At 41.1% G+C, this 144,179-nt stretch overlaps 1 protein-coding gene across 4 annotated transcripts; it reads left to right on the top strand.

Moving 5' to 3' along the window:
* The first annotated feature begins 36,601 nt into the window (after positions 1-36,601).
* gria3b (glutamate receptor, ionotropic, AMPA 3b) lies at positions 36,602-122,799 on the top strand. 4 transcript variants are annotated; one of them, XR_005640433.1, is made up of 16 exons: positions 36,602-36,867; positions 37,341-37,499; positions 60,290-60,529; positions 77,243-77,430; positions 93,714-93,767; positions 94,716-94,877; positions 95,696-95,863; positions 96,253-96,357; positions 98,411-98,515; positions 100,408-100,614; positions 102,802-103,175; positions 103,705-103,903; positions 112,926-113,173; positions 113,957-114,071; positions 116,865-116,979; positions 118,416-118,549. XR_005640433.1 is itself a non-coding variant. In XM_039813028.1 (16 exons), the coding sequence occupies exons 1-15, from the start codon at positions 36,789-36,791 to the stop codon at positions 118,659-118,661; spliced, it is 2,649 nt and encodes an 882-aa protein (XP_039668962.1). In that variant the 5' UTR covers positions 36,602-36,788; the 3' UTR covers positions 118,662-118,663; positions 121,050-122,799. The 4 variants fall into 4 exon arrangements, 3 of the variants coding, with proteins under 3 accessions (XP_039668962.1, XP_039668961.1, XP_039668963.1); XM_039813028.1 differs by lacking the exon at positions 113,957-114,071 and adding an exon at positions 121,050-122,799 and having other exon boundaries at positions 118,416-118,663; XM_039813027.1 differs by lacking the exon at positions 116,865-116,979 and adding an exon at positions 121,050-122,799 and having other exon boundaries at positions 118,416-118,663.
* The last annotated feature ends 21,380 nt before the right edge of the window (positions 122,800-144,179 follow it).

The raw sequence follows: 144,179 nt of genomic DNA, 5'->3' as shown, positions 1-144,179 counted from the left end.
ATATCAGCTATATTGATTACAATTCAAAATCTCAAATTTATTCATCAAAATGTCAGTAGTGTTTTTACTTGGACAATACTTAAAAAAAGGAACAAGGATATCTACTGTAAGTAAAGCTTGAATTTGAGACTTGAGGGGTTTTATCTGCAAGTTATTTTATTTCATGGGGTAAAGAGAAGATCAAATGCGGTGCACAATTTGTGCAACACCTCGGGTATGACTAATCATTCTTAAGGACAACAGCCTTAAGGCTTCAAGCATGCATTGGCGATTCATGGCAATACCATGGAAAACGGCAAGACAAGACCACATGGTACATACTATATAATGTGGTAGTAGCAAAGCTGTTTGTCTGTATCTGGCAAAGCAACAACAAATGAAGCATTTCTGCAAAATCATATAAATACAATAAAGTTTCTTACGATAATATACACTTTTGTCCTTAACATTACAGAGAGTGATTCAACTGTCTGTCAGTAGAGGATGAATGCTAAGAGGCAACATTCCCATTGTTTTACTCCGGCGTCCACACAGGGGCGCTGTTGCACACTCACAGGCTGAGAGCAAAGTTTCAGATACCAAAGTAAAGATGTATGAGCTCTGAATGTTAAAAACAGGATACAGAATTGACATTTTTACCTAAAGACGCAAATGAAGAAACAGACAACTACAACAATAACGCTAAAGAGGAGGGTGAAATGACTCTAGCTAACTAGCCAGCACTGCTGCTACTGAGCAGCCCAAAAATCTAGCCTAATTAGGCCTACTGCACCCTCATGAGCCATGGATGTATTAAGAGAACGTCATGAGCCCATAATAGATCCGGACCATGCATTAGCCTCATTTTCCAAGTTAGGATTTATGTAGTCTCGCATTGCTAGACGCTTCTCCACAGCGCTGCGGAGGAGGGTCTGGCGCCGCTGCAAAATAGCCTCAGGAAGGATCTTGTTTTGGTGGAACATGTGTGTTCAAAAGTTGTTTTAGTCGTGCAACAGAAAACTCAGATTGGACAGATAGTCTAGCTAGCTGTTTGGATTTACCCTGCAGAGATCTGAGGTGCAGTTAACCATAGTCCTCATAAATCCACCGCAGTTTAAAATTCCAACGCAAAGAAAGCGGAAGGTAACGGACATCCGGCCGAAAAGAGTGAAATCCGGCGGAATTTCCTTCAGCAACAGAGCAATCCCAGAAGTGGAACCTTAAGGATATAGACTAGAATTTAGGAAAACTGGTATGAGCTGAGTCTTTATGGTGCCCTGTATGGTGGTGGATGCTTCTGCACAGGAAGGCAAAGAACAAACACCTGGTTTAATGTAAGACATCTCACTCTGTTATTGTATGTGTTCATGTTTATTGTTGGTTAAATGAGGAGTGCAACAGTTCCTGCATCAATGCTTTGCTAAATATAGTATTGCTCAAGGCCAAAGTGTGACTTGCAGATGCCAATAGTGTAATTCAGGGTTGATTGAGGTGGCAGACTAACAGATTTGCATGGAGAATACACTTCTTTCTTTTTTTAGGATTTATCAAAGAAATTCAGGATTTATCAAAGAAAGTTCTGATTAAATCCTGTAATAATGCATACCGGTGCTTATAAGTGGTGAATATTTGCCTACATCCAATGCAGCCATTTAAGTTTACCATACTGTGTTTATGCAGTAGTATTTTTTATTTTTTGGTAAACCCATAAATATCATATTGCCTACCAGTCTTAAAGATTTGATGGTCACCCAGGCCTCTGCGTTTCTAATCTGTGGTTGATGGCAGCCTCATGTAGAGAGTAAAAGACATTAGAGAAGCTGGAGTTTGTTTCTCTACATACAGGAGAAATATACATAGTTGTGTGTCAAGGACAACTTGTTATATTTTTGCATGGCTGCAATAATAAATAATTCATATGTGTTGCTATGATATGGTTGAGCGCTTATGTTTCAAGAGTATGCTAGATATTTAAGTTGTGTGGGCAGACACGGCCATGATCTTTTCAGATCTCACTAATTTGGCCTTGGGGCAAATTATCCTTCATTCAGACCTTTTCTAGCTTTTTGTATTTCTGCGGCAACAATCTTTTCAGTGTCAATTATACATTTATTAAAACCACCTTAAAGGTCAAGGCTGACAACTATTGGAAGAACATGGTGGTAAGACTTGTCTGTCTGTGAATAGATGACTCACACTGTATACAGATGGAGGAACAGAGCCTATAGAAAGCCAACAAAACGTCAGTAGTGGAGACAAAAGCCTCTTAAGTTAAGTACTGAAAGCAGTGAAACGGATCATATAATAAAATGAACAATCACATACTTTGGTGGAGTCGGGCTGTTATTATTTGAGGCAGGCATCTTATGTTACATCTCACTCCTGCTATTGTACTTACAGTAGAAGACACTGACGTGTGCCAGACAGTTGAAATGCATTGTTTGCTGCTCCAGCCCCTCATCTCTAATTATAAAATGCCAAACCTCATTCTGTCTGGTTCCCTTTCTCGTAGGTCGACAGCTAGGCTGGTCATGCTTCACAGCACTTCCGCCTCTCAAGCTATCCCCCCCCTTAGCCTAACCTAATATTGACTGGAATAGGAAATTCAAAGCTGCTGTAAACATTCAAATGTCTGGCAAGCCCACTTCCAATTTCACAGATACTGGCCTAGGAGTTATTATGGAAAAACAAACCGCAATCTTTGATGTGCGTTAAAGAATAAAAGACAACATTGTTTTGCTTTCTGTGCAAGGTTGTCCAATCTTGTACACCAAAGAGGCAATATTTTATGGGGAGGCCTTAATCAAAATATCTAGTTTATATGTGTGTGTGTGTGTGTGTGTGTGTGTGTGTGTGTGTATTTTTTTTATCAGAAACACACCATTTTACAGGTTAATGCACTGCATCTGCACAGAGTTTGTTGAAATGATGGTAATAATTGGCATTTAGGAGCCAGTGTTTACCTCTAAGGCTTATCTCAGCCAGGGTCAACCTAATGCCTCGCTACAACTTGAGTGATTCTGCCCCTTCTGTACAAGGAGGCCTTGGAGGGGTCAGAAAGGAGGCCTTGGAGGGGTCAGAAAACCATGTCAATGTGTCTCTCAGCTTAATTCTATTAAGCACAGGTTCAAGCTCCAAATTAAAATGCAAATTACATCGGTAATAAAAGCAAGCGAGAGTACAGGCAGAGATAAGGTACATCTTTCCCTTTTATTGCCGGCGCTTATGAAGAACAAACCTCTTTTTAATGTAAAACTTAATTTAATTCTGAAGAACAAAGTGTCTCAAAACACATTGTCTCACAACTTGTGTTATGTTCAAAACAAAAAGGAATGATGGCTTCAAAGCGTGTATTGTGTCTTTTCTCATTTTTTTTTCACTGGAGATAGTTTGAACTACAGTATTTGGACCGTTTCTGTGCAATTGTTTTGTTAGAAATATGTTCAACTGCATCTTTTATTCAGATGACTGTGTATCTGTCATTAGGATTTGTGTCAAATATAAAACTTAATCTAACTCTATCAATCTAAATATCCTAAAAAACCAATTTGCTTATAACCTACTTATAACTACCAAGGGTAATCTGATGAATCAGAGTTTTTGCCCAGCTCTCTTCAAAATAAGGACAATACAAGTGCTTCGTAGGCTGCCTTTGCCGCTTTCTGTCAAGCCAGCTAATAAGTAGTAGAAAAAGCAATGGTGTTAATATAAAAAATGGATTAGTTGTTAGAATCTTCCTTCACTGTTTTTTTGCCTCCTTGGTTCCCTGCAGCTCTCTTAGTGAGCACACTGTACATTTTGGACACATGTTACCAAGTATATGAGGTGAATGTCAGCATCAAGGAGATAACAGCTTGATGTCTTGCTGGTCTGTTATCACTGTGCAACGCTCCAGAGCAGCACAGCTGCAGGAGCAGAAGTCTTATCAATCCCAAAGTTAAGGTGAGAGAGCAGCAGAAGGATGAGACTCCAGGAACCAGCCAGCATGAGCCCTTCAGGCCGCCCCCCCAGCGACACCCTCTGACTCCCCACACGCCGATAGTACGACGAATATTCTGAAGGCCCGACCTTTGCATAAGAGAAAAAAAGAGGAAAAACAGTGTCATAATCCAAGCTCTTTAGTCATCCAAGGGCGATTAGCATGGTGCCCTACAACACAGAAGGTGACGCAGACTCTTTGACGGCTCAGTGCATACAAATTAGGGCTTTTACTGTGCTAGGTAGAAAAACAGTACGCCTCAATTATAGGTCACCTCAAATCTCTGGGCTGGAAATAAATAAAGTAATTAAAAACAGCAAAAAATGCCCCGAATAAACAGAGAAGAACACGATGAAAGATACAGAGAGAGATTCCTGAGTGTGACGCAGACATGCATAAGTGTGTTCAGTACATGACTTTGATAGCATCACCTTGGTTATCTTGCATCGCATATACAAGACAGCATTGCATATTGTTCACAGACACAGTAAGTTGTTAACGGTGAGCTGAAACGAGCGGGGCATTTAAAATGAATATATTTTGTTCTATGAATGAACATGCCCACAGGCAATTCTTCACCTTTCCCGTGGATACATTGCTTTAACAATACATAATAGATAACTCTTGTACTCTGAAGTGTTTTGGCCTGTATCAAGGCCATGTGTACTTGCAGTTGTTGCACATCACATGCTATGTGAAATGTATTTATGTATTTACTTAGTGCAACGATCCCTCCTTTCTTTTTCAGCTAGGGCTGTATTTAATGTACACCAATGTATTAATAAAATACCCACAGTGCCATTTTCTTGGGAGGAAAAATATGCTAAGTGCAAACATTTTGCATAGAGTTTATACAGTGCTGGGGTAGCTCTTTAATTTGGGCAAATTTAACTAGTTTAGAATTTAATTTTGTTTTGAATGCCAAAGAGCAGAATCCATTTTTTAATGACAACATATTTCCTCATCATTTCTAAATTATTCCATTCTGTTTATGTTATGCATTAAGAAATATAAAATGATTAGACGGATCTAAATGACCTCAAAGTTTTTTCTGGATGAAATCAAGCGCTCTCCTGTAGTGTTAACCTTACCAACCTTCTGGTCATATTCTAACATTCATTATGAGAGGCTTGAGGAAGTGCTTGCTCATAGGGTTCTGGTATTACATAAGTGACTGCAGACATGGAGGGCGAGCCAAACATTAATTGGCACAATTAATTACAAGAGCCATATGGACAGAAGAGTCTCAGTGCCATTTCCAGTTAGACGGCTCGGGAGGTGCTCAGAGGCCTGCTGACATTTGCACAAAGTCCCTAAATCTAACATTCATGTTCGGCTACTCTCACACACACACACACACACACACACACACACACACACACACACACACACACACACACACACACACACACACACACACACACACACACACACACAAATATAGTATTGTACAGGTCAGGATACAGTAGGTCAGATAAACTATATTTTTTTACTGCTTCACCAATATTACTTTATCACATTGTTGCTTATTTTCAGTAAATATCCTCCAACATGCATTCATCATTCAGCCATGAAAGTGTGTGTTGCTGATGCAATATTTAAAACATTGCTGAGTTCCTAGAAAGAGATAAGTAATTAGAGACCAGACTTTAAAAGAGGTCACTTTTTTTTCCTCTTCTCCATCTACCGACAGTGTTTGAGTATCTATGGGAAAAATGGAAATTGAAGTTATACCAGAGAAGATTCAAGAGCTTACTTAATCAAAATGACAGGTGATCGTACATCGTTAAAAACGACAAAGCAGCGGATGGCACCGACACACTCCTCAGAAATTAGATGGATATACTGTAGTCCCCCTGCCATGGGCTGTATGAGTCACGGCAGACACTAGTTACATGGTGAGTGTACTTTATGCACGCAAGCCGTATTAATCATGCATACATTGCCATAGGGAGTATTTGAGTTTTAAGCTGAACTCTGTATCTTCCTGCTGACAAATACTTTGCTTGGCCAGAGGTGCAACATGTAGGAAATTCAGAATAATCATAAGATGCAGAGTTGTTCAAGTAGCATCAAGCATGCATTTGCAAATACATGTGAATGTGCTGTGGTGTAGCATAATTTGACAAATTTGAGAAATACTAATCAATAAGGGTACTATGTCTCCGATGATTAACAACTATGAACATGAAAACAGATGATTTTTGAGCAAGAAAGAAAGACTTTGAATGATTTAAAAATAATGATGATGATGATGTAGATTTAAACTTAACGATGTAAACCATTTCAAGACTTAAGTACAAAAACCCATATGGTTATTATAATAAACATGTATGTTAATAATATATGTGATAATTGTTTGAAAGCCCTGCCAAGCTCCGAGTCAATAAGGTATGACATCCGTGTCTTCAGTGTTGACAGTGTTGAGTGTTGGCTCTTATTTATCAGTTAGTTATTGTGGAGCACTCAACATTGAAATTAGTGATGTGGTCAGTTTGTTCTAACTATAAACGTTAACCTTTCACTGATAAAATCATTTCAATATTCATGGCCATACTTTGTTGGCTGTCGTTTCCTTAGGTTAATGCTGTTTTATAAATAAGCTTTAAAATCAGTGTTACCCATTGTTTACGGTGACAGTGCCCTCGACACAGAGATGGAGCTGAGGGAGGACAGCAGCAGCCGGTCAACATGTGAATCATTAGGATATGAAATATAAAAATATATCAAGTTCTGACTCACTTTCTCTTGGTAATCATGTTTTGTCTTTGCAACTTTTGTAGGCCTGAAAAGATTCCTCGAGTAACTTGAGTAATTTGATTACTAATCATCATGTAATCTATATAACTACCCACTGTGTTTCGCACGGATGATTATTACAGTCACACAACACGCTTACGGGCTGTGTACAGGTGACATGAGGAAGACAAGAAAAAGAGACAAGAAGAAAATAATAGCGGGCGACGAAGAAAGGAGAAAGCTCAGAGAAAACGACAGCAAGTGTCCAAAGTTTGGGATCATTTGAAGCTGAAACAAAATGAAAACTCTGTACAGTGTGTCTATTTAAAAACCAAAATAGCTTGCCACAAAAGCACAACGTCGATGCTTAAGCATCTAAGCAGAAAGCATCCAGTCTAACGTTATTAACCCAGTCCACGGTGCGAACCCAGCACAAGGTAACGTTATTAACGTTAATAACGCATTTAACGTAAATCAATATGATTGCAAGTTGAGATGAGGGCTCCGCTAGTCTACTGGGTGATGCGAAATGAGTGGGGAGGAGAGATGTTAGCGATTAACCGTTCAAATGTTAACCAACAATAAGAATTTTGACCGAATAATACTATCAGTTAAACAGTTACAAACACTATTATTAAAACAAAAATCAAAAAAAGTAACGTTTGTTTTTTTGCATTGTAAAAGAAAAAGAAAAATACGATCTATACAATATATTTCGTAACTGCTAGTTAACTTGCTAGTGCAAACTTTGTTAAAAACATTATTGCACATATATATATATATATATATATATATATATATATATCTACTGTGTGGTTAAATAAACAGAGGCTCAAAATGTTCCTGTGATCAATTTCAGCAAATGACAATGTCATAATTTTTTTAGGGACCTTTCTAGCCCCATGGTTCACAAGGTTAAACAGAAACTAAAACCATGTTCTAACCAAATCAGTTCTCAGAGGAACTAGTGGCTTGAATCAATTAACAAATGTCATGCACCAAATTAATTCATCATCAAATAAATGAAATAAAAGAAGAAAGAAAAAGAAAAAATGGCTGCAAATAACCCGGTATTGTCACTCTGATTGCAGCACTGGTGTGCTGATCTGTAGTTACTACCATCCCTTGTATCTTATTCTAGCTAGCTGTGGAAAGAGTCAAACCAGATGTGGACTTGTCGGACCGGATCCAAATATGCTTGATTTTCTGTGCAGTGATTGACAACAGCTCCTAATGCCCTAGGATATTCTGTCTTCCTACCATTGCAGAGAGATAGGATTGAATGACGGCTTTTCTCTCTCTTCAACAGCATTTTACTTATTAATCACATTGAGAGTATGAACCGTGAAATGAAAGCCATCCTGCTAAACTACTCCGGCCTTGACTAAATAAATGGTTCTCCAAGGGAAATAACTTTTCATGGGATTGGTTTTGGTGGCAATATTCCGAGACTATGCAAAATACCCCAAATATGCTGTAAATCAAACACCGACATAAACCTCGAAGAGAATTAAACAAGCTGCTTCCTTTGCACTGAAGAACTTTAGATTACTGGAGATAATTTTCTAAATAACTTCAAGTATTATTCATTCAGTGCACATTTAATTTATAACTTTTTGAAAACTTTTTTTATAGGCTACATATAATGTCTGCGGAAAACCTGGCATGCATGTAGTTCTTGGCAAGATCTCACTACTTTTATTGATAAATTAAGGGTGTGTGCTTAAGATAGGATGGAAAGAGACTGATTTGACAGTGCAGACAAGCTGAACACTTCATTTTGAAGGAATGATAGAGGCCCTGAATATATATGTTCACTTCTGGCTGCAAGTATTTTCTGTTACATTCAAGTTACATTATATAATAATAGTAAATTCAAAAAAATCAAAGTAACACACCAAACAGAAGTAACATGTGCAATTTGGAATTTATAATGTACTAGGGTTTGATAGCAGCTAAGCACTATGTTTAGAGTTAGCAGACCAGACCTTAATTTGAAGCCAGACTTTTAACACCAAAGCTATCCCAACTTCCTTTGAAACCACATTTTCCATAACAATGAAAATACAGTATGGCCTAATACTATGCAGGTCTTGGCATCAGCTTCGCCATACTATATGAAAATGAGTCAGTTGCATCTTTGATTCATTTAAATGAGCTCAATGAACTGTGAAAAATGTTAATTTTCTTCACAGGGGCCTTTTGTGTTCTGCATCCCTAAGGAAATGGCAAGAATACATTTCAAAAGTTGAACCAGCCTCGAACTTGGTTCAAATTCAAAAGTCCTGTCCCTCTCTGGGCACGGTAAAGCATGTCCTTATTTTAGATGAGCTTTGCTTCACTGATCTTGCATGGCGCTTCGGGTCCAACATAAAGGCAGTTAACTTTGCCCATTGAACACATCGTGATACTCAGTGACCAACAATATATAGAAATACAGCCTCGTCCATTTACCAGAGACAGGCACTTGTGTAAACTATTTGTGAGAGAATGCACATACACATGTATACTGCATATAGAGACAGAATGCATTTAAGTCCAACCCACACCGGAGAGGAAAATGCATCGCTACATTGACTTCATTGTGTGATGGTGCCTCCTTGTCAATCCCGTCTGCTAGCAAACAACAGAAAATGCCTAAAAGCTGCTTTGTGGAGGGACGCACTAACAGCAGGGTGAAGAACACAAAACCACGTTTTTATAAGCTGCCAAACTGAAAAACTAAAGTTTTATGAAGACAAAAGTGGATATACTGTAGGCAATAAGACGGAAGGCTAACACATAGCTAACATTAGCTTTCCCCTCCAGTGGGCGTGTCTTGCAGAGTATGAAGTGTTCTGCTCTGTTTCTATATTTGTGGTGCTATATCTGAAGCTAAACACTCAAGTTTAAAAATAGCCCTAATGGGGTAGAGACATATAAGCAAATCATGGGGGTAGACCTACCTATAGAGCCGTCAGTCTTCATACTGGGTGAACCCCCTGAGTATGATTGGGCATCGAGAAGCGGTTCCAACTTGGAATCGTTTAAAAAAAGTACACTTCCAATGGAATCGTTTCTTTAATGGAACCGTTTGAAGTCCTTTGGAAAATTTGGTTTTGAATCAGATCGTCGGTTCCAAATTTACCACGCGCAATTTTTGGTTTCCGTAGCAGCCACCGTACTTCCAGGCGCTTGTTGTGTTGCAGCCATGGAGCACAGTAAGCAGGACTCTAAAGTGTGGCCCAGTAAAACTGTAAATCACCATTGAATCAAAATACATTTTTCCTCTTATCTGTGAAATAAGCCTGTGACCAGTTTCAACACCACCCCTCATAGAATCGGAATCGAGAATGGATAAAAACTGGAAACGAAAGGAAGAATCCGAATTGGAATTAGAGTTGTTCAAATCAAAACGATGCTCAACCCTACCCCTGAGAATATACCTAGACACCAAACACCAGACATACTGTATTTGCATGTGGTGTTGCTGTTGATCGCAGAGAAGATAATTACAGTGTTATGGAGAAATGTAATGCCACCCACTGTCCAACATGGGAGGACAAAGTTAATAAGTGATGGAAAGCATAACAGCCAAACTCCAACTAAGGACTGATGTTTTCAACAATAAGTGGACACTGGAAATACTAGAGCCACCGAGACTGATTAAAGACACAACTTCTCCATCATCTCAGTGGAGGGGAGAAGCTCAATTGGTGCTGTCTACATGTAGTTGGAGCCATGTATTCGACAAGTGCATGTATGGTGATGGTACAGTGATGGTACAGGTACAGGCGGTGTCTGACGGGGCCAGTTGGGGGTGTGATGAACAGTGGTGTAATAGTCATAATAAAGATAATGCAACAGTGACTTCAAAGGTAGTCGTGGAAGTTCCAGCCCAGTCTCATGCCAGGTCGTTATATAGTCACGTTATTGTAATCTATTAAGTCGTGGACAGGTTACGTAAATGCCGTTTTTTTCGTGTGGCGATTACGAAATCGAAAGCAATGCATTTCAATGGGAAGCATATTTCGTGATTTCATAACGAAAGCGAGTAGCGAGTAGTTGATAAGGCGAAAGTCCGCGTAGGGAGGTTGGTCGGGGTGGTGGATGGGTCATAAAACACAGGACTTTCACGCCGGAGACTGGGGATCGCGCCCCGCGTGTGGCAGTACCTTTGTCCCGCGTGTGACGGTTCCTTACTCCGTTCTTTTTTTTTCCTAACCCCAACCGTCTCGTTATTGTGGCGTTTCATGTCCCGTGTCCCGCGTGTGACGGTTCCTTACCCCGTTCTTTTTTTTTCCTAACCCCAACCGTCTCGTTATTGTGGCATTTCATTTCCCGTGTCCCGCGAGTGGCGGCCCGCGAGTGGCTGCCCGTGCCGTTGTTTTGGCCGGCGTGTGGCGCCTCGTTTCCCCGATCGCGAGTGGCGGCCCGTGCCGTTGTTTTGGCCGGCGTGTGGCGCCTCGTTTCCCCGATCACGAGTGGCGGCCCGTGCCGTTGTTTTGGCCCGCGTGTGGCGCCGCATTTCCCCGATCGCGAGTGGCGGCCCGTGCCGTTGTTTTGGCCGGCGTGTGGCGCCTCATTTCCCCATAGTCGCGTCCCCCAGAGCAGGTTCGAAAAGCGTGACCTGTAAATGTTCAAAAGTCGTTGCATATACACAAAAAAAACGTAAAAATCGTAACCTGTACACGAAATTATGAATCAAAATAACGTGACTATTACACGACCTGGCGTGAGACCGGGTTGGGAAGTTCATGTCATAGCAGGGCACATTGTGTCATACTGAGTAGTGCAGTCTCCAATACCGGATCCTGACTACTCTGTGCGTATGTAACGTGGCACTGCAGAGCATGGGTAGATGCGGCGGACGCAGCAGGACACAGCAGGACGCGGCAGGACGCGGCAGGACGCGGCCGGGCATTGCACAATGAAGAAACATAAGGACTCCGGGGAGTAAACTCCCCAGAGCTAGGTTAGTAACAAGCATTTCTGGGACAGGATGCATACAAAAGGAAACAGTGAAAACAGAGATAAGAGAGCAGCTCAGTGTGTCATAGGAAGGAAGGAACTTCCCCGGCAGTCTAGAATTATAATAGCATAGCTAAGAGAGGCAGGTTAGCTTAGCCAAGTTTATCTTGCTGAACATCAAACTTCATAAACAACACCAATCAGTACTGAGTAACATATATTTTGTGCAGTGTAATTGCACCAGTATTTTCTTTAAATTCAGATTCAACTTTAATAACATTATGTAATTGTCGGATAGTATTTTGCTCGGGCTTTGATCAGTTTTTCCTCTTACTCTATACTCATATGCAACATGGTGCATAGTTTTACTGAGGATCAAAGACTTTTTTTCTAAGAGAAGATATGAAGTACCATATACTGTACTGTATATCCCCTGGTATTAATGGACATTGTTATGCACAAAGTGTTTAAACTGTGATTATAAACTATACATGTTCATGACCAACTCTGACATCTATAATTATCATTATATAATCCATCAAAGAAAATGTCACTCTTCTAAGACCTTTCATCATTTAGTTCAAAGAAATCATGTCAGCCCCATTTGATATGTCTTCCACTTTATCTGATGGCTCCGTTTGTAAGAGGCTTTAAAGCTATGCAAAACTCACTTGAGTGATAATGACTCTGCTTCTCACTTATGTTTTTTTTCTCTCATCACACTCCCCTGTTAAAACTGTTGTTTTAAACAAAACAAATCCATAATCTCGCAGTCTGTACTCTGCACTTTTTTTTTTTTTTACAAGGACAGTGAGGTAACACATAAACAAAGCTGCAACAAAAAGGATTAAGGGGAACACAAGCATTTACTGTATTTTACTGGTAAATATGGGCAACTATCTTGTTAGTTAAAGTGAATGATGGTCACAATTTCTGAGTTCATATAAAAGGCCACCATAAATATGAAACTCATTCCCTTACAGTTTTGTTAGTTTGATTATAGTTACTGGAGACAGTAGTGCGGCGATGTATTTTGGTCACTGGAGAAACCCTTTACGAGTCTCACAAATTTCATTAATTGCACAAAGAGAAAGGACCTAAAGAAGTTATGGCCATTATCATTTTTCTATACTGTCTAAATGAATATAACCAAACCTGAACCTGACACCAAGCAGAAGCCATGTGCAACAATACTACCCAGACCAGATCCCAAACATAATACTGTGTCAGGACCATAGACCTCATATAAAGATGGACGACGCATCTCCACTTCCTCCCACTGTACAAAAGTGAAGCCAAAATATCCCCGATACAGGCGCTGCCATCTTGTGACTTTGGAGCCAGAGTCTGTGCAGTAGTGATCGGGCGGTGGAGCCGCGGTATCGAAATCCCGCCCATACACCTGCCTGACCAATGGCAAGTCAATCACAGCTGTCAATCCCATACACCTGCCTGACCAATGACGAGTCAATCACAGCTGTCAATCACATCTGTCAATCTTGACGTTTTACCTTGTTTTTATAGCATAACATTTTATTGCTATTTCTATTAACCTTTATTTTACCAGGAAATAATCCCATTGAGATTCAGAATCTCTTTTTCAAGGGAGTCCTGGCCAAGACAGCAGTAAAATAGTTCCATATTAAAATTTATAGTGAAAAACGAAACAGAAAAAGACAGTTGGCAATTTAACATCATCTCAACATAATCACCAGTGGCGCTCAGTAACAGCACATGTGCATTTAGTACTCAAATAGTCCTTTTTCCTCATTTTACAGTTTTTCTCGATCGCTATGACACTTTTTTCAATACTTTTAACAACTTTCCTAAACTCTTAACACAGTTAGCACAACATCCGTCTGTGTAGGCTATACAATTAACACATTTGTTGTTGCTTTGACACAAAATGCATACAGTTAACACAAATTTAAAATGCTTGAACTTCTTTTACACACAAGCTCCACCAAAACCAAAACAATGGATCTTTACTGCCAAATTTACAAATGCTTTCACACTGTATGTCAGAACAGATAACATCCTGTTCTAAACCTAACTTATAGGCTAAAGTCAAAGTGAACAGCTGATCATATTGTAAATTGAAACACAAATATATCCCCTGCATTTTATACATGCATTTATTGAGAAACAGCTGATTGAAGTTATAGATCAATCACAGCTGATTCCCTTCTAGGAAACACACTCAGGTGTTGAGGTTCTTTCAATCACATGATCATATGGTAGTACAGTAAAAGAGGACCTATTTGAACAATATACTGTAGCTGAACACAGAAAATAAGAAAAATGCCTTCACAAGGGAGAGGAAGAGGAGTACCAGGACAATTCTGCCTCTGTCTCCTTTTTTTCATAAACCGTACATTCTATAAAGCTACTCTGAGATGGGTCAATCATTTTTTGAATTGAATTTCTGCAGCAAAAGAAACAAATTGGTGAGCAGGTAGAGCAGGCGCACATATACTTGGAGGTTTGTGCCTCGACGCAGAGGTCCAGAGTTCAAATCTGACTTGTGACAATTTCCTGCATGTCTTCCCCCTCTCTCTCTCTCTCCCCTTTCTCAACTAGCTGTCCTGTCAAATAAAGGCGGAAAAGCCCAAAAAATAATCTTCAAATAAAAAGTACTAAACCCAACAAAACAAAAATGTAGAGAGGCTTCAACAGAAACTGCAGTGCAATATGATCAATACAATCACTTGTGTCTGTTGTATAAGGGCAGACCTGACTGACACATATAAAATAATGCAGTTTCTGTAATTCCATGGGATGTTAGTGTTTTGTATGACATTTGGCTATGATTGACTAAATGTTCTGTTGGGAGAGAACATGTGTTAGTGTTGTGGAAGAAGTATTTGATTTTGAGACATGATTGCATTGTTTTGGTAAACATAGTGTATTGTGTTAGTGAATTATTGTATTTTGAAAATCAGTGTTGGAGTTTAGTTTACAATGTGTGATTTTGAGCATGAAATTAACTGTTTTGCCAATCGTGTGTTGTAGGTGTGTTGGTGCGTTAAGAGTTTAGGAAAGTTGTTAAAAGTATTGAAAAAAGTGTCATAGCGATCGTGAAAAACTGTAAACTGTGTCATTGTTGGTAGGTAGTCGAATTTAAGCTGATTCTGCAATTTTTACCAGGACAAGGGTGCAACAACTTTAAAGGCACTTTCACCGAAGACAGTTTGCGTTCAGGGAATGTCATACATGATTTGCCCATATGATCGAAGATTACATTTCCTGGTGGTGACTTTAGGAGTCAGGAGAGAACGTAAGGAGGCAGTTTACACAGTATGGCCTTAAAAAGAAAAATATACCAATGCTCCAGCCTGCGATTGTGCAAAGAAGGCCAACCAACATTCTTTTACAAGCTACAGTGATGAGTATGAAAACTAGAATTAGTTAGTGCTGGATGGTATACTGAGTCCAGCATTTTCAGAGAAGATTGATTTGCATGCATGTATAAAATATCACCATAATGCAGCACTGACAGAAATGTTGCTTGTATAAGTGTTTTTCTCGCACTAAAAGAGAAACAGCCTTTGTTTCTATAATAGAAACCCAACTTTACTCTAAGTTTTTTGTTAAACGCTCTATATGCTGCTTGAAGGATACACTTTCTTCTAAGAAGAAACCAAGATATTTGTAGACTGATACTCGTTCAATTACTTTCTCATCTAGTGTAACTAAGAAAAAACAACTTGAACATAAATCAGAGTGATCAGAATGACCTAAAAAGACAGAAACCACCTTTGGAAAAAATGTATGTCCCATCCTCTAACATGGAGGGGGTGGGATTTATGACCTATGCTGCAGCCAGCCACCAGGGGCTGATGGAGATGTTTGGGCTTCACTTATTCAGTCTACGCACCAACCACGGGTCAGGACACATCAGACTTAGGTCCGCTAGAAGAACTCTCTTTATTATAAGTGTTGTGACAATGAAATAAAAGGTCCAAAAGTTTGGCTATTTATGTGAAAGGCCACAGGCAGTTTCCAAGTATGGTTAGAGGTTGTTCTCAAACTCTAGCGCAAGGAGATCAACAGACAAAGGCATCTTAGTTTTTCGCTTGGAAAGGTGAATGAGGCAGAATTTGAAGTTATACTCTGACTTCATTCAGAGTTCACTAACAACCTTTTGCATAATTTTGAAACATCATAGTGCCTCATTCAGTCTCATTCAGTCTCGCAGACTAGACTTTCAAATTCAACACTGAATTCCTGAAAGGAAAAAATAATTTCCATGCTTTTAAATGGTTATTACTTTGTAGACCATGCCCTTTTGCCAGTGGGACAAAAATTGAATGTATGCCTACTGCACGATAACATTAGGTAATACAGTTAATGTGCTAGTTAATTGATTAATAGAGCTACAGCAGACTATACTGTAGCTTTTGTAGCCTCTCATAAATTTAGTTGTAAATTAACAATATCCACTTGGGCAACTTTAAGTTATGGCCGATTTTTGTTTTGTTTTTAAGATAATTTTTTGGGCTTTTTTAGGCCTTTATTTGACAGGACAGCTGAAGAAATGAAAGGGGAGAGAGAGGGGGAATGACATGCAGCAAAGGGAGTCGAACCCCGGCCCGCTGCGTCAAGGTGTAAACCTCTATATATGGGTGCCTGTTCTACCAACTGAGCTGTCTGGGCGCCTTGTTATGGCCAATTTTGTGCTTAACAATTTCATTTCAGAGTTTAAATTATTTTATTCGGAATTTTAACAGCTATAATGCCACGTGGCAAATGAGTATCGTACTTAAGGGGGCCATCCACATGGAAACGCTTTTTGGTCGTTTTGCATCGTTTTGGCCGATCGTCCAAACGAATCCTGTAAACGCACTGCCTGAAGATGCATGTTTTTGAAACCTGGTCCCAGGGTAATAAAATTCGAAAACGTCGCCCTCGCGGCTTCATTTGGACGGTGAAGCCGCATACTTGCGTATCGATGATGTCATCGCCACACCCCTCGACCTCTAGCCTTCGACCTCTTACCCCACGACGACGTCTCATAACAACAACAACACCTACATAAACATGCATCCGTCCTAATCATGGATGTATTAAGAGAACGGGTCCTAATGTCCACAACCACACAGCACTGCAGCATCGAAAGTAGTGTTTTTGGTGAATTTCTGTAACAGAAACAGCGCCACCTATTAGGCCTGGCATATGAAGTAGCGTGTTGAGTCATTTACAAATGGATCCGTTTGGACGCAAATTTTCTTGGAACAATGCCAGGGAAGACGGGGGAAAAAAAGGTTGTTTTGGTACGTGTGCATGTGGCCTTATATATTTATAATGTGTTTAAGTCTTTATGACATACAGACAACCCTACAGACTTGAAATCCTACATAACTCAAATCAGTGGCAACAATCGAACTGTATTTTCACCAGATTTTCTGAAAACATAACAGCCCTGTGCATCAGCGCTTTCATCACACCAAAACAGTTGGAAATAATTGTAAGTCATTTTTTCATCATTTTTTTTTAGGACCGTTTCCTTTAATGGAAAAAAGACAAATGACCTTTCCCGTCTGTGAGAATTTTAATTGAGATTTATACCTTAAGGTAAGTTTCAGTGCAGCGGTCTTGATGAATGTACATCAGGACGCAATTCAGGAGGCCGTTATCAAAGTCTCAGGTTTGTGCTCTTTCAGACTCGCTGAAGATGAGCGTGGGTTCATGTGGAGCGGTCTGTGACAAGGCAGGGCATTGATGAAGGAAACAGCAGGGGCCACACACTCTACATCCCATCTCCGTGGTGCAACATATTAAACTCTCATTTACTGACAAAAGACATTCAGCCCTGCTGTTAGTCACACTAGTGCTACAGCAAGTAGTGGCAGAATGAGAGATGGACTCTGTTTGTCTTAATCACTGTTCAACATATCTGCTCTCTACTTTAAGCTTTGTAGTGGCTTGAAACCTAAACTATTAAATGCAGAAAGGACACAACATATCACACAATTATCACTTAACACTTGCAATAACCAGCAGGAAGGTTTGGTATGCTGCTGAGCACTGTGATCGTTTTATTTATTTTTTTCCTGTTTCACATCCAGGAAATGTACATTTGCTCCCCACATTTTGGTTCTTATGTTGATAGAGTTGCTATTTTCCATTTCAAACAGGAATTAGAGAGAGAGAATCCTTTTAACAGAGCAGTCTAAATTCTTACAGCTACGGTAAGTGGTTTAAAAGCTGTGGACATGGATAAAAAAAGTGACTGCCTGTTTAATGGCTGGATTTTGACATAGAAACACCCTAATCTGCTGTTACTTCTGCTGTAAACACAAGTGTTCAAGACAGCTTTGTCAAAGGAGGCACTATCATGTTATGCTGCGGCTTCCATCACTGATCAAAATGCCGTCTGGTATTTTCCTAAATGCATCTTTTTTTTCTCGATGTGGAAATATTTGAATGGCAGAGGTTGTTTGTGTATTCTAGCAGATTCAGAGCTCAGATTTTGTTATCAGCCCTGAAAGGGCATATTCAAACGCTCATGTTATGCTTTCTGTTAAAAAAATATGCCACATATGCCACAAACCTTTTTACTTCCACATTTTACCAGATGCAAAACACATACTGTGGATGGCGTGCCTGCCAAAAACCTTTGCTTACAGAGGAGAGTTTGTGCTGTATTCTGCCATATGCGAACACAGAGTGGATGTGCATGTAAGAACAAGAAGAAGAAAAAACTGGAACACCATCAAGGGAGCTCTGATTCTTTCATCTTCAGAAATACATTTGCCATTATTTTACAATGAATAGATTTTTACAAGATAATATAAATGCAGGTTTTCTGGTTAGTGTTTTTGTGTATTTAATAATTCTCTGTTCATTGATTTAGCAATACAATTAAGTAAACATAATTAATACTATAAATCATACAATGTACTATAATTGTTTTTCCATCTATTTTCCAACTGGAGCATCACTCACAAGAGCACACTGTTGTTATGTTACATACACTCATGTGGTGGAGAAGGTGTGCAGTGGAGGAAAAGTAAAGATACTCATTATGCAACAGAATGGACCATGTTCATGTCATTATATTATATAGTATAATACTGGACTATTATTACGAATGCATTGCCGTGCAAGCAGTATTGCAGTATATGCTTTTATTGCAGTTGTTGGAATACACATCTCTCTCTCTCTCTCTCTCTCTCTCTCTCTCTCTACTTTTAATCAAGATTGCTGTTGCCGTGTTAAAATTGTCCTGAGGTCCATAAACTCCAGGAAACTTTTTTCCTTGGGAAATCTTTTAGCTTACTATGTAAATAAACACTGAGGGGCGTTGTAACACAGACAAGCAGCTGCTAATAGGAAATAGATTATAAAGAAAGTGTTCGGTTACATGGACTCTGAGATTACAACTGCTGCATAAATGTGCACATTTTAAAAAGAGAAAAACCATAACAAACAAAAAAAGCAAGGACAAAATGCTTCTTGGACATCGTATATAGACCACTAAGGACACTGATCATTCAATCTTATCTCTCCGCATGCAGGCTTAAGTCTGCAAGGTGAAGAATAGTGCAACACCAGTATTTTCAGACTGCCTTGATTCAATTGAGTGCAACGTTTTCCGCAACATGACCAGAAACCTTTACAGAAACCTTTGCAGAAGCAAGATAAACAAACACAATAGTGAAGTTTAACAATAAGCGGCACTAGTTTTCTCACTATGCCAAAATGACTACTTCTGCCTAATCAGGAAGGAAGGAGTCGTCATAAAAAAATCCAAGTGGCAAAAAGCCAGACATAGAAGGACAAAGCTGCCAGAAAGTGAAGACAATTTTAACACACATTTCCCAGCTAATGAAAATGTAAAAGTTTGCCCTCAGGTCCTTCAAACATCACAAATCATCGACGAAACAAAAGCTCTGCTGTAAACAAACTGCCCCTTTCCTCACTAAGTCACACTATGTTTATGTAACAGAGCATATTATAATAGGAGAGCAGTAAGAATAGTGATGAGGCTCTCTTTATTGCAAAAAATGCAATGTGATTTCAACATTTCCTTGACTCAAAGCCCAGTGTAATCTGTATTCCAGGCTGGAATGGCTCTCTGCTATTGCCTTGTCTTTACTCATTCACCTTGTTCACAGCAGCTTTGGGTGACAAACCCAAACAGAGCATAACACACAGAGGAGTGTTGTGGGAAGAGGGATCAGTGCCCAGGGAATGAATGCTGTTTGCTTCTGACACGCTCATGTCAATGGACTGTGATATCTATAAGATGCCGAGGCCCAACTGGACACAGTTTAAAAAGTGTGAAACCTCAGGGGGAAGCCAGGCCTGATGGTGAGTGTGCTACTCTGCAAATTGTCATTCAAAGGTCCATTTAAAAGTCATAGACATGAATCTTCTTCGTGGAAAGAGCACAAACTTAGATTAGTCTGTTTATTATATGAACGAGCTTGCCCAATATTGATTGGATTGTGACCGGACAAAGATATTTTCACCTGTTTGCCACATGTGACCGAATATCTGTTAAGTGCGACTGAACATTTTCATTGGTCGTACCAGTGCGCCTGACTTCCCTGTGTGTATGTGTGAAGCATTCTTTTTTTCCCCCACCCACATTCTGTGAAGATCATAGCCGTAAACCCGCCTGAGTCAATCACAGCTGTCAATCATGACATTTTACCCCGTTTTTATAGCATCAAATAATTAATAAAAACCAAACTTATTAGTAAAATTAACTCTTGAAGAAACATCAGTGTGATAACAACTACTAAAAATGACAGATACCATCTTTGGGAAACATTTATTTGATGTGCCTATACTGCAGCCAGCCACCAGGGGCTGATGGAGATGTTTTGGCTTCACTTATACAGTCTATGCATCAACCCCTGATGAAGACCCACCCCTACTCTCCCCTGATTGGCTCTGACCCTGATGTTCCTCTTTGCTGAATGCGTGTGGGGGGAAAAAAGGCATGTGTGTATGTGTGAAATCACGCCCTGTACTCCTCCTCGAGCGGGAACCTTAAAACATACCGATAATTCAAAATGAAGAGAACTATTGATTGTTTTTTCGTCAAGACAAATGCTGCAGTGCCCGTTACACCTGTCCCTGGCCCTGAAGGTCCAGCCCAGACTCAATAACGGCTCCACAACCTGTCTCCTCAGTCCCCAACGAGATGCCTATTCCTGACCCGACATCTTTGGTGGAGTCGCCTGATCTGACTCAGAGCCAGAGCCAAGGTCTACCATATACTGTACAAAAAGGCCAGAATATTTGCCTTTTGCAAAGAATGGCTTGTCCAATTTCCTCGGCTCAGATATGATTAAACAGGCAACATTATGCACTGCATTTATTGCAAAGAGTGCAGCCAAAGCACGGCTGAGAACAGTGCTTTTGCTGTCGCAACATCGACATACTAAAAGCACCATGTCTCCATGAAACATGTCCTGTGCCATGACAGACTGGTGCGTGGCCGGCAGATCATCTCCGCAGCGTTTCAGCACATAAAACAAAAAAGTTTGGCGCACCAGTGTAACCAATGTAAAAAGTTAGTCTGGAGCCTGAATGAGAATTTCTTTTGCCATGTCATCCCACTGTGTGCATATTATAGTATTTACATGGGATTACAAAATATTTCTAAGCTTTGGATGACAAAATGTATTTCTTTTTTAAATAAAGACAAAGCTCCACAGTGGTTGTTTAAAACATGACTAGGAGTCCATTTCAAAAGAAAACAATTTGTCTTTTTTCCTCTCTTGATCAGAAAAAGTAACTTAGCACCTACTGATTTAATTGGCTTAAATCTGGTCATTTAGAATCATATACTATGTCGGTGCAAAGCTGTGGGTGGCTTGTATCATACAGTTTGTAAGTTAATTCTGTGGCGCAACTGTGGCCCATGTAGAAATAAATCATTTCATAGTACATTGGTGTTTTGACTCTGCCTTTAGAGCTCAGTGAAAATCCCATTACCAATTATTGTAGCTGCCTGACAAGTTACCACATGAGAGTAAAGACTTTATGATAATGTAGGTTTGTTCAACATTCTGGAGCAAGAACTAGGCAGGACCAACTATTTATACAAATTATATTCCTTATAACTTTGTAGAAGCAAGAACCACATGAACGACAACAGCAAATAGAAAACATATTTGTGATTTAACTGTGTTTGGGTGGATTGTTTGGGAGTAGTGGCTGTCGAGCTGAGGGAATCAGATTGTTTCATGCAGCCCCTCAACCACTGACTGCTCTGAAGTAGCTCTTTGTCTAAAGGGTACACAAGTACATTTTTGAGGTACTTTACCTGACTATTTCCATTTGTTGCTACTTTTAAACTTCTACTCTAATACAATTGAAAGGAAAAATATATACTCCACTTCATAGCTTTAAGACTTACACAAATCTGTGTCTCAGTCGAGAAAACAAACCTACAAACTAAACAAGGACAAGCTGTGACACTGGTTAATATAATTCGAATCGTATAGGATTCACTCACTCACTCACTCACTCACTCACTCAATCACACACACACACACTCACACACACACACACACACACACACACACACACACACACACACACACACACTCACTCACACTCACTCACTCACTCACTCACTCACTCACTCACTCACTCACTCACTCACTCACTCACTCACACACTCACTCACTCACTCACACACTCACACACACACACACACTCACACACACACACACGCACACACACTCACTCACTCACTCACACACTCACTAACTCACACATAAACACACACACACACACACACTCACGCACACTCACTCACTCACATGCACACACACCTAACACTCATACACACAGTAACTGCTGTAGTGACACACACATTGACACACTGGATAAGATGTTCTTCTATCCAGACGGTCACAGACGCTACCAACTGTCTCCTAGAATGTGTTGCATGTGATCTGACACCTACAGCGTGACTTTTTACTTAGTAAGAATAGTTGTTGTAAATGATCCAAAAGCATCTTCACACATTGTGGTTGGTTTGTATTGCTTATCTCTGTTCTCCTCGACTAAGCTTCAATAAATGCTCCTGTGTAAGTCTCCTGAAACTTCCACAGTTACAGTAATTGGCTCGCCAAAATTCTACATCAGTGTTGTATTGGGTTCACCCCCTAAAGTTATTTGCATCACTATTTACAGTTTTTTCCGATTGCTAAAAGACAGTGAGCACAACTGGAGTCACATGTGCTAAACTCAAACTACAGTCTGCACTACCTACAGTCACCTGAGCTAAACAGTTCACATCACCTGCAAAACTCATTTAAAGCAACACAACTCTTAACATACGTCTCAAAACAGGCTCAGTGCAGCCAAACACTATGCACAAGCCTCACTGAGATAACACACACTGTCACTCAGAACACACTGAGGGTAAAAACACTAGCATCAAACACCAATACAGAAATGACTAACTTTTTCATCTTTACAGTTTGAACAATTTGAGTGACTTGACACTACTCAATAGTTTATTTAAGGAAAAAACATACCAATTTTTACATAAGGTAAACAAGAAGGAATGAAAATCAGCAGTTTTCTTCAAAATAGTATTTTATCTCTCGTAATTTATGGAATTACTGGGGAAAAAAACTAAAGGTACATAACAGTACCAACGAATAGTGTGACTAATCCTGCCTCTCTCCAGCATCATGTGGCAAGTTCTCTTCATCACATTGGATGTCTGCATCATCTCTAAATACAAATGAATGTGGTGTTTCTATTGCTTTCACTTCCATTACTTTCTGAAAAACAGTAAGAACGCAGTTTTACTATTGTAAAGATATAGTGTTTTTCACTTTTTTTTATAGCTGTGTACATAACCTCAGACATCTTACCAGGACATATTGGTATCTTTGCTCTTTTACCTGTTTCTCTCAAACAGTACAGTGTAGAATTGTTTCATTCTTATTTGGTGCTTGTATACAAAAAAAGGCTTTCTGAGCTTTCTCTGTATAAATACCGTATATGTTCACTAACTAGTCTAAAACAAGACACCTGCTTAGGCTTTCAGCTAAAATTGCAATCAGCAGTGTTTGATAGGCACCAGACTGAAATCTATTGTTTTGAATGTGTGGTTTACAGTTTTGACAGCAGTGTGTTAGCATTTGAACAAAGTGCTGTAAATCTACAGTGTTGTGCACGTTGTGGTTAAAGTCATGGGATAAGTGTGTAGAGTTTTGAAAACTGTGTTCAAGCAATGAAAAACGAACTAGAGTTTGGTCCACATGAACTGCTGCTGTGCAGACTGTAGTTAGCGTTTTGCACATGTGACTCCAGTTGTGCCCACTGTCGTTTAGCAATCGAAAAAAACTGTAAGAAATCTAAGAAAGAATGTGCTGTTCAAGTGCAGTTTTATTTTAAAATTTGCTATGTAATCATATTGCATGTTACATAACTGTCTGAATGCGACATTTGTGAAAGAGACGTGCTGTCATATCTCAGTAAAGTCTGGATTCTTTTATGTCAGCAGTGATCTGCTGGAGTGTTTTACTGCAGAGTGGGAATACACAGAAAACCCATCTCCTGATGAAGTGGAAAACTTATTGTATAAAGTAAAATAAATATTGAATCGCTGGAGAGGAAACACTACACACTTGGAGAAAATCCTTGTTTGTATCTCCGGAAAAGTTACTAAAACTCGTAAACATTAATGTTTTTTTACTGAGTACAGCTCCATTCACTCAGCCCGCAGCCTTCCCAGTGTCTCTCGACAACATCAGAAGGCTAAGCTGAGCAAAAACTGTGTGCATTCAGTTTCAGGACTTTTTCTGCAGGCAGTTGCCCACTCTGAAGTTGCAAAAGCAGCCTGGATGGTGCTCCGAGCCACTGCATGGGCAGATTATATAATGTCTTGAGACTGCACAGCGAGGCAGATGAAGTCTCTCAGTGATGGTGTCGGCTTAGATACGGCACGATAACTAATAAATCCAGACAAACCAAAACAACAAGTTCAAAAGAAGCATAATGCCTACAGTGCGTGCAGTAATATTATGTTAAACATGAGATTCTTGTCATTCAGCGACTGCATTTTATGAATTGTAAAATGACAGCCCAATCTTACATTCACTAAAGATGGCTGCAGGTCAGGGCCACTACTGAGTGCTGCTGCAGAGTCTTGTGCTTTTGTTCGTAGCATCTCTGCCACCAGCACTTTTCCCTGGAAACACACACAAAACACACAAGCAACCACACATAACCTCTCTACTCCTGTGCTCCAAATAGTCGACAACCCGCGGTCTGCAGGGTGACAAATGAATACTGTCACTTGGCTAAACACCTACTTGCACTTTTGTTACAGTTATGTACTGTTGTTCAGTGTTTCGTTTTGTTGTGCGTTTTGTTTTGTGTGTTTGAAGTGCTCAAAATATCACACTGAGATTTTTCTTTCTCATACTTCCCTAACCCCCTTCCAAACTCTCACACACCAAACAAGAAAGATAAAAAAATACAAACATCGCCCTAAGCTACATGAAGAATTGGTTTATTTCAAATGATAGAAGGGTCTTGTATCACTGGTATCTAAATGTGAACGCTGCAATAATAGAAGACATTTGACTAGAGCGAAAAGTGGTTGAATAAACCTGCAACGTTGTGTCCTTCACGCCACCCAGTTTTGCACGTCTATCTGAGGGCCATTAGGGGAGTCGCTGAGAGAGAGAGAGTGTCACTCTGCATTAGTCCACCGGTCTCGTCCATCCATTCCATCCTGTCTGATCGGATACAGGCTTATATTATAACCCGTCAAATCTAGAATCACATAGGCTGCACCGAGCATTATCGCCCCTGCACTGATCCTAATCACGCTAATGCATTCTTTCATGCAAAGGCTATGACATAATGTCTTGGTGAAAATATCAAGATGATGGCCGTACATGGGTTATCCTGGTAAAGCGCTATATCTGTAGCTGGTCAGTGTTGCTCATGTCCAGACAGCAACAGCAACGTTAAGCAGAAGCTGCACAGGCACAAGAGGTCTGGCTCTTCTCCTGAGACATGAGAATATACAAATTTGCTGTAATAATTCTGCAATCTATGAAAGGTGCTAAAGTTTATTATTATTATTATAATGTGTGGCAGTTGCAGGGAACGTTTCATTGTGGCCTGCGGCTCGCAGATTAGTGGGGTTTGTTTGTGTCTGTGTAGAGGACACGAGGGTAAATTGTTACATGTGATGAGATTTTTTTCATTTTGTCAAGAACTAATATCTAATATCTGAGCAATCAGCTGAACAAACCTCTTGAACCCGTCACTTCACTGCATTGTGGGTGCGTTTTATCAGTGATGTGATTATTATGTAAGGTCTTACCGCTCCAATTAGATCCTCTGGAGCTGTGGGAGTGATATCTCGAATCCAGGGACTTGAAGCCAGGGACTTTGTGCTACTGGTGTTTAAAAAGACCATCCGTACGACCATACCTATACTGAATGCAGTTTACAATTATAACTGTTGCAGATTTACCACTCAAAATTTTGGATAATTTTCAAAACAATGGGACCTTGATTTCAGATATGAATGGTAATTATAACTCACCTGTTTGAATTTGATTTAGGCTTAGTGTTGTGCATAATTAAGAGTGTTCCGCATTGAGTGAAAGGTGGCTGTCGTCATAGCCGTCATAGCACAGACTGTAGGCTTCCTTCAAACCCCCCTCAGCTCCATCCTCGCTCCACCTCTTTGCCCATTTTTGGATTAGCCGACGTCAGGGACTGCCAAGATGGCGACAACCGGCGCCACTGGTAGCCGCCCACTTTGAGCTTCAATTTGGCTCTTCAGAAATCTACAGGTGACGTCACAGAGACTCGGTCCATATTTTACACAGTTTGTGGTTGAAATCCAAAGCTTGACAGGCCTGCTGTTCCCATTTATGGTTACTAAGCTAGGATTGGACAATTTCTCTTTCAGGGAGGACTTATGGATCTTTAAATTTGAGTCATTATCAAATCTTTAGTTATAGAAAAACCGGTTTCAGTGAATTGGATTTCTAATAATGATAGTTAAACTGTAAAAATGTCGTAAATATCATAGTATTTGTGTATCTTCAATCCGACATGCTGCCTCTGCTTCCTTTAAAGTGCTTCTAAATGATGATCTAATATTTGTGAGACACGTCTCCACAGTAATCAGCTGATATTATTCCCCTATAAGAAGAATTCTTTTTTTTTAATTAGCCTGACCTTTTTAGGGAGCTTAACCTTTTAAAATGTCAGGTGAAAAGGTTTTAAAATAAGTGTGCCATACTCTTAGAAAAGTCCTGTTTTAGGCAGCTAATGGTGACCTATAGAAGTGTGGCAAAAAGAAGGTCTGACAGTGATGAATCTGTTATGCTCAAAGCAAGTTGTTATGGTTCAGATATGTTCCCGCTGAGCTGGACTAATCTGTCTGTGGGCTTGTAAAGCAACCACCTGTCCAGACTTTTTACCAACTTAGGGAATTTGTCATATTAGGTTTATGCTCAATAGGGTATTTTATTTCTACATTAAACTAAAATCTGAGTTTACTAGATTGGCAATAGAGGATAAAGTATACTGTAACTATTCCCCTCTGTGACAGGGCCATTAGTTTACTCTGAGGCAGATCAATCCAACTCTATCGTCTTTGGATTTCCTCTGCCTCTGTCGTTACCACTCTAGCTGTCTTTAGTAATCATCAGCTTTCATGTCAAATAAATGAGCTGTTTTATTGCCAGTGTTGCCGCAGCTCCACCGCCGGTCAAAATAAATGGGAATGAATACGGGTTATTTTCCAAGGACATGCAGAGTAAACGTGGCCGAGCAATAAAGGCTTCCGTCAGAGTGAATTAGATCACATGGGTGACACATCTAGTGCACTTTACCTCTAAAAAAAAAAATATATAGAAAATATGTAAAAAATTAATGACTCTAAGAGGAATATGGTGTTCAGAAAAAGTCAAGTGAGAAATGTGATAAACTGCAGGATGTCATAAAAATGTCCCAGACACATGATGTTAAAAATAAAAATCTTGTTTTAGCACGGTCAGCGTTGGAAATATGAAGTTGAAGTTATTTTTAATTACAGTTCAATATTGCAAGTAGATCATTTTTTATAAAAAAACACAAACCAGCGCATGCATAGGCTGTGACAGCTCTGTGGTCATCAATTAAACTGCAGTAGTATCCTTAACCTTTATGAACACTTGAAGTGACTAAAATAACCCCTCCAGCTGTCAGGTGTATACCGTATATTCTAGACATACAGTAGAGCGTCTGCGACTCCTCTCCTGGCATCAGTAAATAATGCACTCCTGTGCATCTGCAGCGCTACTTAATATATTATTCACTCAACGTGTGCAATAAAGCAACCCTTATGCCATTCACACTACACTGCTTGAACCTACCGCAATATGTTGCTACTGACTTTTATTTGCTCCTTAAAACGCTTTGTGACCAGTTTTTTTTGTGTTTTGTCAATAGGACCATTATCATCAGCTCTACCACTCACCTATATTACCCATGGCTGATCCATCTTTACATAAAATCAAAGAATACGTGACTTGTACTGTAAAACATTTGCTGAGAGGAACATTGCTAGAGAGAAAAATGCATATGGTTGATGTTTTATGGCTATGTTTGCTGTTATGGTTGTGACTCTCTCTTTTCTTTTTTCTTTCACACTATTATATCTCCTATGAGTCACCGCTGCTGGAAACCTCTCTGAGATAGCTTCAACTTTGCTACAGTATTTTACAGAGTCATGCAAGCATGCAGGGATGGTTTTGAAGGTCTGCAGGTGATGTTTATCGGCCAGCGGTGGCCTTGCAGATATAATTATAGCAATAGTTGTCTGCTGAACTGAACAAACACTAAAGCCTCTCTGCTCTCCAACACCACCCGCTGCTGCCACTGACAGCACACTACATGAGAGTATGCAAATATGCATCAAAAGGGGGGGAAATTTCCATTAAACTTCATATTCCAAGGTGATGTTTCCAGGGTGATTTGTATTTGAAATAGGCTTCATTCTCATTTGCGTGCAGACAAGCCGCCTGGTCTTGGCCTTGTCAAGCATTCGTCAGTATCATACATGAGAAATGTTGCAGTTGAGACTCGTTTGGTTCTGTTCAGTCGGGCAAAAAAAAAAAAATAAATAAAAAAAAAGTGGCTCTGTTTCAACTTGCACTGCTAAACTGTTCTGTTGAGAGCATTGCATTAGCTAGATTACAGTTTTATCTGTCAAATGAATGCGCAGAAATAGCTGACATAACATTATGTTGCAAATCCAATTTCGCATTGATTGACAGTGCGAGATCCACCAAGCCAATGTTATGGCTTCCTGCACTATTAGAGCGTATTGTGGTGTTATTTGCATTGGAAAGTGGCGGCATTTGCTGGGAGTAATTAGTTAAGCTCCTCTGACTTTGGAAATTTAATTGCAGGTACAGTAGAACCGGCTAACAATGGGCTAACTGAAGCATTACAGTCTGCGAGGGACTTACAAACAGCAGGAGCCTCCCTCCTGACAAACAGCGCTGGAACACACATACACACAGTACAGACAGACACACAGACGAACCAGCACGGGCATACGCTGGCACACACTAAAAAACATACATCGCCAACTGACCTCTTTGATTCTTTGATCCATTAATGACATGCAATATTCATACTTCCAGCTCCTGAAGGTTTCCTTATAACTGCCGAGATGCGGCTTGGATTATTAAGAAGTATGGCACGGACTACCTACAGAATGTTTATCATTTATCATGTGCTGTTGGCTAAGTGTGTTGCTCTAATGAAATGCTTGACCTTGAATGCTGCTTTTATACACCCCTGTATGTTGGAAATCAAATCATAAGGGACTACCATTAGGTTACTACCATGGACTGAATGTGCCGGAAACCTGTATGTCCGTTATAGAAAGATAAATATTTCCCTTGCTTTTCTAATATGCCTGTGGTTATCATAATTAACCAGACTTTATTAACATGCATATTTAGTGCTGCTCATCATGTTTGTTCAGCCTACAAAAAACCTTGTATAACATGTTGTTAAATCACTGTAAACTGTAGTTTCTACTCACAGAGAATATCTACCATGCATTTTGATGTGCAGGATTGATTTCTGTTTACATTAGCAGGTTTATCTTAAAACCTACAATAGCTGCAACATCAATCACAGGAACAGTGCTGTTAACGTGACACAGTAGACACTGTTAATTATTTAAAAGGTTCACAGACTATTAATGGTATTTTGGCTCACCTTTCCCATTATCTGCAACAACCAGTTTGTTTTCCTCTCAATTAGGCACACAGGCAGTGAGCAACACCCATCTCCTATTACTGGGATATGGCAACAGAGGCCATGGGGGGAAGGGAAAATAACAGGCTGCTGTTGTTATCACTGCTGCTGCTGCTGCTTAGGGATTGTTTTTAGCATTTTCTTGGCTGCATTTCATTTCTTTATTCTTTCGACCATAGCTTGTCTCTGCTATTAAACCTTTGTCACTGCCTTTTGGAGTTCTAACATGGCTGGGTCACTGAAACCTAACCTGAGTCGGAGCCGTGATGTGGTTGGTGTTTTTGTTCTTATACCTCTGCGCTGTGCACAGGATATTAAGCTGGAAAAACAAGCCTGGGATGTAATGAAGGCATCCGAAATTCAGCCAGTAGTAGGCAAGTGGGATTTGATATCCTCTAGCCAGAGCCATTATGCTATAGGTTTGTACTTTGGAAAATAGTCAGACATGTATGTTATTATACAGGTCTTTAATAACACATATAGGATCTGAGATTCAGTTTTTATCCTGTTAGCTGTTAGACTAATATGTTGCTATGTTGCTAGGCTGAAATAATAGATTTTTTATTTATTAATCAGCTGATTGTTGTTTTTATTAATCAATAATCAGTCCATCTGCATAATGTCATAAGATATTCATTCATAATGATGTAAAGAAGAGAAAATTAGCAAACTACAGAAGTAGAGAAGCTCAACCAAGCATTTTTTAAGCTAAAATATACATTTTTAAAAACTAACAGTAGCATTTTTAAGCTAAAACTGACACTTTTACATTTTTTTGTATTTTCTTTTGCATCTGTGCGTCTTAAATTTCTTCAATGTTTAATCAACCATCAGATTAGTGTCTCAAATGTTTCCGTTGATGCACTAATTGTGTAATAAACTAAACATTTAAGCACTAGACCATATATAAGCATCTAACTGCCCACGCAAATGCACTTCATTAATCTGTGATTTACCCTGTGCACATATGCATAAACAGTATCCAGTATCTAGTATATTTGTGTGTAAAGTGCGGGGTACCCTTCTGCGTGCAGACGGCCTGTTCCATGTAGCTCGAACCTCATGTGGTGAAGATATCTTCCTGCCACGCTGCACAGGGTTCTGACGAAGCCAGAGGCAAGAGAGTGAAGTGTGTCAGCCTGCGCAGCTGATAACAGCGCCTCTGTCACACTCAGGCCAAAGAGTGTTTGCTGGGGAGCCAAAGCGCGTGATGGGTTTGTAACACAGTACGCAGTGGCATTCAAATAGTGAAATTGTGGTAGGCACCTTTTCCTCATCCCTTGAACTAATGTCATGTCATTTATCTTATGCCACATGGAGTTAACAGCAATTCCTCCCGAACGTCTTTTCCATCAGAATGTACTGCCACTTGACGTACACCATGTTTTATCCCATCTTTTTACACTTTGTTGACCAAATGTGATTTCCACATTGTACAGTGTGTGCACAGAATGTTTTATTCAACTAGCCTTGTTGTTTCTTTACATCTGTGTGACACTCTACCACATTGGCAAGTGCTTATCTAACTCCTTAGGCCTTCCCGGTGTCTCTTTCATGGGAAGAGGCCCTGACAGAATAAAGAAGAGCTCTCTGAGAGCAGAGTCTCTTCTCAGCCTCCAACATCTGGCCAAGGCTGATGGGCTCTTGGAATAGCTCTCCAAATATCATTGAGTTTGAGCTGCATAATGCTTGTTTAACTGCGTCCTTCCTACAATACTAATTCACTCCCTATCATTATGTGTCTTTCACCAGAGGAACCCATGTCTATGATGACTGAATTTGGTTTCTCAGCAGGGTAGAACTGATGTGAGGCAGTGCACTAAATGGTAGGAAAAAGAGAGATTTGAAGGTTGAGTCAAGTCATATGCGAGCAAAGGAACCAAATTATGATGTGACCAGTCCTGATCATACCGGAAAAAATTAAGAAATTGAATTTTCAAGCTGGTAAGTGTTTAAATCTTTGACACGAAAAGCAATTCTCTCTGATGTGCACACATTTGTTTGCAGGAAATGAGTCTTGCTAAATTGAAGTCATCATCGTAGATTAAAAACGTATGGCCTTGATGCATTGCAACCCATTAGATTAAAGCTCTGAGGTAATCTGCAGCTGATTTAGGAATTTATCCGAAACACCTGGTTCTGTATCTCCAAGCCACTGCATGCCAAGCGTCTGATCACACACGAGGAAGGTTGGAACAGATGTGTCACACAGAGCCCGTTTTGTTCTCGTCTTACAACGGCATGACATGGGCAGGATGGACCAATCAGTTATGTTCATCTTTTCTCTTGATCATGGAATAATTATTTTCTTATCTTTACACAACGCTCTTTGTTTTCTTGTGATCATGAAATAATCATTTCATAACCTAACATAATCTTTAGATTATAATAACAATTTGAGATTGCGGTGGGAACTTTCCGGTCCGTTGCACCCTTGCAGTCTTTTCTAATATCTACTGATGTTTTATTTAATTTATTTGTTTTCTTTTTTGGCATTTTTCCTAATTTGTAAAGGCCAAATCCCCATGCACCGCAGAACCTGCTGCTGCAACACCCACTGTTCTCCTAGGGAGGGTGTAGACGGCCATGTGCTTCCTCCTATACACATGGAGTCACCAGATGCTTCTTTTTCACCTGACAGCGAGGAGCCTTACCCAGGAGGGTGCAGCACATGCAGAGGTTCAAAGATCTTTTTTTTTAAGATTAGTATTTTTTTTTTATGGCCTTTTTCTTGACAGGATAGCTTGGAGACAGGAAAGGGGGGAGAGAGCGAGGTGTGGACGACTTGCAGCAAAGAGCCGAGCGTCGGTTTCGAACGCGGGCCGCTGCCAAGGACTCAGCCCATACTGGGTGAGCAAGAGGTTGCCCCCCTCCTGCAGATCGTAATGCAACTCCACCCAGACGCCCTGACCAACCAGCAAGAGTCATCACTGTGGCTACAAGGAATGCTGCCAGTTGGGTTTTATGGAGCTGGAAACATTGGAGCCATGGATTAAAGCTAAACGATGCAGTGGTGGGCAAGTGTTTTCAATCTGCACCACCCGGGTGCCCTGCCTATGTTACATTTAAGCATTAACATGGGCTTTTTGTTTCCCTTTGGACTCTCAGCACTGATTGAACGAAATGTACTTTTTCTGAACTGAATGTAATGGATTCAAAGATTTTAAAGGAAGCATTTTACAGTGCTGTGAGTCTTTTTGAACTAGAAATCACTGTATAGATTTGTGGCACCTGGACAAGAAAGATGTATTTTGCACATTGATTACTTGAAAAACATGAGCTCCCAGGATAAATCTGAGAGGTCAAGATGAATCAAAGAATGAGTAAAAAAAAATGTCTGTTTATTTTGTACTATAATTCAATGTTTGCTTTACTTATTTTCGAGAAATACTAGATACTTTCACTTTCTTAGGCCACGAAGGATTGTACTGTTTTTTATGTATTTACCTTTATCTGACAGTCACAGTATGGAGAGAGACAGACTACATGCAATCATTGCAGTTATGTGGTATTGTAACCATTAGGCAACTACGGGCGTGTTCACGCTCACGTTCAATCACACATTCACATTAACTGCAATAATCTTAGGTCAGGTTAGGTCACAATTAGACATTGCTTCATTTTAAAGAGTTACCACCACACCGTTACTTGTTTTGCCCACCACCAGAAAGGACTGACCAGTTTACTTTTCAACTGTAAAATGTCCCACTCAGTACATACTGTGGTCTCAAACATTGATATCCATATTGGCCTTAAACATCTAGTATCAGTCACAAGCCATAAAGGTTGGGAATCACTGTCATTTGGCTGTAGCAAAAATGTCCTTCCACCTGCTGAGAATAGATGATTACACATGTTTTTTTTTTGTCGTACAATCACGAGAAAATGCGAGCTTGTTATGTCAAGGGAGCAGCATAATTACCCAGTTATCATGAGCAAATCAAACCTAAAAATAATAACACCCATGACCCCTTGACTCCCATAGAGACAGACTGTTATTTAAATGTTATAGTTTCTAAGTTATGGCTCACGTATCCTCAAAGAGGCAAAGATGAAGATGTAATCCTGTTGTGTTAGGAAGAGAAGTCAGGGAGCAAATGAATAATTCTTGCTGGTGAGGCTTGCAGTGCTCAGAGCTATAGCCTGTGAATCATCATCATCATCATCATGAGATAAAAGGCAACATCTTTTCATCTATTTTTCAGTCTTTTTCACGTTGCCTGCTCCAGTAACACTCCTGTGAGTGTTTTCAAATAGAGGAAGGCATATCATATAATTATTTGTTTTCATGTAGATCATATCTGTGAATTTCTACACTTGTGACAAAATTGAATTTCTGCAGAGGTTGAGCTTAGAGGATAACGCAGCATGGCCAAAATGGTCTAATTGAAAATAATGCAGCACAATCATCACCATTTATAATCAATTATATTGAGGCTTTATACTTGCGCTCCCCTTGAAGCGAATAATGTTTTTTTTTGTATGATTAGCTTGATTCACACTGAGTACCCGGATGCACTGTAAATGGCCAATTAAATTGCTTCTTTAGTATGCTGCAAATTAATTGTTCTATACAATGTTTTAGCAAACCAACATCACAAGAAGGCCTCTTATTATCCACTAAGACAACCATCAGCGTTTCAGATGCAGGTATGATGTGATGAGAGTTTGTGGAAATGGCATTGAGTAACAGTTTGACACGGTCCTAATGACTTCAGCCATGAGGGTCAGGCGACCCACGTCCTATACGACTTTGACAGGGAGGCGGTGGAGACCAGAGAATCAATGTGACGCCATCCCAGATTCATCCCCAGAGAGCCAGTGAGTCGTCAACAATCCACTTTGACCCCGCTTGGAAAGGAAATCCCCCCCTGTGATGGCTAGGTCATTCCATATCATTACTTGATTGGCATAAATGATTAATACAACTCTTTCAAACACACGATCCCAGTTACACTTTATTGACATATAAGTGAAACATGATCTTCAACTCATCAGCCTAACCTCTCAGAAGGTAAACATTAAGTATTTTTCTGGACTCTTAGACACAACACCATGGATGTATAATAAGAACTGGATACAGCGTTCGAGGTGGAGCCCCGTTCATTTCTATGAGAGCTGCTTAGTGGCGCATGAAGCCTTCATGGAGCCAAAAATTACCCGGATGACCGGCACTACTTGTGCAGCTGAGCAGGCTACTTTTACAGCGGTTTAGCGCTCCACTAACTCGAACAGGGATTAAATGATTTCATTGTGTGGCTCTTCTGGACTTTCCAAATGTTATCAGACCGAATGGATCAAATTCTCATAGTGAACTGAGTCATTTTGCGGGGGATTGTGATGCTCAAAAGAAATTATCCACTGATTTACAGACGTCTTTTTTGCCATGTAAGTCTATGTACAAAAGTCTTTTTGGGCCAGAGGGCATCATGTGACGGGCCCGGGAGTTGCAATTCCACTGTTTGGCCGCTATGTTGAATATGCTTCAAAGCCCGGCTCACTTCCTGGGGGCCTGCACAACACGGTTGGATATACATCCCTGTGTTTGACATTGATGCTTGATCAGCTGTGTCACTGTAGCAGAGCCCTCACTACTGGCTCTCGCACTTACCAGTCATTCATTTTTCTTTAGGAGCAGGTTACACATGTTACTGCACACATCTTTAAGTTTAAAACATGACACAGTCTGTCACATGTTAAAGAGAACTCGGTGCATGGCAGTATCAATAGCTGAAGCCTTAGCCATTTGCAATGCAATTAAAAACTCAATTTTCAAAGCGCTCTGCTGAGGGTAATGAATAGGCCAGTAATCCCTTAATTGTTCTCTCTTAGGCAGAATCACAGGAATGATAGATGTTTCATTAGAGACAGAGTAAAACTTAAAGTAAATAAAATAAGACTGAGAGATATCAATAAGTTTATAATGGTCAAACCTCCAGAGAAGGCTTAATGTGTTTCCGGCGAGATAAAAAAAAAAGAAAAACAATTCAATGAGCTAAAACCATTTTTTTCAGTCACTTTGAGTCTTTTCGTGATCATTTTCAGGACCATAGACAGTTCTATTGGTTCTGCGTTCACATATCCCTGTGTTTTGTGTGTGTGTGTGTGTGTGTGTGTGTGTGTGTGTGTGTGTGTGTGTGTGTGTGTGTGTGTGTTTGTGTGAGAGGCATTATGTGGTTTTAACTTTTCTTCTAATAATCCCTTCTTTACCTCTCTCTTACCTTAAAAATCTCATTGCTACACTGGAGATCAACACGGATAGAGTAGGCTAAGGTTGCAGAATGAATGAAACAAACAAACAAACTTCCCCACTGTTGGAAATAACCGCAGCTCTCCATGTTCGCCTCTCCGTGGTTTCTCGAGATATATGCAGCAGCTGGACGTGGCCAGGCAATTCGGAATCATTGGCCACCTGAGATTGCAGTGTTTCTATTGATTCGGCCAACAGAAGGCTAATATTGACAAGTGCAGCTCGTATTCCAAGCCGTCGTAATGTAGCGGGCTGAGGCTTTTTTAATTTAGCGTCAGATCAAGTTTGACCAACAGTGGCCCGCCGCGACGGGTCCAATCGGAGTTCAGATCAGCTCCCCCTCCCCATCCTCCCACCCCCCCCCCCCACCAGCCCACCCCTCCTCTCCCTCTCTCTCTCCCCCTTTCTTTCTCTCTCTCTTTCCCTCTCTCTCTTCCTCTCTTAGTTGCAAAAAAAATGTTCTGCAGCTGGGCTGCACCTCAATGAACCTAATTGGTGCACTGTGAGCGACCATCATCTATCCACTGGATTTCCATCGCGGCCGGCTTCCATCCAGAACATATGAATTTGCTTAGACAGACCCTTTTAAGGAGTTGAACAGATAGGTCGGAGAAAATGGCACAACGCGTGGTTTTGTTTCTACTGTGGCTCTTTGACAGATCATTCGCAGGATTTCCCAATCAGATCAATATCGGTAAGTGTTTTTGCTGTGTTAAAAAAAAAAAAAAGGCTGCAGATTGTGGTTTGTATGGGCAAAGATTGCAATTTCTTATACCGGAGAGATGTGCACGGAGCGCGGAGCTCTGCGCAATGACAGAGGCTAACTTGATTTTATGTATGCTGCGATCTTAAAGCAGCTGATTGTGTTAAACTGTAGATTAAAGCGTCATCTAGTGTTGTCTGTGTCAGTGTAATCATTGGCGAAAAAAATATTAAGTGTTTGATAAGGAGTAGGACGGGAGACGGTCAGTTCCCCCGCACGATCTGAAGAGTTACAGACTGGTCAAAAATGCATGATATTCTTTCAAATACCAATCTGCCTCCTTTCTATTGCAGTCGGACGTAGCCTATAGAGTTCTTCCTCACTGAATGAAATGGTCCACCACTGACACTAGACTGAAAAAGGCACAGATGAGATTGTCTGATCTTGCTTTTCCTCTCTTTAAGGGGGGCTGTTCATGCGTTCCACGGTGCAGGAGCACAGCGCGTTCAGGTTCGCTGTCCAACTCTACAACACCAACCAAAACACCACTGAAAAGCCTTTCCACCTCAACTACAATGTCGACAACCTCGAGTCGTCCAACAGCTTTTCAGTCACCCATGCGTGTAAGTGTGCTTCTATTTCAGTCATGTCCAGATTCTCCCCCACTTCTGTCCACAGCACAGCGAGCAGAATTATTTATGTCCGAATCATCCAGTATGGAGCTTATATAGAGGCCACATCTCAATCCAGGGGAAGCAGTCAAGTCCATCTCACTTCACTCTGGGTCATAAAGTCTCAATGGGGAATTTACAAATACAGATTTGTCTAATGCACACAGTGTTCTTCCCCATATTTATCCTACATAATTTTCTTGTCTTTTACCACAAAATGCATCCTTTGCTTCCTTTCTTCCTTCCTTTCTTTTTTTTTTATAGAAATGCGTATTCATTTTGACAATAACATTTTATGGACAGTAGCTGTGGTTGGAAACCACATCCACACAATGTGTGTCTGTCTTGAGCTTTACAGAGGTGATATTTCATAAATACAGGAATTCCACATAAAATAAGTTCCTTTGGCAACATGTTGTATACATGCTGGCCTTGGGAATGCAGCCAATAACACGGAACCTGTGTCAAGGACTCAGCGCTGGAGGAGCTCATGTGTTATGGATCAGAATTGGATGTGTATTTTTTTCTTTTTACGTGTTTTATAAATTTATTTTTCATCACATAAATGATTCACTATTCAAGAAGAAATTGATCTATATATAGTGTATAGTATATACACCATTTGTTTTTCTTCTCCATGGGTGCTGATATGTGGTTATGGTTATGGTCCATCCCACGGTGCAACTGGTGCAGTGGCTTATCCAACAAATTACCTTTTTTTTTCCTACACCCCCACTGGCTTCATTTTCTTACAGAAATGTAATGGACAAAAGGGGAAGAACTTGAGTCGAGAATGCCATTTAGTGATGTCATTCTAAATGATGAGTTCTAAGTGATGAGTTTGGCTGAATGGCCGACTTTGGAGACACCAGGATGTTCTGACTGGCGCGCTTGAGTTCCTCTAACCCCATGTGTGGCACGGTCATAATGGCCCCTCAGACTCTCCAGAACGTCTCCCCCTGCACCGTCTTCTGACTCCCCCTGTGTTACGGGGCATCTCCCCCAGCATTGCAGAGGCAGCTCATTAGCACTCAGCCCTCACAGCACCTCACCGTGCTGTCATTGGGTGAAAGGGGGAAAAAATCCATAGCTCCCCATCCAACGCCAACAAATGAGTTGGGCTCAGACCTGCAGGGGAGGTGGGTCTGAGCAGTGAGGGAGATAAAGCAGAGCGTCATATCGCACGCAGCAGAGCTGCAAGTGCCCCAACCAAGGCATCCATAAGAAACAATAAGCAAATGACAGTGAATAAATAATAGATAGTGCCGTGCAATTTCACGCATGTTGAAGAGGAAGGGAAGCATAGGAGAAAAAAGCTTGATATCAAAATCTAATTAAATTCAGGGGCAGACAGAGCTTTAGTGAGAGGAAGGGGTTCCTGTGGGAGCCGTGGCCCCGTTTCTTGTTTCTCGCTGGCATGTCTTAGCATCTCCATCAAGAGAGCTGTCTCAGGACTGCCTTCAACTTCAAATACAAGAAAACTATGAGCTTTTAATGATGCAAAGAAACCAATGCTTAAAAGAAATGTAATGCTCAGTGATGCAAAAATAGGAGAGCGATTGTCAAATGTCATTATAATGTTTGGTGAGAGCATCTCTCTTGCTTTGATGTGCGTATTAATAATCTGCTCTGCTTGAAATTTCTTTTTATTGCTGAATCTTTAGCCTGCTACATTAAACAAGAAGGAGTTTAATACGTAACACGCTAAAAAGCCCTCTTCGTACTTGTAAAATAATCAATACAACTCCCCCCCCCCACGTTTTCTTTCCAATCTGATTTGTGTAATGTATGATCTGAGACTTTTTTCAAGGTAGTGCCCTGAGACTGTTGTCAAGCTGAGCTCGCAGACCGCTCATGGTTGAGCTGAGCTCACAACAGTCCATAAGCAGATTGTCTCTACCAATGTAGTTAACAAAATAGAGATGACAGTTATTAGATATCACTTATCTGCTGACTTCCAGGCCTTTGAGGCTTTTCCTCTGGTGAGTGAAGACCTCCTGTGTTCTGAGTTTCAGATTTGTCAGCACTGTTGTTTGTTTTGCAAGCTGTCACAATTATTTAGTGGACATTCAAATTTACTTTGTCATCAGTAAACCCGTGTGGGTGATTCAGACCTTTGTCAGCAGTAGCACACATCTATTTTATGATCGGGCAATCTAAAACTAAGATTCAAAAGTAGCGTTTATGCGGGTTTGGGGAGGCAAGCTTCATTGCTTTGATCAAGATGAGTTCTGGCTGCCTAAGGCCTTGCAGAGTGGTAGAAATGACAGAATTAGTTTTGTCTTGTTCGGACTCCTCTTTTTCTTGAAGCTGATGTTCTGCTTTCGTGTGCATTCTCTCTTTACTCTGGGACGGATACTGCCAAAGCCCTTTACTCTGACTCATCATGTAGTTCACTCCCCCTCATTTGCTGTACATCCTTTAAAAAGTAATATAATAGAGGCAGAGGAACAAGAGGATGTGCATACAGTAATTCAAATTAAACTTGCTGGAGTTTATTTTGCTTTTCAGAAACAAAATGTGTAAATCCCTAGGTGTGATGAAGGCACAGGCTCGTGTCAGAACAGTTTCTTTCAAGTCTGTTTCAAACCATATGCTATTAATTGAATTAGTGGCCGGCAGCAAAACAATGTGTGGCTTTAGTAATCCTCAAGGCTTGGCTTTGTACTGCAGAGGCATGGTGTGTGCTTTGGTGACAAGACTGTTGTTGCTTTGAAGTGACATCAGAAATTGTGAAATGTGTAATTACCAGTGCGGGGTCCATAATAGCTATGGAAACCAGGAGTCAGGTGTGCTCACAGAGAAGACGGGAGTAGTTGAAAGCAAAGGGTACCAGTTTGAAGAAAGCAGAGTAGACAACATTAATGTTCCTGACGGTCACGGCTAGCAAACTTAATGACACCGCCATCCTTTCTCTCCTGTGTACCCTTCTTCTTCTTCCTTTACCTGAGGCGAAGAAAACATCAAGCCCCCCCCCCTCCCCCGCATCTCCTTGCCACGCTATTTATTAGATTACTCGCCTTGATTCCTGTTAAAGGAAAATTTTGCAATGCTTGGCTTTTGAATCTCATCTCCCTATTCCTCATTCCTCATTCTGTCATTAAGCTAATGGTGTGTGTCCCCTCTGCCAGCCTCTTTACATGTGCTTACCCCTCTTTTATCGAATCCTCCAGGTCCTTAAACCCTGGCAGTAGCAGCTGCTTCTTTGGCTGCACAGTTCAGCCACAGTATTAGCATCAGCTACTGTAGGCAAATCTGCTTTGCTCCAAGATTGTGGAGAAAAAAAAAAGATAAACCAACCACCTTTTCCCAAGGTAAGAAAGAGGAGGGACAAGAGAGAAAAGCAGAGTGACTGTAAGGTGTGATGAATCTTATTGTGAATAGAGAGAAGATGAGGTTTGACAAGTTAGATGAGAGGATTGATACCACTCTCTTGACTGTATGGTATATGAAGCTACAGCCAGCAGCAGGTTAGTTTAGCTTTGCTTAGCTTAGCTTAGCATAAAGACTGGAATAAGGGCATTTTTACACTTCCAGTTTTTGTATGGATTAAAGAGATAACACACATGTTAATTTGTGAGCTTCAGAGGTGCTGGTAGGCATATTTTGTTGCTACCAGGATAGCTGTTTCCCCCTGTTCCCAGTCTTTATGCTAAGCTAAGCTAACCGGATGCTGGCTCCAGCTTCACATTTACCATACAGACAATAGAGTGGTATTAATCTTCTCTTCTAAATCTTAGCAAGAAAGTGGACAAGTGTGTTTACCAAAATGTCAAACTATTCCTTTAAAGGTCCCATGACATGGTGCTTTTTAGATGCTTTTATATAGGTCTTAGTGGTCCCCTAATACTGTATCTGAAGTCTCTTTCCCGAAATTCAGCCTTGGTGCAGAATTACAGCCACTAGAGCCAGTCCCACAATGAGCTTTCCTTAGTATGTGCCATTTCTGTGTCTGTAGCTATTGAGGAGGAGAGAGGAGGGGGGCAAGGTGGAGAGTGGGGGTGTGGCCTTGACCAACTGCCACTTTGCTTGTTTGAAAGCCATGATGTCTCCCTCTCATGGGTGGGCCAAATTCTCTGGGCGGGCAAAGCAGAGAAAGAGGAGGTAACCTTGCTCCTTATGACCTCATAAGGAGCAAGATTCCAGATCGGCCCATCTGAGCTTTCATTTTCTCAAAGGCAGAGCAGGATACCCAGGGCTCGGTTTACACCTATCACCATTTCTAGCCACTGGGGGACCATAGGCAGGCTGGGGGAACGCATATTAACGTTAAAAAAACCTCATAAAGTGAAATGTTCATGCCATGGGACCTTTAACAGTTGACTTATGTGATGCTAGACATTCATGCTGCCTTATTGTCAGTGTGAATCAGTTTACTGAAAAATAAATGATGGCACATATTCTGCGTGCTGCAAACTGATGATCAGTGGTGATAATGTGTGAGCAATATCAGCATCACAAGGTGTGTGGAGCCCATCAAGACACTTGGCATTTCATTAAACGGTCAGGAAGCAAACTCCAGCAGATGCTTGTGTTTGGATGTGAGATGTCAACATCATTCATTAGGATTATCATAACCCCTCAATAACATAGTGCACAAGCTTACTTTTTTGTCTAGACCCAACACATTCTTAGAAACATCTTCTGCACTGACCTTTACGCCCACCCAGAGAGTGCTAGCGCTGCACATGTTGCCCAGAAACACCAACAGTCTCTTTACACCGGCGGCCCACGCAATGACAGAGCACATGTGGCAAATGGCATATGTTGTGAAGCACAGACGAAAGGGCCCTTACCAAATCTTCACATGTAATGTTTTGCATAGCTTTTGGGGCTGTTGTTGTTGTTGTTGTTGTTGTTGATGGCGTGTGAATGGATGGTAAACAAAGCGACAGGCAGGCAGCGAGTTTTTGCAGAGCATGACCTGACAGATACAGGCTATGGTCGAGAGGAGCTCCTCAGGTGATTGCAGTAGTGCCACACTTCTTGTCCTTGCAGGCTGTAACTCAGCTTGAAAGGTGTGACCAGGGAAACATTGCAGGGGAAGCTGGGTAAAACGGAGTGGTGGGAGGATAGAGACGTAGACCGCAGTAAGAGAAAGGAAGAGGAAAAGGAATTTGATTAAATTATGTTTTAGATGTTGCTTATATAGAAAGTTGTGTTGTGTATGTGTGTGTGTGTGTGTGTGTGTGTGTGTGTGTGTGTGTGTGTGTGTGTGTGTGTGTGTGTGTGTGTGTGAGTGAGAGTTCTCCAGGCTATGGGGGTTGTGTCGGGACATGCCATCACAGTCCAGCTGTGTAAGAAGCACAGATGGAGGTTTGTTTATGGACGCACAGGCATGTGCGTGCGTGTGTGTGCGCACATATGCACAGAGCCACGCACACAGACACTGTAAGCGTAACATACACATGCTTAGATAGACACATCCCATCCTCCCTCTTCACATTTCTTACTGACTAAATTTCAGTGTTTTGTACCAAAGCTCCCGTGACACACTTCATCTTTCATCCAAAGTAAAGGTCACGGTAAAAAAAATAATACCACGTGTCTCTTTGAGCAAACACAGTTTTAGTAGATTACCATTTTTGAAATGTTTGCAGGCTCAGATTTATGTGAAATGCGAGGAAAAAACAAGCGTATTTGATAGGCACCATGACTGTGCAAAAATCCTCTGAGAGAAACACGAGCCACCGCAGAGTAACGTGATGGTGGGATTTTAGAGGCCAGCAGGCCAGGCAGTCTCGGAGGGCTGTCGAGCTGGCTGGATCTGGGGCCTCAGTCAGATAAGTGGTACAGTAACAGCCACGGGTGAGGTTAGATGCTTTGGGAATGGCAAGGCCTCTAAGAGAAGAGTGGGATGTCAACAGAAGGGAGTGACTGACAGCGTGGCTCAGATAAAAAAAAAGTTAGAGGCAGAGAAAGGGTGGAGTTTCTGTCAGATAGAGTCACATGTTTTGATCTGACTCAAGCTTAAAAATGTCTAACAGAGTTATTGTCATTATTATTTCAGGAACATTATGACTAAATAGTCCACATTTCCACAAAACTAATATTACTTGTAACTACAAGTGCTACAGTAATTGCTACTACATTACAGCAAAACCCTGCATGTCTTGCTGACATTTAATACTGATGAAATACTAACACATAATCCTACATTTTTTATCATTTTCTTGAAGTTTTGCTGGTTTGACTACAATCACTGGTACTGTTAGTTATGGCCAGATGAGTGTAAAGCTTTTTCATTCAGCAAACACATAAAAGGCAAATTCCAAAGGCCAAACATTCAAATGGAACATTATTTTGACCTAATTTTCTGGCCATGAGATGCCCTCTGCTGTATTTTTATTTATGTATTCTAAAGTCAGGCACACAGCTGAAGCTGTAATGAGATTCAGACTAGAAAACAAAGTACACACTCCGAGGCAGATTCCACACAATGAATTTTTAATCAGAATATCAGAAGATCCTCTTAAACCCAACCTGAGGAGGTGTTGCTGTCGGAGTATTATTTGTCTTGGAATCAATGACGCTGGCAGATGTTGTTTGATAAAACAACAGCTTTCCTCCCATCGCTGCTGTGGTGGTGGCTTCAAATCTCCATATATCTTTCACAAACACTGGGCATTTGGCCACTTTAGCAGCTATGGAAAATATAAAAAACAAAAAAAAAAAAATCGAGTGTAGGGACAGATTTTCTGATTTGGAAGATCAGTAACTCACATCACAGATTTCCATTGGCACGTTTAAAGATTTCTCTCGGCCTGACAGTTAACAATCTTTTGTGGTGTGTTCAGACTTATTGTGGGGATGTTGTTGTCTTTGGATCGCTTATTGATTTCCTTTATCTATCTGCTCAATTACCATTGGCATTTGTGATGAATTGCAAGCAAGAAGAGGGAATAAGGTTAAGTGATTATGAACGGACCGTCATGGCACCCTGAAGATATCATCCCCCTACAGCCCGCAGTCATTTCAAGCAAACACCCAACATAGAATTACTGTATGTGTTGTATTAACATTATAACTGATGCTTTTTATATAATGCATACTACAGTAGTTCTAATACTGCCAGAAATGATTTACCTGTATCAGTGACGTTACATGATTGCTTTTAAAGCCTTACCATTTAAATAGATTTTGTTGACAATAACATTTCCACAAGTATGAAAACAAATTACGCCACAGCAGAGCAATAAAATCCCTGATGTTGCTATTAACCAACCAACCAAGAATGGGTTTAAGTATAATTTGTGCACTACTGACGCATATGTGAGCTTAATGGAAAACCAATAAATGCAAGGCATAGATCAAGCCTCCTTTTCGTCACTAGACATGATGCAACATGACAGCCCATCTCTGCTCCGCACATCTGTTCACCACAGTTCAAATAATAGGGTGGTCTCTGAACTATAAGTCAACAATGACAGGCGAAGTCTGTCTTCCCTTATTGAAGATGATATCAGCACTGCATTGTGATGAACATGAAGAGCTGACCATATAAAAAGCAAACGATAAAGACTATGAGGGACAAGAGGAGACGCACCAACAACTCTGTGGTGCGTTAGATACATTCGCTGCAATGCTCTGTGTGAGAAAAAAAGGGTTCATGATAAGAAAAAGCCTGCATATGTTGTGCATTTTAAGTCAAATGAAGAGGGGGCAAGCTGCCATTGTGAGCTATTCATCTCAGGTGCATCAGGGATATGTCAGCCAGCAGCTCAGCTCCATGGGCTGCTTTCCATTTTCTTTTCCTCAATGAGCAAAACCTCACAAGGAGAGTGGAATACGTCATTTGTGGCAGAGATTATTTTTCATTTGGAAATGCCATTTACCCTTTTGCACCAGTTGAAAAGGCAGGGATGCTGTAGGTAAAGAGAAGAAAGTACAAGCATTTTTTTTAAACTTATCTCCTGTGAAGATCTCTCACATTGCAGTCAGCATTTCTTACTCCCCCCCTTCTCTTTTATATATATTTAATTTCTCCCACAAAGCCCATTACAGCCATGTTCCCACAGCCATTGCAGTCACACTCAGCTAGCTATTGGCCATTCACTTGGCTCCCCTACAATATCCGTAATCACTGAATCAGTAATCCCCTACTTGAGCTGGAATAGCACATCCGCATCGTGCCTCATCGGAAGTTGCTGCATTGGCCTGGCTTCACTGGGTGCAAAAGAAAGAGAGAACTCTGAAGTCCTCCTCAACAAAAGCCGCTGACTGCAATGTCCTACCCAAGGTCAGACAGCTTATTGAAAGAAAACACTTTTGAGCCTTTTATTATTTCTGAAGGGGCCCACAAAGAAAAGCATTAATTGGCACCTATGTGCTGTCTAATCTTGTGAGTCCACTTGGACTGCGTTATCAGCTATTTATTGTTTGGGTTCCCCTCTGTGTGTGTGGCGGAGCTTGATTTCTGCACTAAAGACAGTCAAAAATGTCAGGACATCAGGGTGGTGTGGTGATGAATACAAAATATCAACAGGGAGTGTCACAATGTACTCTCCCAACTAGTAAATATTGGATCACAGTGCAACAGGGCTTCCAGCTCCCAGCTCTCCGTCTGCCGACTGAGCAGATTGATCCGCACGTTTCTGGCCTGTTTCAAAAGAGGCAGTCGCTAGCAGAGCCCTGCCAAAGCCGCATGTCTGTGCCGAAACAAGGGCTCCATCATAACTGATTGCTTGTGACAGTTCACAGTCGCCGGGCCACTGGAGCATCATAACCTTGTGAAACTAGTGTATGGGCACTCTAGCATACAGGCTGAAGAAGAGGAGGAAGAAAAGGAAGATATTAGCATATTCCTTGCAGTGACACAGAGATGCAAATAAGACATGCCGTGCCATGAATAGCCTGTGTGGTTAATGTGAAACACATCTTATGCAATGAAAGACATAATGCAGACCAACATGTCTGGAAACAGGGGATTTATAGACAATTACTGCAACTGTGATTGCAGTTGCACATTGACGACCCACGCAATGTCAGAGCACGATCTGTTGACTTGTTGGAATAAACTGCTGAAGCAGAAATATCTTGCAGCAGGCCTGAGGAGCCACTCAAATCACTTTATCTGTGTTGTCACCATAACAAGCGCCAACGTATTTCTGATTGTTCACTGATTCACATTGAATTGAAAAGTTTAATGAAATCTGCATGAACGCATTGAAGAGCAGGATGAGAATCAAGTGGCGATGAGTTACATGCGTGGAGTTATTTGGTTGTTGTCTATTACAAAGCACCGAGGTGCTTTGACTGATCTGCTGCTCGGTCATCAAAGGAGTTGGTCGCCATTGCTCTCCGTCAATTTTTCCAAGATTTAGTTGTGATGCGGCGGTGTGATCTTACTTTACACGCGTCTTACCGCAGGTTCTTCTGTCTTTTGTGCTCATAATCCCCATGAGTGAGAATTAAGTGAACATGATGTGCTTGCTCAACCATAACCTTCCTCTGTTTCTCCCTCCAATGGTTCATTCTAGGAGTGTGCTGTTGGGTGGCTCTTGCCATTTCACACATGGCTACATTAAACCTGTGGGCGTTTTCTCCCAGGCCACTGTCTGTGTTTGTGTGTCCATGCATGACCGTGTGATGAAATATTGAAGTGTCCTATCATCGGCCATTGGATTGCCGCCAGAGCGATTGCTGTCCCTTAATTTTATTTTTCCTGCAATTCTTTATCTCGGTGGCATGGCGTGCAGATCAGGAAGGCAAACCTCATCTGGACCCATGACAGAGCTAATCCATCGCAGCTGCAGAATGAAAAGGCAGTTTGGAGTGAATCCATTCCAAAGGCCTCAATGGGAAGCTTCTCTCAGATGCCGGTGCCCTTTGCAGCCTTGACAGTGCTAGAACATGATGAAAAAGGACTTGGGAGGGTTCAGTGGCTTAGCTATGTTCTTGATAGAAGGGAATAGTGGAGGAGAGAGGCACAGTCAGGGGCGTAGCACAAAATTCTGGACCCTGTAGAAAGGCATTCTCTATAGGCCCCTCCCCGCATCCGCAGCTATTCATTCTAGCATCTTTTTGGGTCCTCCTCACATGAGGGCCCTGGGTACTCAGTCCCCTTTTACCCCCATGGTCCGACAACCCTGGGAACCGTGAGCTGGCGATGGAGAGATGAAGTGACCAACCGCTGTGTTTGTGTGTGCCTGTGTGTGATGTGAACTGGATTGTAAGTGCATAGCACAGTAGCTCTTCTTTCATCTCTCAACCAACCTGTCAGATCATACAGTGAGCTAAAGCAAGCTGAACGTCCAGAATATGTATCTATACAGTATAGACCTTTGTAGATGATCTGTACACATTCAATAGCAGACCCAAAATGGCTTGTGAAGTGGACAGTGGACAAAAGTAGCATGATGTCCAGTTTGAAATGAACTAACCATTAAGGAACGCTCATTGTGTGTGAACGGTGGAAGCGAAATAGCATGCAAAGGAGTGCAGTTCTCTTGCTTTCTTTGTGCAATGTATTTGTCCTCCTACCCATTGCCGTGCTGCTGCTGCTGTACCAAGTCCCATCCCTCAGCTGTAAGGGGATAGACTTTGGGTCTTTTATGCATAAAGAAGCTTAAGTTTGAAAATTGCTCTCGAGTGGCTCAAGTTTGTAAAAAGTCAGTGAACAAACTCCCAATTTCAGGGGTTTGTCTCAGAGAAAAGCTGTTTAGCCCTAGGATGCCCCCTGTAACTGAATGAAATATTTAGGTGTAGAAATTGTGCAGCAGCCATGTTATTTTCACAATCCACCAAAGGATGGGATAAGCACAAAATGCAGATACAATCTTAAAAACTTGTATAACACAATCTTAAAGTGTCAGTGTACCCCCTCACTTACCGCTAGTGGTATCGAGCCTCCACCTACCTCCACTCCAATACGATGGAGGTAAATGGATTGAAACACAAGCATTCAGACATATAGGTTTAAAAGGAAATGGGATTAGTCAGTTTCATTTGGAAGAGGGAATGAAGTTGAACAGTAAAAGTACAATCCAAACTGTTAGTTGTAAAGATCCACCACACGTTACAGCCTAACTTCCTGGTTCAACTGTATCTCACTGTACTTGCACACTCAGGTTTTTCTGTGTAATAATGGATTATCAGTGTCATTACGGGGGCACTTTCGGTTTTAACTCCAAAGAAAGTTGTAGCTAATCTTGCACAACTGTTAGCTTGTTACCTCTCTGTATGATCGTCTGAATGTTGTGCTTGTTGCCCCTTTAGATGTATTTTTAACCGAGATCTTAGCAATTACATTAGTGAGTTTATTGTTATTATATCCAATAGAACCAACGGCCCAGAGTTACGGAAAATACAACCTCAATTGTGATAAGCCATAGTTTCCTCTTAACCATTTTTTTTTTTGGGCTGAAAGAAGTTTCAGTTAAGAAAGTTAAAAGTGAGGCCTGTGGATTATCCTGAGTCATCAACACATTGATATGATTATAGTGTGACCCTTAAATGGAAAATCATTATTTATGGCAACTTTATCACTCTAACTTTGAAGGTAATTTACTTTGTGGTATTTGTATTTGATCAGCCTGCCATGCTGTCATGTAACTGATTAGGTTAAACCTGGGACTCATTCTGACTTGATGACATTGCAGCACAGTGACCATATCAGACAAGATATCCAACAGGCACCAAATTAGACAGAATTTTTTTTTGGTTAGTTCCCAGCACATATCCAGACAATGGAAGGTCCACTGAGAATCCATCTTTTCATCTAATATGAGAAAACCCTTTGCTCTTTTCTCTTCAAGTGACTATATGAAATGGCTCTAAAGTGAAGCCCCTTGCTGAGAATCTTTATTGGTTTTTGTGGGGAAATTTGCTTTAGAAATGTAAAGTGAGTAAGGCATATTCAAGGGTTTATATGCCAGGGCCTTGGCATATATAGCATTTCAGCTCACTCACTGTCATAGCGCTCTGTTTTCCATCTCTCTCTCTCTCTCTCTCTATGTACTACCTCCAGCATTATTGTCCAGGGACTGAGCACCATCTCAGCAAGGGCACTAATAAGATGAAAGGTGGTGCTGGCTTCTCCATACTTAACCAGACCTGGATTGAGGCTGAGAAGGAGAGAGAATTATTTAGTTGATGTCTTCAAGGTTAAACAACTGGTCCCATCTCCCGTCCTCACTGACTTATTATGAAAGGCAAAGAGCTGGGAAAGACTGGTCCTGGGGAGGTGCTGTTATAAAACACTGCCCTTAAATCAAGCTTCACAATGCAAATCCGTCAATGGCTCGGCTTGGTTTGTTTCATCAGCATAGAATATGAAATGTGACATGTAATTTGATTAGCGACACCGGGGGCAAAGGCTTAGTTTACATGCGCAGGAAGTGGACCTTGTGAGAGTGGCAGATAGTCATCGCCTGTTGGTGCCCCTGTGCGACACATTCTTGGCTTTGCTTGTGCATATAAGCCGTACACGAGACACACAGATCAGAATTCTCCCTAAAGGACAGAAACAACCAGTCAGTAAGCATTAAACTCAGACGGTTTGCACTCTCACTGGAATATAGACATTTCTAGATTCCTTGTGCCCTATCTTGCAGATTAGGAAAAGAGAAAATGACAAACAGAAACTAGTTTAGCAAGCAACACTGAAGATTAGATAGAATTGATGTAGGGCAGGAAAAACAATCCAGCGTCTTGACAGTGATTGAAAAATATATGTGGCTGCCAGACATCCACAAAGTTTACTCTGCTTGTTTTTTTCTCATCCAAATAAGAACAGGAACCAGAGAGGTTTTCAGCTGACAGGCTTGTCCCTGCTGTGTACAATTAGATTCAAAACAAGTCAATCGGGTGTGGCGCTCTATACCTGAAATATCACCACAGAGTCAAGTCAAATCATTTAAAGGCATCTTCTTAAACTATTCCTTTAATCTCTTTGATATGGCTGAGACTGTTCTCCTCATGTCCTAATTTGTTGTGAAGGCAGTGCACTTCTTACAGCAACAGTTTGAATGTTTGCTGTGTTGGTCCTTCCCAGGCTCCCTGCCTCCTCTAACTCATCTCACTCCCAGCACGGAGATGCTGATTAGACCGTGTGTGTTGGGACGTGTCGACGCGCCTTTGCTGGCTGTCCGTCCTCATGAAGTCGTTGCGGCAATCCACACCCCTCTTCATCTGCGATCCCCATGTTCCTCCTCGCTTCATGCTCCATTCTCTTTCCTTCCCTTCCTCCATATTCATCTGTGAACAGCACGCTTTTGGTCCGCAGTACTGATTGGGAGGATTAGTGGTGTGTGAGGGACTTTGTCACCAGCTTTCTTGGAAATCCAATTACAGAATATCATAAGCCTTACATGTTTCATACTCTGCTGAATCCTCCTTAAAATGCACACAGACACACTCAAAGGGTCAGTGTTTAGCAGCTGTCCTCACTGCCTACGGTAGTGAAATTTTTCCTGAAGGTGAGAGGAGTGATCATCTTTGAAAGGATAAGACAAGTCCTGTCGCACTCCTCTCGCCTCTGCATTGCAGCAAATGGTGGACTGCAAGAGCCTGTCGGAGAAAGGGATTGTTATTTGCTCAATGTGATGGGCCAGGGAGCACGGAGCATGGCTCTCGAAGTGAAGCGAGGGCCAAGGGTTTAGGTCTGTTATCTGCTCGCATAGATAGTCCCTAATTACATGTGTCAAGGAAATGACATGAGTGCAAAGTGAGATTCCTGCATGTATCTGTTGAGTCCTAGTTATTCAGCAAACCGTCCAAGATAACGTCGTTATCTGAACTTTTGAAAATGGCCAACGCATTGAACACTTGAACAGCATTGAAACAGACCGACACAATGACGTGTGGGTCTGTTTGACCCGCAGAGTGCCCTCAGCCCTGTGTGTTGCTCTGTGTTCAAACAAAAGCACGATGGTAAGACCTTGAATGGGGAAAATATCTGTCAGAAGGAGATGGAGTTGAGAGTCATTGACTCCCTTGGGGATTGCACACTGGCCACAAGTACAGGACTATATCATCGAGGTGGCAGGTGAGGAGTAGAGGAAGGAAGGGCTGCGGAGAAAAACAAGAGAGGAAAGGGAATAGTTGATGAACTCCAGTGATGGGGAAGTACGTGCTTGTGGGCCACATCTGACCTCAGTGACTCTGGTCTCCGGATCAGATTCTCATCTTCAGGGCACTACATACATACATACATACATAGTAATTTGCAGCAGTGAAACCTTCAATGTGTCATATTAATGATAAAACAAAGGTTTTGAAAGCAGACCAGGGATAACCCTATGAATTTCTAACTATGAATATAGAAAGAAAATATGTGCCTTTAAAGGGGCTGTACTCGACATTCAAAACAATATAGCAGCAAACAACTATTTGCTATGCAAAGATATAGTGGAGTAATGGCATCCTGAGGAGAGAATGAAGTCACACTCCCTCTGTGTCTGTTGTAACCTCAGTTTATAACATCTTATTTCTGATGGTTAGTTAGTTAGTTAAAAACACTCTAATTAATAGTGGCGTAGGAAAAATCAATCGCAAATTGTCCCTTCAACCGTACATTTGCGATCCGATCGCCAATCGGCACAGGCCTAATTAAAACACTATAGCTAGAGTGGAGTACCAGTAGATAGTAGATCTCTCCATTAATCCTTCATTTCAGTACAGTCTTTACCTGCCACAGAGTCCTAGTTTTATTAGCAATTCTATTTTAGCCATACTATTCTTCTACTATTCTAGTCACATCTTAAAATTGTTTACAACATTCTGTTTAATTGGAATATTGGGTCAATTTTAAAAGCAGACATTTGTAGTTATATAAGTAGCATAAGTAATCTCCCCTTGGCTTACTTTGGCAAAGATTTGACAGACAGAATCATATCATATAATTCAGATGTGATTCCTCAACTTTTAATTTGGTCTTTCTTGCTAACAGAGTAGAGGTCCACTCACATCTCATTAGGTGTGACTGTGGTTGCAGGTTGTATTTGAGCCTTCCAGACACAGCATGGTATGGGATAAGTTTTTTTTTTTCTATGAATGCCTTTTAGGCTAAATTCTTGAAGCTTCAAAGAGAATGTAAATTACTGTATACTAACCAGAGTTTGAATTTTATGCTTACACACAAATTTCCATAATGTCCTTCTCAGTTGGATACACCACTCTGCATCAAGCTTTAGGAAATTTTTATTTTATACTTTCACACGAATGGAAAAAGGATATTTGACCAGCCATACAGCTAACTATACAGCTCTGCGGACATGTTTTCTTGCGTATCAGTTTTACACAAACCAAAGTAAATAGTCCAACTTCGGTTTAATTCAAGTTTAATCACTGTGCCATGCTAATAAATGCCTAACCCATGCAGTTTTGCTATATAATAACATGTCTATTAGCTTGTTTTCAGAAATGACTCCTGTCATATTTCAAAGTTTTCTGCTCTGTAGTGAGCTTTATGTGTTATACTAAAAATTTGAGCAGCAGGGGTGTCAAAAAACGTGTTTGAATATTAAAACATTTCCATCTATTTTTAGAAAAATAAGCTTGTGTTATTACTCACGTTACATGTTGGTATAAGGTCATGTTTCTTCTAATAGTTGACCTGTTCTCCATGTATCCAGGCAGTGGAGAAACAGAACATATTTATATGCTTTTCCCTTGTGTAGAGCCAGCCAGTGTTACAGGCAGCCATTCAACCCCCTCTTTCATAGAGACACACTAATTTGAGCCATTAACGTTACTGGCCAGTAACCTTTTTTTGTGACTTTCACTAATGTATCTAGCAGAGGAGGAAATGTCACACTGCAGTTGTATATACTAGAAAGATATTTAGTAAAATGTACACATCCATTTTCTGTTATTAAATCTATGCATGCTCTATTGCGCCTTTCCATTGCTACAGAATATTTATATGAATGTATTCAGTTACCAATTTTTTTCTTTTAAATAATAGATAGAAAAAATGATAAGAGGAAAATTGACCACAGGAGCAGAGGAAATTCTAAGCCTGACCCCAGTACGTGGAGATGCTTATCTCTTGGTGGGTGACCTCCAGGCTAACCAGCCCAAGTGACCGAGCATCCCCAGGCCAGGCTCCTTATCCACCTATCATCCATCATCACACAAACACACAAGTACATGCATGAAGAGACACATACACAGATGCACGTCTGACCTCACCAGTGATACGCTTGTACTTTGCGTCTTTCAAACCCAAACAGCAGATGAGGTCGTTAGCAGCAGGGATTCCCAAACTGGCAGGGTATTGAACATGAATATTTTGTTTACATCCTTGTTTAATTGCTTTACATCCTTGTTTACTTGCTTTACATCCTTGTTTACTTGCTCTACATCCTTGTTTACTTGCTAACAGTCTTCTTCCCTGCATTTAGCTTGCGTGCATTGCTGTGTTTCTCGGCCCACTACTGCCACCAGTAATCAGTGTGAAACCTTTGGCAGGACTGTGTACTCGGGATGCACATGTGTGTGCAAGTGCATCTACAGAAAAACGGGTCCATAGCGTTACTAGTGGACAAAACTAGGGACTTTTTTTTGCAAATTTGATGAAAGTATGCTGTCAATGAGGCAAACATTTTGTGTCATGGCCTACAACAGGTAGGACTGGCTGATAGTGCTTAAGTGGCTTAGTGGTTAAGTAGCTGACCATGAACCGCACATTCCCCGTCCGCAGGGGATCTTTGAAGAGCTCTCTACTTCCTGTCATACTACCACTACCTAATAAAGGCATAAATTGCCTTATTATTAAAGTAAAAAAATTAAAAGTAATATCACAATATTAATAAGAATGTTTTCCAATATCAATATTGCAATATAGCCAAAAATCACAAACAGAATTATCAATTTGGTGTATTGCAATGACCTATGTTCCATTGTTATTTTGCTCATGTACAGTTTGCATCGAAACAAATTTTTTGTTAAACAATACCATCGTGATTCCACTGAACATCAATTAACAATAATATGAGAATATACAGTAAATTTGAATTTATTGAAAGTTTAGCCCCTTGAGATGTAGCATCTCATTTTTGAGGGGGGTCCTATTGAAACCACTGGATACATTTTCTGTACGTAGCAAATGTGTGTTTTGTTTGCAGTCTTTCCATTTCCATTTAACCTAGCAGGTAATTTCAAAGATTATTTTATGGGGCTTTTCCCTTTATTTTGAAAGTAGACAGACATGAAAGGGGGAGAGAGATGGGGGATTAACACAGCAGCAAAGGGCAGCAGGTTGGATTCGAACCCTGCACCGCTGCAGGACTCAGCCAACATGGGGGCGAATGCTTTTACTGGGTGAGCTAGTGGTCGTCGCCCCCCCCCCCGCCCAGCAGATAATTTAAAGTGTAAATAAATGCTGGATGTTGATGGAGCAGGACAAGTAACAGCTTCCTTTTAATGTTTCACGGCACCATTGCAGTTAAGTCGTTCTTGAATCTAGGTCTGCCATTTAAGTTAACAATTTGAAGCACTTCACATCTCTATATGACAAGAGCTGATGCAATCCCTCAGGGCACTTACGAGCTATCTCCCAGTGACAGCATCCCTTCTTCAGAGCAGGACAGGCTGGTCCTGATGTAGGCTGGTAAAAACTGGAAGCAGGGAGCTCGAGGTATAGGGAGGGGGAGACTAGAAAGATGAGCTACAAGGACCAGGGGGAGAAGAAAACCGAGACACAGGCAGGGAATGGAGGACATGTGGCTGAGTGGAGAAACGGAGCCAAAGAGAAAGAATGTGGATTTTGCGGGGAAAAAACAACATACAATCATCGTTGACATTTACTGTTCCCAGCCCCCTTCCCAAGGCTGTGCGAAGCTCTGGCTCATGGGGCCCTTAAAAGAGCATGGGAGTCCAAAAACTTTGAGTGCATGAAAAGGTTTTTTTTGGGTTTTTTTTTATAAATTAGCCCAGCGTGCCTGCAGCATACCACATATCCCTCTGAACTAGCATTCCAGGCCAGCCATCTCAAGTGATGCATCAGAAATGTAACATCCCCGTAGCACTGCCGAGTGTCCTGATTATAGAAGGGAATGAGGGCGGCACACTGTGTGTGTTTGACCAGTGAACTGGAGATGGGATGCATGGTTCCCTGCAGCAGGAAGGGGGAGAAGGAGGAGGTGAAGGCACGGTTTAGCTGCAGAGGAAGAAAAAAAAAAAAAAAGGGAAAATGAGATTGGAGAAGGAAAAGAGAAGGAGCAGATGAGAGAGAATTATCTTTGTGTTGTTTACCACTCAGTTGCTCATGCAAGCTCCTCTAATGGCTCTGTTTACATGCACATGACTGTCTGAGGACTTGGGAGTAAATTAGCATTATTGAAATTCAAGGTGAGGCTCACAAAATCATTGAATTATATTAACTGATGTGTTATTTCTTTAGAGTTGGAGACAGGTCAGGCCGCCTTATTTCCACCTACATGACGACATTCCATTTGTATTTAATAACTGAGTGGGATGAGGCCAAGGAATTTCTCAACAGCAGCTCTCTCTCCAGACTGTACCGTGCACTTTTTATTTTTTAACCAAAGTCTAACACCAATCTCTGCTCCACTGACGGAGTGGGACGATATTATGGGGGAAACAATGTGAGAGAGCAAAGAGAGAGGCACTCAGGTGGAGAGAGATACTGCCACGCTTGAAGAGGATAGATGCTTTGGGGATGACCAGATGGCTGAGGCAAAAGACAGGCAACAAAAGGAAAGGTCAAATAGAGTGGTGAAAGACAGTGAGGAAAGAAGGAGGGGGGAGATCAGTACTGCATGGACAGACATCTCTAGGAGAGCGTAGGAATGCATACATATACAGAGTTTGGCTCTTTTGGGCTGCAAAGAGGGTAAGCCAGAACTTTCCATACAGTGGGTGGAACCTTTCAGAAACCGTTTATGGTCTAAATGTGGCTCTTAAGAATCACAAATAATAGTAAACTCAACATGTAACGGTTCGGAAATGAAGGTGAAACTAGTCCTTGTGTTTAAACTATAAGCATTTTTTTCTTTTATTTAACGTATTAAGCTGAAATCTTGGTGCAGTTGACTTTCCTTCTAACTGCAAAGAAACTTTAAATTCCTCAGTTCGACTTGGTCAATATGTTTCCTACTGATTGCTTTTTTGTTTGTTATTTCCTAGTAAAAAACCTCTCTGTGTATATGGTGTGCTCTGCTATCTTGTTATTCACCCTTGACTGACAGAATTAGAGTTTATTGAAATTTAAAAGGGTAAGAAATTTACATATGCTGGAAATTAGCGGGGTAGCAAATTGGTGCAGTTTGTAACAAAACATGTAGATTAATTAGAAAGTTTCAATGTGATGCAGGAAAATATGTGATGTAAAAGGAGTTCCAAAACAACTCGCTACTTCCTCACAGGTGATCCCGACTGTTGGTGATAAGAGCCAACGCTTCTTTTGTTTTTATCCACCACTGGGTGAAACAGCAAATTGTTTTCCACTATTTTCTCACAGCATTTTGGAAAAAAAATTGGGTTTAGCCCGCTAGAAGAGGGTAACTTTTACTGATGTGGGGATGAATTTGTTAATGATCCACAGCGCTAGCTCTACCTGAAGGTTCCTGGAGCTCATGCTACAGTATATAAACACATTATGAACCCACAAAGCCTCTACATGTGGTGTGGCTTGTTATTGGACATGTGCCAGAAGTGATTAAGAGTGAGAAAACAAGAGGCTTCTGCACAGCACAGCTCTTGGCTCTCCATTGACAATAAATTACGCTGCTTCCATTGATTGTATGTAGTGAAACACTTACTGTGGTTGGGACTATTTACAGCAATGCATGTGGCTGTGAATGCCAGTCATGTAGCTAGACTATATGGAGAAGGTGGAGGTGCAGATGGGAAATGTTTTTATTGTGAGGAAAGTCGTGTGGAGGATGCCTTGTGTCTGAGGGGCAGAGTTGGAGGATGTTGGCAGATCTGGTGCAGTGAGACTGGCCCCCAAAACACAACAGGTCATTCTTTGTCGAAAACATCCTTGTAAACCCTGACCGCCAAGGGAGAACATACCCAGAGCTCAGATCACTGTTGATGGCATAGCTCATGGGATCCCTGCAACACGCAGAGCTTTCCACCACAATAAGGTGGCGACCCTGAAAAGGATGCCGCATAAAGACACTGTGTATCTACCAGGGGCAAGAGGGAGGTTACAGGGAGCGAGATGAGGGTGGGTGTGGACATATCTGTTACTGAAGCTTGGGCTTGCTTAAAGCTCAACCTAATAAGCAGAGGACAGCTGAGCACAAAGAAAGAGGCTGCCAGATCTGGTCCCCTAGGAGAGGTTCTGTGTCAGTACTGGCCCAAATTAAGAGAGAGTGCAGAGAAAACTGGGCTTCGACGAGGGCTGCAGCTCCTACTGGCTCCCATTCAGTGTGGGAGATTGCACCACTCACCCTGCAGCACTTACCCACAATACCGCTGTCCATCTGTTGATTCACTTATCAAGAAGCAGTGTTGTGTGTGTGTGTGTGTGTGTGTGTGTGTGTGTGTGTGTGTGTGTGTGTTTGTATGTTTGTTTGAATTATGTGATTTTCTTGTGTGTCTTTTTCTCTCTTTTGTGTATTGTGTGTGTGTGTGTGTGTGTGTGTGTGTGCTGAGAATGGATGCTTATACCTTGGGAGAGGTGTCTGTACCAGGACAGATAGGGAGGGAATAGAATTAAAAAGGATGAGGCAAATCCCACCAGTGACTAGATCTCTCATTCACACAGCAATTGTGCTTTAAGAGCCAAATATGTGAGCACTGTCATGTTGTCCTCTTAATGGTCTGAAAGGTTTGCACATGCTGGAGCACCGTTCTTCACAAAGACAGACACATTTTTACGGGCAGAAAAAGAAGAAAAAAATAAATAAATAAATGGTTGCTTTGTGTGCGTACGGTTGTGATCTCATCTTGATGATCTTGATTAGGATGAAGGCGCAAAATACGCGAGACAGAAAGTCACGTTTGGTGATGAATTGTTTCTAGTTCAGCATCAATAACCTCGGAGAATGCTAAGAACTCCTTTTTTAGAGTAGTATTTGAACAAGACCGTTTAAGCGAAAGTATGTCTGGTGTATCCGACCAATTGAATAAATACCCGTCAGCAAAATTGGAAACAAATATTTAACATAGCCATGACATAAGATTGGATAGTGCCTTCGCTCCTGTCATCCACCATTTGTACTGGAATATTTAAAGTGTTTACGGGTGTTAAGAATGCTTGATTACCCAGCGGGAGTGCTTGAGAGTCAATCAGAATAAGTGAGCAGCCATTCATGATAGGTTGGGAAAGCAAAACACACCTGTAGCTCTGAATGTTAGTTTACACATTAATGGCTTCTGACTGAATGGAAGTCGCTCCTGACTGACAATTTTCGCTGTCCCACTAGAGCGCATGATGAATACACAAACAAATGGAAAGGCTTTTTGCCTCTCAAGAAATGTCATCAGATGCACAACGCTGATAGAAGAAAAAAAAAAAAAAATGCTTGTATTACTGAGATGTTCATTCCCCGAAGTGGTTGTTTCAGATTTGTTCAAGTGAAAAAAATTCAAATGATGGTGTAACTGTTTATTTTATTTCACCTTTAGTCGCCTTAGATAGTAATTTCACTGAACAGAGTCTAGTTTTTGTGCAGCTTGTCAAAGGGTTGTTTTCCTTCCTCAAAAGTGGGGTCAATCTTGTACTAAAATGGGATCTCTGTGTGTATACCTCGTAACTATGCAAAGATACTAAGTGCGTAGCTGTTACTGACATCGTGGCATCAACAAACGCAAACGTTGTGGGTTTCAGGTCATTGAAAGGGAAACTGCATTCACTCTTCACTCGAGGCAGAACGAGTTGTCTTTTTCAGCTCTGTCGTAGAAAGAAACAGAAGTGGAGGCAGGCAGCAGTGGCGCTCACAGCTGCTGTGAGTGCTGCAGTGAGTCGTTCACTCTGGCTGAGGGAGCAGAGCGATAACTGGTGGGAGCTACTGGTGCGAGCTGGAGACCTTCGGTAAATGGCGTGACGTTTCTATCCTTTGGCTGCCACTCACCCACCAAAACAAACACACGCACTGTACCTCTTGCATTCCACTAATACCAGATCTGTTCACTTCCTGATGCAATGCATGCTGTCTTGTTGTGCATTGTGAATTAACATGTTTTTCTCTTATTCAGATGATATCCATATGCAGATAAAGAATGTTGGTACCAGGTGTAAACTGGATTATATATTGTAATCATTAGGGAGGGGTATCATTTAGGACTGCAACTAACATTATTTTCACTATTGATTACTCCACCTTTTATTTTCTCAATTAAACAGACATTTCCACAATGTAGAGGGACTCGAAATAGAAGGATCAAAAAAAGGATGGTCTAATTCAGAGCAACTACCGCTAAGTACCGATAATGATGATCACAATTGGCAGCATTTTGATTTAAATCAGGAACTATGATCAAAGGATAATAGTGGAGCAGAAAAAATACAAATGAATTAATGGTCAGATAAAATAAACTCATTTAAATACATCACCTTGGGCTGTGGGTAATTATTGCGGTCATATTTCAATAATGAAAATAATTGTTGAATAAATAAACAGGTATATACTGTTATTATTATATATGTGTATTATTAATATTCATATTTGTACATGATATTACTGTTAATTTGTGGTGGGTCCAACCCAATCAATCTGTAACTGCCTGAAGTGACAAGGCGCACATTTGTGAATGTGTATACGCATATTTTTCTGAATAATGTCTTAACCTTCGTGTCCTCTTGCCCTCTGCTGTCCCTGCAGTTTGCTCCCAGTTCTCCCGCGGCGTGTACGCCATCTTCGGATTCTACGACAAGAAGTCCATGAACACCTTGACCTCGTTCTGCGGCGCCCTGCACACCTCCTTTGTCACACCCAGTTACCCCACCGATAATGAGGTGCAGTTTGTCATCCAGATGCGCCCCGCCCTCCGGGGTGCTGTCCTCAGCCTGCTCTCTCACTACAAGTGGCAGAAGTTTGTCTACCTCTACGACACTGACCGAGGTAGGTGACAGCGTGGGCCTTAAGTTAGGACTTAAAGCTTGAATTACAGTGTGGAGGAACCACAGGAAATGTTACAGTGGCTCAGAATAGCAGCTGCACGCCGGGGTTAGCTGAGGATAGATTTACCCTGTAAGTCTTCATAAAAGCCCTGTAAATGCTTGAACTGTTAACACTGCACTATTTTATACAGTAGTTTGGTGTTATGTTAATGTGAATTTATATTCACTAGCAGCTCGTAACACTAGTAATAACACATTACACTTCACAAAAGGGTGTATCTTATGAGTTATAACCTTTGGATTCGTCTAACAGTTGGCTGGTTGGTGTCAGTTAATCTTCTGTTTAATCATGTTGTTGATATTGGCTCGTCTTTCATCTGAAATGAGGTATGTCACAGCTGCTACTGAAATGTTTTCTGCAGAAATCCGAGTCTCTGCCTGGCCTGCCTATGGGGTCTGCTTATTGTGTTGCGTCAATGAGGTTTTTTTTGTGTAGTTCCCAGATTGCATTGCCTCGTTGACAATAGACGCTGGTTTAATGCAGCAGGGCGCCGTGTGTATGACGACCTGTCAACATTGCGGAGTGTTCATTTCTGGGTGTTCTAATGTCAAACGAGAACATGAGCTCATTATCTCTCAATAGAATGACGATCCCCTCCTCCTACAGGAACCTCAATTTGTTCAAACAGCACCTGAGCAGGAGGGATGGATATGTTCAGGATATGACAGACAAAGACACAATATGGCTTCCTCTTTGTGAGGGTGCCAAAAAGGGTGGCTATATTTCTACTGCACTTTACATAGCAGTCTGGAGTTGCTATGTTTATTTGCTCATTATAGAAATGTCCAGATATGGTTCAAGTAATCGGTTTTCTCTGCAGCGTGCTATCTGCTCTCTGTATGGTTCTTTTTTCTGGCCCAGACTCACGCCCCCGCCTCTTTGTGTCTTGCTTTGAGGCAGAATATGAAGTGTGCTTTAGCGCAGAGTCCTCTGTCTTTGGGTCTCCACGCCTGTAGGGTCCAGAGCTGAGGGCCTTAATCCTCCACACAGCCTGCAGATAATATGTGGTTAATTAGGGTCACTCTGACTGGAACACTCATTGGATCTTCCCTACGGATGCAAGCAACCCACACGTCCTTCATCACAACCAATACTGCCCAGCTAGCGGTCCCCATCCCTCCGCTTCTCTTCTTCTGTCTGGAAAGTGAGACTGTCTGGGGCAGAGTTGGATACATAGCGGAGGTGGAGAAAAGAGGCTGAAATACCAATACAGAAGAGGTGTTAGAGAGAGAAAGAGTGATGACGAGTAGACATATACTTTAAAGAGAAGTGAGAGGGACAGAGGGCAAAAGAGGGAGGGAAAGTGAGAAGGAGGAGGAAACAAAACACCTATTCAATCCAGCAATTAAGCCAACAGCAGGCGCATGTGATTTACAGCCTGTTACCTGTGTACAGACAATTCCCTGCATACTGTACAGTACATCCCCGTGCTGAGGCCCATGCCAAGCCACTTTTACCTCTCTCCTCACTGCCAGTGGTGTAAGACGATCCCTTATTAGTGGGAGGACATTGGCCCCAGGAGGGGATTAAAGTCGTTTATTGATGCACTTCATCCAGCACTTTGGGGGCTTTGACACTTGGCTCATCAAGCAGACAGATGTGTCAGAGAGCCTCTACCTCTGCTTATCAGGTAGTGCAGCTCCCCAGGCAATATGGACACTGACTGCTGGCTAAACCAGGAGGAGTGACAAGGGAAAATAGTCTTCAAGGGTGTATGTTTTTTTACCCTCTGGCTCTGAGCCAAAAGGAAGATTGATGGACAACTTTCATTGTCTGTATTATTTTGAGTACTTTGGTCCCCAACTTTTTTTTGTCTGACACACCTGTTGTTGTAGGACACCGACCCTGTCAGATGAGCTCAGGTACCCGTTAATTGAACCTACCCGTCACATGCCAAATGTGTGCATTAAAGTGTATGGAAAGTAACACCACATACATTACTTTGAGCTAATTATTTCAGCGTTTTATCCATTTATTAAAGCTAATAACTTCAACTATTTTTCCATTACCTTTAGCTAAAAAATATCAACTGTTTATTCCTTGCTTTTGGCAAAAACATTTCCACTGTTTATCCATTAATTTCAGCTAATTATTTCAACTATTTATCCATTACTTTTAGCTAATTATTTCAACTATGTATCCATTACTTTCAGCTAATTATTTCAACTATTTATCCATTACAAATATTTTTTAACTTCTCTGCTTGTTTGCTAAGTAGTTTTCATGCACTCTCAACATGTACGGTGTTATTACTGACTCATGTTGGTAAGTGCCGTAAGCTAATAGTAGCTGGTAAGTTACTGGTTATTGTGACATTTACTGAAATGTTCTGAAGATCAGCATCAATTCATAATTCCTTTTGGGATTTTTACTTTACAGAAATATATGTATAGGTTATTTATAATCATCTCATATTTGTTTAATTTTTAGGTACTCCCCAATCTTTCCATGTACCCTCTTACGGCTACAAAAGTTTACCCTAGGGTACAAGTACCTGGTTGGGCATTACTGATCTCTTCAACTCTTTGTTCACTCTCAGTTACCAAATTGGGAGTCAATAAAAGATTATTGTCTTCAAATCCATTATGTTATTGATCTTCGGTGATCTTATTGTCTGAAAAAGATGCCTGACATGTTGAGAAAAGTCGCTAAGTGATCTCTGACCTTAAATGTAAATAATCTTTACACAAGTGAAAAAAAGACCAAAAGCATGTAACAAAACACCCCCAAAAGCAGCTGGTTCTGACAGATTTCTTATTTTAAATGAACAAATAAACCCACGTGACATATGAACCTCAAAGCACCTGTTGCTTTGTATTATTTTCTTCAGTGGCTTTTTGCCTTTTAATTTGTGTTTGATAAAAGCATTGATCATCCACAATACTGAAAGAAACTTTGCAATTATTCTCCTAACTCTCCTATTAGGGAGGGAAAGCAGTGCATTAACTAGCTGAGTTCCACCAAGAGGTTTTATTCAGTCAATAGAAAAGATTAATTACAGCCACACTATTCATTTGGCTCTTATATTGGGCTGGCAAAAATGCTTTTAGGTCTTAGTGTTGTGCTTTCAGTCAGAGAGTGATGGTCCATGTGCTTCAGGCTCAGATGTATTGGAGGGAAATGAAGGTACAATTGTACCCTAAATGCTAATATGAGAAAGCTCTATGAAAACAGATGTTATAATAATGGAACTGCACTGGAAGCAAATGGAGCTTCCTGTGGCACTGATATACCAGCTTAATCATTGGCTACTCTTCTTTTATCTGATGTAAAATATTGTCAAGGTACCGTGTGTGTGTGTGTGTGTATGTGTGTGTGTGTGTGTGTGTGTGTGTGTGTGTGTGTGTGTTAATACATGTGTGTGTAGAGAGAGATGAAAGGTCCAAACTGATATCACCACTCGTTCTTTTGAATCACTCCCAAACATCACATATGGCTCACCAGGAAAAACTGACAATCTCCGCAACTCTCCTTCAACCAAATCTTCTGTTTTCCTCCAATCCTTAGCTCTCCAAGAGTGAATATTGCTTTTTCTGTCCATTCAGTTTGCATCAGCAGACAAATTTCCCCTTAAAAACCTCGAGCTGTATAGGGTGAGGGTAGATGGACCTTGCCCTTTCTGTTCTGCCGGTCAGGTATGGACAGATAATTGCCAGGTCTGTGCAGCAGAGACAGATGATTACAGGCTTTATTGTCTCTCCCAGGCACAATCAACCCTGATTCAGCAATCTCACCTCTACTTGATTTATGAGTCACTCTCTCTCTCTTCTCTCTCTCTCTCTCTCTCCCTCTCTCTTCCTCACACCCCTCTGTAGTGCGTCCGTATGCTTTTAGCTTTCTCATGTCCCTTCGGTGTCTAACTTACCTTTGAGCTAGCTGTGACTGTAGTGCAGAAGTCACAACCTTTCCTTCCTTTAAATTCTACAGAGTGGTCAAGAATAAGACGACTTATAAAACACAAACCACAAGTGTGCATTGTGCAGTTTATAATTACAATAGTGGCAGATTTAACGCTCAAAATGTGTGCTAATTTTAAAACAGTTCAGACAAAGGTAGAAAAAAGCATGCTGACATCCAGCTGACTTCTTAATGTTTCCAGCCAACTTTAAAATGAGAACCCTGTGAAAAGGGGACCCTGTGAAAAGGGGTCATGAATAGGCACATGATGCATTATATTATATAGTATATTATATGCTAAATCACTGAGGCTAAAGCTCACATGTCCCAGTGTAGAGTTAGTTAGAAGGAACACCAGACTACTATTTTGTTCTTCCACCCTGTTTAGCTGCTTAACTTAAATACTTCTTGTTCATGTTTTCAAACAGTATGTAAGCATTTAGCCACCATAACGCTAGAGGTAACGTTTCTGGATTGTAGACTTCCCCAGATCCAATAAAGAGCAGGACAGAGCCGCTAATGTTACCCTAAACTCTGATAGGATCGAGGACCAGCTTCCACTTTGTGGGTAAATAATGCAACATTTTGTTATGCAACCTTGTTGAATACTCGACTCTGATTCTATATATGTACGGTTAATGCTGATTCTCGCAGCATTATACTATATGTCATTTAAATCTGTATAGCAGACTGTTGCTATGGATAACAGACCTTTGCTACGTATAGGCCTAGCAGACCGGTGACAATCGTTCTCTCACCACCTAGCTAATTGCTGCCGCTCGGCACTGGGTGCTACCCGGGTCGAGCTTCCTTGGGAGATCGGGGCTCACATGTACAGTAGCTCACATCGCTGATCACAAAGGGAGAGAGAGGGTGGAGGAAACGAAGAGCACTAACAGCGTTAACGGCAACAGGGCATTAGTTATTTAGAAATGCTAATAAAGGACACAACTGTCCAAACACTTTACGTGCCTAGTATGGCTCTAAATTTAAAGCTTGACAAGCCTGCTGCCTGCCATGATTGGTCCATCACTGGATGGGGGAGGGGTTTAGCAAAGGGTCAATTTAATGCCTGCCCTTCAATCATCGCTGCTGTTTCACTGCTGCTGCTCCATCAGTGTCTACATTGCTCCCCTGCCTCTCTGCATTACTTTTATTTTGTCAGTCTAGTGAAAATCCAGTTCACCTTGAACCAAGCAGCAGGACAAAAAAAATCAAACATTGCGAATGAAGATGCAAACTGATGGAGTCCTCTGACTGTGGGAAAACACTTATATTTTCCACTGACATTTAGTGAATACCGATGTGCAGAGCGCAATGCCAGTGATATTTTGTGGTAAGACCTAGAGCTGCCACCTCTTTATATCCATGATGGCGTTGTGAGACACAGGATTTTAGCCCGTCTCACAATATCCATCGCCACACCAAGGCGTTGATGACATATGAGTAACAATGCCGGGTCTCATGTCGTCCCGTTCCATCATTCCCTCTATGATCAATATTCTGGATGTGATATAGTTAGGAGGAAAGTGATCCAACACATAAATGCTGCACTGAAAGCACAGAGCCATTTACTTTTATCATTTAACTGCTGACAGTTGAAATAGTGTTCGATGTCATAGTCTCATTACAGCACCAGGAAGTCAAATGTTCTTTGAACAAAAAACCTGCCAGGTGGAAGCTGTATTCCAGCATTCTGTCCAAAATATCTCCAGGGCATTTCTTTCATTTACTTTGTCAATATTTCCAAAGACTCCAACTGCTGTGGAGCCAACTCAGCAAACTTATCTGCAACAATAAGGTGCATGGTCAGTATTGATCATTAGAGGATGCTGCATTATTTGTAACCACAAAGGGAACAGCTTATTATAAAACATGAAAATATGTGCAAATTCTGACCTACTAGATAGTCTCCAAAGTGTATGCACTCATTAATACAGTATTTACTGGTGTCAGTTTTTGGTCACATTTATTGTCAAATGTCCTTAAAACGTTGATATTGAAATAAAATGTTGTATGTAGTTTATAGAGAAATAAAAAACATCTCATAAGCATGTCTTTACAGTGTTACTGGTTGAACTACACCACATATACTGTATATACAATGTTACTTGCTACTTAATTATCACTCAGCTGTCTCCCAGACAACAGTCTGAACCTAAACCTAAATCAAACAAGCCAGTTTGGGTTTCTCACATTGGAAGCAATGACAACAAACTCATTAAAAATATTTTTTCTTCTATAAACAAAATACAATTCTCTACAATCCAATCCACTCGTTTTACAGTCAAATATATGGTTGCAGTGGTTAACGTTCTTCTGTATGAAATGTGCTCCAAAGCAACTCAACGCCAACTCGAAATCATCAATCAAGTAATCAAGTTCAAAAAGCAAGACACAAATTCAAGTAAGATCCCCAGGCCAAGCACCTACAGAGTGTAGAGTAAGAGACTGATCAACTTGGATACAAGTTTAAATAAAAGTCTAAATAAATAGGTAGCCAATTTTAATAGTGGCAGGCAGGTTTCCCTCCACACTGCAACCTTTTTACACTGAATGTTTTTATGACTCCGCACCGGCGACAGCCGTGGCCGGAGGCATTATGTTTTCGGGTCTCATTCTTTCCCATTCGGGTCCCCGTCCCATTCTTGTGAATGTGAAATCTCAGGAACGTCTTGAGGGAATGCCTTCAAATTTGGCACAAACGTCCAGATTTTGTTCGTCAACGGTCATGTTCACTGTGACCTCACAAAATGCGTTTTGGGCCATTACTCAAGAATACCTACGCTAATTATGACAACATTTCACACAAATGTCTACTAGGATAAAATGATGAAGTGATGACATTTTATATCCAAAAGGTCAAGGTCAACTTCACTGTGACATCATAATGTTCTGCAAAACTGCTTTTCTGGCCATTATTCAAGGCCATAACTCAGGAACAGAAGAGGAGACATTTGGTCTGACACTGAATTGGTGACACTAACCTTGAAACTGGTAATTTTATAGGTCTTCTGTGCTGCCGGGTTGAAGATGTGTGTGAAGCAACCACGTTTTTTTTTTTTAGGATCATTTTTAAGTTCCTATTGTGTACTGAGGGTCAGAAGGTCTTAACTGCATGTGACGAAAATGACTGGAGTGGAAGCAGTGTGACACTGACAGAGGACAAGCACACACTGCTGACGTGCTGCTTGTGTGATGTGGCTTTGTGTAGCATTCAAGTCACATGTGGTAACAATGTAGTCAATGTATCAAACAGTAGAATTTAGCTTTTCAGCATGCTCAGAGCATACAGTTTACTATATCACTATGTAAGCTTAATGTGCAACTAATATAAATCACTCAATAAACCACTGAACCACTCCCACCCAGAACTAAAAGATCTTAATATTGTATTTCCTTTTCATTTCATGAGCGTTTAAAGGGCCAAATTTCCCTCCTTAGATTGTTATTTCAATTTGAATCTATTAGTTAAACCCTTTCAATAGCAGCGCTAATGGCATGCATCTTGTCTAGAGTTTTAATTTTCACCAAGTGTTTTTGTTCAAAAAACAGTGCAGTCCAGATTGAAGTCTCTGTTAAATAAGTATACAGACAGTATACAGAGTTTGTACATGTCCTTGAATTTTAAGTTTTAAGCAAATTTCTTAAATCATATGGAAGTGGATGACAATTCTGCCTGTGTAATGGCTGCTAATGTCAGCAGATGAGTAATTATTATGATATAATTATTTGCAAGCATGCTAAAATGTAAAAAGAAAAAAAGAAATAAAGAACTATCTGATTGATTATGTTCTGATTGCATCAATCAAGACCACTTGGCTTTGAATTAAACCCCCATAACTCACCACAGACCCTGTGGATCAGCTGTTAGACAGGCAGACAAGATAACTCCAGCCTGGCCCAATTGGCAGAGTGAAGTGCCAACAGGGCCAAGAGGCTTGTGGATGGGAGGATTGGATGGCCGCACATAGTTAGCCTCATTTCTTCTAGTTCCTGCCAAGCTACTGTAGATAGCAAGATAGAAGGACAGATATGAGGGGGGGCTGAGGGGCAATCAGTCAGATACACTGTAACTAAAGCGAACCTTGCTCCCTATTCTTCAGCAATCCCTCTAATTGGCTATCCAGAGACAGTTGCCTTTGTTCCCTAAAAGAGTCAAATAATGAATGCCTCCCGCTGCTCTCCTGGATGCCTTTGATGGCAAACCAAATCAAGTCTGTCCTTTAATTTGATTGGAGTCGTTTGGCATTGCTCTTACCGTTGTAAACAACATAACAAATCAAGCAATGTGATACACTACCAAAAGGAATGTCCAAGCTCCAGTGATTAAACATGTGAAGACAGGCATGAAATGGCTATCCCTTTCTTCTTCTACAGTGCATAACCAGTTAAGAAGGTGTGGTTTTAATGTGCATTGTCATTACTGTGCAGATGTCTGGCAAAACAAAGTCATATTTTCCTGTGTTATCCCACAAACCGTCAGCTGCTTTTCACCCTTTCAATTTGTAATACAAGTCATTTTTATGCCATTTGGACACATTTCACACAAATAATGTTTGGAGAAGTGCAATATTGTCACCCACAATTGTTGATTTATAGTCTCTGCTCACAATGTGAGATAATGAGTGTGACACTGCAACCATGTCTATATCATAGACCGCAGCTTGTTTCCTTGGGTTTGTGGTCTCATGACAGCCACTATAATGGCACATCAGCTGCACCCAGCTGAGACATCACACACGCATGCACGCACGCATGCATGCACGCATGCATGCACGCACGCACACACACACGCACACACACACACACACACACACACACACACACACACATACACGCCTCTTGTGCTTTAGTGGCCCTCTCCTTCACGCCGGCTTCATAACAACTAAATTATGCATGCATAAGGAGAATAAATCAGCTTGGACACGCTGACAAGAAAGGGCACATCAGAGAAGGCATAAAATGCACAAGAAAAATAATATTAAAGAAACATGGATGAAGCTATGCATCATGGCATTTTCTCGCTCTCTTTATTTTGCACACATAAACTGGTATCACTATCCAAATATACGGATAGTCCAACCTGCGCTAGCAACTCGAGTAATTCAGTAGCCCCTTGAAAAAACTAAAAGTCAAGCACCTGTGCCTTTAAAAGAAGTGACATGAAAGCCATCGTCTGTCACAATAAGCACACAATAAATCTCTATGCTCTCTCAGTGTCCTCTTTTAACTGAACCTGGAATAAAGCCATTTTACCACCTACCCACTGCTAGCTTCAGCAGCCATGAAATTACTGCTGGGAGCTTCTTCTTTTTTTTCATTATAACAAAATGTCCTGGCCTTTGCTTCATGCTGCCATAGTGGATGTTGATTGCTTTGATGTTACACTGTGTCACAGGGCCAATTTGTTTGTAGAAACAACACATGAAATATACATGTCATTTTAAAGAGTAAACACAAGGGTAAAATAACATTTGGACTTGTTTTCATTAAAGTTAAGCCTCTCTCTTTTCTTGTCATTTTCCCTTCAGCCACAGCTGCCCAGAGAGTTTTGTGTAGCCCTTGATCAATCCATTCAGACGCACACATACACACACGATTGTATGTGTGTGTTAGCTGTCCATTCGTGTATATGTGCTGATACGTCACAGTACGCGGTGTGAGCGAGAGAGAGACCAGGGTACAAAGACTGACAGGCAGAGATGGAGAAGCTCTGAAAAGTCTGTGGGTGGATTTTTACAGTGGAAAAAGCGCAGCTCTCCTCCCTCCTGCGTGTATGCACTTCTAAAGATACAGACAGCATGCTGCTTATGTTTGATTTGACATGCGCTGTCTTTTTGATTAGGACTACACTTGGCAGTGAAACAGTTTTTGGTTATATGCCTACTATAAACACCACATCAAAGCCTTGGCTACACAGTTTTGGGCTACTTTGTCATTCGTGCCATGGCGATTGCTACGTTTCTACCACGGAGGTAAAGCTTCCTTCTCCCGTGGGCAGTGAGAAGTGGAGGAGCTTATACTGTAGCTGCGGCTATATCGTTTCTTTCCTCCTCTGAATTACATAAGTTGAATGGACCTGCTTTTGAGTCTACCGTCCTCTTTTAATTGCCAGTAGTTAAACACTTTCCTCAAAGGCACCTCAATTACCATGTCTTTACAGCTGCTTAGAGATTCTCATCTCATTCTTCATCAAATCACTGATTGCCTGTTTGTTGCTTCTGTGTGGTTTGCTGGAGAAGTCAAGAGCACGGGTCATATAATCCCAGCAAACCATTTTCCACAATTTTCTCTAAATTGTGGGCCTATGCCAGATGACTAATGAGAGGAAATATAAAGCCGTCTTTCTCTCCCAGCCCAAGATTTTGATCTCCACTGCACAAACACTGCAGGGATCCTCAGAGCTCTGTGAGCATACTTCGCCCAGAGGCAAACACTCACCCGGCCCTAAATACTGTAAGTATTTATTTTGGCGTTCTCAAAAGACAGTGGCGAGAAAGCAACTCTGGGAATATTTATAAATTAGAACATACATATAGATGTAGTTAATGAGTGAGAGAGTGAGAGTTTGACAGCTGGAGCATTTTAAATAGACATTTTTAGTGTGCTCACGGCACATGGCGGGGGGGAAGGAAGCGGTTGTTTTATGAACCCCTCGACATTTTCCAAGTTCCAAGGCCACTGAGTTTGCTTGGATTTACAGTATTGAAACATGTTTCATCCAGTTTAATCCAAGATTCTTGCGAATTTTGCCAGTGTCAGGGAAGATGAATTCCGGCCTGATGTCATATTCCATATTATAAACTATTAACATGATAGAACACAGTAAAAGGTTTATTTCTATCCAAGTTTGCAGACTAATTAACCTTCGTACACGTGTGCACCACAACTGCATCACAGCACTATCATCACTGTAATGAAAAAACATCTAACACTATTTCTGGGACACAAGTAAATAACATAATAATATATACATGACTTTAGCATAGTTAACTGACAATAACTATGCTTTCTAATTCATGCTATTTATTTAAATGTACATGGACATCAATTTAAAGGGATACGCCACCGTTTGTTGAAATGGGGCTTATCACGGTCTCCCCTAGCTGTAGATAGGTGGGCCAACGCATTTTTTGTGCATGCATTGTTTTAGTCCGGTGCAACACCGGCAGCGCCGCCGCTAGTTAGCTTAGCATAGTGAATGGAATCCTATGTTGCCGGTTAGCATGTTGTGAGTAAAAGTGAGCCAACAAAAGACAACCTAAAAAAAACCAACCTAATTACTTGCACTGAGAAACACATCAGAAATGTAATCTTTAAAAAACATTGTCTCTTTCTGCAGTGTTATCTGTCATATTAATATTTTCACACCTTCCTATAGTGGACTCTAGTCATAAAGAAGGTGTAGATTTGCCAATGTTTTGAGATATTTGTCTAAAGAGATTTCTGCCTTCACCCTAGTACAGTGGAGGTGAATTACATTTTACATTTCTTCAAGTTTCAGAGACGGATATAAAAAAAAACTTGGCTCAGTACCACTAGGTGATTTATATACAGTACATGTATTAAAAATGCTGTATATTAATATGTTTTTTTTGTACTTGAACTGACCCTTTAAATAAATATTTTATATATTGTAGCAACATATGGCAGCAAGGAAATTGCTGTGGTATCTGTAAAGTTCACTTTCTGTCTTTCTCTGCAGGTGTTCGGTCCTAAACAAGCCAAACCCCACAATTATGAGTGGAAGCCATTATCTTGGGTGTTTCAATTCAGTTGTTTCTGATGCCCTCTGAGACCCTGCACGGTGCTCAGCAGGGCGTTTCGCCCAGCCAAAGACCCTCATTTACCAGAGGATTGGCAAGTTAGAGGGGAGAGCAGCAACATTTACTGTTGGCTCAATGACCACTGCCTCTTTTTCATGCGTGTGCTTTAGATTTTGATCCTTCAGAAATGAGTTCAGATCGGGGGGGTTTTGTGCCCTTCATTTCTCAGTATTGGCTTTGGTTAGCTGGTGGAGTCAATTGCTGGTGGTTCCCTTTACTTATTGTGCACTGTAGTGTAGTTTGTGGCTATTTATTTACTTACATTTCATTATTTGATTAGATTAGTAGATTAGATTTTGGATTGATGGATTAGTGTAATACCAACGATGACACAGTGTGATGATGCAGTGTAATGTAAGCAAGTGTTATAGTTGTGGCTCAGAAGCTGACAATCAGTTGTGGCTCATGCCAAGCTGGATGCTGGGAGAATTTTGCAATATGGTTTCTCTGATTTGCCTAGTTAGCCCGGATCAGCTGTGAGATATGAGAGGGGGGTTGTGAGTGAGTGAGTGAGTGAGTGAGAGAGAGAGAGATGAGGCCTGTGACACTCTGCACCGTACCCTAATGAGAGGCAGGGAACCAAAGGAGCTGGGCAATGAGATTAGATACAACTCAATTCAATTACAGCTGAGCCGCCACGGGTGACGCTTCAAAACTCATCCTGTTAAGATCCGGTTCACAGACGAAGAAGAGGACTGCAGCTCTCACTCAGCTGCTGTATGCTACACTGCCACAACATCTAATTCGCAACAGCTCTGATTTATAAGCACACGGGACGTCATTAGGCTCCGTCGGGATTTGCTAGCAGACTCTGCAATGTTCTGATATAGATTTAAAGGGAAATGCAGAAATAATTGAGTTTTCAACCATCGCAGCCGTTTATACACTGCTCCACAATATACAGAGCTGTTTCAAGTGTGTGTTTGAGATTAAAGAGAAACTCAATATGACCCAAGTTTTAGCTTTAACACTCCTCATATTCAAAAAACCCAGACACAAATCCCCCCCTCTGGCCTGCCCTCGCTGTTACCCCACAACCACTGGTACTCCCACTCTCTATACTTTCTTTCTGCTAATATTAACTCTCTCTGCCTCCTATTCACTTCAATGAAGCATGTAAAGACTGAGGCTGGAATTATGCTTCTGGGAAGATACATGTAAACATCTCTTCGGACAGAACGCAGAAAAAGGGGTTATGGGTAACGGTTACAACACATACATGCTATACTCATAGTCTGCATAAGTATGAAAAAAAACTCTGATGCGCGGTGTTTGGAAATGGAGAAGTCCTTATTTTCTTGTGCAATATATACACCACCAGACTAAAAACTGCAGCATTGCTCTCATGCATCGTTTGCAGTCTGTGAGGATGGAGAATGTTGACTTGTACTTCAGGAGTGTGGAGGGACAAAGCAACGTCATCAGTTTCTCACAAAATAGTTTGGGCCTACAGGGCAGCATTACTTGGTTTTCTCTGGAAAAAGGCAAGCGAATCAATTGACGTTATAATTACGTAACTGTACTTTTAACTTACTTACTCAAACAAGTGGATTAAGTTTCTCTATGAACATTATGCAACCCACTGCTGTCACCTGTGGCAGTACAGTACATATGTCACAATAAGTCAGAGTATTTGGTAACTACTCAGTAACTACTAGATACAAATATACACATTGTGCTGTGCTACACTGTCAGTGTGTGTCGGTGTTTACAGTACATAATGTAACTGGTGTCAGCGAGCATTACAGCATGTTAAAACTCTCCCTGTCTCAATGGCATGATTAGCTCTGAGGAGCATGATCAGCAAAAGCCGCGGCATGCTGCTGCGACTTCTGTACAGCAGGGGATTTATAGCTGGTGATAAGGAAATCTTGTTGTTGTCTTCCATAATTTATGGAGTTGACTGTATTACATTTTTAGATGCCACACAGCTGTGGGGCTCCTAAAGGCGAAGGGGTGAAAGGGATTTATAGCTTTTCTCCATGTTAGAAATAAATATTACCAGCATATACATTCATGAGGGTTCTCCAATGCAATTTAGGAGGTTGACTCCATTGATTGGCTGAAGCTGAAATGGACTCTGGCCCGAGAAAGGTGACTGGCAGCTGTACATTTATGCAGAGAAGCATGGAATAACAAAATTACGTTTTATTTTTTACTTGCTGGTGGAGATGAAAACGGAGCTGTCAAACTTGTTGCTGATGCCAGATTAAGTTTCGCTCAAAGGATTTTGTTCATTTTCAACTTTCGATCACTAAACATAAAGTTTTCTGCTGACTGTGGAAAAACAGGAGCAAAAGTAATCCATTTCTGGACAGACTATTTACCACCACCAGATTCCATCTCTTAATTTCCATACAAATGTAAAACTAGGCAGGCATGGAATCTTCTCTGAATCTTAAATGAATCCAATTGTTCCAACACAGTTCAGGGTTTGCTGGAGGCAGGAGGAGATGAGAGGCGCACAAATCAGCAATTTCAAAATAAAAGCCCTCTGTGATTCTAATCTGATTGACAGGACATTGTTTCCTTCGTTCACATAAGAGTTAGCATAATTCATGTTTTTCTTCTTCTATCTCAGATCTCGGAAATGAAAAATGAAAATTCCCAGATTGTATTTAGACACAAGATATACTCAAATGTATGAACCCCAAATCCCTCAAGCGTTCCACTGTGAACATTCACATTTTCTTTTGCCATTTCAAATCTTCTGAGACATGTTATTGTGTATTTCAAGCAGCACAGGAATCAACGATTGCACTGATACTTGCAGCCCTGAAACAAATGTCCACCCTATTATTTAACCCATATGCATGGCATGTCATACACCCAACGTGATTACCGTGTGTTAAAATGGTTCGTTGGCATTTGTACCTTTACCAGCCGTATTCTCGACAGTTTCCAAACCAACAGAGAGCATTTTGACCCAGTTAATCTGCATGACATCTCTTAATGTGAGAGGTTTTTATTGCTGGGAAGACAGCCATGCTATCCAGCTGGCTTGTGGTTGGTGAGGTTGTGAGCACATGCCTGAGGAACATGAATAATGCATCCGTGTTATTCAAACCTTCATTCTGTAACTTTTGCTTTAGGTAGGGGAGATGTGAGGAGGTATGCTACATGAGAGACTGCCGCTGCTGTGCTCATGTAAAAATGATGATGCTTCAGAAAAGCTTCAGATCTTCTCTTCACTCTTGGATTCCTTTCTTTTTCTGAGGAAAGTGTGGCTTTTGTCCAGTGTAAAAAAAAAAATAGTACATTTGACGATTTTATGCTTTTATGCTACACTACCTTCATGCCCCGTGGTGTTTCACGTCACATGTACAAGTGTTGCTACTTTTAACCACCTCCGTGACCCTGAAGCCATAAAGGGACTATAAGTGTGCCTTATATATAACACAGTGTTGTGCTACAGGTTATATTCATGGACTATAAGCTGAACTCCTTGGAGATGTGACCTGATAACTGGGTTACAAGATAACCTTGAGGTCTTGTAGGCTGATGTCTGCAGGCAATAGGCCATTGCTCCCTTGTACAGAAGGTGACACACTGTGCGTCGGTCTCCGCTGCTTGCTGTGTCGCTCGCCAAAAGATCACTCGGTGGAGATGTCACTGTGTGCTGCAGAGGCAGCGTCACCCTCGGGAGTGCAGAACCACGCGGCGCAGCAGTCTCAGAGCATTTACCAGTCAAGAAAAAGAAGGCTGCTTGACCATTCAGATGGAATGGAAGAGAAGGGAAATGCAAAAGCAGTGAAATGAAGAGAATCACAAAGTGGTTTTCTTGTTATACAGTAGCTGTTGTGTCTTTGGTCTCTATGCTGGCTTTGTTGGCTGTCTGCAGCCGGTTCATAGAGATAAGGTTGTACGGAGAAATGGCTCCCAGTAAAAAAAACATATGACAACGTTTACTGAGCACACTGCTGTTCAGACTAGTGTGTCAATTTGCATAACACCCAATCACATTTGATATTAAATATATAAATATATAAATAAATAAATCGTCTTATAAGATCTGTATATGTCCGAATGTGTGCCAGAATTTGCTGTTGCTGCAAGTTTTATTTTCTCCCTTTTCTGTATCAGTTAACCATACAGACAATGAAAAATGAATAGAGAGATGGGAAAGAAGCTTATTTTACATACAGTTTGCAATTGCATTGTCCATGGCTCACTGAAATACTAGCAGTGTGCTTGGTTTTCATTAATAAGCTTCATGTTCATTCTCCCCCGTTGTACATTGGAAAAGAGTTGAGCAATTTTTTGTTCCATCTTGCGCTATGTGCAATCTATCCCCCTAGAAATAGGACTACACTATTCTTTTTGTGGTATGTGATTTGACCACAGTATTTCTGAGCACTCTGTTAAATGAAAATATTTCACGTGTGAATTAATTATTAGAAGGGCTCATTCTCCATTCTTCTGGTAGCATAATGATCTCTCTTTCTACCACTGGCCTGGATGAATCTTTCATCGTCTTTATTTTTAAATGAGTTGGCACAATCCTCCAAGGAGACATAGGCTGCGATGTGTTTCACCACGCTGTCAAAGTTAAAATGTGGCTGAGCTAAGTGCCGTAATTTAATTGATGCCAAGCGCAATAACGTCACCCGCTGATCTTTTAATAATATGGAGATACGATTCCTGTCCTTTCATTTCATTATGATATTGCCTTCTCAACATGCAAATGTAAATTCACATTCGCTTCCAAACGGAAAAAAAGTCTAGACTCTAGATAATATTTTAGGGGGCTTGCAGACTTTGGAATGCTACTTTAGATTGTAATGAGATGGCCCTTTAACCTTTGGTTTTGAGAGAAAACCTCTCTGGAATAAATTAGCAGTCTCTTAACTCTTGCATAACTGTTGCTGCTGTGTGCCGGTCTCTTTTGTGTCTAATCCTCTGTGTCTCTCTCTCTCTCTCTCTCTAGGTTTCTCTATACTGCAGGCCATCATGGAGGCAGCAGTAGCTAACAACTGGCAGGTGACCGCCCGCTCTGTTAGCGGCACAACCGATGCAGCAGAGTTCAAGCGCATCATTGAGGAGATGGACAGGAGGCAGGAGAAGCGCTTTGTGATTGACTGTGAGGTGGACAGGATCAACACCATATTAGAACAGGTGAGCCTCGTACTCACTGCACATGTGCAAACGCCTGTAGATTATATAACCAAACACCTACGCTGTCCATCTAGCCCTTTTGTTGCCTCCTGCTTTTGTCACATAATTACCAAGTAAGTTTAATGTAGCCTACAAGGTGACAAATATTAAAGGGCAACTCCACCAATTTTACATGTCATTTTAGTAGTCATGGTGATCTGGAGATGGACTGGGAGACTATAAATTGATAACAAGAGGCACAACAAGTATGTGGAGCATGAAAGACATGATCGCTTAGTATGCAAGGAGGATCTAACAAAAGATGGTGTTGAGTTGCATTATGGGAAATGTAGGATCCACATTTTTGGAGCTTGATCCATACAGCCCTTTTAAAGCTGATCTAATCATTATTTTTTTTCTATAAACAACGGATCAAATGACTATGAGTATTGTGAAAGGTGTCGCTCCCAGTGACAAACCCACAGAGAATGATCACCCAACTATCACCCAGTTTCCCTCAGCTCTGAGGATTTAGGACCAGCGGCTTAACTGTTTTGGTTCACTCTCACTGCTCTCATTAGCTTCGTTTTTGGCCACAGAAGGCAGCTGTTAAAAAAGAAGCTCTAAAGGTGCCCAGCACCAATTGACACACTGACAAAGTTAGTGACTAGCTGGTGAGCATAGCGGAGGTTTTAGCAACTTAAGAGCCACGTTATTCCCTCAGGAGTTGGTGGAGACTAAACAGAGCTAAAAGAAGGGTAGCCTAAATATTGGACTCATGTTGCCCCATGGCTACTCAATGCCACTATTTGCAGATCAACTTTCTAAGGTGATACTATGTCAATGTTTTCCCCACAAGAGGCCAAAAAAATCAGTCCATGCGTGTTTACATTTTTGTCATGTGAGTGAGTGGAAGTCCAATTCTAAACTGCTGGAGTGGCCCTTTAATTTGTGGAATCGTTGAATCTATGATCTCTTGCACGTTTTTTTACCGCTGGCTTGTTTTTTTATGTGAGTTTTTACAAGTAGCTGATATCTAATTTGGTTGAGTTTGTGTAACCTCATTAAGGCTTAACAGTGTGTTAAAATGAATGTGAGACACAGGCAGTAATCATGCCTGTTTGAGGACCTCAGTTTGGTGTTGTTTGGTTGCTAAGTATGAGGCTGGTGTGTTGAAGCTGCCTGAGAGCCTGAGGTTGAGAGGTCCGAACGTGAGCAGCCATTTGAAGAGACCACTGGATGATGCATCCCTTTTAATCCTCTTTTAACAACCCCAAACCTCCTTTCCTCTATCACGTCCATTGCCTGGGGAGGAAATGAAAGGTCCACCAGTCGTTGTAGTAGGGGAAACACAATTACCATGAATGGATGAGTGGCTATTATGCCATGCATCTACTCTGTTCGGCTGGCCCGCTCCACCCTGCACTCCTCTGCCTGCTGCTGCCTGCTTATAAGGCAATCAGCTCCCGAATTGGATTCTGCTGGTTAACATTCATTTAGATGTTGGCTTCACTCTGCCTCACAATATCCCCTCAACAAATGTTAGTTTCACTTGTTTTTTTTATGAATCTAATTTGATCCCAGAGTCATAGTTTAAAGCAGAATGGCTTTTAGTTTGCTGTGTCTAATTTAATTCTTGTGCAGCAAATTTCCTCCTTTATTTAGGGACTATACTGAAATTTATTTCCTTTTTTGTGTTTAGAATATGCATCAGCTTTTAAGAAAAGCTTTAATATTCATTACAAATCACATGTGAGGCACATTTATGGTTGCATCTTTAATTGCCCCCCCCCCTCTTGCAAACAATAATAAGCACACAGAGCAATAATCTGTTTTCCTGTTTCTGTCTTTTTTCCCCATTAATGAATTATTTCTTTTTCTTCTAGAGGGAGCTCTTTCCCTTCCTCCAGCTCCAACTATCACCATCATACATGTTTCTGTCCAAACTTTGTTTTAGTGCAAGGGAAAGGGGAAAATAAAGCTTTTACAACAGCTAACCTTCAAAGCAGCAGTGTGCTCAATTTTGCCCCTTTTCAGTGACAACCTCAGCGTGGAATTTTTTTTTTAAAGTTGTTGGAGCTAATTGAAATAATCTGGCAAGCGCTGCCAATATGGATGAGTCACAGGCATTCAGGGAAGCTGCTGGACTTCACTCTCCAGCCACCCCCTATCGGGCCATACCATTATAGATTGAAACAGGGATGGACTGTCTCCCATGAGGGCAATCACACCAACAATGGCACCCACTGTCAGCTATGTGGAAAGCCGCTGCTTCTCCCTGCTGCTGCAGTTCTGTTAACTGATGATTGATGGATAGAGTTTCATCTCTGGGCAGGATTGAGAGTTTGAGCAGAACCTGTGTGCCAAGGCCGGTGTCTGTGTGTCGCAATGTCAACCTGTCGCTTCAATCCGCCAAGGTCACACTGCTGTTGAGAGAGGATTATGAGGCAGGACAGATTCAGCCAGCTGATTGCTGGGGGAAATGGGAATCAGATCAGTGGCTTAGTTTTATGATTTCATTTGGAGTAATCCCACACAGAATGTCTTTATACCAGGCAATAAAGTTCATGGAGTGTAGAGCTATCTTGAATAGGCAAGAGTCGAGCTTCCACAATTTGGTACAATTGCGCACAAAGAAAACCCTCCTTGCTGCTTCTCATTAGCACCACCTTTGATCTAGGCTGCTAATGCTTTGGTCCTGCTGGGCCTTTGTTGCTCTACTACAGTAGTTCACTGCACCGTTAGAGTTTTTCATAAATATTTCAAGGAACATTCAGCGGTAGTATATTTACTCAAGTACAATTTGCTTTTTACTCACCAACAGTTATTGACTGTGACTAAAGGCAGGGCTCCCGCAACTGTTCTGAATTCTACTTTCAACTGTCCTGGACTTAACAACCAACGTCCCTAAATTGAAGTCCTTGTTTTGATATGAGTTAAATTAAGCACATTTTAATTAGCTAAGTAGGCCAATTTTCATAATTTAGGCGTGCTTTGAAGTGGGTGGGGCTCAGCTGTCACGTCCATCGATGCAACATTTGAATTCAAAGCTGTTTGCTTATTTCGCCCTATCTGTCAATTAAATGTGACCAAACCACACCCACACCATCCTGATGAAGCAGATTCTTTTCAATATTGATAACTATTAATAAATAATTACTTTAACTTTGATTGTTTGTTATATATTCATGAATCTAATGATGTAGATAAAAACTTTTAATCGAAAACAATTTCACTAACTAAGTTTTCAGGGGCTTTAAGAAGCTAAAAGCAGCAAATATTTAGCATTTTTGTTTAGTTTAAAGACTGGAAATTGCTGCCTTTTTTGTCGACCCACTTAATTGACTAATTGTCTCAGCTCTAATTACAACCTGTCCTTAGGTGTGGGGCAGCAATTCCTTCAAATCATCATACACACACAAAAACACTGGATGTTCCTCCTTGTAAGTCGTAAGCACACTCATCTGAATGTCAATTTTATTAGCTTCATTTATGACTTGACATGATGTAAAAACACGGTAAGGAAAGTATTTGCATACTGCTGCATCAGGCACAGTTTGGTTTGCTTGTGTAAGACCAGAGTGAGTCTCCCAACATATTTGTTTTGGGATACTGAGGAGAATGCTACACCCGGGCTATTATCATGTTATGCTGTAACAACCACTCAGGATTTATCGCCCATAGGGCCTTTCCATCAATACACTGCACTGCAGATAAATTAACCCAATGGCAACCCTTCCTTTACGACAAAAACGGGAGAGCCTCTGCCAGCTCTGCTCGCTGAATCATATCCAACGATGGATGTGTTTCATTGAACCATCTAGGTTTATGATATGAGATGCTGAGAAAACTGTGTGTGGCAGTATAGAGAACTAGAACTATGACTGAATATAAGATAATCATCTTTGTATTACTAGCACTTGTTGTAATGATGATTTTCCAGAGTGAGTATATGCATGCCAGTCTTTCGAGTGCCTGCATGTGTGTTTGACTGTACATATGCTCATGCCTAATCTGATCCATCTATGAGATTGCACATATATAGCATCAGATCTGCCTTCATGCTTCTTCCTGGGCTTCTTCCCTCCAGGGATTTCAGTGCTGGAGTCTGCTCAGAGGCAACAACCTGCTCATCACTAGTGTAAAGAGAGGCATGCGGGGGAAAAAGGGAAAAAGAATGGCGTCTGGGACAGGCCCAGGGCACGCCAGCTGTTCAAAGACAGGCAGGCAGTGAGCGCTCTGCCAGCCACAAAGCTGCATTTTCATGCAGGAATAAAAACGCACAATAAGTGAAAAGAATTGACAGAAAGAGAAAAAAAGAGAGGTACATCTGGGGATTTGTTAGGACAACATTCTGCCGCCTGTAGAGGCATGAAGGGTGGCCACATTCCCACTGCATGGAGAATTGGAGATCCTCCATATCCCTCTTTCTGCTCTTGAATGAAGAACTGGGAGAAAATTTGTTTGTGAAAATGTGAAATCTTTGCATTATATCGAATTCAAGAAAGGGGAAGAAATCTGGGAGGTAAGAAGTTGTGGAAGAGGAGAATGGATGATTGATTGGCAGCAGCTGATAATAAAAAATGTGATGCTTAAAGGTGCTGTAGGTAGGATTGCGAAGATCCAGGACCCAAAAATTTGAACATCGACAACTTCTCAGTCCCTCCCCCCCTTTCCGCTAAAGCCCAAAACGGTCTCCTAAGCCCCTCCCCACACAAGGGAGAATGAATGTGTGTGCATGAGCAGTGATTGAGATGCAGTTAGACAACCCCCCGGCCCTTATTGGTGCATCTGAACAAGGAGACTGAATTTTTTTTTTTAATTACCTGCTTCATGTAGTTCTACTTGAACATAGGGTCAGTTTCAGCAAATATGACAGAAAGTTAGTTTTATAAGTCTACTGCACCTTTAATCAGTGTAGTGGATGACGGGAGCAATACCAACGTTCTATCAAGCAGGAGATGACATTTGTATCCTCATGTAACATATTGGCAAACACACATGCAACTACAGGTACAAACTGAAATTAAATCTGAATATACTGTAAGTACTCTGGCACTCTCTAAAGTTACAACACAAAATATGCCACATAAAACCTTCACAGGCATTAAAACCTCATAGATGCCGTTGACTCGGTTTTCTGGTAACACTTCCTAGCATGTCTCTTAATTTGTTCTAAGAAAAATAGAGGAGAGAGGCAAGAAAGTGAGCTAATGTCGCCACTCATATGACGGGTGCTCCTGATGTCAACATCAGCTTATTGTCCCCAGGCTACTGAGAGGAGGGGCTTACGTGGATACGTAGTGCTTTCAAATCCCTGGCACCAACCTTGGCTGTTGAGGGCCATTTACTTCCTGCGATTATAGAATTAAATGGGATTAAAATGTTATCGTTAAACAGAACGTGACCTGCAGACTCCACAACTGGAAGAGAGGCTAAGGGCGTTATGCTGTGACTCTGACGATTCACACGTGTAGTTATAACTGTATCAAGAACACAATCCCCTAATAATACAGTCTGTAAAGCAGAGACATCATTTTTTCCTTTTCTTATCAAGAAAAATGACCCTGATCATTTTCAGTGAAAACAGGGCAGGACATCTTGCTGTTTTGGAGCCAAGGATTTCTTCCTCCCAAGGTATCAAGTCTTACATTGTTCTGGTATAGCAGAGCAATGATAGATCTATCCTCTGAATATGAGTCAGGTGTCTCTAAAATGTTCTGCATTTGGGGGGAGGCCAACACTATATGCCCCTGCTATCTTCAGGGGCATATATCCCCACTGCCAAGAAAAGCTTCTCAGCCTCAGCCATTACTGGCTGCTAATTAGAGAGTGCTCCACCAAGAGCACTTCTACCAAGAGTCTTGAAGTGAAACCGGGGACTGCAGAAGAGGGAAGTCCTTTTGTATCAAAGCATATAGCTCAGATGCCCCATCATGTGTAAAGTGGAACACTTTGGTATCTCTGCAGCCACTAAATTATATGTAACAGTATCTGCAGCCTGTTATTAACTATTGTGAATAATGCAAATATGAATTAAAACATTATTTAGGCTGTGAGCCAGAAACATAAAATGTGCTGTTACTACAACCTCAGCCCTGCGTTCAGTTATCCCCGAAAGAAAATCAAGGCTGAATCAATGCTGTTAGCGGGCTTTTCATTTTTTAAGCTGTATCAACATTTATTTTGTGAGTTACAACAAAGATGGTTTATAACTCACTGACAGCTAAACTTTATATATTTCCCCCCTCCGTTTAAAAAAACAATTCTGTCCACAAGACTTTTCTTTTACAAACTATCTCTGTCCACACTATAATGCACAAACGACAAACACTGGCCGGGCCAGTAGGTGGGGATGAAGGCTACATAAACGATACATCAAACAACAGAGAATAAAATTCTGATTGTGTAGTGAGCTTTTTCTTTTTTTTTTGCTGGATTTAACAAATCAGACAATAATAGCTTACTATTTCTCTATTTGTTCATATTTGATAGCTATTTATTTAACATCTTTCCTTACAGGTTGTCTCATTGGAACTATAACTCGTGTCGGGTTGCGCGAGTTGTAGTTCCAGTTAGACAACCTGTAGGGCTAAAGCCCCGTTTACACGAAGGGAAGACCCAGATATTTTCCTGCGGTTTGGCCTCTCATTTACACGAAAACGCCGTTTTCATCACAGAAAACAATTATTTCTAAAAACTCCGGCCAAAGTGGAGATTTTTTAAATCTTCGTTTGCACGTTTGCATGTAAACTGAGACAAACGGAGGTTTAGGCAGCCGAGAGACAGAAAGAGGACGTGATTGGTTGCTGTTGTTTCTATTGTCGGGATTCTGATTGGCTAACGTGGGCTTGAGCTTCTCGTTACACTGCCACCTACAGGTCTGGCGTGCTCTTGACTGCATTGATGGCATATATACACGGGTACATATAAACGAACACTTTTCTGAAAACCGAGAGGTTGAAATGTCCGTTTATGAAAATAGCCGGCCACGTGTAAACGTAGCATAAAAGTTACATAGTGTTGCTAATATGATCTGTGCACTGCATTCTTAGGCTGATTATTACAAACAACTAATGCGATTTAGTAATGAATATGGTTTTTAACAAAACATGAAAGAATAAGTAGGCCTACTGACCACTAAAATGCTTAATTAAAACTAAATCTGGGGACACAGAGTGTTTATTGTTGAAAATACTCTTGATGAAGGTCCAGAGGGACCGAAATGTTAGTTTTCTTTAATAAATTGTAAAACTATAGCAAGAGCAGAGTGCAGATTTTCCTTTTTTCAGAGTTGGTTAATTGCAAAAAATAATCAACCAATTATTAGAAAGAGCCATCATACACAGCCCTAATGGTAATAGCATTCCGTATCAGTTTGGTTTGGAGTCTGGTCTTTGAGTTTTTTTAGCTCAGTAAGAGGCTAAAAGTAATTGCATCATTTTCATGCAGGGATAATCTTTTATGTGCCTCAGTAAATGGTGTGATATTTACAAACTCTGGGGAACCTATCATTTTGAGTCTGCTTGTTCCTGTGTTGTGGCAAACTCTGCAGTGAAAAAGGTCAAACTTGGGGGAGGGGAACGGTCTGGCGTTTATTGAGAATGTATAGCTGTAGTTTTACATTCAGGGCTCTCTGTCTGGCGGGGCAGAGGCACGCACAGTCTGGATGAGGGTGAAGCCAAGGTCATCCTGGTTGTCTGTCCCCATCAGGATTTAAAGAAAACTCCAGTCTGTAAAATACGCGCTCCCCCTTCAGCAGAAGAACAAAAGGTGATGGAGCCAGTTAGTGGATCGATGTGCAAGAGGGTATACTCTAAGAAAAAGAGGAATGGCATTATTGCAGGGGTAGTGCACTAAACACATTTCTTCTCGTCAGTGTCACTGGGAAACAGAATAATTGGTTAGTAGCCTTGTTTTTGCGCATGTGTGACCTATGTGAAATGTCTTGTGTATCACTCGGAGCCGGTCAGGTTGGTAACAGTCAGTTTAATCAGTCTCTGCCTGCATTTACAATGGAAGAAAACTGTGTGTGAATGCTCATCTCAAAGGACCACAGCTAGCATGCTCTGTCTGGAAAGACGGCACACGTAGGTGCTAGTTAGCATACAGAAAATATTTTTCAAGTGGTAAAACATGAATAAAACGGCTGGTAACTAAATACAACCATTGCCAAATTAACTTCAGACAGTTATTATATCTGACCAAACAAACTGGGTCAACTTTTAAGTACTTTTGAAGTAGTTAACACTATATTGTCCACAAGCATCACAGACATGTTATTGTAAATCCTCCATTGCTGTGAGGAATTTCCCATAATGCTGCGCTACAACTACTCGAAGCAGGTACAAATTTTAACAGTAGATGGCTTATTTAATTTAGTAGAATTTAACCTATTTAACCCATTCAACTATGTTACACATGTAGCCTACTGTGCTAGCCAAGCAGGCTACATCCACATCTCCTGATGAGTCCCCACTGCCCCGCAAAATAACATCGCTGTTCAGGAATGCCAATAAAGAAATAGCTGACCTTAGGGAAGATGTTCGTCGGTTGTCTGAGGAATTAAAGACTAAAGACGCCCTGCTAACTGCCTGCTACTCTCTCGGCGGCTCTCCAGGATACAGCGCCCTGAGATCGGTCCGCCTGCCCGCGTCCGTCCTCCTGCTTGACGCCGAGCCACCGTTCATCCTGGACAGACCCGGGGTCTCTCCGCTGCGTCGCCAGCTCACAAGCTGTCATCACAGGCGAAAACTTCTGCCTCGCGACGAAAGCTTCTCAAAGACGCTGTGATCAGGTGCTCTGGTGGCCTCCGCTGCTTGGACCGCAAAAATTAGTCTATGCCTCAACGTCAATCTTCCCCACTGAGTAGGCAATCTCCCTCTCCTTCTTCTCGTCCATGTTCCCCTGAGTCCGGCACTGAATGTTTTCTCAACAATACCGACCATCAAAACACAATAACTCCTCGTTTCTCTTTTTTCCCCCTACCACTATTATTAAACTTGTGGACCTGATACCCTCACTCCCGACCTCCATCAAACGTATTGTGGTCCATTGCAGAATTAATGATACTCGCTTTCATGAATGTGAACTTAGAAAACGGGATTTTAACCTTCTTATCAATGCGTTGAAAAGCACTGGAAAGTGTGTTTTTATTTCTGGTCCACTTCCGGCTGTTGGTCGCGGAGCGGGACGTTTTAGCCAACTCCTCAGCCTTAGCACTTGGCTTCAGTCTGCCTGCAGGCTCCACAAAATAGGTTTTATTGACAATTTTAATTTGTTTTGGGAACGCCGTTCTCTTTTTAGCAGAGATGGAATTCACCCCAATAAACGGGGCAGCCAAATGCTCTGTGTAATCTTCAGCACGGGCTCCAGACTCAGATGTGACTGACTGTTAACATCTTGTGCACACATGCACAAGCACATGCCCCAGTCACACCCCTCGGTACACGATCTGTGCTGACTGCACGATCCGATATGCGCATAAATACGTAGTAGAAAACGTGACGGTTTCCCTACACTATTTGTAGTAACATTTAACGGTCAAACTGGCAGCATATTTTTGTACTAAATAAACACCGGAGCGACCACCACCGGACAAATCATTAATATTTTTGTTTTTGACACTTTAAAAGACCCTCAAAATAAAACCTGCAAATAACCGTTAAAATATATAACAGCTGTTACATCAGTTCTACTTGTGCTCATTTAAAATACAATCAATCAATACTTGTCTTTATTGTTATTACTTTAAAGTCTTAATTTAGCTGTAGCCTGCTTTTCCCAGTGTTTAGTTTGAGTTAACGTTATTTTAGACTGAATCAAGCTGTCAGCTAGTGGTTAGCCAAATTAGCTGTTGCTAAACTAACGTTAGCTTCCCGGTGGAGGCTAACGGCAGACCGCTATAACTACGACCGGAAGCGTGGAACAGATCGTGCAGTGTCCTAAATCCTCATAAAACAGGATTATCATCTGCGCATGCGCGAAAATCTTGCGCTTGTCGGATTGTGCAGGCAGCACAGATTGCGTACCCACACCCATCTTCTTCTACAGCATACGTTACGCTTGAGAGCTCCCCCTGCAGGCCCAACCTTGTCAGTTACCTACTCTCCCTTGTCACCTTCTATAAACACCCACCTCATGAGCTGCTCCGATCATCACAGAGCTTGTCTAATGTTAGAGCATGACTCAATTAAGAACAAACCTTACACATCCTTAGTCCAACAGGGCAATCAATTTTTATACCCCCACCTCCATTATCATTCCCAAAAGAATTACAAACATCCGAGGACATTATAATTCCCTCGAAGCACTGGCAGACACAAGTGGTTTTCTTGCTACAGATTTATTTGAAGCTTCTTCTCCAAATCCACCGTGAAAACTAAACACACAGTATAATGAGAAAATAAAGACCACATTAGCTTAATATGAACATACAATGACATGCACAGCATGTAAAATAACGTTCACCAAAGTAAAATACAGACACAAAACAACATACCTCGTTGGCTGCATGCTATACACAAGGGAATAGAGGTTTCCTTAGATCGCTGACATCCGCTATAACAACCTTAAAACTTTAATCGGAGCATTAAATTGTCCGTGCTTCGCTTGCTGTTAGCTTGCCAACTCTCTCACTCACGAGCGTCCCAAGAGGCCTTGCGCGGAGACTTCAAAATAAAAGCACTTTACTCTTACCAAATAAAATCACTAAATAATACTAAATGCAATTTATATAATTCTAAATTATGACATTGGTTGAAAACAAATTATGCATTATAATAATGTAATTGCAACAATTACAGACATCATCACGCCCTTGGCCGCAGACGAGGAGTCAACTATGGTAATCTCCGTTGCCTTGACTGTTCAAATGATCGAATAAGATCAGCGCAGGCTGCAGATAAAATCCCTATCAAATTTGCATTGTTGAATGACCATCACTTTTGAACAAAACATTCATTTTAAATGACTTCTTTCTATCACATGATCTAGACTTTTTATTTGTCACGGAAACTTGGCTGCATGTTGGTGATCTAAGCCCTTTCACTGATTTCTCCCCTGGTGATTGTGACTTTTTTAGTTCTCCCAGATCCAATGGCAGGGGTTGGGGTTTAGCGACAATCTTCAAAAATCGCTATAAATGCCGTCAATTGCCAGTTGATAAGTAGACTAGTTTTGAGGTGCAAGCATTTAAGGTTGATTTGTCCTGCCCACTGATTTGTGCACTGGTGTATAGACCCTACAATAATGACTTTCTCAGTGAATTTTAGGAGTTTCTATCCTTGATTGTGCCCAACTCGGATAAGATTTTAATCCTTGGTGATTTTAATATCCATGTCTGTTGTCCATCAAAGCCTTTAGTTAGCCAGTTTCTACAACTTGTGGACTCATTCAATCTGACTCAGTCTTTAACTGGTCCCACACACAAACATGGTCATACACTGGATCTTGTTTTATCATTAGGTTTTCCTGTTTTAAATATTGAGCTGGATGTTGCTAGTCTATCTGACCATAAACTTGTGGTTTTTAATGAATGAAACATACCTAAACGCCCTTGCAGATCACTACATCCGAGCACTGAACCCATCCACTGCTAGGCAATTTTCTGATGCTTTCATAGCTTGTCCTTTTGCTAGCCCTAAAGAGATAACCTCCGCCTCTCGGTCTACAGATGAGCTAGTTACTTGGTTTAATACCACTGTCACAGATGTTCTTGATATTGTTGCCCCTTTTAAACTGAAGCGACGCAAAGTCAAAGCCCAACCTTGGCTTAACAGTAAGACTTGTGCCCTTAGACAAAAGTGTAGAAAAGCAGCGAGGAAATGGAAAAAAGATAAACTGCAAGTGTCCTATGAGATACTGAGAGTTCACCAGGTATCCTACCAACGCCTTGTCAAAGCATCTAAAGCAAAGCATTTTTCTGATAGCATAGCTAAAAATGCACATAGCCCTAAAATGTTGTTTAGTGCAATAAATACTGCACTAAATCATGCTATTGCACTCCCTATTTGATACTATTGTTCCCAGCCTCTTGTCTGTCATAAATAGCTCTCTTATGAATAGCACAGTCCCATCTAGCTTTAAACATGCTGTGGTTCAGCCTCTAATTAACCCGAACCTTTTCTATTGAAATTGGAAATATCTCCTCCTCTTCGGCAGCGATTACATGCGGTGTACCTCAAGGTTTGATCTTAGGGCCAATTTTATTCTCTTTGTACATGCTCCCATTGGGCTCCATTCTTCACAAACATAACATATCTTATCACTATTATACTGATGACACACAGCTGTACCTGCCTCTAAAAACAGGTGATACCAACTCTTTAAAGTCCCTTTTTCTCTGCCTGAAAGACATTAAGTGCTGGATGGCTAATAGCTTTCTCCAACTTAATGAGAGTAAGACGGAAGTCATGTTGTTTGGCCCCCCAAATTCAGTTGACAAACTTTTGAAAAATTTGGGGACTTTAGCCTCAAGTGTGTGCCCTTTTGCCAGAAATCTAGGTTTCATCTTTGACCCAGCATTAAAATTTGACAAACAAATTAGTTCTGTTGTCAAATGTAGCTTTTTTCATCTCAGGACTATTGCTAAACTAAAATCCTTCCTCTGTCGTAAGGACTTGGAGATTGTTGTTCATATTCTTATTTCGTCTCGTATTGACTACTGCAATTCCTTGTATTCTGGGATTTGCCAATCATCTTTATCACGCCTGCAGCTTGTCCAGAATGTGGCTGCTAGATTGTTGACTGGTACCAGAAGGAGGGATCATATCTCCCCGATATTGGCTTCTCCTCACTGGTTACCGGTCGCCTCGATTTTAAGGTAATGTTACTTGTTTTTAAGGCATTACATGGATTGGCCCCTTTATATATTGCTAATCTTCTTACCCTGCATCACTCCTCCAGGAACTTTGTAACTCACAAACGATCATGCCTTCTTTGTTGTGGCCCCAAGACTCTGGAACAAACTTCCCATTCATATTAGGTCCTCCTCTACTGCCGAGATCTTTAAGTCTCATCTTAAAACACATTTTTATTCTTTGGCATATGATTTAGTTTAGGGACATTTGTATAGAAGTGTGTTGTTTGTATGATGTTCGTTGTGTCTATATTTTTATTGTCTTCCTTTGTTTTTATAACATAGTATAGCATTGTACAGCACTTTGTTCAGCCTAGGTTGGTTTTAATTGTGCTCAATAAATGCATTGACTTGACTTGACTTGACTCTAAAGACGACGAACAGCAACAGAAATTAATTCAAGGCGATTGGGAGGCAAAAAATAGAGGCTGATGACAATCCAAGGTGTGGAGTATGTGCAGAGTCTATGCTATCTATTTTAAGCTGAAGATGATTAGCAAAACCAAAGAAGAAAAGTTAGTGAATAGATTAACATGTTATTACGTTTTATTTCTTCATAATTGATAGCTATTTATTTAACATCTTTCTGGTACCCAAGTTGCATTAGTGAAACCAAAATGTGACTCATGTGTGGACTACGATATGTGTTTCTAGATACAGATGAATAAGAAAAAATTGTTGACTTTAAGTTTAATAGCCAAGTAATTAAAATATTCATCAGTGGCACAGTTAAAGCTTTAGTGCATAACTTTTTTGTATTAATGAATGTCTATTACATTCAAGCCATTGCCAAATGAGTTGCTACAAAGCTAATAAAGACTATTAGCTCCACAAAACTCTCTCTGTATATCTCAGTACGGCTATGCTCAGAAGATTGTGTCATCCGGTGACTTTCCTGCGCAGAAACTCGAGTGAAGATAATTACCTCTTCTGAAGGTCCATCATGTTTTTTTAATCCTCCGTGTCCTCCTTGGCTACTAGCAACTGCCTAAACCGGCACAAAGACAGAAGGTGCAGGGAAACAGCTAGCTTAGCTCTGTCCAAAGTGAAACAAAATAAAAAAACACATACCAACGCCTCATGTAAACCCTAAACCCTAAACCCTCATGTGTTTACTCCATGCTAAACTAAGCTAATTTAGTCAGAATTTCAGCTACATGTACATGTCTTATCACGTCTTATCAATTGCAATCTGGCAGTCGGACTACATTGCATGTCTGCTTCAATGAATATACTGTATTCATACATATTTAAGTATAAATTAATGTCTTACAAAGAAAAATATCCTTTAACCTTATTAAACCACCTTAGTTGGTAGTTGTATTTTTGAACTATGAACAGAACTAGCTGTTCCCCCCTGTTTCCAGTCTGTATTCTAGGCTAAGCTAATCAGGTCTGGACTCCAGTTCCTGTAGACATGAGATTAGCAGTGTTCACAAGTGAGCTAGAATTTATTTTCTTATCTGAGTAAATATTCTTTCCAAAAAATAGTGTGTTATTGCTCAAATAATATTGGATTCAAAAGAAAATACAAGAGAATCATATATTATCAACACCATTAAAAGATTGCTATCACCATTTGCAGTATGGTAGGGATTTAGGAAAAGGGCAATCAGCAGTGCATCACAACAAGTTACAATGAAATCAGTCCGTCTCAACTGGAAACTGGTCTTGCCGTCTGCCCTAATTAAAGGCTGGGGGGAGAGGTTGGCGTGATCTGGCCGGAGAGTCTGTGTATCTCTGTGTCATCAGTGTCTCGCTGTACCTTATCCCAAGGTTGCTGCTTGTAGCTGTTGCCAGGCTGGCTGTGAGCTGTGGGCAGCAGGCGGGGAGGCGAGGCCTTTCTCTGCCCAGCTCCAGGGCAGGTGTGAGGAGGCTTAACGGCCCGAGTCAAGGTTAGCACACGGTGAAGGAGTGTGGAGCTGTGGGCTTTGTCCAAGAAAATGCAGCAGAGCTAAAAAGCTGAAAGTTAGACTTACATTTACAGTGGGATCCATCTAGCTCTGACATCACTGCAGGAAGTGTTTCTTTTCGTGGATCTGTCTGTCATTTTCTCATTAGATGCAGATTGATGGATTCTAAAAGCCAACTCCTGCTATTTCTGCATTATAATCAGCTCATTTCCTCTTTGTTTCTATTTCACTTTCTTTGTTTGCTCCCCCGTGTCTGATATCCTGCAGTGTTGGAGGTTTAAAGCCTTAATGATGGGGAGGCTGTCATAAAACGCTGACCCATCCAAGCAGCTTGATGGCGTAAGTGAAAGGCTTTGTGTGTTTGTGCTCCCTCGTGCGCCGTTTTTAGTGAAAAACACCACCAGCGTCTCTTCCCTTTTCACAGACAACCTTCAGTTTCCCACAAAAGAGGGAGAGAAGTGGTTTATTTTATTCGGGAGGAGGTTGAATCCAAGCAAGGATGATTGTTTGGTGCTACTGTATACTAGTCTACCCAAGTCAGTTTAAGTTCACCCTAGCTAAATTAAAAGCTGTAATTGCAGTTGAAAGGAGTGAAACTGAAAACGTCCTTCAAAGCTTTTTTTTATTTTTGCAGCCACGTTTGCTTTTCATCATTCGGTGGGAATGTCGTAAACGATCCACAGTAACAAATATCCAACATCCTCAGCCTAACACGCACACACAAAAGCAGATGATAAACTGACAGTTTGTTTTTGTGACAGAGCCAGAACATGTGCAAACATGCTGATTTTGCTGTAAACTTGTGTTGCTGTGTTTGTAGAACGCAGATGAAAACCGAGACATGGTTGACAGGTTTCTGCATGGCAGCCACTCAGAAGTCCATCCACAGCAGACTGCAAACTCATAAATAACAAACCTCAGGAGGCCCAGTCTAACACACACTGTCCAGCATTTAATGCTCAAAAAAGCAAGGGCAATTTAGAGTCCCGCTATAGGCTATATCTGTAGGCCAAGAACAAAAGGAAAAAGAGATTAAAAGGCAGCATACGGTTGGTTCTACAGTGATGGAATGGCTTAGAACACCACTTACTATTTTCAGACAGGCTGTGTGGGTTGAAACATGCTGTTAGGCTCCAAAGGTGTGATATTTTCAAAGCAGAGCGAGATCTACATCTTTCTGTCTCACCGTAAATTCCTCTGAAATGTTTTTTCCTGTTTCTACCTTCTGTCCAGCATTTGCTGAGGACTCATCTCTCTTCACCGTGAATGACTTCAAAGTGAGCAGAAGATTTAAGGGTGTTCCACATTGTTGCTGTTTTTCTCTCATCATCAGCTCCCCCTTAATGAACACTTCCTCTTACCGCTCCATCTCTCGTGTTATTCCGCAGTCGAAGACTTTGCTTTGTTTCAACTTCAGCGGCATCCTGTGTGCTCGCTGCATTTACAGAGATTGTTGTAGTCACTTATACAAGCCGTGGCTCTTAGCTCTCATCTCATGGGTGGTTTACTGTATCGATGTTTTTCTCCCATAGGTTGTGACTCTGGGGAAGAACAGCCGTGGTTACCACTACATTCTGGCCAATCTTGTGAGTAATAACCGAGCCGCTCCCCTGGGAGAGAGTGAAACCTTCTTTTTGCTGCATGTGATGGGACTTAGTCTCAGCCATGAGCACAAATGTGCATGCACAATAAATGGATTATAGGCTTTTGCATGAAATCAGAAGAAAAAACAGACTTGTATACATTTTGCTTTTTCTCTCTACTGTATATGCAGGGCTTGTCATGTTTGTTGCTCATGTCTAATCAATCACAATCTGGCAGTCAGACTACATTTCATATTTACTTAAATTAATATATTTATATTTAAGTAGCAATGTCCTGAGCAATGGATAAACAGAATTTAACCTTTTTTTAACCATCTTTGGAGGGCAGCCATCTTTTCCTCCTACTCTGGGAAGCCTTGATATTAGCATAAGAGTTTTAAAGTGGAGGCCGGCCCTGATCTCACTTGCTGATCCCCTGCTGCTGTTTCCCGCACTTTAAAAGATGTGATTATGCAGCAGTCAAACACATGTCCTTGCACGCCATGACACAATGACGCACTTAAAAAAGAGCAATTTGACCATAAAAAGAAATCACTCTGTGTCATAGCTCTAGGGTGAAGAAGGGAATGCAAAGGCAGCTGGAGCACTAAAACTAGAGGTTTTTGAAATGAATAAAAAAAAATTTTTTACATTACATACAAGCCAGCGTGTTTACATTCCGTCTTTAACGTGATCTGACACAAACTCTACAAATAATCTACTGGCAGGTTGTTTCAATGAATTCGGGTTACACCACAATGCGTGATAAGAAACATTTGCCTCGGTCTAATGGCAATGTTGCTTTCTCATACAGCACAGGGTTCATAATACAGTGCATGCTGCCAGAATAGCTGCTAATATTTCATGGTGTTTCACCCCAGGTAATATAAAAAAGGAAAAATATGTGACATGGATCCTCTCCTCCCCTGTTTCCCTTTTGTCTCATCTCAGGGATTTACTAACGTGAGCTTGGACAAAGTCTTCGCCGGTGGAGCCAACATTTCAGGGTTTCAGATAGTCAACCCTGAGAACCCGATTGTGCAGCAGTTTATGCAGCGCTGGGAGCGGCTAGATGAAAGAGAATTCCCAGAAGCCCGAAACACTCCTCTGAAGGTACTTTGCGTGCAAGGCCTTTCATTGTGCATGCAGAATACAACGATCATCCCTTCTGAAGTGCTCCCGGTGCTATCAGTTCTTCTGCTGCTCTCATCCTCTGTCTGCCTTTGTCATTCTCTTTTCCTCCCACCCCTCGCTTCCTCCTCTTTGCTTTGCAACCCTCCCAGCAATCAATATATTGATAGGCGGTGCAAGGCAAGGTTATATTGCAGCTTCAATTTACATCTAATTAAACAATGATCAAGGAAGAAATGGATTTTGAATGGCATTTAATTAGATTTTGTCATGGTGCAGTGGTCAACAAACAAGTAGCTCACCCCTCAGTGGTGAAAAGGTCAGGCGAAGTTGGAGGGGAAGTGCGTGGGAGATAAAATCACGCATTAATGCTCAATTTACTTCCCAACTCTGCGCTAAAAGTTTTGAAAGAGGTCCTGACTGTCAGACATGTCTTGGCTTTTCTAATCAAATCTGTCTAATCAAGCTATTTTTACCATCCCACCCACACTGACCCGACCGGGGGGCACTGACATGCATGGGCTGAAAGCGACACATTGACTGCCCCAATTTTCAGTGGGATTCATTTTATGGCAAACAAAAATGTATGCAATCAGATTGATTTGAAATGACGGTATATTCGTACAAAAGTTCTACCTATAGTGATGTTAAACTATTTGAAAACATATTACACAATCTTTGCACGGTATAAAGTCCTGTAAAGGTTTTACTACAAAAATGTTATTCTTATCTCATCTTCTGCCTCTCAACATGTGTTACTGTCTCACAGTGTGCACTGCTTTCTTTCTGATTTTGTACAGTACACTTCAGCTCTGACCCATGATGCCATTCTGGTGATAGCAGAGGCCTTCAGGTACCTGCGGCGCCAACGTGTGGACGTCTCTCGACGGGGCAGCGCTGGAGACTGCCTAGCCAATCCCGCTGTACCTTGGAGCCAAGGCATCGACATTGAGAGAGCTCTCAAAACGGTAGGGGGGAGAGAGAAAGAGAGAGAGAGAGTGGCAAGCTGATCACCAAAGAAAAGGCTAGAAGAAGTGAAGCAGAGATAGGGAGTGAGAGTGTGATAAAGATGGAAAGTGACAGAGAGAAGGGAAGAGAACGCAGAGCTGTTCTCCTCCCTTTGCCCCCAGATATCTCTGCACAGAGCTCACTCAAATCCAGGCCCTCATTACCATAAAACTACATCTTTTATTAAAGCGTATCCAGTTCATCATTTGATTAACAGACTGAGCGCACTCCAGTTGCTCCATGGACACGAGCACCTTAATACCAGCTATATATGCAAAGTGATGGCTATTACACATTACCCTGTCTGTCTGTCTGTCTGTCCCTTCTGTCTGTCTGTCTGTTGTGGCAGGTCCAAGTGAATGGTATGACTGGGAACATCCAGTTTGACAACTACGGCCGCAGAACCAACTACACCATAGATGTTTATGAGATGAAAACAGGTGGGCCGAGTAAGGTAAGCCGGAGCAGTGACCTCTCCAACTCTCATCCATCAACTGTCTGATCCAGACCTAATCAAAAATCTCTTAGTAAAAAACAGCTGGCTCACATCAAGGATTGGTTCATTGCTTGTCAAAATTGTGGAATTTGGCCAACATGTAATTTGAAATGCTTTATTGATCGGCTGTGCTGAAGAACTAAACTCAGTGAATGTTGGCCACATGTTTAGGCGTGCCAAAACTTTGCCCTAAACAATTTTGAGAGAACTGATCGAGCATGATTGTGTGAAAGTAGAAAAAAAAAGAAAGAAAAAAAAGTCAAACAAGCCTCTACATCCATTTATTGAAGTACTAAGGGCTTTTTGCAGTCATGTGGGTCCAGCAGGGCTGACAGGACAGTGCAGAGTAATGCGAATTGCCTTTCTCTACCTCTGTTAGGTAGCAGCACTGATGAGCTATCCCAAGCATCACAAGCCACACAAATCACACACAGATTACCTACGATCTGATAGCTAAAACAGCCCTATCAAAAGAGTGATATAAGACTGTGCCGTGTGATAGCGCAGATAATGATTTCCTGAGAGTAAATACCATTCAGATAACCAATTACTGTAAAGGAGATCCAAGAATTCCTCTGGCTCCTCTTCAAAATGGTAATTCCCAGTGGTACATTCACATTATAACTGGTTCCATATAATGACCTCTGGTTTTATTTCATAACCTCACCGAGTTCCAAGCGGCGGCTGTGAATTTCTCGTTAGCTGGAAAAGTGTGGGCTCAGTCTGATATGACGTGTGATTATGCCGCCTGCCTCCCAGTCCTCTAAAGCCCACACTTCAGTTAGCATCACACAGCCCTAACAGCCAAACAGAGAGGATGGAGAGAGAGTGGGAGAAAGGAGGTCAGGGGGGTGGGGGGAGTGAGGGAGCGAGGGAAGATGAGACAAGTGGGGCAGCAGTTTGTCAGGACCTGGAGCCCTAGTCACCCCACTGACAGTTAGAGGATGAAGGTTCTTAGCTGTGACTGTCACGAGTGATGTATGGGCTGATATCTGTCTCAGCTGCTCAGGGTGAGATCAGGACTTTGCCTCTGGAGCAGCACTCTATGACACAGCTCCCCCACAGTCTCGCCCCCCGAGCAGCACTTCTCAAACATCACTGTCGGACATAAGCGAGGGAATAAACATTTAGAGCTTTCTCCAGTCGGGCAATAACTCAATCCATAACTGTAACCACAGTTTGGAGCTGAAGTTTGAGACGTCTGCTGCTTTCTAGCGCCTCCACTTGGTGTTCAAAAACTCTGCACTGTTGTACACCTGTCTTTCCCAAACATTTAAAGATCTGAGGCAAAAAAAAAAAAGAAAAAAAGAATGTCGACCAGATGTGACGGGGGAGAAACCTAGCCAGCAACAGTTAGACTATTGGCAGCAACATATGCAATACGTTTCATCTTGAGCCAGAGCAGCCATTACTTCAGATGGGCAAACAAACACTTGACATTGGTTTGACTTAAGCATCTGTACAGCAGAATACAGAGAAACTGCATTGGCAGGACTGTGCAGAAAAAAAAACTGTGGAGCCACTGGAATATTATGCTAAATTATTAAACGTGTATGCAGTTCACAGGCCTGAATATAAATTATTTACCATAAAACCTGGGAAGCTGAAATGGGGACGGGGGGGAGTGAAGTTGTCTGCTGTATGCTCATGCAGTTCAGTTTCTGCTCATTTGGTTGTTTCAATGAATGTAGATAATAAAAAAAAAACAATCTTCATAATATCTTTGATCATGACACTTACTGCATGATGAATGTAGAAAAATCAATTCTGTTTATTCCATGCTTAGATTGCTGGGCCACTTCTGCTGCTTTAGCATTCTGCTCATTCGCTGCTATTTTGGTCGAACTTTAGGGCAGAGGCAGCAGGCCTCTTGGGAAATGCAGTGTTGTTTTAATGAGCCCTGCATCATGGCAGCTCCCAGTAAACACCCCGAACTGTCCCTGCTATATGCTCCACGTACGTAATGTCCGTGAGTTGGAATGCATCACTAACCACTGTTTTCTCTTTGCAGATTGGGTACTGGAACGAGTACGCACGATTTGTAAATATTATGGACCCGCAGGTCTCCAACGACTCCTCAGTGGAAAACCGAACGATTGTGGTCACTACTATTATGGTACACTTTCCATGCAGTTTTAAATGTTTCACGTATTCTGCCACTCAAGGTCATGGTGTTGATTCCAATGAGTGATACATTCTGTCCTGGGCGGGTAGAACCACATCCTTTTGTGTTGCTTTCCATCCACTCACTACATGTTGAAACAGTCAGTCCGAAATGGGGGAGTGTTTCAACTGTATCCGTGTGGGTGTCAAAGCATTTTGATTTTCCATACTTCAGTGGCCTGTCGTAGCAGTGACATCACAATAATGGTATCAATGATAAAGGTTAACTCCATCAATTACAAAAAGCATACAAACGCATACGTAAGTAGACCTGTCTGTCCTCATCAAGTAAATGTTCAATGACACTTGGGATAGACTGGCCGAAGAATGACTAGAGGAGGATACTGCAATGGTTTCTCAAGCTGGGCAAAGCAAAATAAACAGTATTGGAGGAGGGATAAGCAGGTGGGGTAATTTTCCTTGTTATCGCCTCTCCAATCTATTTTGTATTGCTCCTACGTGTGTTCTGTGTTGAAGTATAACTTCCAGTCAGTGATTTAGGAGGAATCATTTTCTGTGAATTTCCCCAGACCAAAGTATTATAAACAAACAAAATATCTTAGATTTTTTTTTTTTTTTCAACTGTATTTACTCAACTAAATGTTTCAGGCTTATTGGATAGCTTCCATTGTGAATGTATTTGCTGACTGTATAATGGCATTGTAATGACCTTATGCAGTACCTCAGTCGCTGGAAACGTTTTATATGAAAAAGAATAAGGCTCGCTGGTATTAATGCGCACTTAGTTTTCATCTGTATTCCAAGGCATAAGCTGGCGTTACTCTATAGCAAGAGGAAACATTTAACATCTCTAGATGAGAAATACAGTCAGGAGGTAAACATGTGTTAACTCGAGGGGAACACTCAATGGATCCAAGGTGAGGGGATACGTTCAGCACAGAACAAACAAATCATTGCTCTCCTACTTGCACTCTAATTGTGTGTGGCTGCAGTGACAATGCCTGCTCTCCTGAGCAGTCATATTGTTTGATAATGACGATGTGCTCAGTAAGATAACAGACGAGCTGCACCAGCCTTTTGAAAAGGAGAGGAAAACTAGCACGCTCCTGCTCTCCTGATGTAATTATTTTATTTATGGAGTATTTCTTTGCATTTTTTCTGGATAGCAAAACAACGGCTCTTTTTTCTTTGGAATGAAACAGCCTTTAACTGCGCATTGGTGCAATGTGCTTGAATATGTTGAGATACTATGGGCACTGTCTGATCCCTCTCCCGTCACTGGCATTTACTTATGAAACCCATCCCCATTCCCATCCCCACCCACCTCTGAGCTGACCCACACCTAGCCTACCAATGACTCCCAGCCCTTTAAAACTAATTCTGGCCTTGTGTCTTCTCCTACGACAAATGACAGACTTCCTTCCCTCAACCCTATTCCCACAGAGTTGCACCGTTGGGCTCAAAATGGGTTGGGCGCATTGGGCTTGGTGTCTGCTGGCTGCCACGGCTTGATGAAAGCAGTGTGACCACAGGATCATGCTGCTGTTGTCAGAGTATAGTTGTGCATTAGCGGGGCATCATCTGTATATGCATGACTGCATGGATGTGGTTATAGCAGCTTATAATATTTTGAATCTCTCTGTGAGTGAGTGAGTGAGTGAGTGAGTGAGTGAGTGAGTGAGTGAGTGAGTGAGTGAGTGAGTGTGTGAGTGAGTGAGTGAGTGTGTGTGTGTGTGTGTGTGTGTGTGTGTGTGTGTGTGTGTGTGTGTGTGTGTGTGCGTGCGCGCACGGGCACATGTGAGTGCATGTATGCATATTTCTGTATAAGTGAATGTGTGCTTGGGGCATGGGAGTGAATAAACCAGCGTGTGTTTGAATCAACAGGAAGCTCCTTATGTGATGTACAAGAAAAATTATATGCATCTGGATGGGAATGACAGATATGAAGGCTACTGCGTCGATTTAGCATCTGAGATTGCCAAACATGTTGGAATTAAGTACAAACTGTCTATAGTAATGGATGGGAAGTACGGAGCCCGAGACCCCGAGACCAAGACGTGGAACGGGATGGTGGGTGAACTGGTCTATGGGGTGAGTACTGGGAGCCTCGATTTCGCTGATTACATGACAGTTTGCAAGGAACTTCAACATGAGAGGAGATCTCATTTTTCTGTCTTAAGGTTATCACCAACCCGTTGTGAACTCTGTTCAAAGTCTAATGCTGTTTCAGGAAGCTCAGCTGTAAGAGAATTTATCAAATGCAGCCTCTAGCATTGGGGGAGTTGGTGATCATCTTGAGACGGAGAAAATGAAATCATTTCTCAGTGCTGTTCATTGCAATTAATCCTTCTTGCTTAGCCTAGAAAGCTCTCTCTCTCTCTCTTACAGTCGCGAACGGAGGTAGGTACATGAAAACAATGAGTCCATATGGCAAACACACTGTAATCGCTTTGATGAATGAAAGATTGTATGCCTTTGAAGTGATTGTGTAATTATGTTCAATGTTTGATGTGTGTGATGACTGTACCACATTGTAAATTCACAGCAGAGAAAATCTGCTACAGAATCAACAGCTAAATGGTGGTTTGCAGTTTGAAACAACAAGATCCATATGTGTTATGCTCCGTAAAGGTTGAACCTCTCACATTAGGGGAGGGTCACGCCGTGTTTTACATCTGACAGAGCGCTCGGGCTCTCACACAACACCTCAGGCATTCCAAACCCCATCCTTTTCTCGCCTCTCTCCGAGGCCACAGTAGTTGAACAGGGGCCAAATACAAAATGCATGAGCGTTAGGCTTCCTCATCTGTTCAATTTCCCAACCATCAGCCTGAGAGATTGCTTGGTTTGATGTGCTATCGCCACCAAATTATCTTTTAAATGGGGAAAGTCCATTCCCTGCAGATGGAGGGTTAAAAAAAGAAAAAAAAATCCCACTCAAGTCGCTGTCAACTCTTTCCAGGCCTGTAATCTTAAAGCAGGTGGGCCGGGACTAATAGTTTTGTACATTCTGACCTTTTGACCAGTAAATTAATTTGATTTTAGTTGTCTTTTAAAGGTTAGGCCCGCGGCTGCTCTTTATTGCTTTGTTTCCCGCTACATTGATTGAGAGCTGCTTACGCCTGCACGAGGATTAAATGGTTATAGCCCCTTCACAGTGTTGTGTTGACAGGGTAAAGAAAACAGCCATGTTTATTGGGTCTATTGGTGCTGCTCCTAGTTTGACCTTGTAAGAAACATTTTCTGACTCACGCTGCTTCAATCCAATGTTTTCTCAATTTCGACAAAAAACAATACAGCACAATACCAAGAATTGTCCTCCTTTGAAGAGGAGCAGTTATTTAATTAATCACATACACACTTTCTAATGTGATTAATTATTTTCTTCTGCTTTTACAAAGAAACCCATTGTGATTCCTAAAAAGGCAGCACCACCTCCGTGGAATTTTTTTTTTGATAATGTGATTGAAGCAGCAGAGCTGAGGGAGATAAAGAGAAACAGCTTGGAAAAAAAAATTTAAATAAATAAAGCTAATGCCAGAATAAGCAGTGTTTGGGATATCCAGCCTACTGAATGGCATGTGATGTTTACACAGCCAGGGCTTGCTGATTTGTTTTGTATACAGCAACCCCTCTTCTGCACATCCTGCTGTTTAAATTAAGACATCTGACAACTCACTACTTCTTTAATATGCAATTTCAATGTGAACCATTCCATTATTGAAGCAGCTAGTCTCATAGCAAGATGCACATTTGAAAAGTTTTCCTCCTCAGGTCGTGATTAAGGAAACATTTGGTCAAACATGACTCAAACATCCATCTGCCTCGTGGATTTCTTTCCAAGCTGTCTCTCTGAATGTCTCGCAGGGCCCTCGTGAACTTTTTCTCCTCTTACCTCCGAATGGGCCAAAATGTCGGTGAAGAAATCTGATTAACTTTACAGTTTGAATTTCTGATGTATTACATCCCAGGTCATAACCCTCTGCGAATGCTACTCTGCTTTTTCTGTGTGAGTGTGTGTGTGTGTGTGTGTGTGTGTGTGTGTGTGTGTGTGTGTGTGTGTGTGTGTGTGTGTGTGTGTGTGTGTGTGTGTGTGTGTGTTTTTTTCTTTTTCCAGCCTGTGTCTCAGCCGGTTCTTATGTGTGTGTAAAATGTGTATTAACAACATTTTTTTCTTTTTCTTCTCCAGCTCAAGTCATTCATAACACATACATAAAAATGACCCGTTTCTGTATGCAGTTCCTGACTAATGCTTGCTGTGCATGTCCCTGTTTCCAGAGAGCAGATATAGCAGTTGCACCTCTTACCATTACTCTGGTTCGAGAGGAGGTGATAGACTTTTCCAAGCCCTTTATGAGCTTGGGCATCTCCATTATGATAAAGAAGCCACAAAAGTCCAAGCCTGGCGTTTTCTCCTTCCTGGACCCGCTGGCCTATGAGATCTGGATGTGTATAGTGTTTGCCTATATTGGGGTGAGCGTGGTCCTGTTCCTGGTCAGTCGGTTCAGTCCTTATGAGTGGAACCTGGATGAACAGGACGAGACCAAAGACCCCCAGACGCCCCCCGATCCTCCCAACGACTTTGGCATCTTCAATTCCCTCTGGTTCTCACTGGGCGCCTTCATGCAGCAGGGCTGTGACATCTCCCCCAGGTGGGTCAGCTTCAGTAGACACAAGGAGCAGACAGCAGAAAACAACAGAAACAAATACTACTTGAATTTTGAACTGCAAGTGATGAGATGTGTTCTTAATAGGAACACAGGGTCACTTCAGCATCTTCCTTTCCTGTCCTCTTCCTTCAAGGTGTTCATTATTTGAAGCTAAACCTATTTCACATTTATTGTAGCTACGATATGCATAATTGAGTTTGTATGCTGACCAATGCATCACCAAAATGGTTTCATCAATACTTTCTTTAGGCTATGAAATGAACTTTGACCCTGGTTGATTCTGAGCCAAATACAGACTTGGATTTAAGTACATTTTAAACAGCGTGTGCTATATTTCCTTTGGAAATGTGCTGTTTTAGAGTGCTGACTCAGCACCCGGTTGATTAACAAGGAAATTGTGATTACCGGTGCAATTAGGTACATTAAACACAACTGTTCTTCAACTGCATCTTAGCAGGTTGATTGGTATTACATTCTTTGTTTCCTTGTCATCAACCGCCCCCTCTCGCAGGTCTCTGTCGGGCCGCATCGTCGGTGGTGTGTGGTGGTTCTTCACCCTCATCATCATCTCCTCCTACACAGCCAACCTGGCTGCCTTCTTGACAGTGGAGAGGATGGTCTCTCCTATAGAAAGTGCCGAAGATTTAGCCAAGCAGACAGAGATAGCATATGGCACTCTGGACTCAGGCTCCACAAAGGAGTTTTTTAGGGTGAGTAGTATCATAAAACTGTTTTTTTTTTTCCACACACAGCACCTTACGAATCTGCCAGTGGCTCCTTTGCTTTCAGATCAAATGTCCAAAACATTGCAAAGGCCTAAACATTTTGCACTCAGGCTTTTTGACGACTTTGTGTAATGTCCTTGATAATCTCCTCCTCGCAGCTTTTCCATTTTGTACTTTTAGCACAGCACTTTTGACCCGCACAAGATTGCTCCAAATGAGGCATGTTGACAGAGAAGCAGTTCTTGAACTCTTATGACATGAACGTGAAATTTATGCGGCAGAACTGCAGTGTGCAACCTTGAGGCACTGGGGCTGTCAGCAGAAAGTGTGATAACAACGTGGAAGACTCAGAGGTGATAAAAACAGGAGGCTAATCAAAGCACCCACCATCAGGCTCAAACTCAGAAGGGTCAGCTCATGAAATATAATTAGCTAGCTGGCCAAGGCTGGCAAATTGGACCTGATGAAGAAGAGCCCTGTAGGTCACACAGAGCAGTCTGAAAGACAGTTCAGATGGAATAAGCAATATGTCCGTCGGCATGAGGGACTGGCTTGGCAATTAAGTCATAAATTAAGTAAAATCTGAAGCGAAAGTATATTAGTCTCTGGAAGGAAACCACATGCTCACTACGCAGGAGTTAAACTCCGCTGCATATCATTAAGGTGATCAACCTTCCGCTGTAAAATCCGCAGACGTCTTAGTTTACGGAGCAGCTGTGTCGGCTATCCAATCCTCTGCATTTGCAGATTAATAAATTGAAAAAGAATTAATGAAACAGCACTCTCTGTCTGTGATGACGAAAAGGCAATATGACAGTCTTTTATCCTACGCTACCCTCATTACTCATCAGCAGGAGAGAAACAATTCATATGTTTCACAGCTGCAGCCTGTTGGCAGAAAGAGCGATTCATTTGTTTTACCCCTGGGTTATATAGCTCAGAACAACGAAATGCAAAATGAAAATCATGTTTTTTTTTCTCAGACAAAGAAGGACAAGATAGCATCTGCAGAGTTTCATATTTTAAAAGAGGTTTGTTTCTGAGGAGCTGGTTATGAAAGGCTGTTTACTGTGAAGATAATAACATGGCACATGACATACATGACAGCAGTCTATTCTCCATGCAGCACCCCACAAAGCCAGTCATCACTCTTCCTTTCATCAGGTGTATATACAATATATGTCTTTGTCACAGACATGATGGGTGCCAATTATAGATTAGGTTTCCAGCCTGACAATGGAGCCACGGCAGGTCTGCTGGTAGAACAATCCGAGAGGTGGTCGGGGAGTAGCAGTTTCCCTGTGTTCTGTATAATGAGTGTCCTAGTTCTATCCCCAAGTCTTCAAATAGAAATTGACATGTGTGAACCGCTACTCCAAGGGACTTTTAATTAAAGCTGTAGAGGACCGACAAGCAAAGAAACACACTAATAAATATGAAGTAAAGTTCTGTTTCAGATCTGTTTTTCAGGAAATACATCCGGGCTTAATTAGACCCATACGGCATCAGCCAGCTGGAAATTTTAAATCAAGTCCAATGTTTCAAACAAGACATATGTCATCCCTGAACCCCCCGGCCTTAAATGTTTTGATGATTTCACCTGGTTTATTTTGCCTGTCAAGTAGAACAAACACAGTAATATTTGTAAAGTATATCGTTTTTTTCTGCTTCCTTTCTAAGCAGAAAGGAAAAAAAAAAAAAGAGATGCAATAACAGGAACATGGCTTGTCATAATGAGCTGTAAAACCTTCTAACTCTCATTTGGATGGTTCATGTTTTCAAATCAGTTCAATTATCTCATCGTCTTCTGTGGTTTTAAGAGCCTTCGTTCTTTTAGCTCCTGAAAAATGACAGTTTGGATATACGGCTCATTACCTAGCAGCGACAATATTCACATTGTGCCGCGTGTGTGTTCGTTTCGGTGGTGGGAATGAGGAGAAGCTGCAGAGGAATGTTCAAAGAGAGAGGTGTTAGAGTAGAAGCCCCTAGAAAGCCTGATTCTGCTGCTCACAACCAACTAGGACAGCTGGGAGCCCGTTGACGTGCCCATTGGAAGCCTGAATGGCTCTAGGCGCTTGGCAGCGCGGCTCTACTCGCACTTGGCTCTTCTTTCCACGACTGCCCTGCCTGTTTGGGCACCCTCTTCCCCTCTGAGTCCAGCCTGTCTCTCGCTTTACCTTGACACAATGCGAGATATAGCTTCGAGCTTTTCTGCTGCTCTTCCTCAACATAGCAGCTGTCATGCGCCGCTGCACCACTGTGATTTGTTTCATCATTTTAATTCCTGTCATGGTTCTTTTCATGCAGTCAGTTGGATATTTGTGTTTTGGATGATTAGAAAATGATGAGTTGTACCAGCGAGGCCACGTTTATCCTCTTGATGAGGTTTTATACCATCAAAAGGCTTGGCTCGGTTACATTTTTTGAATTGTACATTGAAGGAGAAGCTGGATGGTAATAATGGCTGAGATGATAAAATGGGCTGATGTGGCTGTTTAATTACGTGTAAAGACCGGGGTGAGACCATCAAAGACAACCACACTGCTGTCCCATCATGCACCTCATTTAACAGCGTAACAATGAAAGAATGATAATTGTGCAGAGAAATGAGACCGCAGCATTGTTTTCTGTTCCCCTCAAAAAAGATTATACATCAACCCAAAGCCTCAACGGCAAACATCGTGCATCTTGCTGATCTGCAGGTGTGGTGGAGAGAAAGGAACAACAGCTTGAGTGCAGTCGCCAATACATTTTACTAAGCATGAAAATCAATTTCACGTCTCAGCTGTTGGCACAGACACTATAGCTTCTGCATGGTCCAACACAATGTTTAATAAGTAGGGTTTTTTTATGCAGAGCAGAACTGCATTAGGCCAGGGTTGCACAAAGAGAAGCTGGCAAGGAGATTTACACAAGAAATCCTAAGGTTGCCCTGCAATCATATGCAGCACATTGTAGCCCAACTCCCCAAGCTCTTGTCACTTTGTGTTTCAATACAGTGCTGAGTGAAGGGGAGGCTCCTATAAAGATTAGAGCCTGTTTGCATAAAAGAGAAAGCTGACAACAGTGATGATAGACTAGTGCGAGATAGGCGTAACCTCTGAGGGAATGCGCTGTCCTCAGAGGGCCTTGTCGAACTTTAGATGAGCAGCAACAGCAGGCGAGAGAGGAGCTATTTGAGTCCAGCAACAAGCATCAAAGACGGGCAATTGGTATTCAGGGCGTAACATGTGGCACTTCAGTGACAGAGTACACCCACAGAGCCTCAACTTTCATTTCTGCATACTTGAGATACAGGTAGTCCTGGCATACAGGATATTGGGGGGAAGTGGTGATGTCCACGAACAAAATGGAGGTAAAGTAGAAGGAAATGTTGTGGTGGGTGTTTGGAGATGGCATTTAGATACACAAGCGCTGTAGCGTATGTGGGAGAGGCCATAATGAAAGCAGCCTGCGACGCGAAAGGAAGAATAAAAAACTGCTGCAGTTCGAAGGGTAGTGGACGGAGGTCTAGAATTGCTGCATAACTGAGAATCAATACAGATTAAGTGGTTATTTGGAATGGAGAGGGCAAGTGCTTTGACTTTGGACGTTAATCACTTGTCCCTTCTCAGACATTTTAATGACATTTTTGGTGATTTCTAGAAAAACAAAACCTCTAGTCTCTAGGTTTACTAATGATCTTTCAGAAAGTACAGGAAAGCAAATCTCTCTTGTCCTTTTTTTTCTTTTCCTTCTGTCCATTTCAGTGCATCATGGAAGACTTGAGAGGCTTTACTTTTTCTGGCCAATAAGCATTTCATCTCTAGACTGGGAAGAGATGCCCAAGGGGTAGCCTTTCTCAGTGTAAGAGAGTAATACTTGTATCCTTTAATGCAGGCAAATAGTAGCCTGTGGGCCAAATCTGGCCCTCCAACCAAAATATTTGAGTTGACCATAAAGGGTTTGCATCAAAACCTTTAACTGTACTGTATTTAACAATGCAAATACAAGACTGGTGTAAACCTCAATCAACATAACCTTGTAATAAGAATGAATAATATAAGTAGATTATAAATTATATAATCCACTTCTTCTACTGTCCATGATACAAGTACCTTTGACTTCAAACTAAGTTTTAAATCCATGGCTAAATCTTTAGCAAATCGTGTAAATCTTCTTCATCTTAAATCTAGTGCAACACAGAACAAAGGTTAGCATTTGAGCTATTTATTAACATTTAAATATAAGCTGTTTTTTAAACAAAAAAAGCTCTAAAAACTGATGTTAGCTGTCAGTGGACAGCTAACATCAGCTAGCAGCTAATTTTGTGGTGACAAAATTAGCTGCTAGCTGATGAACACAATGCAGCATTTAGGAGTTTAAGAGCCAGATATTCACTAAGGAGTTACTAAAACAGAGCTAAAAGAGAGAGAATATTAGATTCATCAGGTGGCAAGACACTCAACTCCATATCTGCTGGATGTGTAAATGGTAAGTAAAAGTTTGACATATAAACTTCAAAGCTGATGCTTGAGTTGTACTGCTTGTTTCTGCTGACCCCAGGTATTGCAGGTTTAAAGGTATAATATGCAGTATTTTCCTAAAAAAACAACAAATGTAGTCCCTCTCAATCATGACCCATTAGAAGTGTGTGGTGGTGTCTGTATCTGCAGAGACTCTGCCCCAGTGCTTAATTTGTAAAGTGGGAGGTCCCGGAGCGCAGAGGGGGGGTGGATCTGGCGACTCAAAACGGGGGTTGGAGGCAACGGAACAAAAAATAAATAAATTACACTGCCTACGTAGCTTCTCTGACTAAAAAAACCTAAACAACGCTGTGTGTACATACACTGCATCGGTGCGAAATGTAAAAAAGTAAAAAATAAAATACACTGCAACAATCGTTTTCACAAGCAGCAATTATCCATCGGACTATTAAATTAACCAAAAAACCCACCGTGGTCTGCACATTCTCGATCGGCAGAAATGTTAAGTTGTTTGGGATCCGACTGGCCAGCGTATTTGAACAAGTTAAGCGAACTTTGTTGTCTTTTTGACATGTTTCCCTTGACTGAAACGAGGCTATAACAGCAATCTCAACCAGCACAAGCGCTTGTGTCACTAGAAGTGCAGCGCCGCGCTGTTGGAGTGTCTCCCCTCCCTCCGTCCCTCTCCCCCCTCCGTCTTACCCTGAAAATTCACCTCAAAACGCATCGAAAATGCAAACACAAGATTTTTGTGGAACTTCAATGGGGAATAACGACTAACAAGACAGATAACAACATTGAACACTACACAAACAGTAGTTTATTTTTTTCGTTTGGGCGATTTATTTTTCCTGGTGAGACAGGAGGTGCCGGATCCAGTAAAAAAGGTTCCGGATCCAACGTCGGAGGTGCCGGAACACGTTCCGGCGTGTTCCGGCTCAAAATAAGCCCTGCTCTGCCCTCTGCCTGAATTTTCTCTTTTCTTCTTATTTGTTTGTGTGCGGGACATTTGTGAGCATGAACAAAGAGCCTTTGGGCCCCACGTGGGTGTGTAACCCCCAGCTAATAACAGCGTGCAGGTTGTAGAGTGTTCAAATTCCCAGGTAGGCCTACTGCCGCTTAGTCACGCCCATGGCCTCTCACACTGACGTACAAGTTTACCCCCCCCCCCACACACACACACACACACACAGGCAGGATGAAGCTTTGATTGAAATATAACCTAAAATATGACAGACCTGCGCCTCCACCGCTCTTATAGACTACGTTGCCCCCTCCCACACCCTATTGCAAAAAGCTATAAATAACTGGCTATGTTGGCCGATGCTTGTATGTAATTGCCGTCCTTCCTGCTCTAAGGAAACCTTCATTTGTATGTGCATGCATTACTGTGAGTCCCCGTGCATTCATATCTGCATGTGATTTGGACGTGGTGATTCAAAAGACTTCTCCCCAGAAGAATAATAAGCACCCACCAGTTTTCCTCTGGTATCCCACTGACCTTGTCTTGCTAAAGGCAAGTCATGTTCTCTTGATTCCTCATCTTTGGTCACCAGGCTGGAATAACAGAACTGAGTTTTGCAAGGCAGCAGGAAGCAGATTTGCTGGGGAACACCTACACAGATGATGTAACTGTGTAGCCTAGGTAGGAGGGTTGGCTGAGATTGACTATTTAGGTACTTCGTTATGAAAAGAGCAACATTATGATTGCTTTAGTATAATTTGAGGACATTCAAAGCAGGAGGATTGTGCCGTTTGCAAATTACCTAAGATGGACTTGTGTTTCTTTTCGCTTTATACAATAGCTATCAAATGTAACCCCTCCCTGTTAATTGTCTGGAAGCTCAGTTAGAATACAACAGTGTGTTCTAACAGGGCCATTATACGGTGTGAAGGAGAGCCACATGTACGTATAAAGCTGTATTAATGGCAGCCTATAATTGCTCAACAAATTGTCTGTTCATTGATGATGGACTTTTGCAGTCATTATTCCCAAATTGAATTTTAAATGACCACCATAGACCGGAGTGTGAATGATTACATTTAGAAAAAGATGTGCGAGAGTAGATTTTTTGATGCATTATGTTTGTGTGTGTGTGTGTGTGTGTGTGTGTGTGTTTGTGAGTATGCACGTTTGTGTGCCAGCAATAATCAAATATCTCTGTTTCCCTGCTAGGCTTTCTCACTGTATCTTGTTTTCTTTCTCTATTATAATCTGCTTTAAGCATCTCACTGGTGACTTTAGTGGAATCGGCCTATTTAAGTTTTGGTCGCACTTCTTCCCCGCTCTGATATTGATGAATTGACTTCATAAAGCACTGAGGCAGCACACTCTGTCGTCAGTAATCAATGCCCAGATCCATTCCTTTCTCTTTATTTGAGGAGGCGTCTGGAGCCGAGCCACTGCCGAGCAGATGAGCCCCGGGTCTTTGGGGAAATTGTCTTCTAAACTAGTGTCCTTTCCATGATGTCTGACACATGCAACTTGAACGCATTTAACAAGATTTTCAACAAAAACATCACATCTAACTGTGACTCCCTCCCCAGCCGTTGCATTAAAATAAAATGGCCATCAGCCCAACTTCAAAGCTTTTTCATCTGAGCTGAGGACATTCATCATGCCGACTTTTTAATTTGTGTTATGTTGCTGTCTCATCTCATCCTCACCCTTGGACTGATGCTCTATGTCAGATGCCTGCAAACAAATTGTATATGATAACATAAAGCCAGTAAAGCACTTTCGTTAGGTCAAGGTTAATGCTTTTGTTTATTAATAGAAATGCATTAGAGATGGATATGCTCTTGTTATTGAGGACAGTGAGTCTGTGTACTGATCAGTATGTCTGGACTGTCTCCATTTATCCATGTGCAGTTATCTAACTGTACTGTACCTTATCTTCAACATTCAATAATAGAGCTTTATACAATACATGATCTTTACTGTTTTTTTTTAAGCATTCCTAGTTGACTGAATGGCCTGTTAATTGTAACAACTAACAATGAATGACTTTATCGATTAAGTTGTGGATTATTTTTTCAGTCAAGTATAAAATGTCAGACATAGTGAACAATTAACATTAGAATCTTCCAGAGGCCAAGTTGACAATTTCAAGCCGCTTCGTTTGTCCAAAAACATTTGAGAAGCTGAAAGCAGCAAATGTTTGCGGCGTAATTAAAAAGTGGCATCATCAGGTCAAATTTTTATTTTGTCAAGTACTTTGGTTTATTAACAAACACCTACAAAACTAATGTCATTCTTAGATGATGGAACTGGTACATTATAACTGCTAGCATCAGCATGTTAGCATTAACTTTGTGAGCATGCTAGCATGCTGATGTTAGCTCCAAGCACCGGCGCTGCTAGTGTGGCTCTAGACACTTCTTGCTCGAAAATATTTTGCTGTCAATCAACTAATGAATTCATTGACTAATCATTTCACATTTTATTATGGCTAAACTGATGACTTGTGACCCTATGAGGTTAAAAGAAAAACGCCCTCGGGAAGCATCTCTGACAGATGCTGGTATATCAACAGCTTGTCCATATTAAATACACAAACCCTTTGGTTGACAGTAGATCTTTTGATTCAGCCAGTTCTTGAAAGGCATCCAACCCCCTCTGTCTCTTTCTGGCCTTTACTAAAAGAAAGTATCTTTTTTATGTGGGATCCAGTCTGCAGTACACACAGTGCCACTCGGGAACTGGCTCATCGCTGCTTGGACCAGGATCTGTTCAAAGTGTGAAATGCCTATGCCAAAATAAATCCAGCGGCATTGAATAATTTAATTGATGCTTATTATAGATAGCGCTCAACTCCCACAGATTTTACAGGCTCGCTAAGCCTGACCCCAGGCGCTGGGAAAAGGCTCATCTGTGTCACTTTGTGATGAGTTGCCTTGTGTCTGCGTAACCCGCTTTCTTGTCCGCTTCTCTTACTTCTTATGCACATTGCCTCTGAGTCACAGTTGAGAGATGTTACATTAAGGACAGTGTTGTTGAAATGAATGACTGTAATAAGTTCTACAAGTTAAATTAAAACTATAAACCAAGGCTCAAATTCGCCAAGACTTTTGCAAGTTTCCATATAAATCATCATTATACACACTTCACTGACACAAACGTTTAATTATTGAAGATAGTGTTGCATAACCAAGTCCACAAATGCCAGTATTTCTACTAAAACCCAATTTGCATGACATTATACTATACAGGTGATGTGTGGTCCTCATTCCCACTCGGTGAATGTGAGCCTTAAGCTGCAACATAGTATTTGAAGAGTACATCTATGCTGATGAGGAGAAATGGATTTAGAACATTTTTGTACTTCATGATCTTGTGAAAGTCCACCAGCTATATTTTCTGGAAGTATTTAAAGATATCACTGCCACTTTTCCAAGATGTCTATAAATACTTCATGATGCCAGTTTAAAACAAAGTGATCATTAAGCACAAAAATCCTACAAATTCCATTAAAAGCCTATGATTTTGTATTTTTTATTTTTCTAAACTACTTCTCTTTTCCTTTTTCTTCTCTGCACAGCGATCCAAAATAGCAGTATATGAGAAGATGTGGTCATACATGAAATCCGCTGAACCCTCAGTGTTTGTTAAGACCACACCCGATGGCGTAGCCCGGGTACGAAAGTCAAAGGGCAAGTTCGCCTTTCTCCTCGAGTCCACCATGAACGAGTACATTGAGCAGCGGAAGCCCTGCGACACCATGAAAGTGGGCGGGAACCTCGACTCGAAAGGATACGGTGTGGCGACGCCCAAAGGCTCAGCATTAAGGTGGGTGGAATAATATAACAATATCCTCCATGTTGTTATAGTATTCCACCTACCCTGATGTCCCCCTGTTGTCATTCTCTTCTCTTCCCCTTCTTGTTTTGTTGTGGACACAGAGGTAACGGTAGTATGCCTTTCAATGCACTTGGATACAAAGGTTAAACGATAAGAAATGTTTTTTTTATATATATATATATATATATCATATATGTGATAAGAGTTGCTAATTTCTAGTCAAAGAATCAAATCCCGATGATAATTCTAAAGCTAACAATCATTTCATATGTATGTCTCTTTTACCGTTGCTTTTCTCTCTCCTTCGATCTCTCCTTCTGTCCCGTGTGCTGTCCTACCTGACTGTTGTGTTGTCACTTTTAATTTAACAGTTCAATGGTTTTTCAATTTAGCCTTTAAAAGCTGCGCTGTCACTTGTGACGAATGTTAATTGCATGATGTTTGTTGTTGTTACTTTTCTTCTCAATGACGAGTGTCCCCATCCCGCACACTTCAGTTCTAAACTACGTAACCCTTCATGCCACCTTTTCCAAGATTTAACACTGTCTTTACCTTATATGAGCCTTTCTTATCTCTCCATATTCCTTAAATTCTTAAACAATTTGTCCTTTCCTAGACCATTCTGATTAACAGATTCTGTGCATAAGCCCCTGCTTTGATAGTGGTAGTCTCACTACCATTACATTTTGATGCTTAGTACAATTATTACTTTGCATTAGATTTCTCACGGACCTGTGCATTTTCTTACAAGTTATGTTTTATCGTTTCAAGAAATGCTGTTAACCTGGCAGTTTTAAAACTGAATGAGCAAGGCCTCTTGGACAAATTGAAAAACAAATGGTGGTACGACAAGGGAGAGTGCGGCAGCGGGGGAGGTGACTCCAAGGTCAGCCTCGATGTCACCACAATCGGGTACCATAGTGCAGAGTAATCGGCAAGGCTGTTATAACAACCCAACCATAACCAAACCAACTGTCCGCCCCAACCAACCTGCTGCTGCCCCACGGCAGATTACCAAATTAACTGCTAGTCTGACCAGACGCTTTCACAACTCAGATCAAACTAAGGAGCCTTTTCTTAGCTGACAGAACAATAATATCTGCGGTTATTGAGACTGTGATGTTCACAGAATAAGAATTATAGGAGATAGGAGTTTTCTTCAAAGTTACTGGATATTCTCAAAAAGGGAGACTATGAGGTGAATGTGGCTGCCCTGCAGTTGTGAAAGGTTGAGCTTTGTTTATTCACCCTTTCACATGTGTAGGGCAGATCACCTAGTTGCAGATATTGGGACTTTGTCTAGGTAGCTTTGAGAGTTTGAGTAAAAGCCAGTTGATGAAGTCACGCACATGTAATTCAAGAAGAGCTCGGCCTTTAAGTTTGCAAGTGATAGAATATTTGACATTGGAAAAGTTTGCTAATCCTCTAAAATACATGGTTTCGCAGTACTTCACCGCACAGCTGCTTCACATCCATGACACTGGCCCAGAACCCATGAGCTTTAAAGCCAACGTGATCAATTCTACTCCAAACCTCAAAATGGCTGCACAGCTGAGGCCGACAGGAAAGCAAGGGGAACAGCGGCGTCTTGAGGGGACTAAGCATTGCAGGCAAACGTGAGAATTCTAATTAAACAAAAGACCTAAGATTTCTTTTTAATGAGTCATCTGATAAATCACCTGTGGTTTGATTTTCAGCACATGCAGCTCCAAACCCCAACTCATGAATAACCCAGCTGTGAACATTTTGACTATCAGATTTCTCCCTCTTCTTCTGTGGTTAAATGATGCATGTTTGTTTCCATTGTGGAAGCTACAGTAATGGTGCAAAGTGTGAAACTCCAATCAACCATGACAATTTAGTATAATGTTACTTAGATTATGTGCCGCAAGGTTACAGGTAATATATATATATATATATATATATATATATATATATATATATATATATATAGACACCTATAAAGCCGTTGGTTAGATTACAAACTTGCTGAAGTCCCATGGACTGCAGATTATGTCATAACGATTAATGTCATTTGTCATGGATTGGCCAAAACCACAATGAACAGTTAAGCTGCAGCCAGACTTATTTTTTTAATAGCATCACCACAAGAGGCTGCATGAGGCATAGATCAAATAATGTCAACAAAATGCCTGTGGTTCATTTCTGAAAAGGGATTTTTTAATGTCACCTTTTTTCAATGTTTGCATTGCTAACATTGTTATGTTCTGTGGTCACTGAGATCAGGATGCCTCCCTGTGCTACTGATGCTCAGGAGCCATTTGAAAGGCATCTGTTTCTTGTGCTGTCATCGATCTTTTATCATGCACAGGTATGTACTGTACTGTCTGTTTCCTGGCTCCCTAGGACTCAGTGGAAAGGCCTGATTAGGTGGAATAAAGTGGCCTTAAGCAATTTGCTCCAGACAGTGCATCGCTTGGCCCCGTCCCACTCACAGCTCCGTGTTCCAACAGACATCAGGAGATGCACATAATCATGAAGACCCTCACACACACACAGTTAATACAGCTCTTTCTTGCCCTCAGGCACAACACAGTGCAGCCTAGATTGAGTTTCAGACACAGAGCATGTTGCAGGGTAATTGCATTGTTAATCAATGTCTCTCCGATTCAAGACAATGCTCTGGTCTTTACAGTCCGCTTCTCCAGATTGGCTATGAGGGATTTACAGTGATGTAATCTTCTCTCTGTGCATTATGCATTGCTTTAGTCCCCTTGGGGGACATTGTTCCCAGGGAGTAGTCAGGTCACTCATTTATCATTGCATTTTTCTTTTCACTTTTACACAGAGAGATTGACCTGAACCCCAAATGTTTTACTTGTATATTATGACTACAATATGTGATCTTTATCCAGCTTCACAAATGTTTTTTTCTTTCCTAAAGTAATTTAAGACAATAGAACATTATGATAATTTTTGATTACATAGATGGACGTCAAACGGCAAGAAATAGTTGTGTCAGACATTAGATTATGCAGCTACAGGCAAATATGAGAGGAATTATTCCACTGATACTTTCGAGCTTAGTCTTGCAGCTCTGTGCAGTTTGGTTGGGACACACTCATCTGACACTAATCTGGCGTAATTGGGAGATAAGGTTTCTTGGCGATATGTCGGCATAGAACACCTAAGAATTAATTAAGCTTTCACTTTTGGCCATCATTGCTTGCATATGAAATTGGTTGTAACACTTGTACTAATAGAATTGATTGTTGTCATGCTGGTGACAGTAACATTAGCCATTGCAGGATTCAGCTTATATTATGGAAATGGAAAGGTAGTGTGCATCACTTAGATTTTTCTGTTTGTTAAGACAAAGCTCCTGTTGGACTGATCTTGTTAAATGCTGTTCAGAAAGCCCCTCTGATCCCCCAAACCAATGTACCCCCGGTGCTTTTGGATATTCATAGACTTGCAGATTGTACTACAGTACCTGCTCGTCGCCCTGTTAACAGCGTCTGCCGATTACTCAAAGCGATATGGGTAGGTCCTGGCTTTAGACTAGGGGTTATAAAGGTAATAGGTAGAATGCCTGCTTTTTGTGATGTTGACAGCCAGGAGCCCTGCTTTATCGCTTTGTAAAGTATGTAGTAGTTTAAAAGTTGAATAACATAAAATAACATAATATAATGTTATTTATGTTATTTCCCACGTGAAGAACTCCTGTAAACCTTGCAGTATTGAAACTCAGTGAACAAGGCATCTTAGACAAGCTGAAAAACAAATGGTGGTACGATAAGGGTGAATGTGGAACCAAGGACTCTGGAAGTAAGGTCAGTCGCTGCAGGTCTTTTGTACTGATTCCAAATTGCATTTTGACGTACTGTTCATATGCAAGACAAGACTTCTCTGACATCTATAGTATACATTTTGTTTATTTGCTACACATAATTTTTCTTTTTTTTAGTATTTGAGTTTTTCTGCCACAAACTGTAACACAGTTTTAACACTGTGGCTTTAACACAAGGCACTGCTTCCCCAAATTCATTTTTTTCTGTCATTGCCATAGAAATGAGCCATTTTTTGCAATATAAAATGAACTCTTTTTTGTGAAAACTGTAATGATAATAGTGCGGGGAAAGTGCTTTTCAGATACACTATTTCAATTGAATCACAGCAGTTAATAGTTGTTGATAAAATGCTATTTTTGCTCATTTTCACTCTTGACATTCATGATACTTTGACCATTATGCTGCTGTTCCTATTTACCAAACTGTTAATGAAAATTTGATTTATTTGTGTTGTTACTAGTTTGCATTGAGATGTGTCTATTAGATTCTTTGGCCTCCTGTGGTGTGATGAACAAGCATAGCCTCTTATTGTGATGAGTTACTCAAATTCAACTTCTCTAAGCGGCGAGAGCACCGTAGGGTGTCCTCGAAATCTTGTGGCTGCTCGGAGTTGAGGTTAGAGGCTCTGTTTGCACATTACAAGAAGTTGGAGAATGTAATAAACCCACTATTTAACCCTCTGAGATACAGTCAGAACCTCAGATTATAGGTTAGGGTTGCTAGATAGCTTTACAATATCTCCACGCTCATAGGGTTAAACTGCAAATAGTAAAACTCTAATGAACAAATTTTTTATGAATATGTTTGGTAGGTAAGCAGCAGCAAAATGGTTTAATGAGTTTTTTTTTTTTAAACTTTAATGGAGCTATCATTCATCTATTATGAAATTGACTGTACTGTATGACAATGTTGCCATGAGAGTTATACGTACATGTCGCCAAGAGGATAAAAAAAAAAGGATAGGGATTTTCAGAGCTGTCGACCTATGCGATACTGACCAGCTTCCTTACATGGTCAAGAGCAGAAGCCATTTTACATACATGTAGCGTAGGGAAGGGGAAGCTCTACATTCACCAGCAGATAGAGCATTAAGAGTTGGCTTCTTGCTCCTTATAGTGGAGAATGGTTTGACTATGGCAGTCTAAAGTTCCTTTCAACTTTGTGACATCCATAGGAAAATCAGTTCAGTCGAAATTCTAGCCCTAGCCCCTCATTACATCTTCAATTTTTGGTTGTTTGTAGCTGTTAGTCTCTATAATCTGCCATGTGTAGCACAAGTAAGATAGAGTATGATGATGTACAAGAGCAGTTTAAGTCCAGGCTATGTGAGGCTCAGTTTGAAGGATACAGGCTGTATTTTGTTCTGCTGCTCGTGCTCCACTGCAAATCTCTTAACTATGTTATTCACTTTCCCCCAGGACAAGACAAGTGCTCTCAGCCTAAGCAATGTGGCTGGTGTCTTCTATATTCTGGTTGGAGGGCTGGGGCTGGCCATGATGGTGGCTCTGATAGAGTTCTGTTATAAATCACGGCAAGAAACCAAACGGCTGAAATTGGCCAAGAATGCCCAGAATTTTAAGCCGGCTCCCCCGACCAACACCCAGAACTTTGCCACATACAGAGAAGGCTACAACGTATACGGAACCGAGAGCGTAAAGATCTAGAGGTACGTCGCCTCTGCTTACTGTCCGCACTGTCCCCGGGTCAGAGTGGGACATGAATCATTTAGCTTGCTGTCGTATAAGTGAGAGTGAATAATTCATTTGTATGTGTTGCTGTGTGGCTTCTGCTTGTAAAATTGTTTACGGTTGTCATTTTGGGCACAACAGAACACACTTGCCCACTCAAATACAAAATTTTGAGATATTTTTTATGCCTTGTAACGTATAGCAGCATGGATAATGCCTCGGGCAACATGAGAGTACACACACGATGTTAGCAAGTTACCAGATACACAACCTCATGTTGTGTGCAGTATCATAGAACTGCTGTATAGAGTTATTGTGCATAAGAATTGTAGAGAAAAGAAATGTGTTTTATTCTGTGATTGTAATCTGATCTTTAAGGGTCAGTTGCCCCAAATTAATGGAACTAGTTAAGTTTGTTTAGGCAACAAAAGTACTTAGTTAGGGTTAGTAAAACATCAGGGATTGGCCTAAAATGAATCACGTAAAACGACTAATAGGAGGATGTAACGTGACGTCATTGCGTCACGGACTAAAACTCAGTTAACTTCAAATTGACATTTGAATTGAACATTCTGAAAAACATTGAAATTTTGGTTTCACAAGAGACCCTAACCCCCAGTCTTCTGAGTGAAAGTCCTGTGTTTGTTTGACCCATCCACCACCATAGCCATCCTCCTTACGGGCAACTGGCGCTCTTATACTTTTTCTCCGACTGCCTTGTTTGCTCTAGCGATAATTACTACAGCCACCAGAGGTCGCCGCCTAACAGAAAACGTAATTATGGGTCGTTATGAGCTGCTTGCATAATCAACCCATGTGGGCGTTTTCTCTGCGGGCTGCTCTATTGGTGTCTAGCCATGCAGATATGTTTGCTTTTACTTGCACAAGATATTTCAGCATCCATCTCAATACGATATAGGTAAATGGAATTGTATTTGTTTTGTTCACAGCATTAACAAAGCTGTAAACACAACATTTACATATTATTACTTTATAAAGTTTATATGGCGAAGGTGTTCGCAAACAGTTTAGACTTACAGCAGACACGGACAGCAATAGGACAGGATCATTCCGATATTCAGTCTGTTTCGGTGTCCGTCAACTTCTGAGGAAAATATCTGGCTCTTTAGCTGATAAATGCACAACCTTGTTCACCAGCTAGTCGCTTATTTTATCTGTCATTTCGTGCTGGACAGGTAGTGTACAGTCATTTTTTAGAGCTCGAACACGGCGCTGAAGACAACTATCTGCTGAATCTGACGAGGAGAGCGGTGGGAGTAAATCAAAACTTTAAAGCTTCAAGACAGCCAACCAAAACAATGATCTAAAAGAGGCAAAAAAAACTAAAAGAGTTTGACACTGAGTGACCCCTGTCACATTACATAGTTTTATTTATTTGCACATTGTTAATATAAAACTGTTGATGAGCGCAGCTTTATAAAGTTCAACAGCAGCATTTCTACAGTGTCCCTGTTACTCTGTAAAATCCACAGAACACACTTAACAGCTTTCCTAGGAACTTTTCTTTTCTGGGGAAACTTAGTAGGTAGTTCCAATGAAAGCTCATTTGCACTTTAATACCACTAGATGTAAGTGGGAATTAAACAAATATCTCTGTACAGCAGTTTTACAGCTTTGAACTAAACAAAGGGGACCTTGAGAAGTGCACTGTTAAGTAAATTGTTAGTTTTGTGTTTGATTGAATTGATCGCATGTGTGTTCTGTTGTTTCTCGTTAAACACCGAGTTTGACGTGTCTGTTTACAGAAGTACAGCTGTACAACAGAGCAACGTAATTTAAACGCTGTGAAAACATATTAGGATTATTTATACGAGAGACTTCTGTGTTTGTGTTTTTTTGTCTCTGCTCTTCTCACTGGATTCAAGTGGGCAGGTCTCGGCTGGAAAAAGAAAAGGCTGATTAGACAAAACTTTATGACAGCTGGTGGGTTGTTCGCTTATGTTGCCGCTGTCAATCAAATCGAATCAAACCACACCCACCCAGTCCTGATGAACGCAATAGGCTGTGTTAAAATAAAATTTATAATTTTCTGGAATTTCTGTGTTATTTAGAAAAAAACACAAAATTGGAAATCAAGTTTTCAGGGGCTTTAAAAAATAAAAGCAATAGAGTTTTAAAATATAGCCTTTTTTTTCCAGCTGGATGAAAAGTAGTCCTTCAACTCATTTTTCAAATCTTGAATACACAGATTTCTTTTGATTTTTTCTTTTTAAGTTGACATTTTCAATTTAACAGTCGCATATTTTCAACCAACATGAGTCATATGTAGTTGTAAGCTTTTTCCTGCCAATCATTATACACCTCAACTCTTTGCATTTTCTTGTGCTCTGTATGTCGACACAGGTTTAGGAAACATTTCCATTGTCCCTTACAACTGTGACTGAACATCTATGAAAGGACAGGATCACGGGGATTGAGCTTCAAGCCAAATCCTCTCGGGCGGAAACGGCACGATTATCTGCAATGACGACACGACTGGACTGGTCACGGGAAGAGCCGATGCCGCTCCCTTCTCTTAGTGCCTTATGGAACTCCGAGTCCAATCAATGCAACTCATTCACAATGATATTGCTTTTAGCTTGAAACTCATACAAAACGGAAGAATGGTGCAGTGATTGAAATATATATATATATAATACATTTTACATGTTACAATGAATGAGAGAACTAAAGCCATCCTTTGCAACCCTAAGCACACTTTGAAGTGCCAGAAAGACAACGAATCTTATATGACAAGTCTAATTGGTTTCTTGTAATCAATATGATCAGATTACTCTTCATCCTTCTGCTGCCAGATTTTCACTGGTTATATGTGTTCAAATCATTTTATTAGATCTATTCAGTGCACTGTAAGACACTGGTTATTAGACAATAGCTTTTATACTGCTGTAAGTCACTTATAGTGGCATTGTACTTGTTTTAAAAGTCAGATTGATCTCACTGGAGCGAAATGCCATTCAGCCCAAAACAATTCCGAGTGTGTTGTTTGTATTCTAAACTCTGGTGCTGCTGCCACTGTCTTCTGAACGTTTGTTGGGACTCATGAAGATGAGAAGATGATCTGGTTTGGCTTTTACGCACTACAGAACCAGGTCATAATTCGCACTTCCAATACTGCCAAGAGTGTGTTTTGTATGACAAAGAGTGTGTAAAGCAAAGTATTCATGCTTGAGTCAAAAAAGAAAAAAAAAATCTGTTTGTGATCCACAGTTTGTAAAATATCAAAGGAGCACTGACTCGCTCCAAACAGTCTTTCCCTTAAGTCTAGAGTCATTCAAGTCACCTGTACGTGAAAGTAAAACCAAACGAAAAGGGTGATTCAGTTGTAGATTAACTGCAATCCAATTAAAGGATAACAGTAATGGCTTTTAAACTGTAGTATTTTGGATTACTTTACCATTTTCTTTAACAATTGCACATTTTACAATGAGCTGTGGTTTGCTTTCAATTTGATTTGACTTTAATGAGCATTACAGTGTTTGGTGACTTCACTAGTAAATGAAAATGAAAAATATATGAATACAACGGAAAATAGATTTATACAAGGTTATGCCAGGGAGACCCCTGAAGCTTAGCACATTTCCGTATTGCTGTAATCATTTCCTTTCTTTCAAAAAGACTGTGATTCCGTAGGATTTAGGAAGACAAGTTATCTAATTACCTAAAACTATGGGCAAATAGTTTTATATAAAAAAAAAAGAAACTGATAATGTGAAGAGAAATGGAGAACAAGTTGAGAAAGATGTGTACATTTAGATAAAGGAGAATTATTTATATTACATGATGAAAGATTGGTTTCCCTTTTTTACCTTTAGGACATTGCATGTGAAATCAGTGATGCTTGACGAGCTCTGCTACTCAAACCGAAACCTTAGGTTTACGCTAGAAATCCAGCCCAGGTTATTCTTTTGTAAATCAGTCTTTTTTTTTTTCTTTCTTTTTTTTGTACACCTCACCTTCTGCAACAAAAAAACAAAAGGCATAGTAGTGGGTACAAAAGAGCAAGAGATGCATGCATAATTTGCTGAACCTCATTAGTGAGGCGCTGTACAGAGACTTTTAATACATTTTGTAAATAAAATGTACAGAAAGAGCCGTGTGTCTTTTAATTTTAATGTCATTTCACAACACTATTTGAACCTGTCTTTGCTGACTAAAAACACTGTGGATGACTTTGTGGCCTGAGGGGGCTGCAGGATCTCGGCTCCACTTAAACACACTGCATACTTTAACCCCAGTATGGCGGAGTATCAGTAGCCGCCTGCAGACAAATACACTAAGAGGAGTTTTTCCTGTAATATGTCCAATATTGAGCCATTAGTCAGTGGAAGTGTGTGAGCATGTTTTGGATCAATAGTAAGCACCATCTGCTTCACTCTCGCTCCCCTGCCTTGCATCCCCTGATTGAGGGCTCCATTGACAGCTTCATCTGGCATGTGATCTCTCTCTCTCTCTCTCTCTCTCTCTCTCTCTATATATATATATATATATATATATATATATATATATATATATAAGATGTGACACTATAAATAATGTATTATTGTAACCACCAACTGCTTACAAAACATACTGCAAACGTATTCTTATAATTCCAGCACAAGTTGTAAGCTTTGAGAAAGGGAGCAGAGATTTTTACCAGGATTTATTTAAATAGAATGTACATAAATACAGCAAAAGTGGATAGTTAATTATGATGTAAACCCTGCTTATTCCCACAGTGTAAATTCTCACATATACAGTCAATCGGCATAATGGCCAATACATTGCCCAGACAGTCTGTGTCATTTTACTGGTCTCTGGGTCTGCATTGTGTGGGAAAAAATGAATTCCTCCTTCCAGAGATCCAGCCTGCCACAGCTCAAATAACAAATCCAACAAACATGGCAAAAGACCAGTGATTTATTTTTTTCCCCCTTCATTTTTGGATGCAGACACTATGATTCAGAATTTATTCACTGCACCAGTCCTGTGGAACACACTCGGGCTGTATGAAATGCTACTGTATGATCCAAACAACCCATTTCTGACAAAACATAAAAGCATATTGCTTTTTTTGTTCTACCTTTGCTTCACTGCCTCTCCTTTTGTGTATTTTTTTTCTTTGTCATGCCTGGACTGCTTTCAAACAGGAACAAGACAACGTGGGAGAGTGGTGCGCGAAAGATGGCACTGCACTGCAGTACATGATGCTCATGAGACTGTTCTCTGGAATTAGTTTACTCACCTATCAAAGAGGGCGACACAGTGGCAATGGTTGTACTGCAAGAATAGGAGAAAAACAAGAGGCAACAAGCCATTAGGATGATGCCTTTCATTAAAAAAATGACACAAGGAGAGGAACTGTTGATCTAATCACAGGAGCAGGAGAGCACACTTCCATCCACCAGAGGACAACTAATCATTCCCCACCGCGTCGAAGCACACTTTTTGCATGTGTCGAACTGTGCGCCTAAAGGCTGGTTTCTCGTGCTTGCTGTCTCTTCGGGCCTGTGGATGTGAAAGCTAATCTGATCCAACATGGGCTCTGTCACTGAGGGGAGGCTGGTTACATGTGTGTGTGTGTGTGTGTGTGTGTGTGTGTGTGTGTGTGCGTGCGTGCGTGCGTGCGTGCGTGCGTGCGTGCGTGCGTGCGTGCGTGCGTGTGTGTGTGTGTGTGTGTGTGCATGCATGAGAGAAGAAGACAAAGAGTGCATGTGAGAGAGAGAAAAAAGAAAGAGAGAGAGAGAGAAAAAAAACTCAAATAGCTGAAGGAGGACATGTCATGGGGTGGATACTTCGATTACCGCCACAGTAAAAAAAAAAAGAAAAAGCTTTCTGGTTCACCGGTTCCCTCACTTTGCAGCGTACTGCAGTCTTTCACCCTCCCTCTCTCTCTCTCTCTCTCTCTCTCTCTCTCTCTCTCTCTCTCTCTCTCTCTCTCTCTCTCTCTCTCTCTCTCTCTCCAAGGACACAATGAATATATCAGATTCCAACTCAGTTGTTCCATTTTCCTCTTTTCTCCACTTAAGCTCTTCAGCTATCTTGAAGTGCACCTGAAGAGACCTGCACTTGACGTTCAAGTTCAGTTGACATTGATCAGCTTCCTAAACATGTACTCTATTGTATAAAGTGATAGTTTAAAGGCAACTTAAATGACAGGAGTCTGTGTCTGTCTGTCTATCTGTCTGTCTGTCCTTCGATTTTCTCGACCGACTTCACACCTGGCGGGTGTACTGCTGAGGACCCAAGAAAGTGCAGTGACGAGTGCAAGCTCTTGAAATCTAAAGGACATATTCATTAGTAGTGCGTTATCTACGCACTGTGTATTGTATTGAGAGGTGACCCCTTTTTAACTGTTACACCATAGAATGGCATGCTGGGTACAGCTCACTCTCTGTCGCTCGCTACAGTGCATTAAAGAACAGATGGTTAAAGAGAGACAGGAGAGACCGGTGATGTTACGCCGTAGCAACCTCAAACATTTCAAACATTAGCTTTCATAGTAACGCTTTTGGTCCCGGAAACAGCCTTGTCCTAAATAGCTAGCAGTGATCAAAAGGTGTGTATACGCTAACATTGACTGTGTCCTCTCAGCAGGCGTGTTACTCAGGACCCAGTGTCAAAGTGTGAAGCTGTTTGGATGCGCGGTTCTCAAGAAAGCTGCAGGCAGCAATACCTGAGGCCAAGCAATCTGCCCATTCCAAACAGGCACGCTTTGAACAGGCACTGCACTAGTTTTCATAAATAGAGCATTTTATGGGATTTACAAAAGCAGTTATGGCATTTATAGCCATTTAATCTGTTTTCTGTAGTTCCATCATTGTTTTTTGTTAACATTTCCAAACTCTGTTTTGCCCTTCGAAGCACATTTTAATGACTGCAAAGACAACAGAGATGTAGAGAGATGACATATGGAGTTCATATGTGAAGCCTTTAGGGCATGACTCAAGCGATGAGAAAAACACATATTAGCACACAAACACCATTAGCATGCTGCACTCAAGAAGAAATAACAATATACATGAACCAAGCCCACGACGCATTCTTTAACATTATTACATAACAGATGTACATTTACCATCTTTTTTTTTTTTAGGCATTTTTTGCATGTCTCCCATTTCTACAAAACCCCACTTCTCCAGACGGTGACTAATGCAGGTGTGACTCAGAAACCGTGCAGATTGCAAGAGGAGATCCTGTTACTGTTTGACTGAACCTGAATGGGCAAGACTCATGATTCGACTTTGAGCACAGCGTGATCGCAGGCTGTGGGCGTGCCAGATCCAGCACTTACAACATGAAGCTGTCCCTGCGGGAGTTTGGTGCACCACAGATTCAGGGTCTAGAGTTAATATAGAATGAATGCTGCAATACACAAAACACAAACAGTCAGCTGCAGTCCTGACACCAAAACCCAGGAGAGGTCAGATGAGAATGCCAAGGGTCGCTCAAGCTGAGAGGCAGACCAAGTGGCAGCTGAGGGAAGGGTGTGCAACGAATCCTGCTTTTTGCTGCTACACGCTGATAGAACAGTAAACATGTGTACACTCGAACATTACTCGTGATTGAACTATTGTTCTGCAGGTGGACTTCTTCGTGGCCTCAGGCTGTCTTTGTCAGATGCAGTAGAGGAAGTTCAGATTCTTTAAGTAAAAGTCACACTGTAGAAATACCACACCGTATAAGTAAAAGTCCTGCAGTGTAAATGCTACTTAAAGTGGCTATATGTAACTTTCAGGTTGTGTTGATTCTAGCGGCTGCTTTGGACAAAAGCGGTAGTGTTTTTACCACACCTGCTGTCGTAAAGATCTTTTCTTTACGGTGCTGTATCGCCCACTGTATTACCGAGTTAGCGTTATGGGGAGGTCATATAGTTGCGATGAATGTTTTTGCTCAGACAGAAAATCCTTCAATTACAATAAGAGAATACGTTACAGATGCATCCTTGCATTTCAAGTGTTGCATATGTAGCGGAGGATAAGCCCCACTATGCAGGGGTGTTATTAGTATAGTTCTGCTCTGGACGACTAGAAGAGTACAAGAGTAAGATCTGGGTCTGTACATTCCAACACAATTGGCCCCAGTACCTAATTCAGTAAGTATGTTGTCAACTATCTGGCTGATCTCCCTGATCAATGTGGGGCAATGAAAGTATGGTAGGATGGGCTTCAGGACTCTTATCTCTAACACGGTGACCACCTGAAGTGTGATGTGCTCCTAAACCGACCTTAAGGTCTGCACAATCTTCCCCACTATATCCTATACCTAGCTAGATAGGTGGGACGCCCCTACTCCAGAGCAATAGAAATTCAATATAATTTGAGTAACACCTGAGTACATATCTCAAGAAATTATTTATTTATTTGACCCTTTAAAATGTTGTAAATCAAACCTAGTCCAATTACATTTGACCAGTTTCAACTCTGCTGTTGCAGGAGTTACTCCCAAAAAATAAATAAATGACATAAAACAAAATAAGGTTCAATGTGACAGGAAAAAAAAAAAATACTTAAAAAAAAATCTCTCACTGTAGACAATCCCTAACCGTTTTTTAACAGATATTCCACAGAGAAAAATAAACACCAGCTTGCAGTCAACAAAAACCAAAGCACAGTTTCAGTAAATGATTGACAGTTTAACAGAGCATGCTAATTATCCTTAAATGTTCAGCAATCAATACGTTCAACCAGAATCACTTTGCTGTCCATTTCCTAAGGTTCTGAAAGCAAAATCTTTTTTTTCTTTCCTTTAAGGGCCTTTTTTTTTTTTTTTTTTTTTTTTTTTTTTTTTTTTTTTTTTTTTTTTTTTTTTTTTTTTTTTTTATTTTTTTTCTTTTTTTTTCTTTTTTTCCCCTTTCCTTTTTTTTTTTTTTTTTTTTTTTTTTTTTTTTTTTTTTTTTTTTTTTTTTTTTTTGGGCCTGTCCCAGTATCAGCCATAACTACAACAGATAACTTCTAAAATAACATTAAACTACAATTAGACCTATATAAAGAAATCTCCTGCTACCTTTTACCTGGTTCAGCTGGCTGGATACACTAACACAGGCTTTTCCGGTGTTACAAAGAAATCTGTGACCCATCAGAATGTGTGACTGTAGCGCCATCTACCTCCCACAAATCATTCGCGCAAAAAATCAGACCCGGGCAGACGCCTTACTAAAAACTATATAAAAACAGTGTTCTTTTCACTGTTAGTCTTGTATGCTGTTACAGGTCATTTCAGATCATTGTAAGAAAATTGACAGAGCTTCAGAAACATTTAGGGATGCAACGAATCCAGGATTCGGCTTCGGATTCGGCCAAATATTAGGCTTTGTGACGGGGTTCAGTGTCTGCCGAACCTTAGAATTTTTTTCCCCCGAACCGAACCCTACACTTGCACTACGCGCGCTATGCTGGTTGACGTAATGACGCCGCCGTTGATTACGGGAAGGTGTTTACGTAGGTGGACCGTTCAATGCAGCAGGCTCTGAGAAAGTGAAAATGGAACTCATGAGCAGAAAAAAAGTGTTGTTTGGCAGTACTTTCAGTCAAAAGAAGGCAATTCCAGTCGAGCTACATGTTCAATTTGCAATGCCAATTTGTCTCATGGTGGCAAGGACCCTAAACAATACACAACATCGCCGCTGTTAAAATATTTCCGTATGAAACATACAAGCTGTGCATGAAGGAATCTACAGACAGCAGCCAAAATGCAGCAACTTCAGTTACAGCAAAGGAGGGAAAGTCACAGCTAAAAACTTGATGGGATGGGAGTAGGATTTGGTATTTGGTATATGGTTTTGGATTCGGCAGAATCTTAACCAGTGGATTCGGTATTCGGCCAAACCCCAAAAATCTGGATTTTGTGCAACCCTGGACATGTTAAAAAGTTACACATAGTGACTAGAAGAATGTAAGTGTTATCAGGAACATGTTCCATAAGTATTACAAGTAAAAGTACTCAATGAAGAAATTACCCCCTGTGACTGTTATAAAGCTCGACAGTAACAGTTACCGGGGGCAACCAGATTGAGTCAATTGGCAACCCTTACGTGGCCTCTGGTTGCCCCCTTTGGCAACCACCTGTTCAATATTTGTGTTGTATTTAATATATAAAAACAAATCAAAACTTACAAAACTGAAAAATCTTATTTCAAAAGAAGTCAATATTTTATTTGGTTGTCTCCGTAAAGTTTAAACACTATGTTCGTGCTCAACACAACATTTCAGCTGTTGTACGACCGCTTTCTACACATGCGCGTTTGCCGTGAAAAGATAAAGGCAACGCGACTTTCTGTTGTATTGGGAAAAACTTTTATGCATCATTTTACAGTGGAAATACCTTTATTTAGCCTATGTGAAGAAGAAAAACACAGATGACAATTCAAAATATATCAAAAATATAACGGAAAGTATGTTGTAGCGTGCCATTGGGCATTTTTAAGTGGGTATATGGAAATCCTGGAGCTTCCTTAGTGGGTATACTGCATATACCTGCGTATCACGTAGGCTACACCACTGGTTCACTTGTAAACTGGTAAACCACGTGGTAAATTCATAGTTATTGTAACATGCCCTTTTTTTATTTTGGTCATTTCTGCCTTTATTGGATAGGAAAGCTGAGATATGAAAGGGGAGAGACATGCAGGAAAACCGCTACAGGTCGGTCTTGAACCCTGGACCTTCTGTGTCGAGGATTAAACCTCTGCATATGTGCGCCCGCTCTACCAACTGAGCTAACCGGCCAGGTAAAGTACCCTTTTCTCATCTGTTTATGTCTTTTAACAGCAACTTACTGGTAAAAGAAGTAAGTATTGTTAAAAGTTATTGTTGTTACATTTTTAATAATCATTTCAATTGCCCCCTTTTTTGTGCTGGTCCGAAAATTGATCCGATGCGTGACTCAAAACCCTGATCAGAACGGTGAGTTTTATGATCCGTTTCACCCCTATTTGAGAGGGATGGGAAATTATATTTCAACATTATTAAAATGTGTGGTATAGTTACATAAGAAATTAATTGCTCCAAATATAGGCAGTTTAAAACATGGCAACCGTATTTGTCAATTACGGCAACCAAAAGCTGATGTCTGGCAACCACTTTAAAAAGTTAGCGTTGAGCCCTGATATATATTATATCATTAGATTGTTATTACTCATGCATTAATGTAAAATCTGCATTTTACTGTTGTAGTTTGTTGAGGTGGTTAAGGTTTAACTGTTGTATTTACTGACTATTTTCATTAAGCATTAATCTGCTGATTATTTTCTCCATTAATCGATTGTTTGGTTTGTAAAAAGAGAAATGCTATATGCCAATTATCGAGAGCCCAAAGGGCTTGCTTAATCATAGCAAATCATCACATTTGAGAAGCTGGGACCATGAGCTTTTGCATTAAAAAATGAAGAAGACTTAAATGATCATCCAAATAGTTGGCAATTCTTTTTCTGTCAATGAACTAATTGATTAATGGACTAATTGTTTCAAATTGGATATACGGCTATAAGTCTTGGATGTTTTGTTTGCAAAAGTCTTAATTTGTAACGTAAAATATGTCAGATAAATACAGTGCGGTAAAAAGTACAATATTTCCCTCTGAGATGTAGTGGATTAAAAAAATAGAAAGTGACATGAAAAGGAAAGACTCAGGTAAAGTACAAGTACCTCAAATGTGTACTTACAGTACTTGAGTAAATGTACTTTACATTCCTCCACTGGTTAGACGGACACTTCATCCAGGGATAAGGTCGCACATCACAAAGGATGTTCGATCCAATTTCATGAATGTAACAGTTGATTAAAGAAAAAGTCCCCTTTCAGAGACTCTAGCGCCATAACATATTGAGTTGTTTTCAATTCCCCTCCTCCTGCTTCAGTGATACCCCGGGTCATCATTTTTTACATTTCTCTCATTTCTCTCATTTCCATCCCCCCAAAAAAAATTGAAAGTTGTGCTCCTGGAGGCTTTATAGAAGATGTTGAACCTTTTGCTCAAAAGACAAAATATCTTGCGGCTGCATTACATTATTGATTGTTGAGGCTCTGTGGAGAAATTGGTATGTCTTTCTCTGCTGCGATGATTTCTCTCAGTATTAGCACTGTTGCTGAGGCACAAACAGGAAAACCTGATGGTTAAACATGGTCTGAGTAAAGGCCATCGAGGCTGTGCTGCCTCTTAACATTAACCTAAAAAATCACTGGTAACACCAGTTAATAGATGTCTTCTAGAGCAGAGATCTTCAACAGGGGGTCCAGGACCACTATGGGGTCCTCAGAGTTACTGCAGGGGAGCCACCAAATTATTGTTCATTTTTGGAAAGTTAAAAAAAGAAAAAGAAATAATAATTAAAATGTATTAACATAAGTCCAACATATTATTAGCAAATATAATTCAGCCTATTTGTGGAAAAAAAGAGATTTATGATTCTCTTACTGGCCCATGGTCACTAAGGTATAGCCATCCACACATATCGCTTATAGCTTAGAATTGTATGCACTAAAAAGGTATGCATAAAGGCTTTAGGCTGCCCTTCACGTTATTGTAGGCCCGGTTTAATACGCAACTTAATTTTATACAATATATGTAGTAGGGGGTCCCTGCTCCATCTCTCTTTCAGTTAAGGGGTCCTTGTCTTAAAAAATGGTGAAGACCCCTGTACTAGAGCTTTCAGACACATTTTTGGTTTTTGTACATATTAAACCAATGAGATATAACATATTAAATAGTGAGCTTTAGAGATGCTGGTAGGCAGATTTTGCAACTGTTGGACAGATCCAGGCTAGCTGTTTCCTTCCCGTTTACAGTTTATATGCTAAGCTAAGCTAACCCGCTGTGGTATCAATGTTGTCATCAAATTCTCTGCTAGTAAGCAAATATGTGTATTTCCCCAAATGTTGAACTATATCTTTAAATTACAACAGCTAAAACATACTTCCAGGTGGGTTCCTCTTTAAAATTGACTCCAATGGTTTCCAGATCTTGACCAAAAGAGCACATTTGGGATGAGATGAAAAAAAGATGTTCACAACATGGATGAAAAATCTGCAGGTACTGCATAACAGCCGCAAGTCAGTTGGGACCAACATCTCTGTGGAGCATCTCTGGCATCTTGCTGAATCAATGCTTTGATGATTTCAGCAGTTCTGGAAGTAAAAAAGACAGTATAAGTTATGAGCAAAATGTAAGCGAGCTATTGAGTATGTTACACTGATTTATGGCAGCTTTGATTGTTCTTTTTCTACTTTCACTAAACGTGGAGGACAGAGGACAGTACTGAAGGGACTTGGATCAGAAAGAAATGAACAAAAAGTAGCGGGGGCTGAAGTCCTGCAGAGCTTCATTAATACGCCCCATTAGAAGTGACAAGTAGCTCAGTGTGACTTCACATCTGGACATTGCACTGCTTCATTATAGCTCAGGGCAGCGGGCTTTTATACAGTAATAGATTTGGCATACAGCTGACTGCAAAAATATCCCCTTTGAAATAGAATTCATGTTGACCCAAATATATTGCACAGTTCAGTCATACATTTATGTAGTGAAGAGATCGCAGTCATCAGCTGCCCTAGCGCTGCGAGTTGTTTTATTTCTCACAAAAGGAAATTGTTTGTATGGGTTGTGCTGGTCACTGGTCTTCAGCTTTGGCTTTTACAGTTTGTAATCCAAACATCATAACAGATTCCCTATGCTGTTATAATTGCTCTCCACAATAACAAAAGGGAATATGAGTCAGCTGTGGTCCATCCCTCCAGAAACCACTGATTGGCTTTTGATGAAAGTTCAATTGTATGTTGTTACTCAACTGCAGCATTTCCTAAATGGCAAATTGTCCGGAGGAGTGCGGTGGGAGGGGGGGGGGTGTGTGTGTGGGGGGGCTAAACTGTGGGGATTGATGTGTTTTCACATTCTAAATAAACAGATCAGCCCATAGAAAGGTCACTAGATCATTTGTTGACTCATCCATGAGTCATATGAAATAATGTCCAAGACTTATCTGGGCCATGTTTCCCAAAAGCGTCTTGAAGCTAAGATATTAGCCTTGAAGGAATAGTTTGGCATTTGGGAAGATACGCTTATTAGCTTTTTTGCCGAGAGTTAAAGCCCTTTGACATAGAACACGATTTTTAGGTTGAATAATTCACAACATTTAAGAACATATTTAGTCACTCCAAGGTTGATTTTCTCCTGTTTTCACCTTCAATAAGCCAGGTTTAGCCAATCGAGTGATATTACACGTGGCAACAGCTACTTCATGGCAATGTAACCTTATTGTAGATGTCTGACAGCAGCTTGCACTCTTGGATGAAGTCTCAGAAAATAAGAACACATTTTCTTAGAAATGGATGCTAACAAATTCACAGGTGCTGACGCTAGTGCATATGTAGCCTATACATATACTGTGTGATATATAATATTTATATACATAGACTAGCCTACCCTGTGAAAGCAAGTAGGCTGTGGGTTTTCTCTGTGAATTTGATGACACTAGCCCAGATAGATAAAGCCTTTCGACAGTAGATCTAGGCTATTCTCTCTCTGGTCCGGTGGCACACATTAAAGCTTTAGTGTGTAACTTTTTTATATTAATGAACCTCCGTTGCATTCAAGCCATTGCCAAATGAGTTGATGCAAAGCTAATTAAGACTATCAGCTCCACAAAACTTTCTCTGTATTTCTCCGTATGGCTATGTTCAGAAACTGGTGTCATGGTAAAGATAATTACCTCTTCTGAAGAGTCCATCATGTTTTTTAATCCTCCTACTAGCTACTAGCAACTGCGTGGAGGAGGGGTGGGGGTGGTGCGCGATCACGGAAGGCTTGTATCATGTGGACGCGCCGACAGTTTTGTTGTCATTACTCAGAATTCCTCATGGGGGAGACAGAAACTATGCACTGTACCTTTAACTTGCCATAATGGGCACGGCTCATATGCGGGGCCTGCACCTCTATTCAACAACATCAACTTTCGGTTGAGTTTTGTGTTGCAACCCCTTGCTGAAATAACAGGCAGACCTGTCTTAAATGGGCATTGCATTAGATGAATGTGAACTCTTTTTATGTGATAATTTGCATTTTCTTGCTGTTTATTTATGGCACTCTCTATATTAAAAACACAGGGGAAAAACATTAGCTTGGCTCTCAGAAGTTCAAAAATAACACTTCTAAGTCTCAAATAAATATGTTGTATCTCATTTGTTTGGGGGCTTGTTAGGGGTCCAAGTATTTTGAACTTTGGACATAGCAGAACAGCTTGTAAGTAGAACACTAGTAAGTGGCTTGGCTAAGCTAAGCTAGCTTCATATTCACTGTACAGACATTGTTCTCATCTAGGTCTTAGCAATAAAGCACAGTTTCACACACTTCGACTTACTGTAGTTAGTATAGACTCTTCTCTTCAGCATTCGAGTTGTGCCAGTCCGTTAGAAGTTCAGCGTGTCAAAAGCAAAAGGTTCTGTCAGTACCTGACAGTGCATGAAGTCCCATCATTGTTTTACAATACCAGGCTTCCCACTACAACTCCTGCGACAAAGTTGAACGAGGTACAGGCAGAGACATTACTCGAATAACAAGGATGAGCAGAGTCAGAGAAGTAATTTCATTCATTCGCTGAAGCATCAGAAGAGAATGCCAGAGTGTGTCTGTGAAGGAGTGTGGTAGAGGTAGAGGTAACGATGTGGTAATACTCTGCTTGTTTGATGTCTCTATCCATAATTGACAGCAGTTGCAAGATAATAGCAGTGCTTTTTAAATTTGACAAGCCCTTGAGCAAATAAATAAGATGTACCATCTGAAGGTGAGGATGTAAAAAACAAAACCTGCATGAGGCAAACAGAAAGGGATGTGCCCAGCTCATTACTGTCGGAAAAAAAAGCGCGCGTACGGTAGATGAGCGACACAGTCAGTGTCTTTGAACAGGAAGTGATGTTCCTGTCACAGCCGCTCCTCTAGAACCTAATTAGAGCTCCAAAGGCAGAGCGGCTCTTTCTTGTCATTCAGGTAAGTAGTGTGGATGTACCTCAACACACCTTTGAGCAATCATCAAAAGTTCAATCAAAGCTTTAGTTTAAATTGCTTTTCTATGCTCCCTTTTAATGACACACACTAGGTTACCGTGAATGAGATGCAAAGTGCAAATGCCATCCGTGCTTTGTGTTTTGCATACAAAACAGTCACTAATGAATCTCATTGTGCTGGCAATGAGATTCATTAAAACACATTAAAAAAGGATCTATTACAAAGAACTTTGACATGTATGTGTTTTAAAAGTCTGCTTTGCTACCATTATTAATGGCTTTGCAAGGATGCCGGTAGTCTTTTAATGAGATATTTTAGCCTCTGCAGGAATGTTGCTTAATGTTAAAATGCCTTTGGTTTTGAACAGAAAATTAATGAGGTGCTCTTTTATTCTCACATTTTTAGCAAGTGAAAGGTGCTAAGTGGCTCTTAACCTACATAGAAGCTTCACAGTTGCATATCTCAAAAGAGCCATAAGGTCAGGGCAACAGTGTTTGCCAAGAAATGTGCATGACTTGACTTTCTCTCAGCCTCAGAATTGATTCCGTCTGTACAGTTCATGTTACTGACCCAGGACACAGAACATTATGTTTTTCTATAAAATGTATACAACCAGATGTGTGTGTATTCCTATGTTGTGAAGAGGACTGGAATCAGATAACAAAATAAATGAAATCCAGTCTTGCTGTATGGTGGCCTCAGCCCCACATTCCATCCATTGCCCTGGACAGTATCATTTCTCCTCATCCTTGTTGGAAACACTGCCTCTTCTAAATTCAGAGGAATTGCTGTTTCAAGTGGAGTCATCAGCATATTTTCCAATTCACTGTCATTTCCTTCATTGACCATAACAGCAAAAACACTTCATCTGCTCTGCCGCTTTGCCGCTTGACGGCCGCTATTCAACAGGGACAAGCTGAATAGAAGCGCAGAGCCTGCAAGAAGGCCTCGTCCAATCACGAGGCGCCGACAGGCGTGCCAGCCAGAGAATGAGAGAGCCGGAGCAGCGGGACAGATACTGTTGTTCAGAAATTGCATTACAGGAATATTTGATATAACAATAGGAATAGGTCTGGCTGATGTATTCTCTCTAAATGTCAGAGTCATTCTTGGTTACCTCATGCAAAGTATAAAAGTGTAAAGAGTTTTGAAGAAATGAGGATTTAGCTGGTACATAGGATAAAAAGTCTGCATAGCGACCACTCTTGCTAGGCTTACATAGTGTGGACTGAGAGCTACAATCTTTTTCCTTAACACAAAATATTCCATGCACTCAGAAGGTAATGGAGAGAGAAAAAATACTTCAAAGAAAGAATCCTTTAGGAAAAATGTTTTACAATGCCAAATTTATGGGATTTTTCAATTGTCTGCGCTTAACACCCATGTCTCATATAGAAGGCTATATTTGATCCATCTCCCACAGCAATAGCTCAATTTAATAGAACAGTAACGGGATACTAGCCTAGAACACTGTTCAATTTGATTACGCAGTTCATGGGGACTGCAGACTTTGATAAAGGATTGATTTATTTTGCAGGGAGCTTGAAATAATAATCCTCTGCTAAACCTTCATGGCCTCCAGGCTCAAACTTTTAATAACGTTATGAGAGAGATGAGAATACTGCATCGCTCCATGCCTGGTGCGACTTTGCTCAGCCGTCCTGTACAATAGGCTCTTCCCGTAGCTGTTGGTGCCTCTGCATGATGGGTTGTTTGTTTTTGTTTGTTGGTAGGCGTCTAAGCCATCCAGGAATTTGCCCTTGGGTTTATCTTAAAAGTCATATGTGCACTTAAATAACCTGTGTCATGGATCATAGTGGTGTACAGTGTTTGCAAAGACAGTAGTTCTTTGTAAAGGCTACACAAGCCCTATTATAGTTGTGGAGCTTGTTATTAAAAACCAGAAGAGAACATATAACAGAGGTTATAGGCTTCACTGGCTGCAACCAAATGCAGAATTAAGAAAGGCTGGGATGAAGGCACATAAGGGAGATTGTGAATAAACAGGCTGAAAGTGCCTTGAATTGCCACTGGGGGCTCATAAAAACTGAATGTAGGCTGCGCTTTGTGTGAATTATTTAAATCTGCAGAGTAAAGACCATACAGATGCTGCATTCTAAATGAGTACGTGTGGACATGAACATCATTGCTGACATGACAAGCAACTACAGAAATGATTAGTAGGTTTGGTGATGTATGTAAAAGTAGTACTATATTTTAAAGCATATTATATTTTAGCAGGCTACTATATTTTTGGAGGACTATTATTATTATTATTATTATTATTATTATTATTATTAACATGCTGTTTGGATATGCTTCACACCAATTGACACCAAGTCATTTAAAGGAATATTTGGAAATCTTTGGAAAAATGTTAATTTGCTTTCTTGTTGCGAGTTGGATGAGCAGATTGATACCACTCTCATGTCTGTATGGTAAATATGAAGCAACCACCAAAACTGAATGAACTCATTGTAAACCATCATATGTAACTAAACAATGAGCTGAGACATGCTAATGCTCAGTAGAGCTGAGGAGAACTGCAGAGTTGGGCGATAATTCTCTGTGGGTTCGTCATTAGCGACCCCTTTGTCGTTACACAATCATTTTATCCATTGTTCATTGTTCATACAAAAATATTGATTATAGACACTACGGAAATGAACTCATATAGGATGTCAATGCAAAAGGCATCAGTGTGCTGATGTTTCCATCAAACCAATACTAAGCTATGAGATACTGTATGCCCATACTACCTCCCACACATCATATCATTAGGTCGGGATGAGATAGGTGTCTGGCCTTATACCCGCTATCATCAGACCAAGATGTTATTATTTCACCAGCCGGCGCCCGTCTCCCACGACCACAAAAGCTCATTACGATTGATAACTGATAGCATCGCTTAATCATGACTGGACAAAGGCCATGACCATCCAAACAAGTCCCCCGATTGAATTAATGGTATTCATTAAGCCCCATTGAGAGCCTTTACCGATGCTGCGACCTTATCCTGCCACTTCATCTTGTTGGGGATTGACTGAGGCAAAATACAAGCTCAGGGAGGGAAAGCAGATGGGGGAAAGACAGGAAGAGAGAGATATTGAGATTAGGGGGGAGATGAGAGAATGGGTCCCCAGAGAAGGGAGAAAGAGAAGAGTGTAAAGAATGAAAGGTGTTAATTTCACTGCTGGTAGATTGACACGTTCCCATTGGGGGAATGGTTACAGAAATTGTCCCAGAGCAGATTACCATTAGCTTTAAGAGCATGCCTGGACTAATGGCCCTCCAATGCCACATTTCATCAAAAGTCTCCTGAAACATATGTGAAAAACATTACAGAGAGGGAGGGAGTCACCTCTTCCTCATTAAAAAGAGTAACCTGAGGCGTAATATCTGCTCAGGGACCCCAGACCTTGAGTTAGAGGACATCATTTAGCTGCAGCTTTAAAATCAGCACTAGCATGAACGTGCCTGCCTACAATATGAATCATTTACAGCCGCGCCCTGACTGCTTGCTAACATGCTGCTGTGCTCTTGGACTCCCCCGAGCAACCCTGAACCAGCAGCTCAGCAATACACAATGATTCTGACCCCAGAGGTCCATGCAGAGAAGCGATGTTGTGTAGTTAAGGTAGCATGGCACACTGTTCATCCCATTGGGAGGGCATGTTGTTAAGTTGGGGCTGACTGCACTCTTCTTCTCCTGATGGCTCTCTGGCTTAGGACAGACGCATGGCGAGGTCTTTTTACGCATGTGCTCTGTGATCCCAGGAAATAGACCTTTTGAGGGCTCGAGGAGAAGGAAAAAAAAGAAAGATATATAATACTTTGATAATTTACTCCCAGAAGCATCAGCAACTGTGATACTGTAGACAAAATTTAAATATTTCTAAAAACATCCGGCCGAAATGACGGACATCCGGCAGAATTTCCCCTGAGCAATCCTGGAAGTGAAACGTTGTCGATATAGACTATGAAATAGATAACATTGCTGCATCCTCATTGATGGCCTAGTCAGTGTCATAACATTGGTGACATTTACGTAAAAGTTCCTTAGGACTTTACTCAGACATGACAGGATGAAAGAATTATTCCGGATTAAAGTGGCGGACAAAACAAAGCTCTGTGGTTGGGAGAAATGTTCTCTATATTTGTTGCTATTGAAGACATTCTTAAACTATTCCTAAATGACTTATGTTTTTTAGTGAGCTAAGCAACTTGCAAAGATGTCTGAGAGACCCTGACACGACAGTGGAAAATATAATGCTGCTATGCACCAACGATGGAAACGCTGTATGGCTAAAAGCTACAGTAGCTACTTGTATCGTCAGCCAAACCAAAGAAAAACGGAAAATGGAATGGAAGCTACAAAGACAAAGGCCCAGTATCGCCCCCCCCCAAATAAATTAATGATTGAAGTTGAGACCGACATTTGTGGAGGTTGTTAACTTAGATAAGGTTTTGTATCTGACAGGATGAAGAGGATTGCATTTAAAACATTGATGGCTCTCCGTAATAGAGATAGCAGTAAAACAGAAGGCAGCATGGCGAGTGATGATTTATGCAATCAGCCTCATTAATAGTCCAGCTCTACACGTGGAGATATGGGTCATGTCTTCTTTAAATTAGTGCAGTATGTCAGGTGAGTGCAGCCCTGCTTACAGTAAAAACCACCTGAACAATCGACAAACACACAAACTTGCTACCATCACCAGTCACTGCAGAGATACACGTGTCTCACAAGCGAGGTTAAATTGAAGACATCTGTACTTGCATTGGTGCATAATATGTGCATGCTGTGCCTTTGGACAAACTGGGTTAATCAAATGAGTGCGAAGCACTTTGCACCACACATGAGGATATCTCGCTGCTGTATGGCGCCCTCTGTTAAAACAGTGTCACCCCGCTTCTGGCTTTGTTTAAACAGTCATTCTTTGAAGTGAATACATTCCTCTTTTATTATGCACTTGATATACAGAGCTTCACACATGAGAACAGACAGGGAGCATGTGTGTGACAAACAAGCACAAGTCTGTTCAGTTGCAAAGTGTGTGTGTGTGTGTGTGTGTGTGTGTGTGTGTGTGTGTGTGTGTGTGTGTGTGTGTGTGTGTGTGTGTGTGTGTGTGTGTGTGTGTGTGTGTGTGTAGCACATACAATTTAGGCTAACACTTAAATTTTAGATTTAAGGTTCGGGGACAAATTGCCCAACTGCTGTACACTATAGTCATTTATCATTGTCAGCAGTCAGGTTTGTGCACAAATAGCACTCCCCCCGCATGAAACATATTGTTGACTAATGCATGTGTGGTATACACACCATTTCTTTCATTTAGTCACAGCTCAGGCTGTAATTACACAGAGGGATAGCTATCAGAGTAGCACTCTCATTGTGTAAAGCTTTAGTGGGTCGTCTGCAGTGAGACAGAAAGGGAGAAAGAGAGAGAGGGAGGGAGGGACAGTCCTGTATAAACCTTTGAGGGTATCAGATTTGCAAGCAGCATCGGGGAGCACACAGGGTAAAATGAAAACGTGCGTGAGTACCATGGAAAAAACTGCTAAATGTGTTTGTAATCATCGACTGAGTGGTCAAAATGCTTGTCATTAATAAACAAACTTGCTTGGAAAAACTGCAGTCATCTGTGGGTGAAATTCTGTGGCATTTTATAGCTTAATCTCTTTTTTGTGCACATGAAAGTTAATGTGTGATCCTACCGTTTCTTAAGAGGCTCTGAAGTTCACGGGTCAAGCTACTTTATTTTTGCCCTTCTCCTTTTTTTCTCTCTCCTTTTTCGCCCTCCTCTACAGTGACTGGGTAAGACAGCCGCAAATCATCTGTGAGCCTATTAATTAGTCCAATCACTGGCAAACAGGCCTGCGTTATCACTGCAGCACGACAGTCTTTCAGAGCTGAAATTAAACCATGCACACTACTGTTTCAGTGCCAAGGGGGGGTAGAGATTTAGCTCCACTGGCACCGCGTGTGGATAAATCACCACCACTAAGCAGCCTGTAGCACTGCCATGGCAAGAGAAAGGAGAGGGCAAATATAATGTGCCGCTGTTTATGACAAAAAAGAACATTATATATGATGACAAACTAATGATGAGCACTTTGGTTGAAAGAGAAAACCGCTCTGCTGCCTCAAAAGGAGGGAATGTCTGTCAGAATAAAAGTGGAAAGAAAAAAGAAAAAACGACTGAAGAACGAGTAACAGAGAGAGAGAGAGAGAGAGAGAGAGAGAGAGAGAGATGCCAAAAAGATCTTCGGCAAACCAAGGTTCTCCTTTTATTGAAGGAGAGAGATGAATAGCAAAAGATGTCAGAATTAAGTGACAGAGAGGATGAAGGACAGGGAACGGGGAAAAGGCAGCGATTGGAAGTGTGCGCATCGATGTGTGTGTGATCGGCATGCCAGTGTATCTGTGTCTATGTGTGCAGCTGTGTGCATGCCCAAATGTTTCTGGCCCAGACTTCAGGTTGTGGGAGTATCATGAAACTGTGTTTCCCAGCTTAGGCCCTGTTTACTCCCCTTAAAATGCAGATGTTGGTAATAAATCCTGCATTTGCTCATTTATTTGGGGGGACTGCACCTTGCTTTATTAAACCCATCTATCACTCAGGGCTCCTGAATCAATGAGATGCAGAGGAAAGCAGTGTCAGCACAGAGGCACGCAGGGAGAATACCAGCAGCCTGTAAGTCAGAGCAGAGAGGAGCATTGAAGCAGGAATAGATCAAAGCATCTGTCGCACATTGTGAATGTGTGGTGACAGAGGTCAGTTTCACGTGGACATTACTAAAAAACATACTAATGCCAATCACTTTAGTGTAGATAAGAAGTGTAGTTTAAATACTGCAAACGCTGTAAAAAACATTTTTTTTTTTTAAATAATACAGTCTCAGGTGTAGTATGTAAATAAAGACCTAAATGCAGTGAGGTAATTCATTACACTCAATCTGCATTTAGTATTCAGATATGCAGTGTTATCCCGTATGGGGCTCATCTAGGGGAACCAGGGGTGAACTGCTTCAAACCGAGCCCATCTGGAGACTCCCTCCCTGGGATTCACTCTCCTGTGGTAGAGAGGGCCACATCAACCTCTTTTCCACAGCTGCCACATCCATCGCCCAGCCTGCCAGGCACTTGTTAAACAAGTCTGTCTCAGCCTGCGGACCTGAGCAAAAGGAATATGGAAGAGATCTGGCTCAGCAGAGGGAGATGAGAGAGTGTGGAGAGAAGAAAGTTGGAGAGCAAAGTGAGAGTGGTGGGTGGTGGGGAGGGAAATATGGTTGCAGTCTGCAGCGAGAGGCAAGAGAATGGCTTGCTATGCAAAGGGACATCAAAGGCTCAAGATTGGTTTGCACTTTTTTAGTGCTGCTGCTACTCGGCTAACTGAGCTACACAGACTCCTCTCCTATCGGAGGAAGACTACCTGAGGGTAGCGCAGGTTTTTTTTTTTCAAAGATGTTAATAAAGCCTCCCTCTATCATTCATCCTGAGCTGGGAGTGAGATGTCTGTCGCTAAAGTTAAGAGTTCAGAGTATGGACAGAAGCAAACAGGTGCACACTTTCACCAGAACTAGAAACGTAAGACTTGACACTCAAGTCAGACTTAAATAAGCATTTATTAGTTAATTCGATTTTTTTTAGCCACATGGGGGCAGCTGCACAACACGCATAATATGTTCACATTGACAAACACGTCCTCATACCTAAACGAAAGAATAGGTTGATTGTCAATGACTCCCAAAACAACATTTATAACCGTTCTATTTGCTGCCTCAGGGTGGCTGTAACACGTGACGTGACTGACCGCGGTGGAAATTGTAATCATGTGACTGTTCTATTTAACGTAACAGGAGCAGTTTTAAACACGTAGTTAACGTTGGAACTAGTTAAGATTAAAAAACAAAAAAAATAAGTTAGGGTTTGTAAAACATCAGGGCTTAAAATGAGTCGCGTAAAACTAAAACATAAAATGTGACATGATGTCACAAATGTTTCATCACAGACTATGGTCCGTATAACTTGGTTAATTTCCAAGAGTGACAGTTGACTTGTGGTTCCACACAGGACACAGTTACCTGAGTGAAAGTCCTGTGTTTGTTGGACCCATCCACCACCCCAACCTAGTTCCTTCTATGAAATACCTTGTCACCTAGCTTCCTCATCCCTCATTCCTTGCATAAGCGACCTATTCATTTCTCGAAAAAGGCCATCTAAAATTGTCATATTAACAGAAATCTTTAAGTGATGAATGTGTTTCATATCCAGCAGACAATTTGGAGTCATGTGTCTGATCAACTGATGAATGTAAGTCCAATATTCACTCTTTTTTAATCTCTGTTTTGGTCTCTCGAAACGCTCCACTATGTTTACCAGCTAGTCGCTCACTTTGTCTGATTGATGATGGGCAGGTAGCGTACAGTTGGTTTATCATTTCAAGCAGCTGCTCAAAACAATTAACCAACTGTATGCTACACTGCCCAGTAAAAGGAAGGGGAAAGTGGAGTGCAGGATGTGCATAACCACATCACTTTCTCATTTTACCATAGGCCTTCTATTGCTTTAAAAGGACTTGGTGTCAGTTATGTAAAAACACTCTTGACACAGATTTGAAGGGAAAATGTTCAAATGCCGTGTCATTTTAATGGGCTGCATTCAGACCTGAAACACTTACATCATGACTTGCAATTTGCCTATGAAGATCTCTTTCCTCAAACGATTTAAAAACAACTCTGGCACCTACACACATGCACACACACACATAATACGAAACATGCATGTACTATCAGTTAAAGAATATGCTGCATTGAACTACCAACATGTATATAGTAAGAATCCCACCACTTTCATGAGCTAGAACAATACAATTCTGCATCACTAATAATAATCTAATAATAAAATACTCTGTACTGCATAATGAATATTTTTACTTTTGATAGTTAAGCACATTTTGCTGCTGACAGTGTGCTTCAAATAGAATATGAATGTAGGACTTTTACTTAAATTCAGCCTTTTGACGCTGTGGTACTGTTACTTTAAATAAAAGGTCTGAATGCTTCATCCACCAGTGCACACACCAGAGCCAGGTGTAAAAGGGAGCAACTGTGGAGAAAACTTGGTACAGTAGGAGGCGTCAGCAGACCAGTGCATCATTATCTATCAGCTCTAATTGGAAAACTCTTGGGCACGTTGCAACAGCCACACACACCGGGGCTGCCTGGGAGGCCTTGTCTGTGTCTATCGAAGGGTCAACGCCCTCATGAGATGAGCTCACTGGAAGGTCAGTGGACACATCAATCCCATTACTCTCATATAACCATCAATAACTGCCCTAATTCAAGTCTATTGCTGGCTAAGTCAGGCAATTACAACAGCCTAATTGCAGGTAATGTCAGTGAAAGCCCAAAGTCAAACAGAGACATGCAACAAACTGAATACTGAACGCTGTCTGGAAGCTACATGACAGCTTACAACATGTTTCCTAA

This window comes from Perca fluviatilis, chromosome 10 (assembly GCF_010015445.1).
Source record: "Perca fluviatilis chromosome 10, GENO_Pfluv_1.0, whole genome shotgun sequence".
Classification (NCBI taxonomy): Eukaryota; Metazoa; Chordata; class Actinopteri; order Perciformes; family Percidae; genus Perca; species Perca fluviatilis.
This window is presented reverse-complemented; position numbering and strand designations above follow the sequence as displayed.

Coding starts and splice junctions, on each gene's coding strand:
- gria3b (XM_039813028.1), top strand. CDS start 36,789: ATGGCACAACGCGTGGTTTTGTTTCTACTGTGGCTCTTTGACAGATCA. Junction 36,868..37,340: donor TCCCAATCAGATCAATATCG/GTAAGTGTTTTT, acceptor CCTCTCTTTAAG/GGGGGCTGTTCATGCGTTCC. Junction 100,615..102,801: donor TGGGTGAACTGGTCTATGGG/GTGAGTACTGGG, acceptor CCCTGTTTCCAG/AGAGCAGATATAGCAGTTGC.